Source organism: Paramisgurnus dabryanus, chromosome 23 (assembly GCF_030506205.2).
Source record: "Paramisgurnus dabryanus chromosome 23, PD_genome_1.1, whole genome shotgun sequence".
Classification (NCBI taxonomy): domain Eukaryota; kingdom Metazoa; phylum Chordata; class Actinopteri; order Cypriniformes; family Cobitidae; genus Paramisgurnus; species Paramisgurnus dabryanus.
The window spans coordinates 20,028,172-20,171,524 of record NC_133359.1 but is presented as its reverse complement, the minus strand read 5'-3'; the positions used below and the strand labels follow the sequence as shown (position 1 = coordinate 20,171,524).

At 39.2% G+C, this 143,353-nt stretch overlaps 9 protein-coding genes across 15 annotated transcripts in view; 2 read left to right on the top strand and 7 right to left on the bottom strand.

The window, feature by feature from the left end:
* The window catches only part of glcea (glucuronic acid epimerase a), a 3,129-nt gene extending 3,062 nt beyond the window's left edge, over positions 1 to 67 (bottom strand). The window contains exon 1 of the mRNA XM_065297698.2: positions 1 to 67. This exon is cut by the window's left edge and continues 64 nt beyond it. The gene's annotated coding sequence lies outside the window, so the exon portion shown is untranslated.
* Positions 68 to 3,147: 3,080 nt separating this feature from the next.
* nox5 (NADPH oxidase, EF-hand calcium binding domain 5) lies at positions 3,148 to 10,354 on the bottom strand. Its single transcript, XM_073813293.1, has 16 exons — positions 10,230 to 10,354; positions 10,003 to 10,153; positions 9,682 to 9,892; positions 9,303 to 9,540; positions 9,072 to 9,225; positions 8,831 to 9,006; positions 8,516 to 8,698; positions 6,972 to 7,104; positions 6,635 to 6,777; positions 6,292 to 6,450; positions 6,149 to 6,193; positions 5,944 to 6,068; positions 5,733 to 5,817; positions 3,955 to 4,054; positions 3,717 to 3,883; positions 3,148 to 3,494 (listed from the first exon to the last, which is right to left on the bottom strand). Exons 1-16 carry the CDS (start codon positions 10,347 to 10,349, stop codon positions 3,363 to 3,365), a joined length of 2,322 nt encoding a protein of 773 aa, XP_073669394.1. The 5' UTR covers positions 10,350 to 10,354; the 3' UTR covers positions 3,148 to 3,362.
* A 4,041-nt stretch (positions 10,355 to 14,395) lies between these two features.
* hal (histidine ammonia-lyase) lies at positions 14,396 to 22,925 on the bottom strand. Its single transcript, XM_065297697.2, has 20 exons — positions 22,623 to 22,925; positions 22,463 to 22,523; positions 22,276 to 22,303; positions 22,122 to 22,196; positions 21,980 to 22,052; positions 19,488 to 19,554; positions 19,361 to 19,398; positions 19,120 to 19,245; positions 18,784 to 18,923; positions 18,647 to 18,694; positions 18,190 to 18,337; positions 17,872 to 17,967; positions 17,732 to 17,790; positions 16,844 to 16,924; positions 16,094 to 16,159; positions 15,858 to 16,023; positions 15,620 to 15,754; positions 15,235 to 15,343; positions 15,070 to 15,139; positions 14,396 to 14,870 (listed from the first exon to the last, which is right to left on the bottom strand). Exons 1-20 carry the CDS (start codon positions 22,867 to 22,869, stop codon positions 14,739 to 14,741), a joined length of 1,965 nt encoding a protein of 654 aa, XP_065153769.2. The 5' UTR covers positions 22,870 to 22,925; the 3' UTR covers positions 14,396 to 14,738.
* Positions 22,926 to 34,384: 11,459 nt separating this feature from the next.
* Positions 34,385 to 41,771, top strand: ucmab (upper zone of growth plate and cartilage matrix associated b). The gene is made up of 5 exons (XM_065291523.2): positions 34,385 to 35,001; positions 35,118 to 35,183; positions 35,265 to 35,360; positions 38,422 to 38,520; positions 41,465 to 41,771. Exons 1-5 carry the CDS (start codon positions 34,857 to 34,859, stop codon positions 41,560 to 41,562), a joined length of 504 nt encoding a protein of 167 aa, XP_065147595.1. The 5' UTR covers positions 34,385 to 34,856; the 3' UTR covers positions 41,563 to 41,771.
* A 135-nt stretch (positions 41,772 to 41,906) lies between these two features.
* camk1db (calcium/calmodulin-dependent protein kinase 1Db) lies at positions 41,907 to 62,771 on the bottom strand. Of its 2 annotated transcripts, none has more exons than XM_065297709.2 (11): positions 62,296 to 62,771; positions 52,150 to 52,281; positions 51,562 to 51,636; positions 51,324 to 51,462; positions 50,962 to 51,091; positions 50,465 to 50,540; positions 49,158 to 49,270; positions 48,638 to 48,716; positions 48,112 to 48,199; positions 46,281 to 46,431; positions 41,907 to 43,294 (listed from the first exon to the last, which is right to left on the bottom strand). In XM_065297709.2, exons 1-11 carry the CDS (start codon positions 62,388 to 62,390, stop codon positions 43,197 to 43,199), a joined length of 1,176 nt encoding a protein of 391 aa, XP_065153781.2. In that variant the 5' UTR covers positions 62,391 to 62,771; the 3' UTR covers positions 41,907 to 43,196. The 2 variants fall into 2 exon arrangements, with proteins under 2 accessions (XP_065153781.2, XP_065153782.2); XM_065297710.2 differs by having other exon boundaries at positions 41,907 to 43,323; positions 62,296 to 62,770.
* Positions 62,772 to 64,169: 1,398 nt separating this feature from the next.
* On the bottom strand, positions 64,170 to 78,106 carry dhtkd1 (dehydrogenase E1 and transketolase domain containing 1). The gene is made up of 17 exons (XM_065291493.2): positions 77,828 to 78,106; positions 77,439 to 77,591; positions 75,877 to 76,088; positions 75,515 to 75,709; positions 71,888 to 72,157; positions 71,463 to 71,634; positions 68,208 to 68,406; positions 67,747 to 68,059; positions 67,359 to 67,443; positions 67,011 to 67,150; positions 66,659 to 66,809; positions 66,172 to 66,278; positions 65,455 to 65,619; positions 65,283 to 65,365; positions 64,930 to 65,099; positions 64,716 to 64,801; positions 64,170 to 64,501 (listed from the first exon to the last, which is right to left on the bottom strand). Exons 1-17 carry the CDS (start codon positions 78,000 to 78,002, stop codon positions 64,400 to 64,402), a joined length of 2,778 nt encoding a protein of 925 aa, XP_065147565.1. The 5' UTR covers positions 78,003 to 78,106; the 3' UTR covers positions 64,170 to 64,399.
* Positions 78,107 to 79,797: 1,691 nt separating this feature from the next.
* Positions 79,798 to 108,196, top strand: kcnc1b (potassium voltage-gated channel, Shaw-related subfamily, member 1b). 3 transcript variants are annotated; one of them, XM_065297700.2, is made up of 4 exons: positions 79,798 to 81,210; positions 97,585 to 98,518; positions 103,393 to 103,575; positions 106,142 to 108,196. In XM_065297700.2, the coding sequence occupies exons 1-4, from the start codon at positions 80,644 to 80,646 to the stop codon at positions 106,261 to 106,263; spliced, it is 1,806 nt and encodes a 601-aa protein (XP_065153772.1). In that variant the 5' UTR covers positions 79,798 to 80,643; the 3' UTR covers positions 106,264 to 108,196. The 3 variants fall into 3 exon arrangements, with proteins under 3 accessions (XP_065153772.1, XP_065153773.1, XP_065153771.1); XM_065297701.2 differs by having other exon boundaries at positions 103,390 to 103,575; positions 107,736 to 108,196; XM_065297699.2 differs by having other exon boundaries at positions 103,390 to 103,575.
* sergef (secretion regulating guanine nucleotide exchange factor) lies at positions 103,592 to 123,713 on the bottom strand. 4 transcript variants are annotated; one of them, XR_012335803.1, is made up of 13 exons: positions 123,589 to 123,713; positions 123,262 to 123,394; positions 122,885 to 123,040; positions 122,529 to 122,623; positions 122,394 to 122,454; positions 122,151 to 122,264; positions 121,915 to 121,977; positions 121,664 to 121,822; positions 121,412 to 121,563; positions 115,883 to 115,919; positions 111,607 to 111,795; positions 106,560 to 106,637; positions 103,592 to 104,032 (listed from the first exon to the last, which is right to left on the bottom strand). XR_012335803.1 is itself a non-coding variant. In XM_065291515.2 (12 exons), exons 1-11 carry the CDS (start codon positions 123,628 to 123,630, stop codon positions 111,611 to 111,613), a joined length of 1,197 nt encoding a protein of 398 aa, XP_065147587.1. In that variant the 5' UTR covers positions 123,631 to 123,713; the 3' UTR covers positions 103,593 to 104,032; positions 111,607 to 111,610. The 4 variants fall into 4 exon arrangements, 3 of the variants coding, with proteins under 3 accessions (XP_065147587.1, XP_073669340.1, XP_065147586.1); XM_065291515.2 differs by lacking the exon at positions 106,560 to 106,637 and having other exon boundaries at positions 103,593 to 104,032; XM_073813239.1 differs by lacking the exon at positions 103,592 to 104,032 and having other exon boundaries at positions 106,279 to 106,637.
* An 860-nt stretch (positions 123,714 to 124,573) lies between these two features.
* tph1a (tryptophan hydroxylase 1 (tryptophan 5-monooxygenase) a) overlaps positions 124,574 to 143,353 on the bottom strand; it is a 21,357-nt gene continuing 2,577 nt past the window's right edge. Inside the window, exons 2-11 of the mRNA XM_065291528.2 lie at positions 134,299 to 134,436; positions 134,019 to 134,202; positions 133,842 to 133,942; positions 133,683 to 133,750; positions 133,086 to 133,282; positions 132,865 to 133,000; positions 126,129 to 126,255; positions 125,910 to 126,005; positions 125,660 to 125,793; positions 124,574 to 125,450 (exon numbers count right to left, since the gene is read on the bottom strand). Coding sequence (XP_065147600.1) covers positions 125,276 to 125,450; positions 125,660 to 125,793; positions 125,910 to 126,005; positions 126,129 to 126,255; positions 132,865 to 133,000; positions 133,086 to 133,282; positions 133,683 to 133,750; positions 133,842 to 133,942; positions 134,019 to 134,202; positions 134,299 to 134,436 — 1,356 coding nt within the window. The 3' untranslated portion in view covers positions 124,574 to 125,275. The remainder of the gene's footprint in view (positions 125,451 to 125,659; positions 125,794 to 125,909; positions 126,006 to 126,128; positions 126,256 to 132,864; positions 133,001 to 133,085; positions 133,283 to 133,682; positions 133,751 to 133,841; positions 133,943 to 134,018; positions 134,203 to 134,298; positions 134,437 to 143,353) is intronic.

Genomic DNA, 143,353 nt, shown 5'->3' with positions numbered 1-143,353 from the left:
ATACATTCATCTCGCTCCAATCTGCACTGTACACGATCATGCAATGCTGATGAAAACACTGGCCAATGAGAAACGACGGAAATTGGAGGCGACCAATCAGCGGTCAGATAATGTGACATAAGGTGATAAATACTACATTGCGGTGTTTAACAGGGCCCACCTGCTGACTGAAATATACGTGTCGCTTTAGTAATTTTTCCAGATTTTTTAAATGTGTGTTTTTTTTAAACCCGTGTCTTTATAAAATTTGCAGTCAGAGGCATTAATACATTTGTACAAATACTATAAAAGGATTTGTGTTGCGGTGTTAAACATAGTCGCAAGGTGTCACCATTGACCAGACAAACGCAAGGTTTGCAACTTTGAAGCGTTTATTTCTAAAATTATCCAAACAATAAACTACTTACAACTGAGTAGAATACAGAGGAAATATGTTAAGGTATAGAAAACAAACCGTTATCTTATAATTTAAATATATTATTTAACGTAGTATATTGATGCAGTGTACATTGATACAGACATGATGAACATATTAAGGTAAACATGGTGAAATTCTTTATTTACATGCAAGCATCTGGAGTCTCTTCTACTCTAGACTAAATTCATATTGTTATTTTTATTATCATTAGTATTTATTGTAAAACAAGACAATTTAACATGGCATCAACTGAAATGTTTTGTTAGCTAACACTCACATCTATGTTTACACATCTTTAGCATGCATAAAACCAATATGGCCAGTTTAACACAGTATTCATTATTGAGGTACACAGAGAAATATGTAAATGAAAAAAGACAGTAGATACTATAGCTAGATATGCTATTAAAGTGCCCGTATTATGAAAAACTCACTTTTTCTGGGTTTTGGGGTGTTATTTTGTGTCTCTGATGCTCCCACACGCATACAAACTTGGAAAAAAATCCATCCATGCTGTTTTGAGTGAGATACAGGTTTCTGAAGCTGTGTCCCAATTCAAAGGCTGCGACCTTCTAAGGACGTATTTTAAGACCGATTGCGTCACAGCAGCGCGATTTAAGGCCAGTAAGGCCGTCCCAATTCAAAGGATGCTTAGAACGAAGCCTCAAAATGCGTCCTCATTTCTCCGCGCTGTTAAGGATAGAACGAATGGATCCTTAACAGCCGAGGATATCCCAAGAGTCATTGCGCGTCTGCAACGGCTGCATATAATGGGTGGATATTCTAAAATAAACAATTAAAACCTTTATTAAATAAAAGTGTATTTATCAGAAAACATTTTTTCTTGTCACTGTTTTAGTATTATAAGTTATGTTTTGTGTTAATAATATTCTTTTTATGTTGCGTATATTTATAAGGTTGATTAATTTGGTAAACTGTTGAATAGTTTAATATACATCAACGTGTCATATTTCTAAAATAAATTAATGATTTTTCTGATGTCATATTTATTTTAATAAGTCAGAAACGTGCAGGTGGGCGCGTTGAGCAGGTGACGCTAATTATGGGTCCTCCGAAGGTTAGACCGTCTCATTTCAGTTCTCTTCGCGAACTTCTGAGGCTTCTACCTTGAAAGACCGAGTGCTCACCTTTTAAGGTCGAATGCTCATAAGGTTGCAGCCCTTGAATTGGGACACAGCTTGAATGTCCTCTGCCTTGAGTCAGATTGCGCCAGTTAAAACTTATGCTGCGTTCCAGGCAACCCGTAACCCGTAACTCACGAGTTCAAAACCACGCCTCACGACTCTGAACTGGGAGTACATCGATCTAGTACGAGTTCACGGGTGGGAAGTCACGGGTTTGACTGCCGTTCCAGTGCACTTTCACCGGTAGAAGGTTGTAAAAACACGAGTTACGGGCTGCCTGGAACGCATAAGGTCGTGAGTCGTGGTTTTGAAGTCGTAACTCACGGGTTTAAAAACCTGCCTGGAACGCACCATTAGCTCCGTTGTGACGTAACAAACCGTTTCGTCACATTCAGTTTGAATTTTCCCGCCCACCACCCCACTCGCAGGTCTCCACCCACCAGGTAGCTAGAGAGCATAGAGCAGTCACTTGAAAGAGACCCTCTGTGCTGTTATCATCTCTCACGGAAATAACAGCGCTATTTGGATATTATGGATTATACTCCCACCTACTTTTAAAAACAAAGTTTTAACGCGTGGTTATTAGAACCCGGAGTAATCTTATATACAGTGTGTTACGACGCAAACAGTCCTCAGATTGTAGGCGATAAGACCTTCATGCGAAATCTGATGTAAACAACAGACTATGTATCTATATTTCACGGATTATAAGCATTTGTGGACAAAAATGGTAATTGGATGTATTTTATTGGACTTTCATGGATCATTCACACATCTGAAACAGACTGGATTCGATTCGCGATCTTGTTGTTTCATCACAAAAGGTAAGAAGTCACGTTGTATTTTGCATGTTGTCATCTTCTGTCACAAAATACTACATTTATGATGCTAGAGCTAAAAGCTTTTTGCCAAACTAACCGAGACCGTACGCCCCGGCTTTTCTGACGAGGCGAGCCTCTAATAACTTTACGGTCCGCATAGATATATAAGTTACACAGTCCGGACCTCCCGCTAGCTTCTAGCAATTAGCACGCGGTCCACAAGCAGTATACATCCCCCGCCGTGTCTTAATTTCTGTAATTTGCGAAAATAATGCGTTTGAAAATGTTTTATAATGGGAATATGTTAGCATTGTCCTGGGAAAACGAGTTTATTGTTGTGACTGCTAACGTAACATCACAATTTACTCTGGAATCATTGTGTGTCATGAGTTTCTTCTCCTGTAGTGTACTTATTAGTGATACTTTTCTGCATGATTTGTCTGTTGGCAACATAAACCGTTAATAATAATAGTATATAAAATAATAACACAGTATGGTCTGTACTGCTCATGATACCACTGAGCATGCGCACGATCACATGACGTTAGTAGTGGGGCGTGATCAAAGGAGCAGTAGCTCATAAATATGTAAGACTAGCTCAAAACGGCACAATCTGAACTGCCCTGAAACAGAGGCTACTAGAGATGGGTAACAATCTTTTCCTACAAGCTATTTCGAGCAAACAACTTTTGAAACATGCTTTATGGAACTCATACACCTATATAACTTGTGGAAAAGCAGTCATAAGATGGGCACTTTAAAACATGTACAACACCAAGCACAACAAAAGCCAAATAATCTAAATATGATTATGTTTGGTTACTCATTTGCACAAAGTGCAAAGACAAAGACAGGACCAAAACAGATCAAGTTAATAAGCAACATAACAAATGTGATGAAGTGTAACATTAGACAATAACCAGTTGTGATCAATAACAGGGGAGGTGAGATTGAAACAATCAAGTAACTAAAAATGGTTTAAAAATTTTCTTTGTAAAAGTGGAAGCCAAAATGTTCACACTGTGCCTTTATGGCTTTGGCCAGAGCAGGAGCTCCACAGTAAAACACATGAACTTTTCCTTTCTTTTCCTCAGAGATCTTCTGAAATACCTGCAGAACATCTCAAATTAAATATGCAAGCTCATAAATCAAACAGTTTGTTTTGTTTGTAGTCCTAATATCTGATAAATTAAACAAAGTCATACCTAAGATGTATAAGGACTAAGTGTCAGATTCTTCAAACACAAAAACTCATCCTTACAATGCTTATTATGATATATTAACCCTCAGGGCTGACCTATAGCTACAGTATAAAGTGTAGTATTGTAATACCCTTGCCCAGTCCGGTCTGCCAGGCTGTGTTCGTGTGCGAAGCCCTGTGATTGAATCTCTCTTTTCTTTCTTGGCCAGCAGATCCAGGGCCATCTGCAGACCAATGGCCTTCATGTCATTCTTACTGAGGGCTGAAGTCATGTACATATGCATCTCCAAAAACCGCCCTGAAAACATCAAAATGTGTAAGTTTGGAAAAAGATCTGTGTTTAATTTCTGCCCCGGCCCATTCTCCTACCCTCTGGTTCTTCATCTGCCTGGTCCATCTCCAGCTTGGTCAGGAGACTCACAAACCACTCAAAGGATTTCTGATCTCGGTTGATCCAAATGAAATCCACCTACAAAAAAACAAAACAAGGATCTTTGAAGTCCTGATGCAATCAAAAGTTTCAAAAATTTCACAATCTGCTCAGTTACTGGGATTTTCACACACAACCATTTCTAGGGTTTACAAAGAATGGTGTGAAAAGGGAAAAACATCCAGTATGCGGAAGTCCTGTGGGCGAAAATGCCTTGTTGATGCTGGAGGTCAGAGGAGAATGTGCCGACTGATTCAAGCTGATAGAAGCACAACTTTGACTGAAATAACAACTCGTTACAACCGAGGTATGTAGCAAAGCATTTGTGAAGCTACAACACGCAAAACCTTGAGACGGATGAGCTACAACAGAAGAAGACCCCACCGGGTACCACTCATCTCCACTACAAATAGGAAAAAGAGGCTACAATTTGCACAAGCTCACCAAAATTGGACAGTTGAAAAAATGGAAAAATGTTGCCTACTCTGATGAGTCTCGATTTCTGTATTTAGACATTCAGATGGTAGAGTCAGAAATTGGCATAAACAGAATGAGAACTTGGATCCATCATGCCTTGTTACCACTGTGCAGGCTGCTTGTGGTGGTTTAATGGTGTGGGGGATGTTTTCTTGGCACACTTTAGGCCCCTTTGTGCCAATTGGGCATCGTTTAAATGCCACGGCCTACCTGAGCATTGTTTCTGACCATGTCCATCCGTTTATGACCACCATGTACCCATCCTCTGATGGCTACTTCCACATGATAATGCACCATGTCACAAAGCTCGAATCATTTCAAATTGGTTTCTTGAACATGAAAATGAGTTCACTGTACTAAAATGGCCCCCACAGTCACCAAATCTCAACCCAATAGAGCATCTTTTGGATGTGGTGGAACGGGAGCTTCGTGCCCTAGATGTGCATCCCACAAATCTCCATCAACTGCAAGATGCAATCCTATCAATATGGGCCAATATTTCTAAAGAATGCTTTCAACACCTTGTTGAATCAATGCCACGTAGAATTAAGGCAGTTCTGAAGGTGAAAGAGGGTCAAACACATGTATTAGTATGGTGTTCCTAATAATCCTTTAGGTGAGTGTATATATGTTAATGTACACTCTTATATGAAAATAAACAAAAGTTGATGCATATGCAATTTTGTATCCAATTAAATGTATGTAATAGTAAACATCATCTTTATCATCTTTTTCTTCCTCTAGAATGAAAAGTCCTGATTCCTCTAAAAACAACTGTCGTTGGTTAACATAGCAGAAACTTAAGGTAAGGGTTGTTGGCTATTTCAATTGAAAGACAAACCTTTGTTAAATTTCACAGACAGCCTACCTACGTTGTAAAAAAAATCCTCACTGGACTTAAACTTAAACTTGATTTATAGTTAATTTCAACTTTCTTGACTAGTGTGAACTTGCTTATATTTAAAAAAAAATAGTTGGATTAATTTCAAATTCCTTTTTATAATTTTTATTACTTGTAATTTCAAGTTGATTAAGCGTAAAGTTTAAGTGCAACAATGCACTGTAAAAAAGATTTATTGGTTCGAGTTTTTGAGTTTATTCAACTTAATTCAACATAAAAATATTAGTCGACTCCAAAATAGTTTACAAATTGTTGTTTCAACTTATATTTTAAGTTGAACCAACTTTTTACAGTGTAATAAACCTGTTTACACCTAAACCAATTTGGATTCGTACTCGCCTTTCTCAGCTTCATTTCATTGTCTTTAATAGTTTCACACCAAGAGTAGTTGCAGTTCGGGCAGTTTTGCTTTCTCATACGATACCTGCCAACAAAATAAAAGGGGAAAGATGCTGAAAATATAAAATGTCCTCTTTATTATTTCAACATAAATAGGTTTTATAATAAATCTGAATTGTGTATGAAAGGAGGAGATACATGTGTGGCTCACCGGCACATGATGCTCTGTAAAATAGATGCGAATGGAGTAATGCCGATTCCAGCTCCGATGAGCACTGCATGCTCGGATGTAAAGATCTGACGTGTAGGGGTGCCAAAGGGTCCATCCACATAGCACTGTCATTGCAAAATATTTAATTTAGTAAAAATATTCATGGTCAAGTCATTGCCATTAGAGCTGTTAATGCATTGCTTACCTTAATGTTACAAAATCTGTGGTTTTCACTTAATTTAGCTGTGAGCTGTGAGATAACAAAGTCATAAGTTGTCATAATTTGCCATAATGGTCTTTGAGGACACTCAAATATGTTATATCAGCTAGCTATCTCAGAAAACTCACCTCTCTGGTACCCGAACAGGCGTCTCCGAGTTCCACCTGAACCGCTGGGTCCTCAATGGGCTTTTGAGAACCTGGGCGGGCTCCACTTGTTCTGTACAGGGTCAGTTCAACAGAATCATCTTTATTGGACGCCACTGTCCCATTGTAGCAGATCGTAGACTAAGAGGTGGGGAAAAGTGTAAAGATGTATTGCATTATTACCAAAAAATGTTGGAGAGAAGCCAGTGTAAAAAAAATATCAATCACACTTGATGTGATTTGAAACACCCACTTATTGAGAATTACATCAGTGAAAGAGATCAGTAATGAACTGAGTGAGAGTATGATGGAGAAAAGCCAAGACCTGTGCTCTCCTCTGGTGCCGTCTGTTCCTCAGGCTGGCCGTGAGCCTTTTGTTGCTCATGGTTTGGCTTTCTGACTGTCTGAAATACTCATACAGGCGATTTGTCCACTGACCCAGCGAACGAATGTGCAGCCACAAAATATCTGTTTAATATGAAAAGTGTTTCTTCATTCAGTTTTGTTACATTACATTACATTTGTGTATTTGGCAGACACTTTCATTCAAAGTGACTTACAGTGCATTACAAGATACGATCCAACCCATTACCTTTCGTGCAATGCTCTATCTACTGAGCTATAGGAACTTGTTTTACCTTGCTGCTTTAGGTTTGTTTTACCTTGCTGCTCCGGGGCACTGCTGATGGTAAACGGATGCCACTCATACTTGGCAATGACGGGGATGTTTATATACACGTAATCTCCAGGTTTAAAGTGAAAGGACGGTGGTCTCTTGATCACCAAATGTGTTACCTTAAACGCACAGTTAAGAAACCGGTGTTAGATGTTGTTTGCATGCATACTGTAGTGTGCAGCATGCATGTGCATTGTGTTGTGTGTACACTTTATATAAGGTGTGCACGTTCTATTTAGGGCAGTGCTTATTGTACGGTATGCACTGTACTGTCTATATAGGGCAGTATGCAGAAGGCATGTGCATAGTGTTTACTATACAGTATATAGGGTAGTGTGCAGCGTGCATGTGTATAGTGTGTTCATTTAATACAACGTAGTGTGCAGCACGCATGTGCATAGTGTGTTCTCTCGATATAGGGTAGTGTGCAAGATACACGTGCATAATGTATTTTATCTATATAGTATGCAGCATGCATGTGTGTATTGTGTTCTATCCATATTGGGTAGTGTAAAGCATGCAAATAATGCACTGCCTTTATTGGGTAGTGTGCAGAATGGATGTGAGTAGTGTGTTCTCTCAAAATAGGGTAGTGTGCAGCATGCATGTGTATAGTGTGTTCTTTTAATATACGGTAGTATGCAGCACGCATGTGCATAGTGTGTTCTCTATATAGGGTAGTGTGCAGTACACATGTGCATAGTGTGTTTCCTTTATATAGGGTAGTGTGCAGCACACATGTGCATAGTGTGTTCTTTAGGGTTGTATGCAGCATGCATGGGCATGCATAGTGTGTTTTCTCTATATAGGGTAGTGTGCAAGATACAGGTGCATAGTGTATTCTATCTATATAGGGCAGTGTAAAGCATGCAAATAATGCACTGTCTATATTGGGTAGTGTGCAGAATGGATGTGAGTAGTGTGTTCTCTCAATATAGGGTAGTGTGCAGCATGCATGTGTATAGTGTTCTTTTAAAAAGCATGCATGTGCATGGTGTGTCCCCTCTATATAGGGAAGTGTGCAAGATACACATGCGTAGTCTATTCTATCTATATAGGGTAGTTTATAGCATGCATGTGCATAGTGTGTTCCCTCTATATAGGGAAGTGTGCAAGTGCATGTTCATAGTGTTTTCTCTCTCTATATATAGGGTAGTATGCAGCACGCGTGTGCATAGTGTGTTCTTTATATAGGGTTGTATGCAGCATGCATGGGCGTATTGTGTTCTATTCACAGTAACACTGTTTATATTGGGTAGTGTGGAGGATGGATGTGAGTGTTCTCTCAATATAGGGTAGTGTGCAGCATGCATGTGTAGTGTGTTCTTTTAATATATGGTAGGTTGCAGCATGTGCATAGTGTGTTTCCTCTTTATAGGGTAATGTGCAGAATGGATGTGAAAATTGTGTATTTTTTAAACAGGGTAGTGGGCAGCATACATATAAGTAGTGTGTTCACTCAACGTGCAAGATTACAGGTTATGTATAATCTTATGTATAATGTATCTTATACATTAACTCATACGGCACCTTTGAGGGCAGCAAGTTGACTTCAACTATGTACAGCCCTCCCATTCGAGAAACAGCTATCCCGACCAGCTTTTCAATGAGGAACACCACACCAGGTACCACAAACCACTTCCAAAAATTGGCACAGTGAACGATCAATAGGGCTAAAACCCAGATATAAGAAAGATGAGACCAGTAGAAGACCTAAAAAGAACCATATGAGAACATAAGTGTGCTTGCTATCACAATTTTAAGCTTTTATACATTTTTCAAAAAGCAGTTAAAAACTTTCCAGTTAAAAACCTATCCATACAAATAACCAGCGACACCCATCACCTCAAAATGGCCGCTCCGTCTGACAAATGTACTGGAACACACCACCATCAAACAGATGAGAACCTGCAGAACCACGCCAGTAATGGAGGCCGTTCCATTAATCCAGCCGATACCGGGACGAATGGTAAGCAGATACTCCCACAGCTGGTACGTTCCATCATTCTTAGACATACGTGCTACGGTAAAAGACAACATTTCAATTCCACCCATTTCAAATTTGACATTTATCATCACCGCTTACCAAAATTCATCACGTGAGCTCCTGTGTGCACAGTGCCGAAGATCAGGATGGCATAGCCCACGATCTGATGCAGAAGAATGTTCTGGTCAATAGGAAGCAACCTCACCACCCAAGTTGCACGCAGCCAGGTCAGACAGCGTCTCAGCATGAGCACCTGCAGGTTAAGTGGAGACGAAACTAAGAACCGATGTCACGGCAATCTCTCTCTGTCAAACGTGAAGCCAAACTCACCACAACAAAAGTGCAGTTGAGGTTGAGACACTGGCCACAACCCCTCGCCACCATGTACCAGGGCCCCCCGTATGAGTTCTTCATCATGGCAATGATGAAGAGGAGAATGTTGAGGAGGGCATATAGGCAGAGGAAGAGTAACTTACGGCTGTTGTTGTGCCAGTACGCTCGTGTCAGGTAACGGGGAGTTTTACTTTTCTTCTCTTCCAAATCTGGAGGTTTCAGCCAGTTGGCAGCACTGGGAAAATAATACACATTTAATGAAAGAAGTGGACACCAAATCATTTGTTTCAAGAACAAAGTGGTTATAGTTCATGATCCATGACCATTTGCTATATATAATAATTCAAGAGGCTCTGTTATGTATGCGAGTGTGGACCTGATAGTGAGGTTCTCCATAACTTCAGGGAAGCTCTCCAGCTCTGCCTTTAACTCCTCAAATGTTATAGAGCCACTGTTGTCTTTATCGGCGGATTCAAAAAGAGCCAGCGTCAGGTCGTCCAGCTTCTCCTCCGGAAGAGAGATGGCGCTCTCGCTCAAGCAGGACTTAAGAACCGTTTTCAACTCATCTGGATCTATTGAACCGCTGCCTATGAGTAGATTACCATAGAAAGAAAGAGGAAACACATTGAATTTTAGTTTTGATGTTTTAATGAAGCATAACTTGCTAAGCATTCCTATCGACCAATCGCAGTCTCACCATCCACATCGTAGACCTGGAAAAGGAAACGTAGTTTGTCTGTCTCGCTGCCGTGGATCAGAAGATCCAAAGCTTTGAGAAGTTCATCCAGACTGATGGAGCCGCTTCCATCGGAATCGAACAGGGCGAAGAACCTCTCGGCGAAAAACGACTGTAAAAGGTGACGAGAAAGTTTGACGTGATGTGCACAAAGGTTATAAAGCTCATAAAGATCACTCAGCACTGACCTCTTTGACTTTGAGAGCTGTTTTAAACTCATCCAGGTCGATTTCTTTGTCGTCCCCTGCGATATTCTCGAACTGCTCGGTGACCCATTCCAGCCAGCGTGTGTCTTCATCCAGACTCATGTCTGTTCCCCAACAACACACACTCTTTATTAACTGTTTAACATACATTACTCAAGTCTATTCTTCAGATGTGGTCTTCTTTAGTAGGTTTAAGGTGGTTTTAATAAACAGCTTCAATGGTGTGGTTAGAAAAAACTTTTAATGATTAATATTTTTCTGTGACCCAGATGATGGTTCATGAAAATGATTAAAAAGTGGCCATGTTTAAAGGGGACATTTCACAAGACTTTTAAGATATAAAATAAATCTTTTGTCTCCAGAGTACATATGTGAAATTTTAGCTCAAAATACCCAATAGGTTATTTATTATAACATGTTAAAATTGCGACTTTGTAGGTGTGAGCAAAAATGTGCCGTTAAAATGCAAACTAGCTGGTCTCTGCACTAAATGGCAGTGCCATGGTTGGATAGTGCAGATTAAAGGCAGGGTCCATGATCTCTGAAAGCAAATGTTGACATTTGAAATCACCTACACAAACATGCCCCTACCGCAACAGAATCTGGACCATCTTCGACCCCAGGCAAAGATGTCATTTGTAAGACAAGCATCTTAGTGCTGATTGGCTACAAGTGTGTTTTGGTAGTTGGCCCGACTCCCTTTTCCAAAGTGTTTTTTCAGAAATCGTGCACTCCGCCTTTAAGGGGCGGTATTATCCCCCTCTGACATCACAAGGGGAGCCAAATTTCATTGAGCTATTTTTTGCTTGATACAATCATGCAGTTGAATATGTACAATTGTCTGATGTTTGTTACATTTTCAATTTTCATCAAAATACATTATACTGGTTTCTGTTACATACACTCGCCTTAAGGATTATTACACCTGTTCAATTTCTCATTAATGCAATTATCTAATCAACCAATCACATGGCAGTTGCTTCAATGGATTTAGGGGTGTGGTCCTGGTCAAGACAATCTCCTGAACCTCTAAACTGAAGATCAGAATGGGAAAGAAAGGTGATTCAAGCAATTTTGAGCGTGGCATGGTTGTTGGTGCCAGACGGGTCGGTCTGACTATTTCACAATCTGCTCAGTTACTGGGATTTTCACGCATAACCATTTCTAGGGTTTACAAAGAATGGTTTGAAAAGGGAAAAACATCCAGTATGCGGCAGTCCTGTGGGCAAAAATGCCTCGTTGATGCTAGAGGTCAGAGGAGAATGGACTGACTGATTCAAGCTGATAGAAGAGCAACATTGACTGAAATAACCACTCGTTACAACCGAGGTATGCAGCAAAGAATTTGTGAAGCCACAACACGCACAACCTTGGGTACCACTCATCTCCACTACAAATAGGAAAGAGAGGCTACAATTTTCACAAGCTTACCAAAATTGGACAGTTGAAGACTGGAAAAATGTTGCCTGGTCTGATGAGTCTCGATTTCTGTTGAGACATTCAGATGGTAGAGTCAGAGTTTGGCATAAACAGAATAAGAACATGGATTCATCATGCCTTGTTACCACTGTGCAGGCTGCTGGTGGTGTAAAGGTGTGGGGGATGTTTTCCTGGCACACTTTAGGCCCCTTAGTGCCAGTTGGGCATTGTTTAAATGCCACGGCCTACCTGAGCATTGTTTCTGACCATGTCCATTCCTTTATGACCACCATGTACCCATCCTCTGATGGCTACTTTCAGCAGGATAATGCACCATGTCACACAGCTTGAATCATTTCAAATTGGTTTCTTGAACATGACAATGAGTTCACTGCACTAAAATGACCCCCACAGTCACCAGACCTCAACCCAATAGAGCATCTTTGGGATGTGGTGGAACGGGAGCTTCGTCCCCTGGATGTGCATCCCACACATCTCCATTAACTGCAAGATGCAATCCTATCAATATGGGCCAACCTTTCTAAAGAATGCTTTCATCACCTTGTTGAATCAATGCCACATAGAATTAAGGCAGTTCTGAAGGCGAAAGGGGATCAAACACAGTATTAGTATGGTGTTCCTAATAATCCTTTAGGTGAGTGTAGTCTTAAACCTCAAAACATTTAGGAATTAGTTAATTGCATGCAGAATGGTTGACCTTTTTGTCATATGTTTTTCCTTTTTTTCTAGACTTTTGTAAATGTGAACTAAATTGATAAATTGCTTAATGGGAATTAATGTGTGAATTGATAGATCACTGTCACTGAGTGATTATTTGCTACATTGCAAGGAAAGATATCTGTTGTGATGTGAATGAGAATCTGCCTGACATGAGGATGTCCATCAGGAGAACATTTTGAGTTGAGATCTGAATGTTTATACATTATACAACCTTTCTAGTTTTTTTTATTTTGTATTTGTACTGTAAAATATAATTTATTTAATACCACAATGTGTGAAACATTTTTACAGAAGAAAAGTAACTTCTGTCCGATCTCTTACAATCAATATTTCACATACACGAATGAGTTCATACTGTTGACATTGAAATGGTGCAGCCATGTTCATTTACAATCATCATCATCATCAAAACTGTGGTCATGAAGTTCATACTGACATCTATAATTGTGTATCCTTGTTACATTGACAACTAAACATTTTGACTGTCTTGTTTATTAACAATGACACAAGGACTTTTTGGCAGACCCGCTCATAAGCATAAAAAAATATTTTAAGAGATGAACTAAGGATTAAAGGCTTATGTAGGAAATCCACAATGTTGTGCAGTTTGTTCAAATTGTTATGAGAAATGCACACATTATTTGCAAATTTCAAGAATGGTTCAAGAAATGCTTCAAAGCAACTAAGAAAAACTGTAAACAAACAAATCCACATAATCAGAAATTGTATATGCTGACTTATCCGTACTGAAACATATATACAATACAAATAAGTACATTTTATTTTGTTTTTGTCATCTCTTAAAATCCTGTGTATATAGAGCTACAACGTTTACCCAATTTTGTATTTCAAGAAAGTGAGAGACAGTACCTTTGGGTGTAAAAATCTTAGTCTGTGTCTTTTATATATTCCTTTTCTGCTGAAATGTTTTCACAGACCAAAATATCATATGTTGACAGATGATAAAGAAAAATGTTGTCTCAAATCTGAAGATGTTGGTGTTACAGCTAGTCTAGTTAATTATCTCATAGAGGATAGGAGAGAGAGATAGAAAAAGAGAGGCTGGGATGTATTGTTATGTATATTCACTATCTAGTACACACAGCAGCTGCCTCTGACATCCCTACCCCTGCTGTTCGGCCCTCAGTACTATGGACCCATACTACACAAAAATCCGAGTTTATTGTGACTTTAATCATTTTACTTAATACAAACTACAGTAATTGACCGATTTGTTTGTTTAGCTCAAGCGTGGCACCTGCATAACCAGAAATAGGTTTTATAAAAAAAAACACAAGTCATGATTAAATACTTTAACCCTCAAGCGCTCCTCGTTTTCTGTTTACACTTCTGGCCCTTGAAAGCATAATTGTAAGAAAAATATACATTTTCAATAATACAAATATAATATCTTTTTTTTTTTGTTTACGTCTCATCTATACAATAAAGCTGTGTTTTGAGAGATTTGAAGTACTTTTGTATCTGTTTACCACTAAAATCCTCAACAGATGGGGGTGGCTAAGAACGATGACGTTGAGGTCGTGCGTCAGTTTGAGTTGTAGTTCAGTAATGGCAGCGGAGAAAGACGTGAGAAAAGCTATTCGGTCCGTTGTTGCAAAACTGCCGAATATACAGAAGTTAAAGCCGGAGCAAGAACCAGGTTTGCTAACTTTTGTTTGTCGGATTATTCTGACTTGTTGTTTCCGGACGGTTTCGGTGCATGATATACGTCACGACCACATGTTAGCGATTGGCTTTGGCATATCCTGAGTGACTTTGGGCAGATCCAATAGTTTTAAACTTCAACAATGGACCCTCCTTAACGGAAGTAACGCTTTGCTATGGAGCGTGGCCAGACTCTCTGTACAAATGAAATGAATGTACGAGAGTCTGGTTATACCAGGCTAATATAGACCCCAAGGACCGATTGAGGGTTAAACACATGCATTTATTCGCATGAAAGCATCTAGAGATAAAAAATCCTTCAGAAAAGTTCAACATTTGTTATGTGATTCCCAGCCAGTTGCGAAAACAAATACAGCATCCTGATAAAACATCTTCCAGTGGCACTACCACGAATTACAGATTGATCTACGGATGTTTCTACATCAGAATAAAAATATTTTAATATGCATCTCTGTCAGCTAACTTCTGCCATTCTTGAAATGAAAAACAAAAGACTGATATTAAAAGATATTTATTCATTAGCATTTAAAACAACTTTGACAGAGATGCTGCATATGGACCAACAGAATGCCAACTAGTTTTACTATAAATTATGCAGATTTTTATAATATAAGACAGTAGGATAATGTAAAGGGTTGCTGTCTGTCACTCCAGTCTGACCCGTTTCCGTGGTGACGGGGGCGGGTCCAGAGCGAAGGCGGTGGGGGAAGAGGGGCGGGACTCTGGGATGACTTCCATGCAATATTTCTCAATGTATGGCTCGGCAATATTCCACACCTGACAGAAAACAATTACAGATAAGTGATGCACTGCAAACCGTTTAATGCATATTAAAAATAATGACAGCCCTGCGATTTAAGCTATTGATTCTTTATCCACTGCACAAATAGTGCAAGACGATTAACACTACACTACATTTACACGATCCTAACGGTTGTCTTAGCAAGCACGACCGATAAGAAACTGGGAAACTTGCCTTTTGGTCAACAAGAAGTCGATGTACGGCTTCAATATCTGGAGCCATGAATCTGTCTTTAATCCAGGGCCTGGGGTTTAGAGATAGATGAATGAAAGAGGTTTGTCATTTATTAACCAAGAAGTTCAATATTTTAGGAGTTTAGTGTATCACAGGTCGACCTACTTGACTGTAGTGCGCACAAGATCGTAGACTTTCTCCAATGGGGTTGTTGTACGCAATGGACGTAGGAACTCAATACCCTGACAGGCTGCTAACAGCTCGATTGCCAGCACTGTAGAAAAGAAAACCCAAATAAACTTAGACATTACATTAGTATTTGTGATTTACAGTGCACTATGTTATAAGTATGCGTGTTCCCTATCTTACAAACCAACCTTATGCTACTTTTTTTGCATTATAAATGAAGTCAGAAGTAATATTATATTCTGTCATAATGCTTTGTGCACATTCGGTTTCCTTAACTAGGGGGCGCCATAACAGTATCAGTTTAGCTTGAACAACAAAAGATGTCAGTGGGTGTATGGGAGACTGAAATGAGGTTCTGGACCTTGTTCGACATGCTCCACCACTCTGAGTGCTTTGCGGGCGGCCCAGCCTCCCATGGACACGTGGTCTTCAGTGGCCGCGCTAGTCGAAAGGGAGTCAATAGAGGAGGGGTGGCAAAGTACTTTGTTCTCTGAAACTGCAGGGTTAGATGCATCTGTGTTTTAGTTAATGGTCAACATGTCAAAATGTAATGAATTTTCCTTTCCGGATAAACCGTTGAGTGTGTTTGCGATGCTAACCGAGAGCCGCGGCGGTGCAGTGGGCGATCATGAAGCCAGAGTTCAGGCCTCCTTCGTTCACCAGGAACGCAGGCAGTTCGCTGAGCGAAGGATTGCAAAGACGTTCGATGCGCCGCTCGCTGATGGAAGCCAACTCGTGCACCCCGATCGCCAAATAATCCAGAGCCTAGAAATGGAGTATAGGGATCGTTAGGGAGTGTTACAGATTTTGAAAATTGTTTTTGTTGAATAAATACCTTTGCTGGATATTCTCCATGGAAATTTCCACCAGATATGGTTTCTCCTCTTTCTGCAAACACCATCTAAGTTGTAGTCAAGGCCAAAAGGTACAAAGCCTTTTCTTTCTGTATGCATGGTCACTATAAGACTTCCTCAGTAAAAAAAATGCCGTCCATGCTGGTCTACCACCTACATAAGCATGAAAATGGTATACTTCAGCCAAATATCAAAATTATCTCATGATTTACTCACCCTCAAGCCATCTGAAATACGTATGTCCATCATCATTCAGACGAACACATATTTTTCTTACAAAAATCGCATCAATTACTCGGAGAAGATCTTTATTAACCCATTGGAGCCATGTGGATTACTTCTGTAAAGGATGAATGTACTTTTTTAGGGTTTAAAGTCTGAAGTTGTTCCCTGATCCCTGTTTTCTACCAGTATGAAGCTTGGAAGAGCGAGGACATTTACTAAAATAACTTTAAATGTGTTCATCTGAAAATTGATGAACATGTGTATCTTGGATTGCTTGAGGGTGAATAAATCATAGGGTAATTTTGACATTTGGCTGGAGTATCACCTTAAGAATACCATTTTCATGAATAGCATTTTTGACGACCCTGGTTCACTAAGGCTGTCCTTTTGGCATCCCATGGTAAGTATCTCTTCAATAATGCATCCCATGGTAAATGCAGCCACATTTTATACGTGCTTTTCTGTAAAATGGTAAGATACAGTAGATTTAGATGTTAAAAGGATACAGGATTGTCTGTGGCACTGTTTATTTCGGTATTAATTATTTTCTTGACAAAGTCTATTGTGTCATTCGCAATTCCATGGACCTGTAAAATCAAAGCAAACTAAATTAAAATATCTATATCGAATATAGTTTAGACAACACCTATTTAGAAAAAGCTGCCAAAATAAAAGTCCCAAGCTGTCACTAGGGCAGTACCCTTTAAAAAGATCCTAATATAATGTACTATTAAGGTACAAATGTGAACACCTTATACACCGATAAGCCATAACATTATGACCACCTGCCTAATATTATGTAGGTCCCCCTAAAACAGCCCTGACCCGTCCAGGCATGGACCTTTCTATCAGAACCAGCATTCATTTTTCTGCAATTTCAGCTACAGTAGCACATCTGTTGGATCAACTTTGAGGACAAACAAGTTGATGTGTTAGAAGCAGGAAAAATGGGCAAGTGTAAGGATCTGAGCGACTTTGACATGGGCCAAATTGTGATGGCTAGACGACTGGGTCAGAGCATCTGCAGCTCTTGTGGGGTGTTCTCGGTCTGCAGTGGTCAGAACCTATCAAAAGTGGTTCAAGGAAGGAAAAGTATTGAACCGGCGACAGGGTCATGGGCGGCCAAGGCTCATTGATGCATGTGGGAAGCAAAAGGCTGGCAAGCTATACTTGAGCTGAAATTGCTGAAAAAGTGAATGCTGGTTTTGATAGAAGGTCTAGTAGAGTCCATGCCTCAACGGGTCAGGGCTGTTTTGGTGGCAAAAGGGGGACCTACACAATAATAGGCAGGCGGTCATAATATTTTGTACCCTTTAAGGTACTAATATGAACTATTTGGGTGCACTTTGACGGGTACCGACATTTTTGACCATTTTTCTGACATTGTATGGTACCTGTGGACAACAGCGCATGGTGTAGGCATCTTGAACCCGGTCACAAAACCGATGGCTTTCTGCAAAGATTAAAAGAACAAATCTAGTTGTCACTTAATGATTAAACAGATTTAAGCAAAGTTTATGAACACCGTGTTCACCTGCTATTTCAGAGGGGTGATGATCAGAATCCAGAAGAGAACGAAAACGCAGAGCCACTTCATTCTGTCCTGGATGAGGACGGAGTTTATGGATATCTGCAGAAAAGTTGCATGAAGTTTTAGTCTAATAAAACCATGAAAAGTAAAAAAAAATCTACAAAATCTAAACTATGGCTTCAGTGATATACAAATGTTCAAAATATATGATTTGTCTATATTACAGTGTTTACAGTTGAGAAACGGTGTCAAAATACACCTAGTCATATCCAGCACATCAATACAATGTTGACATAGGAGCTACTGTTTGTTTTTCCTCACCGCTATCAAAGGCTTTTGTGGTCCCCTTCAAAACCTCTAGGGTCAGGGCAGCAATGATGTCAGCCTGGCGGGCGATGGCCTCAGCCCTCTCCACGGCCTCTGCACCCAGCGAAGTGATCATCTGGGTCCCATTGATTAAGGCTAAACCCTGTAAATCGTATTAAACTTTGATTAGTGATCTAACAAACTATTTATCAACTTAACCACCTGAAGTACTCAAGCACTTATCAGACTTTAAACCCTTCAATGCTACCTAACTAAATAAAACATTCACAACTTGTCTTGCTAAACTATTTGACTCAAATTTGTACCCTATGGTTTTAAGATTTTACATTCAGTTCTGTTAGATATCATGAACTATGGCCGAAACGGGTCAAGAACAAGTTTTTGACCTACAAAACAGCTCTAAGTCAACAAAAGCAGATAAACATGTTGACAGCGAGGGGATTAACCGTACCTCCTTTGGCTGCAGAGATATGGGTTTCAGACCATGTGCTTCCAATACCTGTTCCAATACAAAGGTCAAACGAGGAGTAAATAAGTTCATGCAAGGGTCTGATCAACAACAAAGCAAAGGCAACCGAAGACGCTTACATATTTGGCATCTGCCCAGCCGCTCTTGGGCGACCACATCTTTCCTTCACCCATCAGGCCGAGGGCGAGATGAGAAAGGGGGGCGAGATCTCCACTCGCACCTACCGTGCCCTTCTCCGGGACGTAGGACAAACAGGAAGCTGGGAAGAAAAATGAAATATTATTAAAATGACTATGCAAATTTCAAACATAAGGGTCTCAGCGGGATCAGTTCAAACAGACTTCATGCTAAGAGTATTTTAATAAAGCTTATGTTTCATGTGGTGCTTTTGAGCTGTGCAAAAGAAACCTCACAATAATCTCTTTTGATAACCAGTGCAGAAATGATGAATATACCATTGAATGCCTGTATCATGTTATGAAGAGTCTCCAGTGAAACACCACTGTGACCTTTAGCCAAAACATTGATTCTCAAGGCGAGAAGCATTCTGGTCCTTTCTGGACTCAATGGGCTTCCCAGACCTACAGTCACATGAACAATAACAAATAAGAAAGAAGGAAGTCATTTAATAACATTTCAGGAAATTCATGAACTCAGGGAAATATGAGGTTGGACACACCAAAAATATACATTTACCTGATGAATGTGAGCGAAGGAGATTTTCTTGAAGTTCCCTGCATGACAGAAATGCATGATGTCAACGTGACCTGAAGCTTAAAACTTTCAAGAACATAAATGAACTTTGAAGAAGTAAAAAATATACTTCAGCTTGCTGACTGGAATGACAGTCCGTGCAAATTTACCAAACCCTGTAGTGATGCCATACACAACTATAGAAAAATAAAGAAAATATAAATAATTATAAAATAAATCATATTTAGAGAAGACTTCATAATACACATTAAAAAAAGATTTGTAGGTTCAACTCAAAAAGTAAATTAAAAATATTAGTTGATTTCATTGTATTTTTCTGGAATATAAGTCACACTTTTTTCATAGTTTGGTGGGTCCTGGAACTTATAGTCAGGCGACTTATACGTCAAAATGATTTCATATGAAACAAAAGAAACCATTACCGTCTACAGCCGCAAGAGTCAACTTTATGTTGCTCCTGTATTTATATAATTCATTGAATTCAGTGATGCAGAATGACTTCGGGACCTTTTTTAAACTTGATTTGGCTTGTCGTGTTAAATAATCCTATTCAGCCTCCCAGGTATGTTCTGTATGCTATTGTGTATCGTGTAAATAACTGTTTATGTTACTTTAACATGTACAGACACCTATTCAGCCTGCTGTTCTGTGCTATTGTTTCGTTGAATAACTTGGCTTTCCAGATTAGATGTCTGTTCTTCGGCTTGGATTTTGTGAAATCATTTTCTAAATAAACACGACTTATAGTCCACTGCGACTTATATATGTTTTTTCCTCTTCAAAACGCATTTTTGACTGATGCGACTTATACTACAGAGCGATTTACAGTCCGAGAAATACGGTTGAGAGTTTGTCTCAAAAAAGTCGAATTAATAATTTTAAATCAACCATATTGTAAAAGAATGCAGCATGAAGTTAAAACAATTGGTTTTGCAAGTCAACTCAACCTACTATTTTAAGTTTTGGCTTGTGAAAAGTTGACATAACTTATAAAATCAAGTTGAAATTGATTAACTTAATTTAAGTTAAAGTAACGTAAAAATATATGTTGATTTGACAAAAATGCTGCATATTTTTTACACTGCATGTAACTTACTTTTTTGAGTTGAACCAACTTTTTTACAGGGTATGAATTAAAAACTTCGGGATATTCTGTACTAAATTAGCTTTACGTTTTTGACTGATGAGTCTCTGCCACAATGTTAGTGTTGTGAATGGTGGTTAAAGTCACAATCAAATGTTTTGAATTTGAATATTGTGATTTTTTTTACAAATTCCTTTTTTAATTCATGTGCCCTCATAATCTTTCATCAAAAACGCAAATCTCTAGCCTGGTTAGCCAGACCTACATCAAGATGTAAGGTCTGGCAACTCTTCACACAAACGGCTCAATGCAAGGGGCGGGATATAAGGTTGTCCCTCAAAATGCCTCTGCACGCAATAGGATAGCGCTATGACGGATCAGAGCAACGAAGAAGGTGACGTAGTTACCGTAACCAGTCGGCAAAACTCCAAACACATCTTTCTTCCTTAAAAAGGACTTCAGTAGGGTTTATTTGCTCTTCTCTCAAAGAAAAACATAAGTCTAAGTCCTCCAGAGTCGCGGCCAAAGCCGCTTCAAAAGAAAGCTGTTCGCCAGCAGCAGCAGCCATTCTCTGTTTTCAAGTAGGAACCGTTGCAGCTCTGTCGTCATCATGTTAAGCCCGCCCCACAGACGCTACACACGATGTGATTGGCCTGACCAAATTTTGGTTTTTGGACCGGTTAAGTGTATTGTGAGTGCCTAGACTAAACCCTGGCAGCAAATATATTTTGCGGCCGCTAGGGTGCGTCTAGATTTCTAGGCTAGCAAATCTCCCCTTCTCGAAACAATCTCTCTCTTTCCAGGAGGGCCCGGTAAAAGATTGCAGCGATTAACAAATAGCAACATGACCCAAATTCCACTATCCAATCAACGGATGAATTCAGGTCCAGCCCTAACTTTTGTCCTCATTTCAGAAGCCGTTTCACTCAGATATAAGTCACCAGGGTGAAAATAAGACAAATGATTACAAATCATAAGTTACAAATGATTAGTGTTTATTAACATAAAAGAACACCATTCCAGCCATCATTTTCCAATTTCCCATTAATCCTAAATCCGAGTTGAGAGGTGATCTATGTAAGGAACGCTGTTTCTGGGTTCAAGCATCCACCCAGTTTAAGTGAGACTACAGACTCAACAGACATTTAACATTTATATTACACAATTACACCAAAGATTTTATAAAATGATGGCGTACAAAACATTCCCCTGACTCAACGGCATTCCTGACACTAATATTTGAATGATTCATAAAAGTCATCTGTGTTTCAGCATTGAGGTAGAAGTTAGGCGTGTGATTTTTCAATCATTTTAAAGCACATCATGAGTTTATGTTAGTATGCATTGTTAAATTGTTGTTTTAGGCATCTGAAAGACAGAGCTTTTTGACACGGAACATCAGAATTAATAAGCAGACTGGACCAATTTAAAATATATGTGTATGTGCCATTTTCCTGATAACACTTTATTATGATTAACATGGCGTATAGCATAGTGTAAACTAACATTATTCTGACCTTTGTTCTCTTTCACAATGGTATCCAGAAGCTCTCTTGCCTGCACAACCTTCTGCTCAGCCTCTAGAGTCAGCTGAAGATCAAACGTATTTCAATGAAAATTTTTGCAATCCACTGAACACATCCACCCAAACCAACTCACCTTAATCTTATAGAGGCCTTTCCCTAAATTAACCAGGTCTGTTGAACTCAAGCTGTTTCCATCTAGAGCAATGTACTGAACAGGGAGAGATGACATTAATTCAAATCGTGGTAGTCAGATTGTTATATTTCTGTAAGTCATATTTAATACTCACATCTATCGGTGCCCTGTACGTTCTTGTTCTGATTTTGTTAGGTTAAGGACTTCAGGCTTGGTGGTGTTTACACATGGAGTAAATAGCAATGAACGTCTGGGAGATCTTCCAAAAGACAACAATCATTTACATGGATATCTCTATCTTGTCCAAATAATAAAATATAAAACAACAACATAAAAGATACAGATGTGAAGTCACAGGCTGGCTTGGTATGAAGTCTGTTGACATAGCATCTCCTTCAAAAGCTGAAGATAACAGTAAAATAAGTTATTGACATAACAATTTCTTAAGTCCCAAGTCAGAATTGTACAACAAACGTCTACAAACATCATGAAACACATTACCAAGTTCAACAAAGTCATTATCCTCAAGGACTTCTTCAATGATGTCATCATTGTCCAACAGCCCCAATCCTTGGCATCTTCTGACCCAAAAATGCACTTCTTTGATTGACCGGATCCCTCCGTTGTCAGGTTTGTTTTTAATGTAACGCTTGAGAGCTTCCATGCCCAACCACTTAATAGTGCAGGTTGCATCTTTGCATGGAACGGTTAGCCACTCGTCACGGATGTGGACGGTGAATCGAGGCATCGCGCTGGACTGAACAACTGAAGCTGCGATGAGCAGCAGTTCGACTTAATGATAAACAAACTCCAATGGGCCAATCAGAAGCTGTCCTTTGGACCCTTCCTTTTTTACACAGAAGAGTATGGAGGTGGGGGTGTTTGAATAAGTTATCTCTGCACTGAAGTTTCTGTTAAAAGTGGTTGTCAAAAGCAATACAGACTAATCAAGATGCTTGCTAAAAGCATGTCCTGAGAAGCTAAAACTTTATAAAAATGCAAAGTTTTAATTAAAATCGAACTTGTATTAACTGCAAGACATCCGATAAATGTAACAATCTGATGCAAATATAACAAAACATTATTTAAATAAGATGTTACATAACTGCATCAATATTCAATTAGTCAAAGACGTCATTGTTAATTGACATCATTTACATGAAATCATTCAAATTGTGACTATTGACACATTGTTTACAGGGCAAATACATGACATTTAATTCAAATGTGTCACACCATGTTTCACCATCTTACATTTCTGCAGTACAGCTTTAAAGAAAATACAGTTTAGCGAGATAAGATAGGGTCTGCCATTGATGTTGGGCCACAGGTTGTGATTACCACAAATCTCTATCACCTGGCTGTGGTCATCATTTGGTGGACTGTACAAGGTTGAGCATCAGGCCAAACCAGAGTTGGCTCAGTTGGTCGTGGGTGAAAGGATAAGACATGGGGGAAAACAAGTTAGCCAAGAGTTTTCTTACATAAGACATGAATTTACAGAAGTTTGAATATGATTCTCGTGGAGCTACTTGTTTTGTCAGTTAAATGCTTGAATGATTTATTAATTAATTTTCATGATGTCTCACGTACCACCGAATTCACATACAGTAAACTACTGTCCGACCTGGAGCTATCCAACTTTTTATAGCTTCACTCATGATCCACCTACAAAAGATAGATAAAAATAAAAAGTAATTCTGCTTTTCCTGTGAATGTGCCTGAAGAACAGAAACACAATCTACAAAATGCTTTTAACAGTAAATGATTACAATTTTAATGTAGGGAGGGTGTCAACTCTGAAAGAAAGAAACATACATACACTGTCAGAAATAAAGGTACAAAACTGTACCTTTTCTGTCACTGGGGCTGTACCCTAAGTTTCTGTTTGGTACCTTTTACAGGAATACAAAACAGAATACAATTTTGGGTAGATTACCGTACCTTAAGGACCTACATTGTTAGAAAAAAGTCAAAATATGTACCCTAGCTATCAGTGGGCAGCACCCTTAAAAAAGGTAATTGTATGGACCATTAGGTACAGATATATAAACATTTAGTACTAATATGTACCTTTGAGATACTAATATTTATTTTTGAGGTACTAATAAGCTCTATTTGGTCCCATAATATACCTCTGAGGTACTAAAATGAAATCCTTAGGTGCAAAGCTGTACTTTTTGAAAGGGTTCAGCCCCAGTGACAGAAAAGGTACAGTTTTCACTTTCTTGTTTTGAGTTTAGTGTGTGGGTTGCCTTTCCCTGTGCGCATCATCAACTGAGCATCTGAGTGAATTTCCCTAAAAGAGTGATACGGAGAGCTTTGTGCCTTGTTAAAGGCAGCCACTCTCTCGTATATCTGGAGATCAACGTCCTTTTCAGGATGGCTTTTCGTCCATGCGATCTTGGGTGCGGAAAGTACATGGGTCCGAAGGACGGTCACGAGTGTTGTCTCTCGTGCTTGGGCATTGAGCACGCGGAGGCAGCGTTTTGCTGAGGGTGAGTGTTCTCACTGCGAGAGCATGTCCCTTGTGGATTTGCGGAGATGGTTGTCTTTCCTTAGGGAAAAACGAAACCCGCGTCTTGCTAGTGTCGAGTGTCGCCACGGTGCGGCTGTGAGGCTCTCAAAGGATGACCTCCGCATTACTGTGCTGAACCGGCAGTGGGATTTGTCCTCCGGCTCTCAGCCTCCTCGTCCACAGCCGGTAGAGGTTCCAATGGAGACTGCAGCGTCGTGTTCTACGATGTCTGTAGAATCTGTTGTGCCTCCCTCCGGGTCCACAGCATCGCAACATCCGAGGGTGGGCCCCCTTCCTCTGAAGTGGATCCCTATGTCCTTCCTCCCTCTGGTATGGGTTGCTACACCGGAGTTCAATCCGAAGATGGTGGCCGTGCTATCTCGAGCAGCGGAGACCGTAGGGTTGGAGTGGGTTACCCCCCTCAGCCCGAACCATCCCATCTGGATGATTGGTTCTTTGGAGCTGCCCGGGCTTCACAGCCCTCTCCTCCAATGCCTTTCTTCCCCGAGGTGCACGAGGAGCTGACGAGAACTTGGAAGTCACAGTTTTTGACCAGATTGCGGCCGTTTCAGCCCTCCCCCCTCACCTCCCTCACCGGTGGAGCCGCTAAGGGTTATACGGGGATCCCTCCAGTGGAGCGGGGGGTCGCGATGCAGCTGTGTCCGGCCACCGCTGCCTCTTGGAAGGACCGCCCAACCCTCCCCTCCCGTGCTTGCAGACAGTCGTCCGGTTTAACGGGCGCTGCCCACCAGGCATGCAGAGAGTCGGCTTCAGCCCTGCATGCTATGGCGTTGCTGCAGGTTCATCAAGCGAAGGCCTTGAGAGATCTGCACGAGGGAGGACATGAGTTGCCTGTCCTCTCGGAGCTCCGGGCTGCCACTGATCTGGCTCTCCGTGCAACAAAGGTGACAGCGCAGGCGATTGGTCTTGCCATATCCACGCTGGTGGTCCTAGAACACCACCTATGGCTGTGTCTAGTGGACATGTCGGACGCGGATAAGAATAAGTTCCAGACCGGTCTCTTCGGCGAGTCGGTGGAGTCTTTCGCCCACCAGTTCTCCGCCGCCCAGAAGCAGACGGAAACGATAGCACAAGTCATGCCCCGGCGCAAGCAACCTGCATCTTGCCCTCCAGCGCCGGCTGCCCCATCTGCTCCTCGCCGAGGGCGCCCTGCGGCGGCTGCTTCCGCCCCCCCCCTGCTAGGACGTCATCCAGGCCACGGAGGGGGAACAGCCGTCATCAAACTCGCCCCGCCCGCCCCACCCGCTTCCCGTGGCAAACGGAAGACGAAGCAGCCCTGAGACGGGCGACCTGGATTTGGATGGGATCACTCTTCGGGAGACGGTGAACGCACCGCTCCCTCCACCGGAGGAGGGCCGGGTGGAGAATCCTTGGTTTCGTTTTGTTTCCGTTCTGCCGGCTTCTCAGCCGTGCAGAGTGCATTCCTATTCCTTCTCCAGGTCTCCAGAGGATCGAGAGAGTCATGAGCGGGCATTCACATGCTCATCCTCCCTCTCCTCTATCGCCAGTGGGTGTTTTTCGTAGTCTGAGCTCTCCGCTGAGGAGACCGGACGACCATCACCCTCACCGTAGTCTGCGCTCTCCACAGAGGAGACCAGACGACCATCACCCTCAGCGGGCTTAGGTCAGTGTCACACACACACACACAAACATACTGTAGATGTTCGTGCTGTCACCGCACACACACCGGCAGTCCCACCTGTCCTGCTTCGCTGCCCCACCGCTGGTACACCGGTAGTGCCGTTAATTCCCCTCGTGCGGTCCCTGGGTGCTTAGCTTCAGCTTCCCCGCCCGTCTCGTTGGGTTTTACGCACGGTCCGCCTCGGTTACGAAATACAATTCAACCGGCACACACCCAAATTCTCGGGCATTCGTTTCACCATGGTGAAAACGTCCGATGAACATGTACTGCGTGCAGAAGTCGATGTCCTGCTGGCGAAGGACCCGATCAAGCCGGTCCCTCCATCCGAGATTAGGTCAGGGTTTTACAGCCCGTATTTCATAGTACCCAAATAAGGTGGTGGGCTACGACCGATCTTGGATTTGCGCGTACTGAACAGATCTCTTCAGAAGAGGTCCTTCAGGATGTTAACACTGAAGCAAATATTCCACTCAATTCGCCCCCAAGATTGGTTTGCAGTAATAGACCTGAAAGACGCGTACTTTCATGTGTCCATTCTCCCTCGTCACAAGTCATTTCTCCACTTTGCGTTCGAGGGGCGGGCATATCAGTACAAAGTTTTACCTTTCAGGCTGTCTCTCTCTCCCGTGTGTTCACGAAAGTAGTGGAGGCGGCGTTAAAGCTCCTGAGAGAGAGCGGTGTTTGCATATTGGCTTACCTCGACGATTGGCTTATAATAGTGCATTCTCGGCGGATGCTTTGCCAGCACAGAGACTTAACGCTTCGGCATCTCGACCGTTTGGGTCTTCGGGTCAAGTGGGAAAAGAGCAAACTCTGTACCACGCAGAGGATCTCTTTTCTCAGTATGGAACTGGACTCGATCGATTTATCGGCATGTTTAACAGAAGAGCGCGTCCAGTCAATTCTGATTTGCCTCTGTTTATTTCGAGGGAAGAATGCTGTCCCGCTGAAACAATTTCAAAAGCTCCTGGGGCATATGGCAGCAGCCGCGGGTGTGACACCACTCGGGCTGCTCCATATGAGATCGCTTCAGCGTTGGCTTCATGATTGAGTCCCGAGGAGAGCGTGGCGCGCCGGCATCCATCGTGTAACCATTACACCTGTGTGTCACCCCCGTGGTCAGACCCCGCGTTTCTCAAGGCCGGTGTGTCCATGAGCCAGGTCTCTCGGCATGCAGTTGTCCACACAGATGTGTCCGACATGGGCTGGGGAGCCACGTAAGACGGGCTTGCAGCTTCAGGGGTGTGGACCAAGGTTATTATAGTTTTGCTTTTTTAAATTAGTTTTTATTTTAGTATCGTTTTCAATTTTGCTTTAAATTTAAGTTTAGTTTTAGTTAGTTTCATGAATGGTTTTGTTAGTTTTAGTTTAGTTTTTATTTTACAAAAACATTTCTATTTAGTTTTTATTTTATTTAGTTTCAGTTATAGTTTTAGTAATTATAGTTTAGCAGCTAACAGCAGCTAGACTGTCTGACATATTTATCAGTTAACTGAGGTTGCTGTCAGCCTCAGCTAACCTCACATGCATGAAGCGCCATCTACAAGTAAAGACTCCTTAAAAGTTTGTAAACATTGCAACGTCTCCGGGAGGGCGGGGATTAGTTGGAGGCAAAAAGAGTCGCGGACGCAATGCTGACAAGCTAGCACATTTTAGGAGGGATTTATTAAACATAGATGCAGAAGAAGGTTCGGAACTGTCCGAATATGTAAAGTTACTGACTCTGCGTGACAGCTATTTTTGTAAATTAACTCTGTAACAGTTAGTTCTTGTATCTTGTTCTCATTGGAAACCTTTAAACCACAGTTTTGGATATTTCCTACATATGAAGTATTTTCGGCTGGTTTGGGGAATTTTGTCAAGGCTTGTTGTCTAATGTAACCTATCGCTGGGCTAACTAATGGCGCTTTTCCATTGCATAGTACCCCACGGTTTAGTTTAGTTTGGGTCGGGTCAGCTCACCTCACTTTGGCGTGGTTAGCTTTTCCATCGAGTTTAGTATCACTTCGGAGTGGGAGGGATTATAGGCGTGTCGTTATATTTACGCTGCCTACTGCTGTGACATCATACAAGTGAGAGCGTCGTTGTACATTCCCATACATTCATTTATTTCTCAGTCTGCAACAAAATTAAAATTGGCCACCACAAACAGATGTTTGCACATAGCGTTTATAACTACCTCTTTCTCACATGACAGTTTCTGTTCAAACACCCGACCCGTGGCGTCAGTCGACGGCGCTCCGCTGAGCCTCATTCAAATTGCATTTAAGCATATATAATGCGGACGTGCACGTCGGGAATGTGCCGCCACAAACTGCAAGTCTGGAAAAAACTGTTATGGTGTCCCGGATTCTCAACCTGCGGATGTTTTTCATCGCTAAAAGGGTGTTTGGAAACTTATAGCAGAACACAGATACAACATGTTTGCTTGAGACAGCGCAAGCTAGCAGTAAGCTAAAGCTAATATTTACATTATAGCGATGACGGTTCTCTCAGACCAATCAGTGACCTACAGTGTTTTCACGTCACGTTTGGTGTCAGCTCGGGTCGCTTGGAACCCCAACCGAGGTGGTACGAAAAAAGTATCGGGTACTATGTACTGCACTCAGTGGAAAAGCTCCCAAAAGTAAGCTGACCCGACCCAAACTAAACTAAACCGTGGGGTACTATGCAATGGAAAAGCGCCATATGATTAGCAATGGGAATTATTTTAAGAGATCATTCAAAGGATGGCACACACATCTATCGCTGTTTGTTTAACATTTAAGCTAGCTAGTGCACTGACGGTTGACTTATCATCACCTATAAAACAGAAACGTTCTGATTTGTACTAGATATGACCAACACACCAATACATATGGATAGATTATTTTACCTGATATGAAGTGTGCACTGCAAACACGAGCATTATTTGCGATCGTCTCCGTCCATTCAACCACAATTGTCTTCTTTATTTATGTGAAGGAATGTCTGCTGGGGTCCGGTAAAACTTTAGTTTTGAACGAAAAGTGCTGTTACTTCTATTTTGGCAGCCAAAAACACAAGACGACGACATTTTAAAGTCAAAACCTCAAACTTTTAGTGCGCCTGCTATGAGTTCGTATGTTTTGCCTCCAGCTAGAGCGGTGACGTCACAGTGACGTAGGCGATTAAGGGGTCTATTATAAAGCCTGTTCAGATTTTCCGCCACGGGATGAGAGCTTATTAATTACGAAAACGAATACTTATTTTTGATAATTATTATATTATTTCAGTTAGTTTTTAAATAACTGTTGCTCGTTTCGTTTAGTTTTAGTTTTTCATTTATTATGGATTTTTAATTTTATTTCAGTTAACGAAAATGTTTTTTAGCTGATAGTTTTAGTCTTAGTTTCAGTTTTTGTTTACGAAAATAACCTTGGTGTGGACAGCACCCCAGCTGCACTGGCATATCAATTGCCGCGAGTTGTGGGCTGTATATCTGGGACTTGTACGCTTCGCTATGGAGCTGCGAGGGAAGGATGTACTAGTACGCACCGACAACACTGCGACCGTTGCGTATATCAACCGTCAAGGCGGTTTGAGCTCTCGTCACCTGTCGCATCTCGCTCGTCATCTCCTCCTTTGGAGTCAGAAGCATCTGAGGTCCCTTCGTGCCATTTACTTCCCGGGTTCACTCAATACAGCGACAGACGTGCTTTCCCGAGCTGCGCGCCCCGGCGAATGGCGACTCCACCCCCAGACGGTTCAGCTAATTTGGAAGAAGTTCGGTCGTGCGCAGATAGATCTGTTTGCGTCGCCGGACGATACCCACTGTCGCCTGTTTAATTCACTAAACCGAGGGCACCCTCTGCGTGGAGGTGTTGGCACACAGCTGGCCGTGGGGCATGCGCAAATACGCATTCCCTCCAGTGAGCTTAATCGCACAGACTCTGTACAAGGTCAGGCAGGACGAGGAGTGCCTTTTACTGGTCGCGCCTTACTGGACGAGCAGGAATTGGTTTCCAGAACTAATGCTCCTCTCGACAGCCCCTCCCTGGTGGATTCCCCTGAGGAAGGACCTTCTTTCTCAAGGAGGGGGCACGTTATGGCACCCGCGCCCCGACCTGTGGGATCTCCATGTATGGTCGCTGAGCGCGCGGCAGGTTGTGGTGATTTATCGCAAGCGGTATCCAACACCATCTTTGCAGCATGAGCGCCGTCCACTAGACGGGCTTACGCGCTTAAATGGAACCTGTTCGTCACCTGGTGCTCTTCGCATTGCGAGGACCCCAGAGAATGCCCCATTAATATCGTGCTTTCATATCTTCAACACCGTTTGGAGCGTAGGCTGTCACCCTCCACCATTAAAGTTGATATCTCCGCTATATCTGCTCATCACTCGCTTATCAACGGCAGATCGGTCGGCCAGCACGACTTAGTTATTAGGTTTTTAAGAGGCGTTCGAAGGCAGAACCCTTCGAGCCCTCCCTCTATTCCTCCCTGGGACCTGTCCATGGTGCTGAAAGCCCTGCAGGGACCCCCGTTCGAGCCTTTGCAGTCTGTGAGGCTTAACTTTTGGTCAATGAAAACTCTGACCCTGCTAGCATTGGCCTCCGTGAAGAGAGTAGGGGACCTACATGCATTCTCCGTTGACGATTCGTGCCTTCAGTTTGGTCCTGCTGTCTCGAGCGTAACACTCAGACCCAGACCAGGCTACGTGCCCAAAGTTCCCACCACTCCCTTCAGAGATCAGGTGGTGAGCTTGCAAGTGTTGCCCCCGGAGGAGGCAGAACCAACCATGGCTTTGTTGTGCCCCGTACGCACACTGTGACTCTACGTGGATCGTAAAGCCTCAGGACCTCAGACCAGCTCTTTGTCTGTTATGGTGGTCAGCAGAAAGGAAAAGCTGTCACTAAGCAGAGGATGTCTCATTAGATAGTTGAAACTATGGCCCTGTCTTATAATCTGCAGGGTATTCCTTGCCCATTTAATTTGAGAGCGCACTCCACACTGAGTGTTGCCTCATCTTGGGCTCTCGCTTGTGGTTCCTCGCTAACAGACATCTGCAGAGCTGCTGGTTGGGCGACACCTAATACGTTCATTAGATTTTACAGTGTTCGTATCGAGCCTGTATCCTCTCGTGTTCTTTCCTCATCAGGGGGAGCACAGAGAGCAGACTCGCAAGTCGGCTTGCAGCCTCCGACTGATGCTTCACGAAAGTGTCAGTATGGAAGGCCATCAGAACAAAAATGCGTAATGGTTTGAATTGTTCTTCCTCCGCTGACTTGGCAGCCTATGTTGCGGAACACTGGCTGTCAGCCTATCACTAGCTGTATCCTTGCAAACCTACGCGTCTGGCTCGGGCTTCACATTGCGTCCCCAAAGCGGGGTTCCTTTGTGAGTATTTTCCGTGGGGTTAATCCTACCAGCCCACGTTTCCCTCAGCAGAGCACTGCTTTGCTTACACAGCCACGGCTGTCCTTTTTCAACTAAGGTTGTCTTTCACCACCATTAGCCCTTAAGAGGGGCTGTGGCTTCCGCAGCGTTCCTATCCCGCTCAGGTAGGGCGCTTCCCAGTCACTGGCACTTCTGTGGGGTTAAAGGAACATCTAGTGTCCGGCCTTCTGCCTTAATCCTATTTCTCCATATCCTTAAGTGGAATTGGAGGGCTTTTTGCAGACACTGGAAGAGGTCAGCCCCTAGTGGCGTTTTGGTAGGGATTCCCAATTCGTCTGTCACGACGTGATGTCATAGTGACCGACTGAAAGGGAACATCTCAGTTACGGATGTAACCCTCGTTCCCTGAAGGAGGGAATGGAGACGTCATGTCCCGTCGCCACAGGTGCTGCTCCCTGCTGTCAGCCAGTCACATTCTCCCGGCTTTCTCAGTGAAAAGAAGCTAATTTCCATATTTGCACCTGCTGCTTATATACGCACCTAGCGGGGCGGCCCCAGAATTATGCAAATATCTCAATGCCAAGTTCATTGGCGTTTTAGTAGTTATCGAAGCAGATTGGTCCCTCTAAGCAAGTTCCCAATTCGTCGGTCACGACGTGACGTCTCCGTTCCCTCCTTCAGGGAACGAGGGTTACATCCGTAACCGAGACGTTTTTTTGTACAGGTATATCAGCATTTTTAAATCTCTTAAATTATGGATTCTGCCAATAAAGCAGTATTTCTGAATGGCCTGAGGCCGGGATTAAGCAGATTGGAAATGAAAGTATTTAATGAAGGTACAATATGTGCCGAGAGCATTTGGTTAATATCATAATTTCATTTTGATGGAGGTGCCGTTTAGTGCCTTTTGCATCTGAGCTCCTCTTATTTTTTAATAGCACTCAAAGGCAGAGAGATTTCCTACAGCATACTTACAATGGATGTGTATCTATGCAGATGGGTCCTAAATGTAGGACATGTTTAGAAAGAGCCCATCATATACAGCTGCCCATGACTGAGAGATGCACAGGAGAAAGCATTAGGGAAGATTAGCATGTTTCATTTTATTCAGATGCAAACTATAATATACTATATATTCTTCATGTTGGTTACTTGCCAATGTGTAAATGATGTCAGTTTTGGGGGTTAAGATTTAACATGAATTAATAGTATTTTCCCAATATACTGTAATAGATATAATCTTTATAATCTAACAGTTCAATTTTATTCAAATGTATTGATAAAGTGGTTTTCATAATTTTGCATGGTTACAAAACAGCTGAAATAAGAAAAATACAGAAAACGGGGTATGTATCAGAAAACAAGAATTTGCAATACACTCTCAAAAATAAAGTTATGAAAGCTGTCACTGGGGCGGTATCACCCTAAAAACAAACGGTGCTAAATAGCACTAAAACTGGTTTACTGGCTCGTAATCATAGGGGAACCATTTTAAGTGCCATATAGCACCTACTATATGTAGTACCTATGTAGAACCATATTGTGCTATATAGAACCATATCTGGTGCTATAGTGGTGCTTTTATTAATCCAGGTGTGTCTGATTATTGTTGTTGTGACTACTGAGGTCAGGCACACCTGGATTAATCAGTTTGTTTGTGACTACTGAGGTCAGGCACACCTGGATTAATCAGTTTGTCCAATAATGTCAGACAGGAAACAAGGAGCTGGCTGAAGTTCAGGAAGTAGTGCAGCTGGGCATAAAGCCTATTAGCATATCTGTAATGTATTTCGGTCCTAAGCCATGAAGTGATTTATAAACGAGTAACAACAATACTTTAAAACTCTGGTCCGAATTCTTGCAGCAGCGTTCTGTATGAGCTGCAGCTGTCTAATGGTCTTTTTGGGGGTCCCAGTGAGGAGTCCATTGCAGTAATCCACCCTGCTGGTGATGAAAGCATGAACTAATAACATATATGTTATTAACATATAATGTACAAACCCCTAAACTAGGCGAATGTCCGAAGTCTCACAATAACCAAACCAACAGGACGGCAAGGAACCAAAAACTCCAATGATGTTTAAATGGAGAATAACCAGGCTTAGCTGGGAGGGATGCTTATTAGTCGTGTAGAGTGCTACTGTAGATGCATTTTTAACTTTACACTCAAGGCAATAAAGAAAAGTTATTACTTAATGCAAACATTACTTGCCTAACATTATATATTTTAACACTACGCTGTACTGTAAAATTGGAGAGTTGGCGCCCCCTTCAGGACAGACAGTAAATGACGACAACTGTTGCCACCACTAGACCCCAATAAATGTTATAAGCACTTTTATCCAATCATAATTGACTGAAAATTGTGATAATTTACTAGCCAGGGGCTAATGGTGAACTTTATAAAACTACATTTGGTCGCACGTGAGTTCCTATACATTTCACTGTCAATGACAATGCTTCAACACAACAGATAAATGAGTCACATCTCATTTGCAAGACACTTTTATCCAAAACAAATCATGGTTCATTCAAAATGAATATGTGAATTCTTGAATCGAACCGTTTGAACCTTTGCAATGCTCATGGAGTGCTCAACCAACTGAGCAACAGGAACATCCTCCAAGTTTGTTGACATTTTTTGATTTAATATGATAGCATTTGCTTAAAAGTACATTTTCAAACATGTGGTTTGACAAATCACAAGCTCTCCCTCCATATTCTCACGTCTCTGTGGACTTCGGGCTCTCACAATTACATCATTCATTCGTCCTGCCATTAGCTAGACTACAGCTAGAGTCCAGCTAAGTTTACATTTCTCCAGTCTGGGGCATAAGAAGAGCCTCTTGTGTTACAACACATCAATGGAAACTGAAACAACATTTTGATTTTTGAGGTAAATGGTATTTTTATGCGGTTGGATGCATTTGGAACGAAGGAAAAATAAGATGTAGCAGGTAGCTCAGACCATGGCATTGGAGAGAAAATTAAAGAAGTGCATCTGCCAATATTTTGTCCCATGACAACATGTATATGTCTAGAATGCATGCAAACAACAAATCAATTATGAACGCTGTTTGCCTTGCCAAAGCAACAACACGATCACTCGAAATGAGATCCCTCCATTCCCGTGTCACCTCTCCAACCCCCAAAAAACAACACATTCCCGAGACTCCACCCTTCCTTCGCCTCCTGGATGAATTCCATCAGCTCTGACCATCTAGGAGTACACGGTTCAATATCAGCAGCTCCTGTTTTGATCAGCTTCAACGCAAGTTTGAAAATGTCCTGGACGCAGCCCTTTCTTCTCACCTGTCTCATCGTAGTGCTCACCATCACCTGTGAGTATTTACTTTTCAAATGCATGCTGTAGTCAACAGACAAGGTGGGAAACTGAATTGATATAATATAATCCAACCGTTCGATAGTTACTGTTGTTAGTTATTTATTTTCACAGTATTCGAAGGAGCAGACACTGCCGCTGTATCAGATAAAAAGAACGTAAAGGCAGCCGATCCTCAAGGTGACCAAAAAACTTCAATGTGCTCTTAGATCTTTCTGAAGCATTCTTCCACCTCATCAGTGTTCTTCTTCAATATCAAAGGTTCACCGCCGAAGATCTTCATGTCGGAGGCAGACGCCTCCAACTTTTTCAAACGGCGAAGCAGGAGGGCTACGAAAACACAGGATGAGATAAATGGTGAGGCTCTCTGTGCTTCTTTAAAAGCTCTTGTATTTGTACGCTGATCAAAGGTTTGGGTTTGAGAGCAGCCACAGTCGTCAGCTGCATCAGACAATCCACAGGATAAAAATGATGTATAAAGAAGTCAAGGTAGAAGGTAATGTGGATTTGTACGGTATTGAATGTGTTTTTCTATGGATGTTACTGCAATAACCAAATTTATGTAATAAGCAAACATGAAAACCAATAATGGGACAAGTAAATTATTGTTTTGGCTTACAGGATTTTTAATAAACTAAAACGCTAGAGGTCCTTTATGTCCAGAAGTGACCACACAGGTGCGGTACTGACCTCTTTTGATAGCAAGTCAGACTAACCGCAGCACACAGCAGGAGCCACAGGGCAGCCTGGAGAAACCAACCTAGAACCTTCAGGACAATAGTAGGGGCTTTGTTGCTTATTCATGACTTTCATTTGCTTTGGCCTCATTGTTACTTTGTGGATAAGGGGTCATCAAAAAGGTTATGTACTCATTTGTGGAAATGCAAAACTTTAGCACAATCAAAAATGCACACTGGATATGTACTCTAAACATGACCTTTGATTCTGGAAGAGGTCAGGGATCTCTTGCCATGATCAATACAATAGAGATGTACTGATGTAACAGCCGATAATCTTATTGTGATAATGTGATACACACCATGCCATCATACACAGTAAGGAGTGGACCAAAACCTGATTTGTGACCCTGGACCAAAAAACAGTCATAAGTAGCACGGGTATATTTTAGGAAAAGCCAAAAATACATTGTATTGGTCAAAATTATAGATATTTATTTTATGCACAAAAAAAATCATTAGGATATTAAGTAAAGCTCATGTTCCATGAAGCTATTTTGTATAAACAGTGCTTAATAATTCATTTGGACCTCAAGTTTAAAAACAATTTTCACAATATTTAGATTTTTTTGCACCCTCGTATTCCAGATTTTCAAAATGTTTTTCAGGGCTCTCAAGTTTTACCAAAAGTTTGGAGTGAGATTACATCTGTCAGGGGAGGGGGAATTTGCAACAGCGACCCCTCGGCCCCACCCAATTCTCAAGTTTTTGCTTACAGTTTAATTTGACCTAATGTTTTGTAAACAAATCATTAATGAGCCCCAATGACTTCCATAGTATTCTTTTTCCTACTATGGAAGTGAATGGGGCTCATTAAAGGGATAGTTCGGCCAAAAATGATATTAAACCCATGATTTACTCAGCCCCATGCTGTCCGAATTGCATATGTCCATCGTTTTTCAGACAGACACATTTTCGGATATTTTAGAAATTTTTTGTTTATTAAATGTAATATTACGGGGTCCACCCATAGTCCACGACCTTCAAGTCCAAAAAAAGTGCGTCCATCCTTCACAAATTAAATCCAAACGGCTCCAGGATGATAAACAAAGGTCTTCTGAGGGTAATCCTCGCGTTGTTGTTGTAGAAATATCCATATTTAAAATGTTATTAACGAAAATAACTACCTTCCGGTAGGGCCGCCATCTTAGTCGCGTCCGCATTCAGGATGAGAGCTTACGCAGCCTACGGAGGCTACTCTGCTGCTGCTCTGTGCGACCACCCTCCGAATTTGTCATACGTCACTAAGAAAAGTGCGTACACTACGCTAATACTCTCTCCTGAATACAGAGGAGTCTAAGATGGCGGCGCTACCAGAAGGTATTTATTTTCGTTAATAAAGTTTTAAATATGGATATTTCTACAACAACACCGCGCGGATTACGCTCAGAAGACCTTTGTTTATCATCCTGGAGCCGTTTGGATTTAATTTGTGAAGGATGGACGCACTTTTTTTGGACCTGAAGGTCGTGGACCCCGTAACTTCACATTTAATCAACTTAAAGGTCTAAAACATTTTCTAAAATATCCGAAAATGTGTTTGTCTGAAAAACCATGGACATATGCAACTCGGACAGCTTGGGGGTGAGTAAATCATGGGTTTAATATCATTTTTGGCTGAACTACCCCTTTAAAGGTTTGGTTACAAATATTCCTCAAAATATCTTTCTTCATGTTCTTACGAACAAAGAAATGTATGCAGGTTTGTAACAACACGAGAGTGAGAAAATGATGACAGATTTTTTATTTTTGGGTGAACTTTCCCTTTTAAAGTCGGCTTTTGGCATTTACAAAATTACCATAGCACGTGAAGGCAGCATGCCTTCTCAGCGTGAGAAATACAAGGTTGTGTGAGCTGACTGAAATGCGTGAGACTTAGAGCCCTGGGGTCTCATTTATAAAGCGTGCGTATGCACAAAATGTGTCTGGAAACGTTCGTACGCCAGTTCCTACGCAAAGGTTGTGATCTATAAAAAACAAACATGATGGGAGATTGGGCTTGAAGGTTGGGATCTGAGAAAGATTCATGTATGCACACTTGCAGGTGATCTGTGATTTATAAAGGGAACATTGCTGTGTTTTATAAGTCGTAATATTTTTTTGGCATATGCCATTTTTGGCTTTTGTGCGTACGTAGACTTTTAGTAAGGATCCTATGCACAGTTTTATAAATGAGACCCCTGGTTTGTCCAATTAACATGTGATGAAGGATTTGTGGCACCAACTAAAAAGGAAAATTTAGCAAAGAAAATGTAGCATTAGAATCCACTTATGAATCATGCAAAACCAGTGAACTTTATTAAAAAAGGTGAGGTCTCAATATTTTGCTCACCCTTATGTTATTCAATTACAAGGACTAAATGAAAAAATAAATGCATTGTATAAAGGTCTGTGCTACTGTAACTGATCTCAGCATACTTTGCAGATTAATAGGGTCAATTTTGAATTCATGTCGATTCTTATGTTGACTTTTGATAGTAGGCTAAGTGTGTTGGATATTTTCCATAAAAGGTTTGTCTAATAATTGAACTTCAGCGTAAATCTACGTAAATCTAAGACAATTTTACTGCCACATTTCTATAGTAGCCTAACTTACCTCACTCCTTTAGTCAGAGAGCATACATCACTTCTCTTACACATCTTTTTCTTTTTTGCTCCTCACATTTGTTTTATCATTGTAGCCGAACAGAGGCAAAGACAGGCAGCAGATTTGAAGATGAGACAGTATCATGAAGAACAAAGAAATGAGTTTGAGAATTCCGCTGAAGAGGAACATGACGGTGAGTCACGCACGCCAAATACATTTATATTTGTTACACACGCTCACCTGGCGACAATTTTGTCTCAATCAGCATTAGTAGAATTTAGTTCGAGCACAGATTCACTGATGTTAATAAACGTAACTCCTAACACTAGATGTAACACATGGCAGTAAAATGTAATGGTAGGCATACTGATGAAAAAGTATGATTCGTCCGCTAAACAAAGTAGTACCTCAGAAGCGGAATGGTTGCCAAGCAACTCACAGACGCTTCTACATCCGCGTTTATCGCGATTCTACCACTCATCTATATAAATGACTGGAATGCGCATGACGTCACACTTGTGAAGCCACCGCGCCGCCATGTTGGTATACCCAAACGTTCTATTAAATCAATGGACGTTATCAGATTTTAATGATAAAACATCACTTTACTCGTCTTCGTTTTTATATGTGAACTTACCCTGTACATTATTACAATGCAAAAGTCTTAAGCATGTAAATAGTTATTTACTGAAAGTTGTACATTTTGCGTTTTAATCAGTTATTATACATTCATCTTTATTACAGTATCAGATCAGCAGACAGACCGCAGCATATTTAGTATTAATGACAATAAACGTGCTCATTCTGAAATCTAAATAAATAATCATGCTTTGTACCGTATGTGCATGCAATAATTTGCTAGTTTTGTAATTATGTTATCTAAACTTACAAGTTACCTAAACTTATTTAGAGAAATAACGCTGACCGTCACAATGTAGCTGAATGTCAAAAAAAAAACTTTATTTATACCCGTCTCATTAACACATGCAACAGACACACTCACCTTAACGTTTTTTTATAAATCCATTATCTTACCCGATTAAAACATAAACATTGCAAATAACACCAGAATTAACAAATAATTAACGTTCACATATCCTAAAAATTAACCTTGTGTAACTGATACGCTGTAAAGGGGGTAAATTTTGATCATGATTTTAAATGGAAGTCAATGACGCTCTCTGCCGGTTGGGTATACCAAGATGGCGGCTCGAACTCTGCGCTGGCTTCACCTCACGCAGTTACGTCAAGCGTTTTATGCGCAATCCAGTCATTTATATAGATCAGTGGATTCAACCAAACCATAAACATTGTCTACATATTTTTTTTTTTAAACTGTTAAATAACATACAGTTAGCACTGCCTTAGACATTTCTTATTAAGGTTGTATTAGTAAATATTAGTTAATGCATGAACAAACAATATAGTTTTTCAGAATTTAATAATTCTTGTTAATGTTGGTTAATGTCAATACTGTTATTCATGTTAGTTCATGGTGCATTAACTAATGTTAACACTTTGAACATTTAATTTGAATAATATAGGCCTATTAGTAAGGTGACCAGATTTTTAAAATGAAAACCGGGGACATTTCCTAGTTCAATTGTCAAAATATGATTAAAATCTTATTTGTTGTTATCTATGAATTAAAAATGGGGACAAAACTTTTTTGAATGTTTTTGTCTTTTTATTGTTGTGGGTTCATTGCAAAAAAAGAGACTTTCTTACTTAGTATTTGTTTTCAGGACAAATATCAAAAAATTCTTAAATCAATATGCAAAATCACATAAGAAAAAAATCAATCTTTAATACAAAAATATCAAATTTAAGTGAATTTGTGCTTAAAACAAGCAAAAAAAAAAAAAAAACTGCAAATGGGGTATCTTTAGTACGGAGCCCCTAAGGGGACATGAAGTAAAAAATAAATAAAGTTTAGTTTCATGTGCTCACGCGAAACCTTCATGTGCAGAATTTTTTTTTTAAGTTTAGTTTTGCGTGCTCAAAAGCTAAAGTTTCACGCGAGCACGCGATAGTTTCACGCAAGCACGCGAAACTGAACTTTTGATTTTTTTACTTCAATGTCACCTTAGGGGCTCGGTACTTTTGTCATTTTGCTCATCAAGAAATTGCATCTTGATTAAGATTTTTTTCTTTATATTTTTATATTTGACTGAAAACAAGAAAAATATATGAAAGGAATTTTTTGCAATGAACCCACAACAATAAAAAGACAAAAACATTCAAAAAGATTTTGTCCCCATTTTTAATTCATAGATAAAACAGTAAGTAAAAGATTCATTTTTTGGAGTGTTTCTAATTCAATTAATTGAACAATTTCTGTAGCCTAAATCAATTTTTTTATACAATGCACAGACATGACATACCTCATCAAATTTACTTCAAAAGTACTACTTTAGCTGATTTAATAGCATTGTAAACATGAAGAACAGAAGGAATAATAACAAATGCTCAGTACCATGCTGTACCATCAGTTCACTTCATGGTTTATTACTTTAATTTAACATGAGTAGTTACTTTACCTTAACCTCGATAACTTTGACTGTTTTGCTATCTTATGATAACTTGATTGATGACGCTTTCTCATGTGTCATAGTAAATTCTTCTTCGCTAAAGCAGTGACGTGCGATTAAGTAATCAGTGTGGCTTGCGACCCCCCTATGCTGGTGAAAATAATCATTACATGATTGCTCCGGTCTGCTCTGGTACTCCAAAGCCTAATGATCGGGTATTTCAGTGTATTTCAGACAGCTCGTCTGGTCACCTTACTATTAGGAAATGCTAAAATTAGCATGAATTAAGATTCATAAATGTTGTAGAAGTATTGCTCATTGATATTTTATGTTAACTAATGTATTAACCAATTTTTAACAAATTCAACCTTGTAAAGTGTTACAGATATTTTGTTAAATTTGAAAATATTTTTATTTACCAGTCAAAAGTTTTAGCCCATCTGATTAATTTTTAGCATTACCATTTTCTACACTCTTAAGTAATATTAAATTCATCAAATAGGAATAATATTGTGACAAATAAATGATTGTCTTTTGTATCTGCTTTATATTTTCACCTCTAATATTTACAAATATTATATCTAAAATATTTTTTCACTTCTCCAGAGCAAGATGAGCGGACCAGAGAGAGCACAGAGCAGTGGAGAGAGTTTCATCATGATGGTCTTGACCCTTCTTATGAGTACAACCGACACACGGTCTAAAAAACTGATATTAACAACACAAGGAAATGAGTAAAGAGCAGATGGAGGATTTTAAAAGTTACACTTTCTACAGTACTGTTCAATCCATGTATGTATGATATTTCTTAAAAAATATGTATTTATTCCATGATAATCACATATAAGTTTACTCTATTAGCTATGGTACTATAATATTTTAGTCTGTATTTTTATGGATAGCTTAATAGTTCTTGTAAAAGTTTACAAAAAATGTACTTATAATAAACCTATAATTGTGTCTTCATTGTGTTCTGAAATTGTTTGAGGTGATGCCTTCAGAGTTAAACAGAGAGAAAACAAAACTTTAAAAACAACAACAAAAATAGTTGCCATCGTCTGTGTGAAATAAATTTTAATGAAAATATAAATTCAACGGCCATACACTCACACAGAACAAATCCACTGAAGTGAATAAACTGAAAGAATCCACATTTGGGTGCTAAATTCAGACCACTGGTATGAAGTCCCAGAATGACAGCAGAAACGGTTCTCTCATCTGACCCCTCTAAACATCTACAGACAAACTGGACAATGTGTGACATTTTTGTCATTTTCAAGGTCAGTAAATACAAATGTTCATTATACTATAGCTATTCTGTCACTGAAGCTGATATAATCCATTTAGATTTGTGACAAAACATTGAAGAACAAAAAATAAGTTTGGTTTTCTTACGACCTAAATCCTTGTTGATACAATTATAAAACAATAAAGTGATGATAAAATCATTACAGTGTTTATGTTACATATATATCACAATATATATCACAACATATTTAATTTCAGTGTCAACATTAAATACTTCAATTTCCACAAAATAAATTATTCAATACTTATGCAAATACACTGTAACATAAACACTATAACGTGAAGCAAAGTTTTCAAGTTCTCAAAAACAAAATGCATAAATCCAAAACATACACAAAACACCTCCAAAAGTGCATTTCACCATGATGAATTATTTTATACAGACCTTCAAAAACATTTGACACAGATATCACTCCATAACCTTTTACTATAATATTAACTATTGATAAAACCGTTAAATGTCACATTTTCATGATTTAATACAATATTCACATCTTTCACTCACATTCACCTATACATATAGACATATCTAGATTCGATTTATAAGCCTTTATATTCACAACATTAACTTCTCTAAACATTCTGCATGATTTTAAACTGACATCTTTTGTTTGATTGTTCAAAACAGCAGCAGATTCAAATAAAGCAGCAAAATTACAACAGCTGTTTTATGAATGAAACCAGTTTATTTACACAGCTCTTGTGCTTTCACTTGCATCCTGATGTAGTTTAATACTCAGACCAGCGCAAACGCTATTCTCCATTCAAGAGTCACGTCAAATAAGCCTGCGATAAATTGCCACATACGCCCCTGTCAGCAGCTTTGCCCGCTATTACGGTCCCCTCAATTACACAGTAGTTGCTTTGTGACTATCGTGTAGCAGCTCATTGCCTTTCCAAAGAGGGAAACGGGAACATCAACAGGTGACTGTGACAATGGAAGTTACCGATAAACAGAAGACAGTGTGTTTTACCACAACATTTCCAAAGTGTTGCAGCCTCAAGGGAAGCAGTCCGACAGGAAGTGATGTCATTTAGAGCCTGTTATGATGGTGGTGACAGTGGACGGGCGTGGATGGCGCTCAGGCGTTCCTTTCCTCGAGTTGGACGCTTGTTGCGGGGCCAGACCTAGACATAGATAACACCCTCTTCAAGGGCTGTTCGACAATACAAGATAACCACAACATGCAGGACACATCATAGATGGTGAGTAACTCAAAATGGTCAACAAAAATGTTTATCAATACACATATTGTAAATGTATGAGTATATTCAATAGCCTGGTTTCCATTACAGATTTGTGCAAAAGTTTGCGATATTTTCTAAAGGTCGATAAAAAACTATTGTGAAATGATGGGGTTTTTGTTAACCGATGTTATGCGACTAAAACATCATTTTTTCTCTCAATTCATTACAAAAATGATGCCGACAAATGTTGGTACGTTTACGCAAAGTACATCGCAGCCACTGCACTAGCCATTATTTTTAATCAAAGGAGGCGTAAGCGCATTAATGGTAAGGAAATACCCTTATACTTAGGAGAGGGGCCACATATGAGGTGTTTCTGGGAGATAAGCGATTTCGCATCATGTGACTTTTACGTCAAGTGACCTGTGAATGAAAAAAAATGGGTTCAATAGTAGTTTAACGATATTTTCCTTTTTCAGTCTGCCTAAAAACCACCTCGCCATGTGGGCGTTTTTGCGAAATTGACTTGCTTCCACTGGCCATATTTTCAATGCGCAATTTCAAATTGCGCAAATTGAAGGGTAATGGAAATGCAACTATTGACAGCTGCTAACTCGATTTTTAGTCTTACATACAATGGGCCCTTTCATTCACCTGTTGCAATGCGCGACGCAAGTGTCTCTTGCTAGTTTCAACCCGTAGCAATTATCATTTTCACGTTTAGCGCCACGTTGTTTAAATGGCAAATGCATTTGCGCCCAATATTGCCCCCCATGGGTGTTCTGGTCTGAAAACGAGGTGTGTTCAGGCGCATTGTTTGTGCGCTGCTATTTTGAGGCAAATAAAATAGACTACGCCATAGACCAACAAAAACCTGGTCTAAAGTCAAGTGGCGCAATATTGTTTTTGTTATTTTATGAGCGCGTTAGTAATATGCGCCTATAAACGGGATGACATTGCGCGTTTGCTTCTCACACACATGGATGTGCAGCAGCATGCAAACACCTTTAAATATGAACAATTTAAGGATTGAACCTAAAGGATTTGTACCTGTGAATATGATGAGATCCATTTGTATGTAATGGTTTTCGTTTTGAAAAGCATTTTTTCGTTTTGTTTTACTCACGGCGCTGAAAAGTTTTGGCTCTCCACATGTTTGTAAATTCTTTATCTCCTGTTTTTTTTTTTTACAAATAAAGTATTTTTAGAGTACCAACATTTTCTGGCATATTTTTAAATTATTCTTTGAGATTACACATCATGTAGGCTGTCCATACATTTACAGCAATTAAAAGCCTGCTTATTTTACTTCCATGACTAAAGGACATTTTTTAAATGTTTTAATACCAAAACAACAACAATTTCAATAAAAATGAAAACCACACAATTTTTAATATCAATCTCAAACTGCTGGTCTTCTTCCTCCGCTTAAGTTTTTAAGTTTACAAATTGCGCCATCTAAATAGGAAATCGGCATGGCGCCAGCGCAACTGGCTTTTAAAGGGAATAAGAGCTAAGACTCTCATTGGTTTTTTGCACGTTATGCCCCGAACACATCCATTACTCATTAGGAGAATAGGAACAACCATTTTAGACCCTTTTATTTTTCCCCATCTTTAAAATTAGCAAAAGTGGAATCGGGCACGTCCATTTAGACTGTGCGCATTGAGCTTTAGACAATGAGCTTAAATCGTTAAAATAGGGCCCAATAGCTGTGTTTTCATTACCCTTTTACTGCGCAAAATTGAAATAGCGAATTGGAAATACGCCAAATGCAATTTCGCATAAACTCCCATATATTGCAAATAGGTTTCTACACCCGGGTGAGGTGGTTTTTCAGGCAATTCGAAAAAGGAATAAATTGCAAAACAGCAATGGATTTTAAATATGCCTTTGTATGTTTGGTTGGAGGACAAGACGGAAGAAGTGTTCGGTGTCACAAGAACGACAAGCGCATGACATCAAAATACAGCGAGAGCGATTCGGGAGTCGACTGATCTGTACGCTCTTGCTATACTTTGATGTCATCCACATGGCGGTCTGAGCGGCAACATATGAAGTCGAACACACGGATCACGTTTTAGTCCCATAACAATGGTTAATGGAAATGCCATCATTTCGCAATAATTTTTTGACAACATTTAGAAAATAACTCTTTAATAGAAACTAAGCTCATGATATATCTCACCATGTTCTGTCGTAGATCTATGCCGCTAACCAACAAAAAAATAGAGAAGGGTGACACACTAAATTAGGGTCCCGGGGGAATATGGTCATAAAAAAAATCATATGCTTACAATGCTGAGATATTAGGTAAAGATGGATGTAGAGGGTTGGGGGGGCTCAGATTGTCTTATATGTACTTTGGGGGGCCCCAAGGAAAAAGGTTGGGGACCACTGCACTAAACTATTGAATACTCACGTAAAGCTCACACAATTGTAATAAACTGAGCTAGGATTCAATTCGTGAAGTAACTTTACCCTGTAAATGTGTGTAACTGAATTTGTCCCTTGAAAGACTGCCGTATAGAAATGTATGTATATGTTAATGCAGTGCCATTTAATTGCAGCCGAACCCCAGAGAAAACATTTACACAGTCAACGTGGATAACAACCATTGCTTAGTGTTTGCAAATGGAAAAGTCTGGATCATACTGTATGCTTCAAAATAAAAAACTCAAGACCATGTGAGCCCGCCTCAGCAACTGAACAATTATTTCAACCAGGATATTGTATTTTAGTCCACATGGCCATTAGCTCAGCAGTAAGTCGAATCCACCCGCTGAGTGGCATGGCCATGCGCTCAGGTTCCCTTTGGCGACTATGCAAATGAAAGTTTTGACTGCAAGTCATTTGAATAATGACTAGTGGGACGGAGGCTTTAATTACAGCTAAAGAAAAACAAAACATTACAGTAATAACTTACAGTCATTGCGGCTGACTGTGGACACATCGACTGACTGACTCTTTCCTGGCATGGACGTCTGATTCTGTTTCCTGTGCTGTGAAGAATCCATACTGCTGCCCAGCTGAAGACGCCTCATGTGTCTGATCACCGCGGTTGCATTAAATGCTTGCTGTAGATAAAGACGCAAGAAGAGAGAGAGGGAGAAACTTGTCTCAAGCGACTTAGTGTATGAATGAATGAAATGAATAAATTGGTTTTATCCCATACTACATTATTAATTTTATTTTAAATGTTTTATTTTTTTGTTATTAGTTTTCTCTCAAACACCTATTGTTTCACTTCAAAAGACATGAACCCAATGGACACATATGGGATTAATTTAATAATATACAGTGGTGTGAAAATGTGTTGGCCCCCTTTCTGATTTTTTTATGTTTGTCACACTTTAACGTTTCAGATCATCAAACAAATTTAAGTATTAATCAAAGAAAACACAACATGCAGTTTTTAAAGGTTTTTTATTACGAAGGTAAAATCAAACCCAAACCTGTGTGAAAAAGTGCTTGCCCCCTAAACCTAAAATAACAGGTTGGGTCACTCTTGGCAGCGACAAATGGAATTAAGCGTTTGCGATAAAAGTGAGTCATAGTTTTTTTGCAGAATTGTTGTAATTCAGCCACATTGGAGGCCTCGTACGCACTTCCGCTCAATTTCATTTTCCTTCAGTACTACGTCTGGGATTTCGGTCTATTCTAGCGTTTCGAGAAATCAAATTTTTGTAGGACCAATCAGTGAACAGAGGGAGTGGGTGAGAATGATGATCTGCCATAGCCAATCGCTAACGTGTGGTCGGCGCATGATATAAGTCGAGCCCACACGTTAGCGATTGGCTAGCAGATCCTGAGTGACTCTGGGCAGATCCAATAGTGTTGAACTTTAACAGAGAACACGCCTACAAGGAAGTAAACGTTTCTCAATGGAGAGAGGCCAAACTCTCTGTACAAATAAAATGTACGAGAGTCTGGTAGAACCAGGCTAGGCCTTTCGAGCATTAATCGCCTATTTAAGGTCATGCCATTGCATCTCAATAGGATTGAGGTCAGGACTTTGACTAGGCGGCCACTTCAAAGTCTTCATTTGTTTTTCTTCAGCCATTCAGAGGTGGACTTGCTGGTGTGTTTTGGATTATTTTCCTGCTGCAGAGCCCAAGTTCGCTTCAGCTTGAGGTCTCAAACAGATGGCCAGACATTGTCCTTTAGGATTTTTTTGGTAGATAGCTGAATTCATGGTTCCATTATCACAGCAAGTCTTCAAGGTCCTAAAGCAGCAAAACAGCCCCAGACCATCACACCACCATATTTTACTGTTGGTTTGATGTTATTTTTCTGAAATTCTGCATTACTTTTACACCAGACGCAATGGCACACGCACCTTTTCAAAAAGTTCAACTTTTATCTCGTCAGCCCACAGATAAGTTTACAAAAATTCTTGGGGATGCATCAAGATGTTTTCTGGCAACACTCAGACAAGCCTTTATGTTCTTTATGTTTAGCAGTAGTTTTTGTCTTGAAACTTCATTTAAAAACTGCATGTTGTGTTTACTTGTGCTATCTTTGATTTTTTTTGCTATCTTTGATTTTTTTTGCTATCTTTGTGCTATCTTTGATTTTTTTTGCTACCTTTGTGCTATCTTTAATGTTTTGCCATATACATGGACATATATTTATTTATAAAAAAATGTGTTAATCTGAAGCAAGGAAGTCATATAAATGTGGTATGGCATGAGTGAATTTTTTTTGTAAACTGTACCTTTAAGAGCATAAAACCTTAGTCGAATGTGTATACTCACCCGCCATTTAGCCTTTGCAAAGTTTTTCTTCATCTGTCTACTGACTGATTCATGGATGTTCTTGCACAAAGCAGTGTCACCGGCTATCCTGCAGTAAAGGAGAAACAGTGGTTGGTTTTCCTGCAGTTTCACCTGACATCCATGTGACGGCAGTCACATGATATATAACCAAACCACTAAATATAAACATAATATTATCATGACATCTAAAAGTACATATAGAGCTTTGGGTTTTGTGGTTAATATCACTTTACAGAAATGGTTTTTCATATACCAGAAAATCAAAATTATGGTAAGTCTGACAATGCAGAAGCTAAAAGAGACATTAGTCTTCTTCTTGTGCCACAAATACCAGCATCAGAAACCTCATACGATAAAAAACTGTGTCTAGTGTCTGAGTGATGCATAAAGAGAGATTATGTATCGTTTTCCCTTGGTGTTTATTATAGATTAACTAGTTAATTAGCGGAAAGTAATGAACACCAGAACGGTAAAGTGTGGGAACACATTAATCCTTGTCGCTCACCATGGATGCAAGAGAGCCTCTTCACAGGTGAGCCTCTTTTCTGGATCCTTCAGCATCAGGTTACTGATGAAGTCTTTAGCTGTGAAACAACACAAGTGCGATAAAAAAAACCTGAATCGATTACACAAGGGTGCAGATCTAATTGTGAAAAATTGACACCCTCCTACACTTCCCAAGGCACCAGAGAACAGCTTGTTATGTGGGTGTTAAGTTGTTATTTTCAAACGAGACCGAATTGCCTAGTGCCAAATAATGCCTTTCAAAGGCGATTTATATCTGTAGCTGTAATATCACAGTGGTTACTTTCGCCGGAAAAAACATATTAAAGTTTCTTACAAAAAAAAAAGAAGTCGTGACTTGCAGAGACAGAAAAAATTTGTGCTGATTGATGTGGGTGGGAGACCCCAAAAAAAAGGTTCTTTTTATATAAAGATAACAAAAGCTTGAAGCAGATATGAATATACAATACAGTTAGTACATAGTGAATTAATCACAATTAATTCTGAGTCATAACACTCACCCGAATCTGAAATGTCGTCCCAGTATGGGGAATCAAACTCATAATCGGCTCTTAGTATTTGCTCAAAAAGTTTAGAGTCGTTCTCGTCGTAAAACGGAGGATATCCACACAACCTGAGGAGGCAGAGAGTTCAACAGCATTCCATCTAATGTCTTCTGCAACAGACGTATTTACCCGGCAAGCAATAGGCGTCATTTCGCCATCTAGGTTAACTATAAACCCGAAACAGTCTAACTATGAGTAACACACTTCTAGCCAAAATAACCTTGAATTTGGTTATGTGTAATTTTTGCTTTAATAACATACAAGCAAAGTCAACATTGATTACAAGTGGATTTTATTTATTTATTTTTAGGCAATCAAATTTTCACTGACAGCCCAAATTTTGCCTTGTTTTAGCCTAGACGTCTGGGCTGTGATTGGATGACTATTCAAGAAAAAATGCTTGCCGGGTAGTTAACCCCACGGAATATTCCAGTTAAGACCAGCATAAACTGGTAGGTGGTTTTAGCTGGTTTAAGGTGGGAGTAGCTGGTTTAAGCTGGTCCTCCCAGCCTAGCAAAGCTGATGGGTCAGCTGGTCTTCCAGCCTGACCAGCTAAGCCCAGCTAGACTTAAAAAGTGACCAAAACACAGCTAGACCAGCAATACCAGCTAAAACCAAGCTGGGAGACCAGCTTAAACCAGCTCATCAGCTTATGCTGGTCTAAGATGGATTTTTCAGTAGGGAATGCATTAGCTTTTTATAGCACTTATGCATTCATCTATGTTCATTTTGGTTAATAATTATCAAATACAATCATACATTGCCAAGTAATGCAGTTAACTAATGTTAAAGGGGTCATATCATGAAAATCTGACCTTTTTCATGTTTAAGTGCTATAATTGTGTCCCCAGTGCTTCTATTAATCTAGAAAATGTGAAAAATAACAACCCAGTAACTTAGTTTTCATAAACCATTCTCTACAAGCCACTATTTGAAAAAATAGGTCATTGAAATCTGGCCCCCCTTGTGATGTCAGATGGGGAAAATCCCACCCCTTAATCTGTACTATCCAACCACAGCCCTGCCATTTAGTGCAGAGATCAGCTTATTTGCATTTTAAAGGACACACCCAAAACGGCAAATTTTGCTCACACCTACAAAGTGGCAATTTTAACATGCTATAATAAATTATCTATATGATATTTTGGGCTATAACTTTACATACGGACTCTGGGGACACCAAATATTTATTTAGCATCTTAAAAAGTCTTGTGAAATGACCCCTTTAACAAATAAAACCTTACTGTAAAGAAACTACTCACAGGATATAAGCAATAACACCGATAGACCAGCAGTCCACTGCTTTGCTGTAAGGTTTTTGTGCCAATACCTCTGGCGCTAGAAAAGATGTAAGATTAGGCCTTGAATGAAAACTATATGTAATATAAATTAAATAAAGTTCACTTCGATATAACAATTCAGTCATTATTATTACACCTCATCATGTTGCTTCAAATCTGGATGTTTACTGTTGTGGAATTCTACTACAAAACTACTCCTTTAAAGGTGCCAAAGAATGCACTGAAATAATATGTTCAATTGTTCTCTGATATCTACATAGGAGCAATGTGGCTTCATTAAGTGCAAAAATGATCCAGAGACGGTTTAATATGTCCATTTACCATCCTAGGAACCTACAGAACTCTTATTATTCATCTATGCCTACATAAATACAGTTTTACATTCTATGGCACCTTTAAGTCAAGACTGGTTTACATTGAATGAGCTATGTGTAAGATAAAAAGATTGAAAGCCCTACCAACATAGCCTGGGGTCCCACACGCTGTTGACATGATATCATTGGCGGCACCCTCCATCTTGGACAGCCCAAAATCGCTTATCATAATCTTAGATTCTTCATGCGAGTTAAAATACAGCAGATTCTCAGGCTAATAGGGAGATGAAAAGAGCAAAAAGTGAGCTAAAGATAATTATTTACACTGTATTTCCCATTCCTACCGAAGTAGAAATAAGTGGTCAGGGTTTGTCGACCTTTCAAGTCTTTCACGCTCATGGTTCCCCGTTGTGGTTTTACCACTGCCCTTGAAGAATAATGAATGTGTCTCTATATATATTGATTTGTTTTGGGTGTAAGGGAATTCAGTGAAGGAAAACCATCACCTTAAGATCCCTGTGGACGATCCCCAACAAATGGAGGTAGTTAACCGCATCCAGGACTTGTTTAATTAAAGCGCTCGCGTCTCGCTCGGTGTAGAAGCCTCTTTCTACGATACGGTCGAACAGTTCGCCACCCGACACGCTGAAAGAAAAGAAAATCCATGTGACATTGTAACCTGAAGATTACAAAAAGGGGCGATAAGCAACAACTGCAGGCGTGTGAGGATCGGCGTCCACTCACAGTTGCATTATTAGATAAAGATGAGTGGGGCTTTCATAAATGTCATCCAGAGCCACTATGTTCTCATGCTTGATTCTGAAAGGAATAGACAGAAAATTTCGTAAGTTACAATGATTTTGATACTGTCATGTGGTCATATAGTTGGGTTTACAGTAGGGTCACAAAATATACTTGAAGTTCTAGATACATGTAAACCATTGATTTTATTAGTATCATCTAACCACTGTGCAAGACTGCATTTCCACCTGCACGCTGCAGCGTTTCCACTCCTCAACATTTCGCCGTCCCTTCTTGCCTGAACGGCTTTTTACCATGACAACCACAGACCTGCGCTCGGCCTCAACGTGCGGTGAATAGCGAGGTCTCTGGCGGAGGCCGCATGAATCATTTGTACGGCCTTTCAAACACTTTTAACGCTTTACAGGTAGAAGTCGGTGAAGGTAGGAGGCTGAAAGGGGTGTGACATTAAGACTGAGTCATCTCCCGCTCAAAGAAGAAAAGCTAAATCGCCTACTACCTGCATCCTTTGAACTTTAGGTTATGGTCTGTTGCTGGAGGAACCTGTGATGAAGGTTTTGGAATACTTACTTCCTCAGGACTTCAATTTCGTTTTCGATTCCGCTCTCTTTTCCTCTGAGTGCTTTTTTTGGAATGCATTTCACCGCATACATATCACCCGTGGCCTTTTCCTGGGCTAGAACCACCTCCGAAAAAGCCCCACTGAGGGTATGAGAGAGATTAAACACAGTTAGTGTTTTGTATTGATACAGGAAAACAGTCATTTTGGAAACCACTGAACCCTTTAGGTTAAAGGGAAAGTTCACCCAAAATGTTTTCCACATTTACTCATTTTCAATTTGTTACAAGAATATACATTTCTTTGTTGAACACAAAGATATTTTGAAAATTAAAAAAATCTAACAGATCTGGGGCACCATTCACTTCCATAGTATTGTTTTCTCCTACTATGGAAGTCAATGGAGCCCCAGATGAGCTTGATTAATTTTTCTGAATATCTTAATTGGTGTTCAACAGAATAAAGTAATTTACATTCTTGTAACAACTTCAACACATTTTTATAGTTGTTATGTTATAATGTAAGCCATCAGAGTGGCTTGATAGAAACCACAAAAGAGTGGTGTGCCAGATACTACAATAGTACTTCCACAGCGAGCGCTAAAATAATTTTTACAACTGAGGATAATGCAGGTACAGTATTATAACATTGAGAGGCGAACCTACTGTATGAACAGGGGTGGAGCGCTTTTTAAAACGGTTAATTCTCTGAATTCAAACATTTTTGAAAACATTTCAGATAACAAATGTGAACACAATATGAAGAGCTCAGATTCAAAAGTTTAAATTAGCTTTTTTATAAGGCTCTTGTGTTTAGGTTCAGTAATTTCACTTTAACTCTTTCCCCGGCATTGACGAGTTATTCATCAATTAAGCAAAAACGCTTCTCTGCCAATGACGAGTTTTAACGGCAATCCATATTTCTGCTATTATCAACTAGGTGGTGCTCTTACCCAACTTATAAAACATTGAAGCATACACTGATCCAAAAACAGTAAAAACTCTGTGAATGTTTTGAACATCGCTTTGAATCTGATCTCTAAAAAAATGTCCTTTACAAAAATGCAATTATCTCAGCTTTTTGCCCAAATTTTTTTATTTTTGAAGAAACCTACCCATAAATAAGAGGTGAAAAAACAAGAAGATAGGATATAATGTTTTTTATTTTTATGTTTGTTAGTTTAAAAGCAGAGGGTCTGTTCTTTCATTTTATATATTGTATGTTTATATATTTAAAGAAGAACATTTTCTGGAAAGCATTAAACTTTTGTGAAAATCATAAAAAATGCAAAAAAAAAAAAAAAAAATGCTGGTGGGGAAAGAGTTAATGGTAACGCAAAGGTTATTGGTCAGTGATTGAAATGCCCTTTTCACTAATGTCACTTTAGTAATTTCATTGTTATTTATCACATTTGATGCAAAACCAACTAAGTACATACAAAACTCCCCAAAAGTGCTATTAGTTTGCCGTGTTAGTAGGTTTCTGATTTTTTTAATGCAAAAATCTTATATATTATGCCTTTAAAGGTGGAGTGCATGATTTTTTTAAAAACACTTAGCAAAAGCAAAAGTTCTGACTATCAAGGCACACTTGTAGCCAATTAGCAGTATAGGGGTGTGTCTACTAACTGACATCGTTGCCTGTGTTGTGTAGGGCGGGTCTATCAACAGAAGGTCCAGATTCTATTGGGGTAGGGGTGTGTTTGTTTAGGGGAGTTCAAATGTCAACATTGGCTTTCAGAGATCATGCACCCTGCCTTTAATCTCTTGATTATTTCAAAATTGTATTTTGGATTTAATTTACAAATAAAAACCATTTTATAATGTTAATACAAATATGTTTTCAACAACACAATGTACAAATAAAGAATATAAAACAAATGATCCCCAAAATGATGTCAAATTTGCTCTCTCACACACACATACACTTTTTTGATTTATTTAGTATATCCAACCTTATGCTCTATGTGTAATCGGCTGGTTACGGCCTGTAGCTAAACCTTTATTGGTCAGTGGAAATCTGCTCTAATGCCCAAGCACAAGCACTCATTTACAAACACTGACACGAGCACCCAATAATTCAGACGGGTTGGAAAAACAGCAATTTTTAAGTAAAAGGGTTTCCTAAACTGTTTGATCAAATGTAAGTCTTGGTGTTATGCCAAACCAAAGCATTTGTCATCTGTTTTTAAAGTGTAAAATTCAACTCTCATTCCCGATTGAAACATAAGCCCATCGGGAGGCTGAGTCGTTGGCAGAGAGCCCAGCAGGTTTAGTACTTTGTGAGATTTGTGTTCGTATGAGCGTGTGAGATTGCAGTGGCTACGGCGTTCATCTCGGCTACTTACATCCAGATGAGAAACAACAGTGTGAGCATTAATACATATCTGTATATAATTTTACTGTTTACAAAAACAAATCATACATACTCTAAAAATAAGTATCTTGAAAGGTATACTGTGTACCTTATATTATCTACAGTATATGACTCTACCTAGATGGTTCTGTTTTGGCAATACATGTAACCATATGAGCAGGTGTAGTTTTGTACGAGTTAACCGAACAGCGGAAGAGGAAATCATCAAAGCCACAGGAAGTGCTGCATCCACCACCGACCTTTAAGTAAAAGTTGTGGGGTTTGGTTTTCAGTTACTTTACACTGCAATAAAAGCAAGTAATGTTTACAAGATTTGCATTGCAACAGTTCTTGACAAAGGTAATCAAGTAATATAAACTTTTTTATAAAACATGTACACATTAGTTGGAATTTGTGCATTTGCATACCTATTACCTCAGTTCATTTGCATAAGATGAGGTCGGACTGAAACAAATGATCGGGTATAAAGACTCTGCAGTCCATAACCTCATTGCTTTGCAGTAATCTTGAATTTCCCATGCAAATGTCATTGAGTTTCAGAATACTATATATGGTCTATGAGATGTGGGCGTAATCACACACTGTGGGATGTGGAGAAAAGTCAATTCAGATCAAGACCAGAGCCACAGGTATTTTGTCCATTAGCACAGAATAACACAAAATGACTGAAGTTGGTGAAGTAAATGTACAGTGGTGGAAAACCAAGATAAAAACTTTTTTTGACATTTAATTTTATTGTTCTGTACTAAAATGATTATATCATACGCTTATATATGTTTCTATTTTATCCGATTCCATTTTACTATTCTATTCTATTCTATACGTTTCTATTCAATTTAATTCCGTTTTACAATTCTATTTTATCCTATTATATATGTTCTATACCAGTGGTTCTCAAACTTTTTACATCGAAAAATATTTGCCTCTCCAAGTACCACCATAATGACCAACGTTAAAATCCAGAAGTGTAGTAGGCCTAACTATTCAGAGCTATGCACAGTTCCTTATACAGATATTTATTATTTTTATTTCTTGTACAAATATTTATTATTGTCAGCCAACCATTACAGAGTTTGAACATTAACACTGCACTGTGCTTACAAGAAAATAAAAACTTAAATAAGATTAATAATTAAATTAAAATGTGCCAAAAAGTTAAATAAAACCTGTACTGTACTTAAATGTTAAAAAGCTGCACTTAATTTTTTTCTGATCACACCCTACTTGTTAATTTGCAAAATTTTGAATATACTATTATCTTTTTTTTTTGTTAAACATCATTTACTGCATGCCACAAAATCAACCACCAGACTGAACAAATTCAGTCACTTTGTGCATTTAAATGTAAATACATCAATATGGTGCATATCTTGTGCTTGCAGATCAAGCCCGGCCGCAATTAAATGTTTAAGCTCAGGTTTGAGCTCCTTTCGAGGACAGCAAACCAAATTCATTTTACCATTTAATGTTAAGACTTATGCTGCGTTCCAGGCGGGTTTTTGAGCCCGTAAATCACGACTTCAAACCACGACTCGGAACTAGGAGTACATCAATCTAGTACGAGTTCACGGGTGGAAGGTCACAGGTTTAACTGCCGTTCCAGTGCACTTTCACTGGTAGAAGGCTAGAAAAACACGGGTTACAGGTTACCTGGAACGCGGCATTAATTTAATAGGCTGGTGAACTTGTGAATTTACATTAAACTCAGATTCCTCACGTACCACTAGGTGAGAGCTCCACAATTTGAAAACCACTGTTCTATACGATTCTATATGTTTCTATATGATTCGATTCCTTTTCACAATTCTATTCTCTTCTATCCTATGTTCTATACGATTCCATTAATTTCTATTCGATTCGATTCCTTTATACAATTCTATTCTATTCTACTTTACGATTCCATTCTATGCAATTTGGTTTGGTTCTATATGTTTCTATTCTGTTTGATTTGATTCTACATTTCTATTCTATTCGATTTCAGTTCGATGCTTTTCTATTCGGTTCGATGAGTTTCTATTCGATTTAATAGGTTTCTATTCGATTCGATGAGTTTCTATTCGATTCGATTCCCTTTTACTATTGTATTGTTATGATCCCATTTTATTCAATTTGGTTCGGTTCTATATGTTTCTATTCTGTTCGATTTGATTCTACATTTCTATTCTATTCGATTTCGGTTCGATGCTTTTCTATTCGGTTTGATGAGTTTCTATTCGATTCAATAGGTTTCTATTCGATTCGATGAGTTTCTATTCGATTCGATTCCCTTTTACTATTGTATTGTTATGATCCCATTTTATTCAATTTGGTTCGGTTCTATCTGTTTCTATTCTGTTCGATTTGATTCTACATTTCTATTCTATTCGATTTCGGTTCGATGCTTTTCTATTCGGTTCGATGAGTTTCTATTCGATTCAATAGGTTTCTATTCGATTCGATGAGTTTCTATTCGATTCGATGAGTTTCTATTCGATTCGATTCCCTTTTACTATTGTATTGTTATGATCCCATTTTATTCAATTTGGTTCGGTTCTATATGTTTCTATTCTGTTCGATTTGATTTTACATTTCTATTCTATTCGATTTCGGTTCGATGCTTTTCTATTCGGTTCAATGAGTTTCTATTCGATTCGATGGGTTTCTATTCGGTTCGATGAGTTTCTATTCGATTCGATGGGTTTCTATTCGATTTGATGGGTTTCTATTCTATTAGATGGGTTTCTATTCGACTCAATTCCCTTTTACTATTGTATTGTTATGATCTCATTTTATTCAATTTGGTTCGGTTCTATATGTTTCTATTCTGTTCGATTTGATTCTATACATTTCTATTCTATTCTATTCGATTTCGGTTCAATGCGCTTCTATTCGGTTCGGTGAGTTTCTATTCGGTTCGGTGGGTTTCTATTCAATTTGATGCGTTTCTATTCGATTCGTTTCTATTCGATTCGATTTCCATTTTACTATTGTATTGTATTGTATGGTTACGATTCCATTTTATTCAATTTGGTTCAGTTCTATGCGTTTCTATTCTGTTCGATCGATTGATTCTATACATTTCTATTCTATTCGATTTCGGTTCAATGCGTTTCTATTCGGTTCGATGAGTTTCTATTCGGTTCGGTGGGTTTCTATTAGATTTGATGAGTTTCTATTCGATTCGATTCCCTTTTACTCTTGTATTGTATTGTATGGTTACAATTCCATTTTATTCAATTTGGTTCGGTTCTATATGTTTCTATTCTGTTTGATTTCATTCTATACATTTCTATTCTATTCGATTTCGGTTCAATGCGTTTCTATTCGGTTCGATGCTTTCTATTCGGTTCGGTGAGTTTCTATTCGGTTCGGTGGGTTTCTATTCTATTTGATGAGTTTCTATTCGATTCGGTTCCCTCTTACTATTGTATTGTATTGTATGGTTACGATTCCATTTTATTCAATTTGGTTCGGTTCTATATGTTTCTATTCTGTTCGATTTGATTCTATACATTTCTATTCTATTCGATTTCGGTTCAATGCGTTTCTATTCGGTTCGATGCGTTTCTATTCGGTTCGGTGAGTTTCTATTCGGTTCGATTTGTTTCTATTCGATTCGATGAGTTTCTATTCGATTCGATTCCCTTTTACTATTGTATTGTATTGTATGGTTACGATTCCATTTTATTCAGTTTGGTTCGGTTCTATATGTTTCTATTCTGTTCGATTTGATTCTGTACATTTATATTCCATTCTATTTCTTTTTTACGATTCTGTTCTATTTTATTATTTTTCTCAATTCCATTCTATTTGATTCAGTTTTATATGTTTCTATTCTTTTTTCCCAATTAAATTCCTTTTTTGCATCAAATTCTATTCAAAACATTTCTATTAGATACTTTTCTTTTCGATGCTATTCAATTAGTTTTGCAATTCTATTCAATTCGATTTGTTCTTACTATTCTATTGGATTAGGTTCTTTACGTTTCTATTCTATTCGATTCCTTTTTTTCTCTTCTCTTCAATAGATTTCTATTTGATTCAAATCATTTTTACGATTCTATTCTATTGACATATCAGCACATTGTAACCTTTAGATAAACTGGCACCTCCATAATACAGTTCAGAGGATTAAAATGGGATTAATCTAAAAATGCTCCTGGATTAACATCCCACTGATTGTAATTTTTCTCTAGGAATCCTTAGTGGTACAGATTCAACACGGGTACTGTAAAAGTATGTGTGTATGTGTGGGTATAGGGAGTGTATGTTGTGTGTAGATTTTTGTTGAGTCATTGTATGTAGGAACGTCTGAACTATTTTTGACAAAGGTTAATCAAAACACACTCTTGCATGCATACTCTTTACCATTGACATATTACTTGAAGAGTTTGTTTGTTTCAATGATTTTACTACAGGTAGATAAAAAAAAGAAAGTGATTAAACTTTTAACCATGAGTAAACACTGTAATAACAGCTTTGAACACAGCTCATCCAATGAGCATTTCACTTACTACCATTGCATTTTGCCTCACTAGGTGACATCTTCTGAAAATCTTTAATTATTCAACAACTGTTCATTTACATTCTTTTCAACGAGAGTTTTCCGTATGTTACGGTCCAGTTTTAAACAGATTTCAGTTTAGGCTCTGTTTACACGTACATGGTTATTTTTAAAAACTGAGAGATTTACCTTCGTTTGTGCCCCTCGTTTACACGCAAACGGAGAACTCGCCTCTGAAACCGATTGTTTCTAAGAACTCCGGCCAGAGTGGAGATCTTGAAAATCTTCGGTTGCACGGTTGCATGTAAAGTGAGACAAACGGATGTTTAAGCAGGCAACGTCACAGAGTATGCGCCAGAGCTCGCACCTACGTCAAAAGTGCGACCCATGTTTACATGTGACTGCTACTCTGAACACTTCCAAGATCACATTTATGTTCGTGCAAACTCGTTTCGTGTGTTTGTATTTGCAAATACAGCTGCTCCATTATGAGGAGGAGCAGACACAAGTGCTCGGAGGTCAGCAATTTTACGAGTGTTTGACTTCATGCGGCGCTGCAATGGATGATGTCAAAGTACCGCGAGAGCGATTTGAAATTAGACCTCTACGTATGATTCCTCAACTCGCTCTCGCGGTACTTTGACGTCATCGATCACCTACTGCAACAACTCCTCCCTCCAACATGAAGAACCAGTTCGCGTCACCACCAGCGCAGCCGGTGATTGGCTTACGTGGGCTTGAGCTTCTCTTGACGGCATATATGCACGGGTACGTGTAAATAAACACTTTTCTGAAAACTGACATGTGTGCACGATATTATTTTTGAAACCGGAGAGGTAGAAATGTCCGTTTATGAAAATAACCGCCCACGTGTAAACATAGCCTTAGTGTGTCTGGAGTCTTGAAAATCTTGCGTAAGGCGCATTAGGGGATCAGTTATGTTATCTTTAGGATGGGAAATCCTGGATAGATAATCCGTGTTCCTGATTTATGCTAGGCATTTCCATAAATAGGTTTCAATGTTGTATCCCATTACGTTTTAAAGCATTGGGCACAAATTCTGTTTTTATTTTTTTTTGTCTGTTTATCATCACACATTTTGAACACTGAATAATTGAGGCTCAATCTGTAAGCATATAAGTTAAATCCAAATGAGAGAGATTAGAGAGAATGAGACTTCTGAGTGTTTTTCTCAATTGACAGCTTCAATCTGCAGTCATATAATCGGGTCTTCAAAAGCATTAGGGGTGAACCTCAACAACGTTCAGTCAGATTACAACTAACTATCATGGATATGATTCTTGCTGAGATTTTATAACATGCTCATATAAGAAAACAAAAAAGCTTAGCGATGAGAGACACACGAGAAAATCAAGAATCAAGATAACTAATGTTACATATAGATGACTGACAAAAATAATAATGCGCTGACCAGCCATGTTTGCTCTGTTACCACTAAAGCAACAAGCAAATCTATTTTAGTTTTGGCATGCAATTGTGAAAATGTTATGCAACACAATTGTTATCTGTATAGAGATGTATTTTATGCAAGACCTCGTCTTAAAGATTTTAAAGACCCCAATATCGAACCTATACCTGACTTTAACACAAATGTTTTATACAATTTATACACATCAGATGTTTAGCTCTTCTTCAAAGTAGCATTTGTATTAACCGTTTAGAAGTTTACATGTAAGGGTTACATAACACTGAGTTATTCACAGTCTTCACTATCCACCTCACCTGTTGTAAACCTGGGCAAATGGTTAAATAAAATTCACAAACTTTTAAAACTTCAGGAATGTAAAGAAAACCTGTCCGGCATATTGGATCTGCAAATCGACAGTATTGTGCATAAACCTTTTCTGTTTATTTCAGACAATTTCCAATGAAACTCAGTAACCCATGTCCAATGCTGGCACTACACAAAAGCACAGAAACAGTTGCTAGTAACAACATGTACCCATGTTGGCTCTTGTGGAATGGTAAAACATTCATTAAATATGACATTAAAACTTTTCAAGCCACAAAAGTTAAATATGTTTTAATGATACAGACAACTGCATTCCCATTACATCTAATTCAACTTGCCTACGCCCTTTAAAAAATGTACTACACTATTCATATTTTACCTAAAAATAAAACATTAAATCACAATTTTACCAGTGTTTCACTACATTAATAATAGTTGGAAGATGGTATTTGTAGTAAAACTATGGTAATAGACATATATGTAGTTTTCTGGACTGGGATTAGATTAAACCAGGACTAGGCCTTAGTTATTTTAGGGCATTTATGTCGTTTTTTACAAACATATCTTCCAAAAAAAGTTACTGGTGTGCATCTTGAAACAATGGCACTGATATATTTTAAAATATGTGCAAGATGTTTTTTTTTCAGTTCAAACACACATTTTAGTCTATGACTAGGCTTAATTCCTGTCCGGGAAACCAACCCATATTTATTAGTCCACCCAAAACATGATTAGCACACTTTAAAAAATGCACATGGATAAAATTCCTAGCTAGTTGCCATATATTAAATATACTATCATATTTAATACAGTTAATCAAACTACTGCTAATACCACAGAATACTATAGTATATAATGTATAATAGTGTACTATACATTAAGGTTCCTATAATATCCTTAGTGCAGTTTCGCATAGTTAATATTAAAGCATACTACAGAATTATTACAGTTTTTTAATTAACCACAGATAACACTACCGTATTCATGAACAAAGTGTAGTCATCTTCACTATAGTATACTACAGCATACTACAGTCACTAAAGGAAATAGCCTCCTAAAGTAGCCTATATTACAATACGTCCAACGTCCAAATTCACCAGATAATACTACAGAATACTATAGTATACACTAACAAAGTGTAGTCATCACAATATACTAGAGTACCCTACAACTTAAGATATTTTAGTATAAATTAAAGTACTACACAGTTCATCAGTTAATACTACAGAATATACAAAGTGTAGCCATCGCTATAATAAACTAACGTTACAGTATACTACAACTACCTATAGTAAATATTAAAGGACACTACAGTATGGACAACTTTCATAATGGTGTGTAGTTTATAAGAGCCTATATGTAATTTTACCATTGGCGGAGTTGTAAATGTGTCTGATGAGATGTAAAAGTATTTCACCACCAGTCTGCCCAGCATCACCACAGCGTTACAGATTAAACTTTCAGAACAAACTGGAAGGACATTAGAGGACACGATACACATATGACTAAAAATGAGAGAGAGCAAGTGAAAGCATGAATACTCACGTGCCGAGGATCTCTTTAAACTCGAATATCTTCCTGATATCATCCACCTGCTTTTTCCACGATCCGTTCACAGACTCGTCGCCTCCTCTGGCCATGGTGTTTCCAGGGAGAGCGAATAACCTTCTTAACGCGTCAATCTTCTCCACCTTTCCAGTTACAGAAAATTAAATCGAGTAATTGAATACACGCGACTGGGACCTTGTACCGTCTGACCGGCTTTAACGGATGCCCGCATTCCGATTCAGAGCGACCGCTGTGTGCGCGCGCGACTGATCCGTTTGAGTCGACTCGCTCTGCGGATCCGCCTCACTGACTCACCGCGTCGCGGTAAGGTTGCGCAAACGCCTTGTTGTTAACGGTGCCGCTCGCTGTAATAAATAAACGGTAAGTCGCGCGGCTGGACGAAAGGAGACCTTGACAAACTGCGTCAGAAGCTTTATTAGTGCATAGAGTATTCTTGCATGCTTTAGCAGGAGCTTTTATTCAAAGACTTATTGCGCATTACTAGTTACTTGTGTGTGGGTGTGTACTGGAATCGAACCCATGACCTTTACGTACCTAGCACAATGAGCTCCACCAAATGAACTACACGATTCACCAGCTTAACTGATCAAACAAGACATGTGCAGCCAGGTGAACATGACATGTATGAATAATTTAATCAGAATTCAGATGAGAAACATGCAGACTAACAGTTAGACGACTAGTTAACATTGTACACATTATGTAGTACACATTTAACACAGTAAAGTTTGCTCAGTGTAGTTTTTGATAAGCTTTAACCTAAAATTCTTTGCCGGAAGTTACATTTGTTCCACAAAAGCAGTTTTATAACATAAACATAACGGAGTCCTTTTAGATAAGTTTATTGTTTGATAACAAGCTAAATAAATACCACGTAAGTAAGATTAGTTTAAATAATAACGTTAGCTGAAGTGTATCAAAAACTTAACTTGTAAACTTGTAAAATTAAGCTACAATATAACTGCAAATCTGCTGCCAAAAACCGACTTAAACATAGTGGTGATTCATGATCGCAGGCTCCCCCCGTCTTTAAGAAACCAAAACATTTGTTATTTTCGAGTCATTTATCCAGAGTTCAGTTTAGCCTAACGTTAGTTCTAACAGAGACCGGAAGTTAAGTTCTGTCTAGACGCGTAACGATGACAACGCGCGTGCATCTGATGAACGCGTTTATATATGGAAAACAGTAAAAAGTACCCTAAATATCTTTTCACTGGTGTGTAAATGAAACATTTTAAAAGACATTGTTTGTATAATGGATGTGATAAATACAGCAGAAGAAATGAAATATAGCATGTAGAAATGTTACATTTGATAAACAAAAACCAAAGCTTTAAATCATTGCATTTTATTTTTTCCTCCAGAATGAATGACTGAAATACAAATTCAGCTTTATCCACACAGCATCACTACTAAATACCTAATTTCACAGAAAATAAAATCCTTGGATGGGTATGTCACAATTTAAATCTTAGTGGTGTAAACACTACATACTGATATACAACTATTACTGTTTGCAATACCATCCTGTACGTTATGAGTCACTTTGTGCTTAATATTTTGTGTTGTAAACATTATTGATGTACCTACATTCATCTGATAAGAATCAATAAATCCTGCAGCCATCAATGACTTGCATTCAAACAACATTTAATGCATTAAAGTTTTGATCACGTGCGAAACTTTGTCTCTTTGTCAAACTATAACTTCTGTAACACTTAATGGTTTAAAACCAGATACTACCTACAGCGCTCCTGTATGTATCTAATTGACTTAAAAGTGCTTTAAAAATCCATACACACTGTACACTAGTATACAGTATATGCTTTACATGTTTGCCTCTGTATCGCTGCTACAGAATAATCCAAAACATCCATTGTATTATTGTAAGAGTATTGGGTATATTGGTTATATGCCAATTTGGATATGGGTAAGAAATGTTTGGTAAACATTGTTCTCTAGTGGGTACCTGCAAAATTTCTTTGTTGCCTGAACAATTAGTGTTTAGGTGATCTTTTAGTGTATTGTTCGCCTTCGTAGCAGAAGATTGTTTTGGTTTATGGTTGTAGGATTTGTCCTATCAGGAGAAGGAAGAGTTCAGGATGGCTTCATGTTGCTGGTGGTGGAGAGTCCCGATGCCCACAGCGGGAGCTGGCAGTGCAGGTCTGCTCACTGACTTCAACTGAGGGATAAATGTTAAAAAAATAAATATGTAATCAATCAATCCGTCACAAAATTTCAAGTAAGATGGGACATTTTCTTAGAAAAGGGACATTGTAAACTTTTAAGACTTGCATCTGTCAGACAGAGTCAATTTTGATTAAGTTGTAGTGTATGAGAAATGCATGTATGAAACATTTCATGTATGAAAAATGTAAAACGCAAGGATGCCTGACCTTGCAAGCCAGCTGTTTTTCGAATCTTGGTGCGACAAATGACCAACAACCCATGTTCTGTGGTTCCTCTTGACTCCAGATAAACTCTGCAACAGTAATAACATCAAATACACCTTGCATATGAACGCCATATCAATACCAAAGAAAATGCAAATAAACAATGATGTGATAAACATTGTTGAAGTGTTAAAGACAGATCTAAGTGCAATCACACCTTTGGCGTTTTTGTATTTGTTGAGTTCCTGTTGTAGAGCTTCTGTGGGAAAGGGACACAATTCTTCCAGCCTGACAATAGCCGTGTTTTTCACCGCCTCTGGTAATGTTTCTCTGTGTTTCAGGAGACCGTAGTAATGTTTACCTGAACACACCAGAACCCTCTGAACACTACAAGAAAAGAGCGAAAGATCATTTGTGAATAGTTTTCAGCAGTGGATTATTACAAGTATCCGGCCTTACCTTTTGATAACACAGCACAGAATATTAAAAACTTAGCAAAATTAATTGTTAAATATTTAACAGGCTTCACAATTTGGTGTTTGTGTCAAAAAAAAAAAAACCATTAGATACCTTGTTGGGTCTACAGAGGAATCGCCAATGACAGGCTTGAATGAAGTTCCCGGTCCCATATCAGCTAAGCTTGACACTGCCCCCTAGTGTTAAACACATGCAAATACTCCATAACAGACAAACTCAACAACCCAGACATTTAACTTAAACGTATAGAGAAATAAAAACTCACAGAGAACCGCAACAAAGTTTTAGGAGAGGCCACGATCAGCGGTTTCCGGAAGTTTCTAATCATTTGTCTTCGCAAGAGATGGAAGTATTGAGCTGGTAGGGTCGGGTTCACAACCGCCATGTTCACAGTGTCACCGTCTACACCTTCCTCTTTACTATCACAGAGCTACAGATCACAAAAACAAGCACAATTATGAATATTATCAGTAATGAAGATGCAGATCTAGACTTAAAGTCATGTGTGTATCGGCATGGGCCGGCTACAGGTTTCAAAGTATACTGAGGTTTTAAACAGTCAAGGTTTCAAAACCACTAACATTTTCTGTAAAACCGTTTGCAAGGTATGAGCTGGGTTTACACAAAATTAATTAAATAATTAAGTCATGTAATTTATATTTCATATATATTACAAAAATATTTTTTGAAAGAAAATTATAATTTCAAGGCTTTATTTTCACCCAGCACACATGTTTATTTTGTCACTTATTGGGAGCATTTTGCTAGCTAGAGCCATTTACTTCCATTCTTTGTGCTAAGCTAAGCTAGCGGGGGCTGCGTCAGACAGTTACAGCACGTACGGAGATGAGAAAGGTATATATATGGACTTATCTAACTCTGGGGAATACGGTGAATAAGCTACATTCCCAAAATCTGGGCGTGTTCCTTTCAGGTTATTATACTGCCAAAATCTCATACCGATCCATGCCTATGTGCGTACCTGTAAGAAACGCTCGATTCGGCAGGACGAGTGCTCGGGTCCGGCCCCGTCGTACCCGTGTGGTAATAAGATCACCAGTCCGCTTTGCAGAAGCCATTTAGCCTCACCTTTAAAAATTAAAAACTTACATTAATACTAAAGCTTTTAAGATACACATTTATAAAATATACTGGCTGATGATGATGGTAAATGATTGCATGTTATATTACATATAGTTATCCCTAGAAATGCAAAATGAAACGAGCCAATCAGCATCAAGAACTAAAAAAAATTAATTTTATAATCTGTATTTATCTTCTTTTGGGGGCTTCAAGCAAATGTTGATGTATAGGTCAAGGGTACTTTGATTATTTGAATTTTGCGAATGCAATTATTTAAAAAAGTACATATAATAAAACAATACATATCCTAGGCTTTAAAGGTGATTAATATAAGAATGTAAGATGAACTGGTATTTGCAAAATATTTTGGCAGCAGATGTTTTTACCTCCAGACAGAAAAGTGTCAAAAATGATCTGTGCGCCGTTGAAAAAATCTCCAAACTGAGCTTCCCAAATTGCCAGCAGTTTAGGCAGAGCGATGCTCATCCCATATTCAAACCCCAATACAGCTTCCTCAGACAGAGCGCTGTTACATACCTGAAAAAAACACACACACACAACGCTGAATTTTGTGCCAAAATAACTGCACAGGCAACCACACATCACAGGAATGAAGAACAGTTGGTGTATTTAGTTACAATATCCAGGTATGTGTCCAATAAATGTGCACGATGCATAAAACACACAACAAACAATACAGTTGGCTATGTGTCCATTATATCTAGACGTTTGGTTTACCTCCAAGTGACCTTTCTGTTGAGAGTTGATGTGATTGAGGGGTATATACATGTCATTGGTCTCCTGACATACAACCATAGCGTGACGCTGGCTAAAAGTTCCCCGGCCCACGTCCTGACCGCTGATACGGATGTTAAATCCTGCAGTGAAGCCATCAATACAACCAGTCATTATATGTGATAAATGTTTCTTATATAGCTTTGCTGCCATGCAAGCCAACAAAAAAAAAATTGTACTCAGATCAGTTTTTCATATCGCATGATTGTACATTACATTACGCATTTAGAGATGTTTTGATGATGTTTGAGTAATCCAGAGCCTGTTTGTGGGTGGTTTTAAGATTCATACCCTGACACAGCAATGAGCCAAACGCCAAAGCTTCAGCTGTGGACCAGTCCAGTTTCGTACCCTCTTCCAGTTTCTGGAGCCGTGACTGTGAACCCCCCCAAAAACAACAAGCATGTTAAAATAAACTCCATCAGAACTGAACAAGCAGCTTTTATTGCTGAAAAAAAAGAGAAAAACTAGGGAAAGGGAATATAAAAAAAGGGAAAGAAAATTCCCTGTGTCCACCAATGAAAGAAAATTATACGGCAACAACATAATGTTATAAATCACAAAATAAATCCCATTTTTGGGTGAACTGTCCCTTTAAGAGTTACACAGTACAGTACTTACAAAACGCCATAAAACCTTTAAAAGTAAAAACTGCGTTCAAGGATGAGTTTCTCTTTACCTGCACATGTGTCTTCCTCAGGTGACTGTGCATCTGAATCTCATCAGGTATTTCTACTGATTTGGCGCCCACAAATTGAAGCAGGGGCAGCGCTACGCCGGTGTCCCAGGATGAGACTCTGTTCTGCGGCTCCACCAGGTCTCCCCAACGACCCTGCAGGTTTGTTGGTGGAGGGCTGTAGAGGGTCATGTTGTTCAGACGGTCGTTGAGCATGGCGAAATGGGAGGTCTTGATCTTACCACGCTCTTCTTCTGTCATCAGACCCTCAGAGATCAGCAGGTCTGCATATGAATCTGGGATACTGTTTCTGGACCTGGAGAAAGAAAGGAAACAGAAAAAACAAAACCAAACCAGTTTTTGTGTAAAATATTAGTCAGAGGAAAGGCGTTTTATTTAAAACATAAGCTACAAAATCAGTTTTTACTAATATTCATAACTGAATATTTGAGGGTTAAACCCACCGGATGATTTTATACATGGCAGGGTTTGTAAAAAATGGCTCGTCCAGCTCGTTGTGACCCCACTGGCGGTAACAGAGAAGATCCACAATAACGTCTTTCCTGAAGCGTCGCTGGTACTCAACGGCCAGCCGAGTTGCTCTGAGCACCTCCTCGGCGTCTTCCCCGTTAACATGGATTATTCCACATCCCACCATCTTACCTAAGAAACGCCACATTTTAAAATTCTCGCTTTTTATTTTGTAAAACATTTACCATTTTTAAACACTTTTAATTAGCCGGAAAAACAAATAGACCCACTCTTTATGGTGCTTTTCCATTGCATAGTAGCCCACGATTTGGGTCGAGACAAATTACTTTTGGGGGCTTTTCCACTGGGTGCAGTTTGTAGTACCAGATACTTTTTTTAAGTACCACCTTGGTCGGGGTTCCAAGCGACCCGAGCTGATACCAAAACGTGACGCGAAAACACTGTAGATCACTGATTGGTCTGAGAGAATCGTCACTATCAGCATCATCGCTATAATGTTAAAGATTAGCTTTATCTTCATGCTAGCTTGAGCTGTTTCGAGTAAACCTGTTGTCATCTGTGCTTTGCTTTAAGTTCCCAAACTCGCGATGAAAAACATCCACAGTTTGAGACATCCACATACAGGCCCGGAGTGGGTAATCGGGAGAACCGGGAGGATTCCCGGTGGGCCGCTTCACTTTTGGGCCGGTCGAGTTTTTTTTTTTTACATTTGTCACGTTAGTGAGTCTGTCTTCTCTTAAATGACACTTCACACCTTTCGCATTGACACTGCAGCCTCTGCATGGGTTGTACCATGTGAAGGAGTTTTTCCCTCCCATAGAGTTGGTTCGGTCCATACTGTAGCACGTCTTCTCCAAAACTTTTCTCCGGTAGGCTGGGCCGGCGCTACCGTAACAAAACGCGTCTGAGAGGAGGAGGGCGTAAAAAAACAGGTTGAAGAAAAAAGCCATTGTAGGAGGATGCTGCCAAATGTGCCAAACTTACAGATTTATTTTCAAGAGGACAAACAAAAGTGACAACAGGTAACTTAAAGAGAAATAAGCCTAGTAATGATTAGCATTAGCAACTTAATTATTCGACTAATACCGTTTTCAAACGATTTAAAAGCCAACATTTTTTTGTTAAAATATTAGCCTTTTGTGTATTCATGCGATTCATAGACTTTGCAAATATTATGCAAGCAGTTTCTGAGCAGCAGATAAGCCAGTTCCCCGCTGAAAACGAGGAGGCAATGAGTAAACAATATGAATTAAAGTTATTTAACCCTCAGGTTGTATTCAGAAGAACCATATAACACCTTTTGTGTTCCCAGTCAAAAATGAGCAGCCTAAAAAAAGCTTATAAATCACTTTTTATGCTATATATTTACCCAATATTGGATTTAATATTTTTTGTCAAACTGTTTTCTTTTTTAATTAGGACTGGGTTTTATATTTATATTTGCATCTGATTAATCATAGGCCTCATAGCATTAGCAATGCTAATAATTTATCAACCTTTTCTTGTGGAATAGACTCTAAACAGGGCTGGGTTATTTTTGACCCATAATGGGTAAATATTGGACAGAACACGCTGCTGAGTTAAAATTGACCCAATGCTGGGTTGTTTTAACCCAACTGTTGGGTTATAGACGGGTTGCACGGCGACGTCACTAACTGGTTGCGCGCGCAACCGAGGGGCAGAAAGAAGAGACGTGCATTGTGTTGTATGCTAGTAGCGGTGTCTGTAAGTCAAAATGCCAAGGAATTTTTGCGTGGAAAATAGTACCAACAGAGTCAGTGCTGGGTGCCTGATGTTAACATACCAGTAGATGCGACTATTACGTTACTAGCATTATAATTATAAAATTATAATTCATACATGTATCACAGTAACACTGCAAAAATAAAGACAGAAAAACAGATACAACTAAAATCAAGTCTTATTTATGTACAAACATTAAAGAACGCTTCAATAATTAAGGTTGTTGCAGTAGCAGATCAGCTCACCAATCGGTCTTTCTGCCCCTTGGTTGCGCGCGCACCCTGCAATGTTTGTAAACTTGCAACCCCTCTATTATAATCCATGGTTGCATAACAACAACCCAACATTGGGTTATTTTTAACCCAGCATTTGTTCTGTCCAATATTTACCCATTATGGGTCAAAAATAACCCAGAGTGTAGAGGAATATTTTTGTTAACTTCTCATCTTAAGTTAAATATTATTTAACTTTTACCTTATTTGTTGAACCATGATATTAATAAAAACTATAGTAAGAGCTGAACTGTTGCTTTATTTATCCAATTTGAAAAAAGTGCTAATTTGGAATAACACTATGGAAAAAGTGGGCCGGTCTTGGGCCTGAAACTCCCGGGCTGAAAAGTGGCCCCACTCCGGCCCTGTCCACATATATGCTTAAATGCAACTTAAATGAGACTGACGCCATGGGTGTTTGTGCAGAAACTGTCATGTGAGACAGAGGTAGTGATAAACGCGATGTGCAAACATTATTTGTGGTGGCCAATGTTAATTTTTTGGTGGACTGAGAAATAAATGAATGTATGAGAATTTACAATGACGCTCTCACTTGTATGATGTCACAGCAGTAGGCAGCGCAAATATAATGACACACCTATAATCCCTCCCACTATAATCCCTAAACTTGAAAAAGCTAACCAAGCCAAAGTGAGGTAAGCTGACCCCGACCTGACCCAAACCAAACTGTGGGCTACTATGCAATAAAAAGCACCATTACTTGTGCCCTTGGTTTCCAATACAAATTTGCACAAAACTTTTGTGATATTTTATGAAAGTTGCATTCCCATTAAACAATGTTATGCGACTAAAATGTATTTTTTTTCTGATAAGTCATTCTAAAAATCATGGTGATGGATGTTGGCAAGTCTATGTTAATCGCAGCCACCTCACTTCCCATGTTTTCCAAACATTAATGACAACAATGAAAGCCCCTTATATTTGGGAAAAGCCAAATATGAAGTGATTAAGGGACAATTACAGTACACATTTTTTCACACACCAGAATATTTTGAAATTGTCTGAAAAACCACCTTATGCAAGCATAAACATTTTATGCGATACATGGGAGTATTCCCGAAATGTATGCATTTCCACTGGACATATTTTTAATTTGCAATTAAAAGTTCTTATATGGAAAAAGTAATTATTATTATTAATAGTATTAAAAAATAAAATTTTAAATAATGTGCAGAAAACTTAAAAACATACCAACATCACTGCAGTAGAGAGATGATCGCCCCCTCTCGGAGGGAGTGGTGTAGCCCACCTGATTATTCACAATGAGGTGAATGCTTCCACCAACTCTATAATGGGGGAGGTTTGACAGGGTAAAGGTCTCAGTTACAATGCCTTGGCCTGAAAATGAAGCATCACCGTGAACCTGTAAAGCCAGATTTATTACAGTTAGTTTAGGGCAACTTACTTCATACTGCCATTGTGTTTTTAACTCCAAGCAAATATGAACTTGTGACTGCAACCCACTTTTCTAATGTGATCAAGTGAAACATAATCTAAAACAAGAACTACAGAACTACTTTTTATCCAATCAGGACTTGATAATAAAAAGTGGTCTCTTAATGAGATTTTTTTTACCATGAACAATACATGTAGTAATAAAGACTAAAACTCATGACCTGCACGCATATGACTTTGTCTCCTGGCTGTGACTGAGGATCACTGGAGTAGTCCCCATCCTGTTTGACTTGCTGTCGGGCACGAGTCTTTCCCTGTGTGACGGGGTTGATCGCCTCCAGGTGGGAGGGGTTGGGTAACATGGTGACATGGAGAGGGTGTCCCGCTCCGAAATCCAGCTCCACCGTAGAGGTCAAATGAGAGAGCACGTCTCCGATAGAGGGAGAATTCTCTGGAAACTCGCTGAGACCTCTCATCTTACGAAACATCAACTGAGAGTAGGGATGCAGCGATTATGGATTTTGATGGTACGGTTATAGTCTGATAAATAATCACGGTTGTACGGTTATTACGGTTATTAAGGATTCATTTATTTTACAACATTAATGTATAAAATCACATGAATAAATTTTTGAACAATTGCTAAATTTTTCTGTATTTTCAGTTTGTGTATTTTCTCTACAATTCTTGGACAAATGATAATAATAATAACTTGGCTGGCTTTGACTTAAACCGTATAGGTGCCTTTGAAACCTGTAGGCTATTCATTTTAATGATCTTTTGAATAAATGTAACTTTACATTTGGACTGAATAAAGTTATATTATTTTGGTTTGTTTGAAGTATTGAAGTAAAATATATGAAGTAAAAATGATAAGAGCCTCTCAAAATGAATAATTACACAGGGTCATCCTGAACCAGGTACTGCAAGTCATTTTGACAGGTGAAGCTTAATATTACACAAAAGTCAAATATAAATATTAGGGGTGGCAAGATTAACGTGTTAACTAATGCTATTCATTAATTAATCATTAACGCGTTAAAATAATTCAACGTAATGAAATGCAGTCAGACCACCAGGAGCCCCGCCCGGGTTTGATTCGCGAGCAGGAGGTTTTTAATGCTGTACAGAGTAGACCGATTGGAGTGTGGCTCTTTCACGTACAGATGCAGGTGCGCGCGCACACATCCACGCACACACAAACCAGATGCACGAACAACCAAGAGACGCGTCACGCGCACATATTCTTTTGAACGCGGAGCTTTTTCATACAATGCACAATCCAGATGCACGAACAACCAAGAGACGCGTCACGCGCACATATTCTTTTGAACGCGGAGCTTTTTCATACAATGCACAATCCAGATGCACGAACAACCAAGAGACGCGTCACGCGCACATATTCTTTTGAACGCGGAGCTTTGTCATACAATGCATCATGACGCATGCGCCTTTTGGTGGTTCGTGGATCTGGTTTGTGCGTGCGTGAAACAAAAACACGCGGTGTAGCGAAGGCTTTACGGTTACTTAACCGTGACATTTTAAAGCGCGGTTAATAGTGAAACCGGTTAATCGCTGCATCCCTAACTGAGAGACAAAGAAAGACAAGCATTTGGTTTTACAAAAGTTCAAGAATGGCTCTAGACAATCTGTTGAAAGACACGCTCACATATACCTAACCGAACCATGCCAGAGTGCGATCGTCCCCCCTCCATAATTTAACTTAATTTCCCGCCAGCCATTTTTTTGAAAAGTTGCCCGCCAGCATTTCTTGTGATTTTCACAAAAGTTTCACAAAATGCCTTCCAGGAAAATTTTCTTCTAAAAATATATAAACATACAAATATATCAAATGAAAGTACAGACCCTCTGCTTTCAAACAAACAAACAAAACGGGGAAAATGTTTAATCTGATCTCTATTTTTTCTCTGTTTATAAAGTCTTAAATATGGGTATTTTCTTTAAAAATACATTTTTTAGCAAAAAGCTGAAAAAATTGAATTTTTGTGAAGGAATTTTGTTAAAGATCAGATTCAGATCGATTATCAAAACATACACAGAGTTTAAAATTAGTAAATAACGTTTTGGCTTCAGGTTTTTTCATAAATTCTTTATTCTTTGTTTTCTCTTAATTGACGAGATAAATCGTCAATAGCGGGGAAAGAGTTAACTGATCCAAGCCTGAGCACGCTTTCGTCATTAGGATGCGATTGTTTTGAAGAAAAGAAGTAGTAAAGTGCTCTATGAACACTGGAGCCCAAAGTAATGTTAAATCTGTGTTTTTATTCTGAGTCACTTGGGGCACGATGACACACAGCCCTCTCACATGCCTATCATATTGCTTAAGGCCAATCCCATTTCTCTGTCTTACCCCTTCCCCTTACCCCTACCCCTTAGTTTTGCACGTTCACGTGAGAGTAAGGGCTATCCCAATTCTCGTTTTGATCAAGGGGTAGGGCTAAGGGCAAGTGGTAGATACCCCTTAAAACCAAGAATTTCCGCGAGCTTACTTGAAACCAAGGGGTACCCAGAATACACTGCGCAACCGGCAAAAATGGCGGCCAGACACCCAGAGAGTCCCATAAATGTAAGTATTTTCAGCTTAATAATTAATTTAAAAATTACTAACGTCTTGTTTTGTGCTCTACACAGTCCTGTTCATATATATTTGAATTATGTTCTTAATTTAAATGTTTAAAAATTTCGCTAGTTTGCTACGCTAACGTTACGTTGCTGATTTGCACAACATTCCCGTATTTGCACAACATTCCCGTATTTCTCTAACTAGCCATGAATGGACTGCATGCTTGTCTACAGTTTTAACTAAATTCCATTAACGTTAGCAGAGAATTTCGTTTGATATCAGTGCATAACACTACTTGCTTTGGAGACATCGGTACGTGCTTTACGTATACCGTCCTGTATCACACAGGGACGCCAGAAGAAACTCGGCGGCTGATTCAAACGACGATGTATGATGACGTAACCGTAACCAAGCGGTATCTCATTTCATAGGGGTATGTTTTCACCCCTAGCGCTTAACACTTGGTTTTGAGGGACAAGGGCTAGGGGTAAGACGAAGTGGTAGGGGAAGGGGTAAGACAGAGAAATGGGATTGGCCCTTAGTCGATCTATCCCGTGTGCCGCTTAGACATTCACGTAATTGACGTCTGTCTTTTGATCTCCCCCCAAACACACTTAGACGAGTTTGCTTTGGATAATGTGAGTGCGCTCAAAGACACAATTCACAAGACCTGCTGTAATAAAATAAACCGGCATTTCGTGTTGGGCGAGTCTGTTCATGCAGAGTGAAGAACTGAACCCGATGACATGTTATAAATGAATGGAGGGTGAGAAATGTAATCACAAAAGCAGATAAATGATTGACATGAAGAAAAGCAAGAATAAAAGTCCAAGGCTAAAGCCCTTTTAAGATGTTAAACATCCATTTATAATGAATAACCAAACAACAAAAGGATATATAGTCATATTTAAATCATAAACTATAACTAGGTTTAGTAAATAGGGAAGATTCTGCAACATTTAAGACCCAGTTTGTAAAAACCAAGCTAAATAAATTTTTTGTGATTTACTGTTTGTACATAAACTCATTCTATATAACGTAAAGAACATTCAGTGATAATATAACCTTAATATCTTTAATATCGACCAAGTAAGCCATGTCAAAGACTGAAATGAGGGAAATCATACTTTGATGCATCAAATCTTGCAATTAGATTATCAGACATTAGCTTGGATTTCACAAGCAGGGTCACATGTGGATAACTGAGTATAATACTTACGCAACAAATGTATGTGATGCAATATTACGATGTCACTTTACAAACCTCGGGAGGGAACTGCAGTAGTCCAGTGAGCAGGTTGAGGCGTCCGCGGTGAGGCATGCCCATGATAACATCTGTCACTCCACTGTACACTGCAGAGCGAAACAGCTCGTAGAAAAATCCCATCATGCTCTCTGCTCCTTCGCCTCCATAACGTTTCACAGTGGCAAACTTAGTTGCTAAAAAGTGGTCGAATTCCTTCAAAAACAAAGTGTCAAAAATGTCTTTCAAAGGCAAATAAGCAAGATTTTTTTAACAAGCTCTTGTTTTTTGAATGGGGTGTGCAAACTCATACTTCCAAAACAAGAAATCAAATAGATTTTCTCAGAAATGTTTCTTTAAGCAGTAGCTGTGGATTGCAATACCTGAGATTCGAGCATCAGTTTGCCCAGCTGTCTCCTTTCCTCTGGAGAGAAAGTTTCTTTCTTGAGCTCTTCAAAGCGGTCAGCAACCCACTCCCTTTCCTGTAAGGTCTGAAGCTGACTGGTTTCCACTGAGATTCCCCCACAGTATGTTCTTTCCAGGTAGGACACGACCTCTTCAGCGGTCGCCTCAGATTTCCCAAAATGCCGCAATCCTGGAATGATGACAAGAGTTCATTGTGTGGAAGAAATAAAACATTCTTGCTTGCGTTACAAGAAAACAAAGTGAACGTCAATGGACAGCATCTTCATAACTACACTGTAGTTCATCTAAACAACAAGCCGTGTCCATGCAGTTCTAATGTAAACTATCAATGCAAAGGTAATGGGTTCAATCCACCAGGAACACACATACTGATAAAACGTTTAGAGCTTCAGTGCACTGTAAGGTCACTTTGAATGAAAGTGTGTGCAAAATACATGACTATAAGAGGATCAATATCACAGGTTATGGGCTCAAATCCTAGGGATCACACATAATGATAATTTTTTGAATGCACTGCAAGTGGAAGAAAGCACCTGCCAAATTGTCTTCCAGTAGGGGTTTAATCTTTAGCTGGTTGGCAGGTCACGTGACCCATCATCCCTGCCAGTGTCAGTGGTTATAGAAAAATGATAAATGTAAATAAATGTAACAGGGCAAAGATTCATGCAATTTTATATACTGATTTAAATAAATTTACAGCATTTTGAAAAAAAAACGTGTCATGGATTTATTACATTTTGCAGAAAAAAATTATCAGGTTTTATAATCAATTTTTTAAAATCTAATTATGGATTTGAATGTTTTATGTTTGTATAACCTAAAGATGCTATGTAAAAGTTTGTAACAGAAAATAGTGGTTTTAATAAATTGTCACTTTATTAGAAAGCGCATTTTTACACACACGCGCACACACACAACAAGCTAGCTAAGCCAGATAATTGAGCTTATTCGCGTCTAAATTTTACACGCGAATGACGCAAGTTAAAGGAACAGTATGTAGGATTGTGGCCAAAACTGGTATTGCAATAACAAAACTTGTGGCTAAAACTGGTACTGCAATCACCCAACTGGTGGCCAATACACAAAATGACAACATAAACATCAGTTGAGGGCTGCAACTCTACTTTTTAAATGACAATATCCTGGCCAGACCACTGTTGTGAGTGATATAAGTATTTGAAATGAAAATAATTTCTTAAAGTCTAGTGACATATCAGGGCCATTTTATGATTAATTGATATAAATTTCTTACATACTGTTCCTTTAACGCAAAATGGTCAAGCATACAACTATACGCAAATAACGCGATTTATTCGCCTCATTTGCAGCTGGTGTGAACGCACAGTGACGTAGTTGGAAGCAATATGCTTTGACATTTATTAATCCAGTGTCTTAACTCGTTTACATACGTACTTTGAATAAATGCATTAGTTTGTTTTGTTGTGCACGCACCCACCCACACACCCACATCCACGCCAGCTGAAGATCGAAGCACCTCTCTGCATTTATGTAAACTAACCAGTAGTGTTGAGGGGTCCTTGGACAGTTCCATGCAGAATACTGATCTCTGGCACGTTCTCCAAGACAGGGGCTTTAGGAAGTAACGGGTTAATTTTAGCCACTTTGTGTCCATGTGCTCTGTAGGCCTCCACCAATCGCGCCAGGCCGTGATCTGTTTACACAAACGCATATATTTTCACGTGGACTCCAAAGGTGATTGCACAATGCAGACTGTACATGCAAACCTCTTTAATCGTTAATGTCACATTACGTTTTGCATGTAAATGCCTGTAATGTTTAGCCAATAACATATTGTATGATCTCAAATGCAAAATATTTAATAAAATAGACATCACAGGTAACAGTTTACTGTTAGTTTGTTTGAAAGCACGCGTTAAACGCGCGGACCTTGGTTGAGCGCGGAGAGTTGCGGAAGATCAGCGTCTTTATCTTGATTTTCTTTCGGTCGGTACCCATAAACTCCACGCTGCGTGTGATACAAACTCGCTACAACCGGCCGTGTAGCTTTAAAATATCGGTGACAAAGTCTGTGCAAGTTCACGAGCCTCATGCCCGCTGACATGGTGGAAAATAAATAAACTAGACAACGTAAAATTATAAAAGTTCCTCCATGAATTCGCGCATCCTACGTCGCCGGTAATGCGTGACAGGAACAGAAGGTGGGAGGTGATCGCTTCCTCAACGCTGATTGGCTGGCGGCGTTGGGTTGCTCGAAGCTGATTAGCTGCAGCTAGGGCTTTGGTTGCGAAGGTTGTGGATAGGTGGCACCAAAGCCCCTTTAGGGAAGCCTGCAATAGACGGGTTGCACGGCGACGTCACTAACTGGTTGCGCGCGCAACCGAGGGGCAGAAAGAAGAGACGTGCATTGTGTTGTATGCTAGTAGCGGTGTCTGTAAGTCAAAATGCCAAGGAATTTTTGCGTGGAAAATAGTACCAACAGAGTCAGTGCTGGGTGCCTGATGTTAACATACCAGTAGATGCGACTATTACGTTACTAGCATTATAATTATAAAATTATAATTCATACATGTATCACAGTAACACTGCAAAAATAAAGACAGAAAAACAGATACAACTAAAATCAAGTCTTATTTATGTACAAACATTAAAGAACGCTTCAATAATTAAGGTTGTTGCAGTAGCAGATCAGCTCACCAATCGGTCTTTCTGCCCCTTGGTTGCGCGCGCACCCTGCAATGTTTGTAAACTTGCAACCCCTCTATATGCAGGCTGGAAAGGAGACCACAGGTAGTTTTCTTAACAAACAGATTAATATGTAACCCAAGGAATTGGAAAATGTAAACTATAACTGACTGTTCAACAACACTCTGAACGCACTCAACAGATTTCACTGATCATGTTGATTGGCTGAGGGGCTTCACTGATCATGTTGATTGGCTGAGGGGCTGCACGCTAGCAAAGTTGTGGCTAGCAGGGATACAGCTACGGCTAAAATCCCGTGAAATCTCGTTGTTTTCATTTTAATTCTACCCCAAACCTAACCATAAACCCAACATTTCATAGGGTTTAGGCCATAGCTGTATTATATATCTAGAAAGAAATGCTGTTTTCATCCCAATCCTACCCACAAACCTGACCCTAAACCCAACATCCCTTCTAGCCAGAACCCAAGTTGACCGTTACGCAACCGTCTTACTTTTTTTACTTTTTATAGTCTGTAGAAATAAAGTTTATATTTTTGCAAATGTTGATTTAATAAAAACGTAAAAAATATTTAAACGATGAATAAACTGATTAAATCTGTATATTTTGGATGGAGAGGATGTACATAAAAAATGCTCACACTCCGGGTTAAATCTGCAAATACACCACATGTTTAAAAACCCTCTAAATAAAGCAAAGCAAGATTGATTTTAAATTATTTTATTTGTTTAGTCTATTTTCTGTTCCAACATATTCACAAAGTTGATATACCTTTAGTTCCACCTATTGGTAGACATACAGCATTGCAGCTCATAAATGTAATTACAGGCACAAATTAAGATTAACATAATTACCCTTTTCCAAACCCAAAGGCACGTATACGCATTGATCAATTTAGATCTTCACCAACATCTAAAAATATTAATGGCATTTCTACCAAAGGAACCGAATGCTGGTGGTGTGTGTGGTCACTTAGTCACCCGTAATGGGCAAATAAAAGCTTCTCTTATTAATTCATGAATTGAGAATTGGCCAGAAAGCACAGTGCTATTTTACAATGACTTGTGTGATATTTCATCCCGACCTATCATCGCCCTTTTAAAGGTCGCCAGGGAGAGAAGCAGCGCGCAAACGTCTCCGAAATATAACAAATCGCCCACCTCCCATGCCCACCCTCCACGCGGACATACACCGCTCCCGGGCGCACGTGCTTTGATTTTAGTTTTGCACCCTGTTCCAGATGCCAGATCCGAATGAATACAGACCCAAAGCGGTTCACATAAGACAAATAAAACGCATGCCACTTGCGCGCACGGCGCGCGCTTTCCACCGCGAGAACATGTTGCGTGGAAACACGTTTTCTACGTGAAATTCAGTGAATGGACGACCCTCCCTTGTTGCTGAGACGCCCGCTTCATCCAAGACAGAAAGAGCCGAGCTGTTGTCATCACAACCGATCTGCTTTAATGGGACTTCTAAAGCATCGCTGGTTTCAGGCTTTTAAAGGCGCCATCGATCGATCGCTTCTGAATGCATAACCGTAAGAAGCTGTTTTCATTGAAGGCCAACAGAATTGCTTAAAGCATGATCGGATGATGTGCTGCTGTGTGTCTTCTCGAGGAAAACAGAGGATGTTGTAACACAATAGGGACACTGGAGTTATGAATGCTCAATGGATAACTGGCGCTGTCCGTTCAGCACCACCGTCAGTCTCACCTTGCGCCCAATGACACCATAAAAACCTCGGTGACCCCCTAACACCGGACACCGGATTATTTCAAGGATCGTTTTGAGTCCACGTGTGGATAACGGGTTTGGATATCCATTGTCGATCGGTTGGTGTAAAAGTGTGCCATATAGACACGCTTGGAGACATATGCAAGGGCACATCTGGCACCAGCAGATCGTTTTATTTTCTATAATACAAGCATAAATTTGGAGTTTGCATTATATTGTTGTCATCATAGACATTTTAATTGCACGTGTTCCAACGGCACGATGATGATGATAGGTTGGAGATATGACTAGAGAGGGACGCGATGGGCCAAGGCGACGACAAAGATCGCATCGTGATCAACGTCGGAGGAATCAAACACCAGACCTACCGAAGCACCCTACGCACCCTGCCCGGCACCCGTCTCTCCTGGCTGGCGGAGCCCGACGCTCCGAACAACTTTGACTATGACGCGAACATCGGTGAGTTTTTCTTCGACCGTCACCCGGGTGTCTTCGCCCACATCCTCAACTACTACCGCACGGGCAAACTGCACTGCCCGGCGGACGTGTGCGGACCCTTGTACGAGGAGGAATTGGCGTTTTGGGGAATCGATGAGACGGACGTGGAGCCCTGTTGCTGGATGACCTACCGGCAACATCGGGAAGCCGAAGAGGCTTTGGACAGCTTCACCGGGGGTGCCCTCGACCTCAGCCACGAAGACCTGGAGCCAGATGGAGTGGCTGAAGCGGCGGAGGGGGACGAGGGTGTGGAGATGACCCGGAGACTGGCGCAAGGGGACTCGCCCGACAACAGATCCGGACGCTGGAACCGATGGCAAAAGAAGACTTGGGCGCTTTTTGAAGATCCGTATTCGTCAAAATACGCACGGGTGAGTGTGAACGGGCATTGTAATATGGGAATGTTTAAACGCATATTTGGATAAAATATGGACAAATTTATGGAAAAATATGGACGCACGGCTGATTGTGAATGGGCAATTTACATGTTGGGTTGTTTTAACCCATATTTGGATAAAATATGGACAAATTTAACAGATCGGTTGAGAAAATGTGCATCGATGACCCAACAAGGCTTAAAACAACCTGCATTTAAAAAAAAGTGTATACAACTTGGTGTAAGATGTTAAGATGTCCCTTAAATTCCCAAGTGTGAGTGACCTTGAAATAATATTCAGATCAGCTTACACTTTTGTAAGATAAAGGCAGGCAGTATATAACATTCAAAACTGTCATGCATCTTTGATAGCCAATATTTAACTACAATAACTTCCCATATTTTTTATTTAATCATAATAGCACCATGGATGTTATCTCTTTTACATGATCATTGGATTCTAGGGTTTATTAAACCAAAAAAATGCACACAACCAAATCATACTTTTTCAGTTTCATTGTTCAGCTCACAAGTCGCAATAAACCCTCATAAACCCAAACACAGAGACAGTACACAGCCACTCACACAACCGCAAGCCGCACAAAAACTTTGAAGCACGTTAAAGACACAAATTGTTTAAGGGCACTTGTGCTATAAAGACATTCTCCCCTTGAGATTGTACAGTATATCATCTCATTAGCCCATTCAAACATCAGCTCTTTGACCTACACACTCCACTCACCAAAGTCCCATCATCGCTCTCCGCAGAAACCATATAAGCTCTTAATCAGAGTAGAGCACCATCCCAGCGTGTCATATAGGTTTGGCAGTCAGGTTAAAACAGGTCAGCACTGCTGACCCTATAGCCCACTACTTTGGCACTTTATGAATTGGACATGGCCGGCCTCCAAGATCAAAGCAAGCAGGTTGAAGGCAGAACTGTGGAGTATAAGAGAAAAATACACAGAAGAACATTCATACACGAGAGTGAATAAATCATTATCCAATTTTCATATTGTGTAAACTGTCTTTATATTGAGATTTAGTAGTATATTTATGGTGCTGGTCTGGGCATGTTATAAACAAGTAAAAGTCTGGCATTTTAAGGAAATGTATTATTAATCTTGCTCTGGGCTACACTGCCAGGAGCCTGGCTGTTCGACCCTGTCTGCTGTAGTGATGAAACGTGCCACGGCTCCTGGCAACAACACAGAGAAACATGAACCACGCTAGGGTGCCAGACAGCAAATACGCATTAATGGGCAGATGAAGTCCGTAAGACCGTGGCCAAGATTCCACGAAACTTGTTTCTGTTGCACTCTGTGCGATCACCGAGGCATAAGGCAGTTGGGTTTCTGCATCAAATATGTATTTCTGTCAAGGGCGTTGGATTATTTTTACCACGTTTTCTAAATTCAGAACCTCTCAGACACTCAAGAGGGGGCAAGTTTAAGAGGGTACAGAGGTGGTGCTTTCAACCATTTTCATGTCATTCAGGTGCATCCTGAAACATCCTCCCCTGTATATTACATAGGTTTTCTCAGTCGGAAGGTCTGTGTTTTCCAGAGTCAATTCAATTGTATGGAGATATTTTTAGCTCCTTTCCATTAGGAAGAATCTTTTAATTACATTAGAACTTGACAACTCAATTAGTTGCAGTAATCACAGTTGATATCTCTCGATCTCTACACTGTAAACCCGAACAGTACAATGTACTCATTTAAAATGAGTGAACTGAACTCAATACTGTGAAAAAGTTTATTGAGCTTAAAATTTTTATGTGTTTTCAACAAGTTCGCCATTTTAAGTTCCACAAACTCAAATAAAATGAGTCAAAGAACTCAAAAAATTTATTTATTACTTCCAAACGGAGTCATTTCAATACCACAGCCTCATTGTAACAAACACTGCAAATAAGTACAAACTTTTGGTGATTGTGATCAGTTCAATTTGCCAGGTTAGCTAAGAAAGAGTCTGGCACTGCAAATTTACTTCAGTTTAAAGTTAAATCAACACGATTGGTTGAGGAGGTTCCAGTTCCCAGCATGCTTTGCATGAGCCTGCAATACGAGAGCATTTTTTGAAATTAAGTGCTATTTTATGTGTTTTTTAGTAAAGAGAAAGACTAAATGGTGTTAAACATTTATTTATGTTGGAGATTTAGAATAGTTTGCTATTTTTTAGTTTTGTGGTTACCATTGTTCAGAAGTGTAGTGCCTGTGCATAGGCTGTAGGTCGGATACATGTTGGTTTATCATATAAACTATGATGACTGTGTGAAAGTCTGCACTGAGTTCAGTCTCAACACACTTTCAGTGGTATTACATTTTCATGAGTCACACGATCTATTTCTGTGACTTGTGAACAAAATTTAATGGTAAAAAGAGGTTTTAAGTGCGGTATACAAAAAATATTTATCGTAAACAGTCCTTATAATGAACAGTAGTTTTATGTATATTGTACTTGAACAATTAATAAAATGAAGCGTAAACTTTTAAATTTGGGTTAACTGAAATTTTTTAAGTTATCTTTACTTAAAATTTTTGATGTTGGCTTACTTAAAAAAATTTATGTAATCAGTTTCAACAAAATTTTTGAGTACTCTGAACTTGTCGGGTTTTACAGTGTATACAAACCAACATACACTCACATAAAGGATTATTAGGAACACCATACTAATACTGTGTTTGACCCCCTTTCGCCTTTAGAACTGCCGTAATTCTACGTGGCATTGATTCAAGGTGCTGAAAGCATTCTTTAGAAATGTTGGCCCATATTGATAGGATAGCATCTTTCAGTTGAGATTTGTGGGATGCACATCCAGGGCACGAAGCTCCCGTTCCACCACATCCCAAAGATGCTCTATTGGGTTGAGATCTGGTGACTGTGGGGGCCATTTTAGTACAGTGAACTCATCGTCATGTTCAAGAAACCAATTTGAAATGATTCGAGCTTTGTGACATGGTGCATTATCCTGCTGGAAGTAGCCATCAGAGGATAGGTTCATGGTAAGGGATGGACATGGTCAGAAACAATGCTCAGGTAGGCTGTGGCATTTAAACGATGCCCATTTGGCACTAAGGGGCCTAAAGTGTGCCAAGAAAACATCCTCCACACCATTACACCATTGCATTAATGAGAAATTGAACAGGTGTTCCTAATAATCCTTAAGGTAAGTGTAAGCTGTCCTTTATTCCACATGCTTCAAATATTTTTTTAAAGACATGAATAGTTTAAAGATTTTATCCAAAAATAAATGGGCAGCAGATAAGACATCAGTTTTGAACTTATATAGAACTCTGATCTGATCAAAGTTAGACTATGGAAGTATTGTTTATGGATCTGCCAGGAAATCATATATATAAAATAATTGGACAATATACATCATCAAGGCATACAACTAGCTTTGGGAGCTTATAGAATATCACCAATTTAAAGTTTATATGTAGAAGCCAAAGAACCTTCCTTGGAAACAGACGATTAAAGTTGGCCTTACAATATGCAATCAAATTAAAAACAAATAAAGGATTTTTGTAGCTCAGTATTCAATAATGCATGAAAGAAAAACGAATTATATTCATCCATTTGGTCTGAGTATAAAGCCTCATCTGGAAAATCCGAAAGTAGATTTAAACATCTTAGAACAAACCCACTTTTGCAGAATTCTTTCATGGGATATCAAAAAAACCCATAATCTTTTTAGATTTATCAAAGAATAAAAAATCGTAAAAACATCTGGCTGGGTTATTTTTGACCCATAATGGGTAAATATTGCATAGAACACACAGCTGGGTTAATATTGACCGAATGCTGAGTTATTTTAATCCAACTGTTGGGTTATTATACCCCATGGTTGCATAACAACAACCCAACATTGGGTAATTTATATAACATAATAACCTGGGAGTGACATATACTGTATAGATTGGCTAAAGGTTTGGGCTCCTCAGGCAAACAAACAGACATCCAATCATTTTTTCAGTTAGCTAATTTAAGCAACAATGATACATTTTCAAAGGATAAAATCTAATCCTTTTCATTTTTTGAGCTAAAAATACTAAACTGTGCTAAAAATACTTGAAATGTTATTCGGTTTGAGCTCTAACTGTGGACCGATTAATGCGACTGTAACTGGACCACTCTTATAATGATGACACTACATTACCTCCAGGATCAAATAAAAGACACAATCTGTCATATCTGCATGTGGTCTGAAATATAACCAGAAATACGATCATTTTGAGTGTTTCCTGATGTTTGTTATTTTGTATTTGCATTAAAAAGATGCTACTATTCAGCTGACAACATGTTCTCTTGTCCTGCAACATTGCCCAGCTCCATGCACAGAGGGTAGACGCACATTTCACCGTGACAGCGCCACCCGGCACTCGTTGGCCAGTACAATCGACACAATAGCATATCTGTACAGATGTGAAGCTACGGTTCATCCAAACAGTCGCTAAGTTTGTCTAAATGGGTCTAAAAGACGCTAGATGTAGCAATAAGTTCGCTAAGTTGGCAAGCAACACAGTCACTGTGTTGGCAACACTGCTTCAGCCAATCCCCCTTTTTAAAACAAGTAAGCCCCACCCACTGATTAACATTGAATTTGCATACAAGTTAAAAATAAAAGTGAACACGAAAATTAAAACGAAAATGAAAAAGAAATTAAGAACATAAAATTAAAAAAAAAAAACTTTACATTTTGTCCCTATTATTGCTTGGGCATGAATAAAAAGCCTTTTAAAAAATTTATTTACAGATTCCTTTTCAAGCTTGCCTTTTTATTTTAATATTGTCAGTCTTGACTCAAGATTATATTGAAAATGAAATGTCAAATCATCAATTTAATTTAATTTTTTAATTTGGCCGGAATGATGGTTCATCACATTGAAAATGAAATAATTTAATATAATGTTTTAATTTTTATTTTAGCATTTCATTTTCAAATTTGGGACATATTTTGCGGTTTTATTTTTTATTTTATAATTTAATTAATTATTTTATAATTTAATTAATTATTTTATAATTTAATTAATTATTTTATAATTTAATTAATTAATTTAAAAAAGTCCAAAAAAACCTTCCATACTACATACATATTTAAGAAAAAAAATATTTATATTACTCTACAGTAATGCTAAAATATCACTAATTTTTTTACTTTTGTTTGGATAGTTTAGATTTTTGCTATAAAAAATACAAGAATATATAAAAAAGCTGCTGTATAAAATATACAAATCAAATTATTATTAAATGCAAAACAAGAAATTGTATATTATTTAAAGTGCACTCCAAAAAATGTTGGGTTGGTTTAACCCATGGTTGGGTGAAACATGGTCCAACTCAACCAGTGGGTTATAGATAAACCTGTGCTGGTCTGTTTCAGCCAAAATGATTGGTTGTTTTAACACATGGTTGTGTCAAACGGAAAAATGATCAGGTTTATTTAAACCCATTGGTTGGGTTGGATCATATTTTACCCATATTTTATTTTTGGTAAAAAACATTTTCTAGAGCATGACATATTTCGACATTGTCGTTATTTTGAGTCAACACTGAAAATAAAAACACTTACGTAAAACGTTTAGTTGCATTACGGTAATGAGGATTATTATAATGAGATTCTCAATTCGAAAAACCATAATAAATCTTCAAATAGGCTAAATGACAGATGATTACTCGTGCCCCCTTTAGTGCTTATGGACCATTAAGAACCTGGAGTTTAGTTTATATTTACATTTACGCATTTTGCAGATGCTACAGTGCATTACAAGCTATATATTTTATACATCAGTATGGGTGATTCATGGGTTCAATCAATGAGCTATACAGAATCATAAGTTGTTAAGTTTCAAACGACAACACGAGTACTGCGCCATAAATACAAGCAAACAGTACATGAAGAAAAATAGCTCATTGCTATAAACTAAATTTGCCTGCACGGATGTGAACTTGTCCAGACTGGTTTTCAAAGTAATTATCCAAACGCATGTCATTCATTAAGCAGCCTAACTGGCGTTTGTGTGTGTGTGTGTGTTTAATGAGAACATCTCATATTTCAGCTATATCGCCACCATCAGCCAAATCCATTGGTTTATAGACACGAATGAATCAGCGTCCCCGGGCCGCCCACCGAATAATACAGTTAGCAGCGCTTTAAGTGAGTTTCAACATCTCTTCTGCTCACACGTTTTTCTTTTCAAGGGCTTAATAATGAAAATGGGATTGTATGCTCAGACTAACAGCTGAAAATGACAACGCTTCGGGACGGACATCAAGCGTCCCCCATCCCGGCGCGCGGGGGGGTATGCATTATGTTCAATGAGTCATAGAGCGCCAGGAAGTTGCTGATTAAACCCAACAGGAAGTACAATAAGTAGCTCGACCTGATGTCAAGTGAGAGATGTCCCCCGGGCAACATATTGTGTTGACCCAAGGACAATTTTTTTTAAATGAAACCTAAACTACCCCCAACACTAATCCTGGTAAAAAAATTCTGATGTTATCTTTTCCATGAGGACAAATGGTGTTTGTGTGTCTTTTTTAAGGTTTAAACCATATTTCGTAAAAATGGACTGTTACCCTTTCAAAATGATGACTTTGTATGAATAACAGGCTGATCATTTAGTCAATGTACTGAAAATAAGAACATTTATTCGCCCTAGCTAAGAGAAAAGAAGTTTAAAGGATTAGTCAATTTTCTTAAAAAAAATCCAGATAATTAACTCACCACCATGTCATCCAAAATGTTGAAGTTTTTCTTTGTTCAGTCGAGAAGAAATTATGTTTTTTGAGAAAAACATTCCAGGATTTTTCTCATTTTAATGGACTTTAATGGACCCCAACACTTAACACTTAACTCAACACTTAACAGTTTTTTCAACGTAGTTTCAAAGGACTCTAAACGATCCCAAATGAGGCATAAGGGTCTTAACTAGCGAAAAGATTGTCATTTTTGACAAGAAAAATTTAAAATATGCAGTTTTAAACCACAACTTCTCGTCTATCTCCGGTCCTGTGAAAGCTCCGGCGCGACCTCACATAAGTGCGTAATGACGTAGAAAGGTCACGTGTTACATATATGAAACGCACATTTGCGGACCATTTTAAACAATAAACTGATACAAAGACATTAATTAGTATCATTCGACATACAACAACGTCGGAACGGTCCACTTTCTCCACAATTGTAAACACTGGGGCGTAGTTTCGCATTCGGCATCCGTGACCTCTTGACGTGATGACGTATTGCGTGAGGTCGCGCTGGCGCATCACAGGACCAGATATAGAAGAGAAGTTGTGGTTTAAAAGTGCATATTTTTTATTTTTCTTGTCAAAAATGACAATCGTTTCACTAGATAAGACCCTTATGCCGCGTTTGGGATCGTTTAGAGTCCTTTGAAACCTTGAAAAAAACTGTTAAGTGTTGGGGTCCATTAAAGTCCATTAAAATGAAAAAAGTCCTAGAATGTTCTCCTCAAAAAACATAATTTCTTCTCGACTGAACAAAGAAAGACATCAACATTTTTAATGACATGGTAGTGAGTTAATTATATGGATTTTTTTTTAAAGAAAATTGACTAATCCTTTAAGTCTAAGTCTATAAAAAATATTTTTTGTATTGGTTAATCTGGTTCACAAATTTCATATTTGTTCTGTAAAGCTCAAGCCGCCTTTCCACTGCACACGACAAACGACGGCCGATAAGCCGGAAGTCATTCATTTCCTATAGAGAGTCGCAAAGCGGATGCGTGAGGTGCCGACCATCTGCGGATGCGTAAATATCGGATCCGTTTGACGGTTGGATGCGTTAAAAAATTTGAACTTGTGCGACTAAACCGCATGCGATATGCCGACCGGAAGTTATGTTTTTCATTGTATTCCAATCACAAACTGTGTGTGAGGTGAAAATGATTAATCCTTTTGGTTTAACTTTATTAGTTACACTTGAATCCTTAAAAAAACACTATTGATTACTGATAATAAATACATTATTAATTTAATTTGTGTATGTAATTATTTTAATCTTGTCTTTATATGTTCTCTCAAAAAAATATTGGCAATCTTTGTCATATATGCATAGCTGTTTATTGTTTCATTCATTTGCATTCATTTATTTATTCCACCATGGTAAATATATTAGAATGAAGCCTCTTGCGCTGGAATGAGCTTCCCTCCCATATACGATTAAACTGAAACTTCATTACGACTGCCACTAGGGGGAGAACTCCGACTGTCGTTTCCGTATGTCGTGTGCAGTGGAAAGGCGGCTTCAGTGGTAGCGCACTGCATTAGCACCGCAAAATGTCATGGGTTCGAACCCAGGGAACACAGATGCTAATTAAAATTGTGTAACTTACTTAAATTCGCTTTGGATAAAAATGTCTGCCAAATGCATAAATGTAAAAATCTATCTATATGTATACTGGATGTAATTAATTTGTTTAGTGATGTTCATTGTAAACGGAAACAAGCGAATGCAGCAGTTATAAGAATTTCTGCTTTGTGTTCCACTGAAGACAGAAAGTCAATGGAATTTGGAATGAGATGTTCATTATAAACCTGTAGCGGAGCGAGCGCTGTCACTCTCCTGAGGTCATCATTGTGTAATGGGAGGGCAGAAGAGGAGAAAGGGATCCTATTGTGTCCCCTGAGACCAGGATGATCAAGCTGTTCTTGCGAAGATCTTGATCAATGGAGAGTGGAGATAAAACGTCCTTACAGATCAAACACAGGATCTAAAGGTCATGAGAAAGTGCTTGAGGAGAGCCAAAGTGATTTGACAATTACTGTATGAGAAAGCTTTTTTCTCTTTTACATATATTTGGATATTTTTCATAGATTAATTCGTTCTCACGAATTACTTGAAATTAAAAGACAATTGGGGTTGGATAGAAAAAGATATAGAGAGAAATAAACTGTAGTGATGATGTAATCCATCTTACCTTGATCAATTATTAACTGCATTTTTACTGTCAAGCTGTCTGTTTGTTTTTTCTGTGGACACAGAAGAAGTTAAGGATGTTGAGATGTTTTTTCATATAATGAAAGCAGACAAGTGACCACTACAGTGAATCATTTATTTTACAGCTTAAGCGGGCGTGCACAACAAAGCTTTTTTACAAGGTTGAAAATGCCCGGCGGATGCAACTGGCAGCTTTATTTCAGCCCACTGCCAGCTTTCTTCAGCTGAGCGCTTTAGTTGCCGCGATTCTTCTGCTTTGTTTATCAGTCATTGTACGATGCGTCGGTTGGTTGTTGTGATATTTGTCTCCCCCACTTCACTGTGATTGGACAGCCGTGTGAGAACTGACATTGACGAGCTAAGCTTTTCACCCAAAGGTGAAAAATGTTCAACTCTCGGTGTTCGGCATTGAAAACATGCCGAGCGCTGGTTTTTAGCGCAAAAAAAAAATGCTAGCTGCTGGCTTTTTTGAAAAACGCTGTCCTTCCATTGGAAACAATTGAAAACATGCGCCGGCGGCGGCCGTAAAAGCATTGGTGTGCACGCCCCCTTAAGGTTCTTTATAGAACTAACATTAGCCAAAAATCGTGAAGCAATTTTATTTTTCCCTTTGAACCGGAAGTCGCAATCGACTTTACTTCTGTGCTGTGCTATGATGCATTTGGGAGTAAAACAGAATACCATGTGAGGAAAATAGTAGGCATGTCTTGTGTTACCCACTATGCTTTTGGATGTAGAAAAGTTTCATTCAGAAATAGACCTGACCGCAGACTGACAGTTGAAGGGGGCGGAGTTAACGGATGCACCCAAGCCGTCTAGATGACGTCATCAGAGAATAATCGCCACAAGAGGACGGAAGTATATTTTTTAGAGTTTGCTTGAAGTTTATGAGTTCATTAACACATTCCCCGCCAGCCTTTTTTTGAAAAGTTGCCCACAAGCATTTTTTTGTGATTGTTACAAACGTTTCACAAAATGCCTTCCAGAAAAATTTTATTCTAAAAATGTATAAACATACAAATATATCAAATGAAAGAAACAAACAAACAAAACGTGAAAAACGTTTCATCCTATCTATATTTTTTTCTCTGTTTATAAACGCTTAAATATGGGTATTTTTCTTTAAAAATATTTTTTTTTTAGCAAAAAGCTGAAATAATTGCATTTTTGTGAAGGAATTTTGTTAGAGATCAGATTCAGAATGATTATCAAAACATACACAGATTTTAAAATAAGTAAATAACGTTTTTGCTTTAGTTTTTTATAAATTGGGTAAGTGCAGTAGATAATCATGGTATTGCAGATTAAAATAAAAATTCATCAGGAACACTTTTTTTATGCAAACTCGTACATGGTGGGGAAAGAGTTAATTTAAAAAAAGAAAAAAAACTTACACAGATAAATTGTTTATAATAAACACTGCAATATTACATAAAAATAAGAATTGCCAGTTTTGATTTCATGGGGACGCCTCTCATCAATAGTAAGTAAGTAAGTAAAATTGGTTCTCACGAATATCTAATGAAGGACCGTTACTTCCATCCTCCATTTCTATAGTTCACTTTAAAATTATTCAACAGCCTCTGTTCCATCTCATTGGTTTCTTAGAAATGGTGACCAGGTGTTCAACCGGTTGCGGTTCGTGACTGCTCATCCTAGGGGCGCTAATTTCAAAATAAGTGTTTGGAGTGTCATGTGTGTGGTTCCCTTTTTTCAAAATATGTGTTCTGCACGTTGAGAGGTCCTGTGTGCATCACATGTTTTGTCAAAATAAATGCCTGCTGCACACGCGTACAGTTTGATAAAAGAGATGCTCATGTTCACAAAATACACGCAAGACACTCCCTTAACACTAAACTTTGATTAGGCATGAGATTATGCGAGTATCTGGCAAACGCAAGCGTCTCTTTTATCATTAACCCTTTAGACGCGTCTGCAGCAGGCACTTATTTTGACAAGACACGTGATGCACACAAGATCTCTCGACGCGCAGAACACATATTTTGAAAAAAAGAACCACACACATGAGGGGCTACATACATGTTGTGACGAACTTTGCATCGAGCGCGCTTGAAAAAAGAAGTCACCGGCCGCCACTGTGTTCAACCCTACTATACACCAACCTCAAATTCAGACAGCCTGTCCACACTGGTGACCTTAATGTTATAAAGTGAACTGCCCTCAATTAAAAGTGTCTATGTGTATGCACACCCAGACATTCACAGACAAAACCTTCCTCCTCCCTACAAAGAAAACAAATGAATCACATCGAGGGAAAAGTGTCTGTGAAACTGAGCACTGGCTGACCCAGATTTACAGTACAATGCCTGTGTGAGAGACATTTAAGTGCTTGAATAAAATCACGAGCAGGGGAGATAAGCAGGCGTATTGAAGTTGGAAGCCTCACAAATAGATGATTTATGGGCAAAAATGTTTGTTATTTGATACTCGCAAGAAGACTAAAAGCATGCACTTACAGAATCAATGTAAACTTCATTTGTAACTGATTTCAATCAGAAGTTTATATACTTGGGATGTAAATACCTGCTTATATATTCTTTACAAAAAAATGGAATATGAAATTCCATCACATATGGAGAGCAAATGAAGTCCTCTGCTTAGATATATTTCTTAGAAACAAAGTCAAAATTAATGTAGTAAACACAGTATAGTTGATGCTAGTTGGATAAGAAAAATAAACTTAAAGGTGCCTGATTTTTGAAAAACGCTTTGGAAAAGGGAGTCGGGCCAAGTACCCAAACACACTTGTAGCCAATCAACATTAAGAGGCATGACTCCTTACGGACATCGTTGCCTGGGTTGCATATGTGTGGGCAGGTCTACCAAAAGAGGGTCCAGATTCTATTGGGGTATGGGCGTGTTTGTCTAGGTGCTTTCAAATATGAATATTGGCGATCATGCACCTCGCCTTTAAATGGGGAAAAATGTAGTTGTTTAAAAAAAACTTTACACTGTAAAAAAGTGATAGCTGTTTTACTTAAAAAACAATTGCTAACACCTAAAAAATAAAACTTAATTTTTCTTACACTCAAGCGCTATTTTGGGGATTTCCGCCTGGATTTGGCCTACCCAATTTCAAAAGCTTCCCATACCCACATGCAGAGGTGTACATACAAAAGTTTGTTATCATTTTACAGGAAACCCTTTGAAATTACATAACACACTGTTGAAAGTGCTAAACATGGTTGTATGTGTTGTCAGTCCTTAAATAAACACAAAAATAAATAGGCGCTTTTTGATGTCTTTTTCTAAAGTAAATAATAAATTTAAAATTATATAACTCTGGCCCTGAGTTATCACGAAACAAATGTAGTTGTTTAAAATAAAAAAACTTTTCACTGTAAAAAGTGATAGCTGTTTTACTTAAAAAACATTTGCTAACACCTAAAAGATAAAACTAAAATTTTAAAAAAACTTTTTTTTTTAAATACTTAAATTGATAACATATTTACACATTTTCAACTTAAATTTTTCACTTAAAGTAAGATTTTTTTTTTGCATTTTTGGGCATTATTTATTGAAGTAATTTTAAAGTTGATCCAACGTTTACTTTTTACAGTTTGGTTTTTCTAAAAATATCTTCCCATTAGATGATGACAAGATTTCTTTAACATCCCAATTATTTCCTATAGACATCAATGAGATTAAATAGAGAGCAAATTGCAAGTTTTGCTTAAGTTTCCTGTGTTTCAGATATTTCTTCTGAGAAAAACACCCAGAAATCTCACAAACGTCTTCATTAGAGTTTCAGAAGAGATCTTGGTCACACTTTATTTTACGGTATCACTGTTACAGTGTAATTATACATTTAAGTACTAAGTAATAATCATTAATAACATGTACTTACTATAGGGTTGGGGTTAGGATTAGGGTTTGGTTTAGGGTTAGTTGCATGTAATTATGCATAATTAACTGTTATTTCTATAATAATTACATGTAACATGTGTAACAAAGACACCGTAAAATAAAGTATTACCGAGATCTTAAACCTCAGATTTGCCAAGATTGCAAAACAAAAGTCAATATTATTGAATATTTAAACAGGAATTCAAACACTTCTAATCAAATCTAGATTATTTAATATTAACACTACCAGGGGAAATGGTCAAAAATAATCCCTAGCCGTCAATGGGGCAGTGGTACCCTTTAAAGTTCCTAATATAGACAATTTATGTACAGATATATATACATTTGGTACCATTATCTTTCAGGTACTAATATGAACTATTTAGGTAAAAAGGTACATTATTGAATGGGTACTGCCACAGTAACAGCTGGGGACCATTGTGTGGCCATTTTTCTGAAAGTGTACAATCTATGAATTTTGCATTCTCTCAATGCATTTTAACAATAGTTTTTTATTTAAAAATAATGCAGCAAAGCTAAAACAACTTGGTTATTCAAGTCAATTCAACCTACTATTATAAGCTTTAAATAATTTTAGGAGAAGCATCTGAGACTAAGATGATACTTGAATAAAACAAAACTGAAAACTCCACCCAATCTCCTGAGATATGAAACTGCAACCTATAAATGATTTTTGAAAATAAGCTGAAAAATGATTTCTTGCCATGCATCTGATCAATATACACAAATGGAAACATAATGGCTGTAGCCTCTGAATATTCCTCGCTCGGGTAAGCACAGGCACAATTATGTAATTCCCACATTAGGCAGTATTCCGTCATCCTGTGGGGGTCCCCTCCTGAAATCCACTTCCATCTGTCCATGTTTGCTTTTCCCTTTTAGAGTAAACCACAGTGTAAATAGTGAACACCACCCCCACTCCTTTCAAACCAGTGATGGGATCAGCTCACCGAATCTGTTCGAGGTAACCTTGCCAGGGGCCGAGCAGGAGTCTCTGGTGAGGGGAACCACAGTTAAATTTATCCTAGCTGCATTGGCGCCTTTCTGTCATCCTATGCTGTCCTTGTACAGCGAGCAATGACCTTGAGTTCGAGCAGTAAACACTTCTCAGTAGAACATTGACAAACTGAAGATGCAACATTATCCGTGTGTGTTTCCTTTAAAATCTGCTGAAATAGACTCGTGTACATTTAGTCTTTTAATAATGTCATAAATGCATTCTGAGCAAATGCTTTTCTACTTTAAAATGATGAAAGCATTTGCTGCACGTCATAGCATTTTTAAAATGTTCCTATAGCTCAGTTGGTTAGCATCTTAAAGGTCATGGGTTTGAATCACATGTTCTGGTGAGAAAAATGTATGATGAATAAAATGCAAGTTGGTTTGGATAAAATAAATGTCTGCTAAATTAAAACATGTAAAAAATAAAAATGAAAGGATTCTCAATAAAGCTCAAGAAGAGCATTTCATTAGCAACACAAAGGGCTTAGGTTTGATCCCAGGGAACATACTGAGGCTGTTTACACTTGGCATTAACATGCGTTTTCGTCGATCGGATCACAAGTGGATGACGTTAATGCCAGGTGTAAACCGTGTTCACAACGTTTTGAGCTCGTCCACTTTCGACCACTTTCAACCACATCCAGAGGTAGTCGAAACCACTTTCGATCGGATCGCTTTGGAGTTGCGGAACGCAAATGTGGTTGAATGTGTTCGAACAGCCACACGCGACCGCCTTCTCTCCGCCCATTTATCTAATCTGAGGAATTAAACTCAAGTTTTACGTCTTTTCTGACTTCTGGCGTGAACATACGGTGAACAGCGCTATTTTTAGCCTTTCATTGATAAAACTACTGCGGGTGTTCTCCGTAGTTTCGTTTTGAAAGCGTGAAAGTTGCGCGATCCTATTTCATCAATTGCGCTGAAAATTCAGAGAAAGCTCCAACATATAAACGTACAAAACACTGTGCAGCATGTATACTTGCTAAGCAAGCAGCGGACATAATATAAGTTTGCGTCCATATAAACTCATAATTACTCCCGCTCGCGTTTGAATGACAGCAGAGAGACTCGCCCACACCGTCTCACAGACCACCCCCTCACAGTATTCAGGACAGATGCAGTCGAAAGTGGACAAAAGAGACGGATTTAAATACCAGGTGTAAACGTAATGTGTCTCTCTCGTCCACTTGTGATCCGATCGATGAAAACACATCGGGGCTGTTTACACTTGGTATTAAGATGTGTTTTCATCGATCGGATCACAAGTGGACGAGAGAGACACATTACGTTTACACCTGGTATTTAAATCCGTCTCTTTTGTCCACTTTCGACCACTTCTGTCCTGAATACTGGGGGGACGGTCCGTGAGACGGTGTGGGCGAGTCTCTCTGCTGTCATTCAAACGCGAGCGAGAGTAATTATGAGTTTATATGGACGCAAACTAATATTATGTCGGAGTCCACTGCTTGTTTAGCAAGTAAACATGCTGCACAGAGTTTTGTACGTGTGTATGTTAGAGCTTTCTCGGAATTTTCAGCGAAATTGATGAAATAAGATTGCGCAACTTTCACGCTTTCAAAACGAAACTACGGAGAACACCCGCAGTAGTTTTATCAATGAAAGGCTAAAAATAGCGCTGTTCACCGTATGTTCACGCCAGAAGTCAAAAAAAGACGTAAAATTTGTGTTTAATACCTCAGATTAGATAAATGGGCGGAGAGAAGGCGGTCGCGTGTGGCTGTTCGAACACATTCAACCACATTGCGTTCCGCAGCTCCAAAGCGATCCGATCGAAAGTGGTTTCGACTACCTCTGGATGTGATTGAAAGTGGTCGAAAGTGGTCGCGTTCAAAACGTTTTGAACACCGTTTACACCTGGCATAAACGTTGTCCACTTGTGATCCGATCGACAAAAACGCATGTTAATGCCAAGTGTAAACAGCCTAATCTTAATACCAAGTCTAAACAGCCCCACTGATACGGATGTATAATCTGAATGCACTGTAAGACATATTGGATAAAAGCGTAACCAAATGCATAAATATCAACGCAAAGCTCATTAACCAAAATGTTTTGCATTCAGCTAAGAGTTTAAATATTTTCAATCCCAATTTACAGTAAAGTAAGTGACCACATCAGTCAAAAAGCACCACCATTAAAAGGTATATTTTCAAATCTCCTAAAATCATGCCATAGCTTCGCATGTGGAACAGACCCATAATTTAAAGGGACACTCCCTTTTCCAGCTCCCCTAGAGTTAAACATCTGATTTTTACCGTTTTGAAATCCATTCAGTTGATCTCCGGGCCTGGCAGTACCACTTTTAGCATAGCTTAGCATAATCCATTGAATCTGATTAGACCATTAGCATTAGCATATTTTTTCACTTGGAATACATTTATATGTATGCTTTTATCCAAATGACATTCAAGCTATTTTTATCAACACAAACCCTTGACAAAAATGACATTTGTGGCATAATTGATGTCTATCTCTCTTTCTCTCTTACAGTGGATAGCTTTCGCATCACTGTTCTTCATCTTGCTTTCCATCACCACATTCTGCTTGGAGACCCACGAAGCCTTTAACCCTGTCATCAACCGTACCGAGTACATCACTAAGGGCAACGAAACCGTGGAGCACATCATCCGTGAGACGGAGACAATGGTGCAGCTAACCTACGTCGAGGGCGTATGCGTGGTGTGGTTCACGTTTGAGTTTCTGATTCGTGTGACGACCTGTCCGAACAAACTGAAGTTTGTGAGGAACACCCTCAACATCATCGACTTTGTGGCGATTCTTCCATTTTACCTGGAGGTGGGCCTGAGCGGCATGTCCTCCAAAGCAGCGAAAGACGTTTTGGGTTTTCTCCGCGTGGTGCGATTTGTGCGAATTCTCCGTATCTTCAAGCTGACGCGGCACTTCGTAGGATTGAGGGTACTGGGCCACACGCTCCGCGCCAGCACGAACGAATTCATACTCCTTATCATTTTCCTTGCGCTTGGAGTCTTGATCTTTGCCACTATGATCTATTATGCAGAACGCATCGGAAAAAACCCCAACGATCCTTACATTAGTAACGGCACACACTTCAAAAACATCCCTATCGGATTCTGGTGGGCTGTGGTAACTATGACAACACTGGGCTACGGTGATATGTACCCCCAGACGACCTCCGGCATGCTGGTGGGTGCGCTCTGCGCCCTGGCGGGTGTGCTGACTATCGCCATGCCCGTACCGGTTATCGTAAACAACTTCGGCATGTATTACTCCCTAGCGATGGCCAAACAAAAACTACCAAAGAAGAAAAATAAGCATATACCACGAGCACCTCAACTGGGGTCTCCCAACTACTGCAAATCAGTCAATAACTCTCCGCGACCCAGTACTCACAGCGACACATGTCCTCTGGCACAGGAAGAGGTTTCTGAGATCCGATACCAAGGTAAGAAATAATTATTATAATCTGTTTGTCAATGTGAAAATCTATCCTACTAAATTACTGCAAATGTACATTTTACCACAATGTCACCTTTAGACATCGAGACAATTTTGTGTGTAACTGGATATTTAAACGTTCATGTTCATACATATTATGTATCGTAGAAATAGTTTAAAGTTGTCTACAGTTGTTTAAATAAGTAATTGAACACGTCCCCATTTTTCTCGGTTAACATATTTCTAAAAGTGCTATTGACATGAAATTTTCACCAGATGTTAATGACCCATGCAATCCATACATTCAAAGAAATCAAACCACAGATTTTCAACCAGAGTCTCGACTGTGAACACAGGAAATCTTCGCGACACTTAAGAATAAGCATGGCGGACGATATGCAGGAAGAAATTTCAATGATGGTGTTTAGAATGATTTTTACAGAAAAAAGAAAAAGGTTTGGGTGAGGAGTCATGGAGACAGCGGGAATATGGTCTGTACAAGTTCACTTTGCATCAACTTCACTTTGTGCTGCGCCATGACTGCTTCGTCTTTCTTCATCTCGCTTTCTGATTGGAAATTGTTTCGTTTCACGACAATCTCAAGAGCGTGCGCGTGTTTGTCCTCGGGGTTCCCCCACACATCAGGATTTCTGATCATAAATATTAAACATGTTAACGATCGGGGCGGCTCCGAAGTTCTTCCGATCAGGTTCGGACACTCTTAACACACCTCACACCAAGGAAAAATCTGATAAGATAATCTGTAGAACCATCAAGATAATCGGTACATAGCTAGGATTGTTGTAAGGGGGGAAATCGGCCCAAAATCAACCCGATTATCTTTTGGTGTGTACCCAGCATTACTGAAATGTATTTAATACTTTGTACAAAAACACTTGTTGGTAATGAAAACCTCAAGAAGCCTATTTTATGGAGAAACTAGTTGCATGCATTGCTCAGGTGTGACCCTTCATTCTTCCACCATAGACCGTAAAAAAAATGGACGTAGTGTCCGTGACGTCACCGATAGGTTTATAAAGAGTTTTTTAGCAAGTTCAGGTGTGTTTGATTAGGGTTGAAGGTGAACTCTGCAGGAAAGTAGATCTCCAGGAACAGGGTTGGTGACCACTGGGTTAGGGTTTACCTATCATGAGATGTTTCTTGCGTGATACATTGGTAATGAGACACTATTTTATGGGCCATCAGTTGGGACTGAACCAGATGTTATTATTTGCACTAACAAGGAACAGGATTGCTTTTTAATTACTGACTGTCTTGAGTTTAAATGCCTTTTTGCATCTACTTTTCTTCAGGGGTCTGTGTCAATTTGCATGATCACATATAACGTTTTCAGTAGCCATATCACCCTGAAGCCTATGACAAGTTGCCCATTGAAGCTAAGTAGGGTTGAGCCTGGTCAGTACTTGAATGGGAGACCTCCTGGGAAACTAGGTTGCTGCTGGTAGAAGTGCCAAAGCACTGTCCTTTGGATGAGACATTAAACTGAGGTCCTGACTCTCTGTGGTCATTAAAAATCCCAAGATGTCTTTCGAAAAAGAGTAGGGGTGTGCCCCACATCCTGGCATAACTTGCCCACTGGCCTTCTAATCATCTCCTCATATACTTACTGGTCATATCACTCTGTCTTCTCTCCACTGATAAGCTGGTGTGTGGTGGCCGTTCTGGTGTAATATGGCTGCCGTCGCATCATCCAGGTGGATGCTGCACATTGGTGGTGGTTGAGGAGAATCCCCCTTTTACATGTAAAGCGCCTTGAGTGCTGCATAAAGGCGCTATATACATTTAATGAAATATCATAATTATAACTTAATTCATGGACACCTATGGCTTGATTTCTTTAAAGGTGTGGATTGCATTGGTTGTTAACATCTGGTGAAAATTTCATGTCAATAGCACCTTTAGAAATACAATACTATGCAAAAGCCTTAGGCCACCATGCCACTCAGATTTGTTGTTTTTGCAATGTTATAATGATCTTATATAATTGTTTCTCAGTCTCTTTATTACAATACAACCACAAAATACAGGAAATGTGTATGTAGTATTAAAAACTGTATATAAATTTAAACTAGTAGTTTTTAGGGTAAACTCCCCTTCCACTTGAGAAATAGCAGTAAACTGCAGATTCTCTTAAACCTAAATAAAATTAATCCTAATTTTAAAGAAATTATTTTTACATCATTCTGCTTAAAAACACTCAAGATGTGTTTAGTACCAAGAGAGGTCACACTAAACACAGACGATGCTTAAAGAAGACATTTAGTCCTGAACATTTAATTTTTTGTACATATTTTCTGTATTTTTTTTTGTTTGTATCTTAATAAAATAGATTGAAAAATAAATATGGATGATAATGGTAAAAATTGTAACATGCTCAATACTCATTTTAGCCACCAAAAGCTAGCTGCAATCTTATCCATGGTGTCAAATGACGCATCTCGCTGAGGACAGAGAGTTGATTGATCTGCCCTGGTCGGATATCCGACTTTGTTTGCCATTTCAGAAGTTTTAGGTGGCTTTATAGTCGTGCGTAGACGTTTGCAAAGGGCAAGCATAAATGAAAAGCGACACTTAGCCCATGGCGTAAGACCTACGCAGAACTATAACGAGACTTTTATTACTTACAGGTTTGAGGCGGGGAAAATCCGAAATAAAATTTGTCTGGAACTCAGCATAAAACTTTGACTAGTAAAACTAAACAAGAGACTAATCAAGAGTGTTTAGTAGATAAGACCCTCTCTGTGGTTTTCCTGTCACAGAACGTACAATTACAAGTAGATTTTACAGGCACCTTAATTACAGATTACCCAGCCAACCAATTAATGATGACTACACACACATACACTGGGCTGTTAATGTTAATGGCCATGGATAGTTGCACGGGCATTGGAAAAATTCGAGGTTTTTAAAATTTGCTGCACACTTTGACACACATCCGCTGAGTGTTTCAATGAGGTGGGCCAATGCTTTCTGAAATCCAATCTCCAGTATTCCCACTTGATTTCAACTTGAACCGTCTCTTTCCTTAACCTCAAAACGTATATTATCTTCTTTATCAAACCTTCCATCAGAGCTTTCAATGTTGTGTAAGTGCCCTAATGCAGAAACATGAAACTAATTTTCGTTGAGGTGCTGTAGTAGTTTCCCGGCCATTGTAAATGTTAATCCTTGGATATCAACTGGTGGGTTAATTTTAAAGATATTTTTTTGTTTCGAGTTGGGATGCTAATCGATATCTAATGTGAAACAGGGTGCTGAAGCGAAACCGTTCACAAACCTCTGTGCTAAATCTATCCACCAAAATTAGGACAGGTGAAGAAAAAGGCTAACACTTGACATTAAAGTTGTATTTGTTAACATTAGTTAATGCATTAGCTATAATGAACTAACAATGTACAATACTTCAACAGCTTTTCTCAAAGGGACACTACACTCATTTTCCAGCTCCCCTAGAGTTAAACATTTGATTTTTACCGTTTTGGGATCCATTCAGCTGATCTCCGGGTCTGGCGGTCCCATTTTTAGCATAGCTCAGCATAATCCATTGAATCTGATTAGACCATTAGCATTGCGCTAAAAAATAATCAGAGAGTTTTGATATTTTTTTCCTATTTAAAACTTGACTCTTCTGTAGTTACATTGTGTACTAATGCTGCCTTCACGTGCTATGGGAAAGATGATATTTTCCATTTGTGAACTGGTATTTACCAGCGTGTTGTGTTCAAGTGCATTTTCCATTTGTGAACTACAATTTACCAGTTTGCTGCGTTCAAGTGCATTTTCCATTTGTGAACTGGTATTTACCATTGCTTTTGTTGTCATTCAACCATTCACGACGTTGCTGTTGCTCTCCGCCATTTTGAAAAGGTCAAAGGTAATCTCATCTCGGCAACTCGGGCATCAAAATATTTTACGAGTTGCCCAGTGGAAAATACCACATGAGGGGTGTTCATGTGCATTTTCCAAGTGGGATTTTGGTATTTACCATAATTACGATAGCACGTGAAGGCAGCATATGACCGACAGAAAATTAAAAGTTGTGATTTTCTAGGCCGATATGGCTAGGAACTATACTCTCATTCTGGCGTAATAATCAAGGACTTTGCTGCCGTAACATGGCTGCAGCAGGCGCAATGATATTACGCACTGCCCGAAAATAGTCCCCTTGGTAACTTTCAATAGCACTAATGGTCTAACAGATTCAATGGATTATGCTAAGCTATGCTAAAAGGGCCTAGAAAATCGCAACTTTTAATTTTCTGTCGGTCTTAGTACACGATGTAACTACAGAAGAGTCAAGTTTTAAATAGGATAAATATAGAAACTGTTTGGTTATTTTTGAGCGCAATGCTAATGGTCTAATCAGATTCAATGGATTATGCTAAGCTATGCTAAAAGTGGTACAGCCAAACCCGGAGATCGGCTGAATGGATTCCAAAATGGTAAAAATCAAAAGTTTAATTCTGGAGGAGCTGGAAAATGAGCATATTTTCAAAAAATGTGGAGTGTCCCTTTGATCTTAGTTTATTCAGTATTTACTAATACAAATTTAAAATCAAAAGTTGTAACTAGTAACGTGAAAAATTGTATTTGCACAAATAAACATTATCAAAGATTAGTAAATGCTGAAAACGATTGCTTATTGTTAATTCAAGTTAGCTAATGTACTAATTATCTAATGTTAACAAATACACAAAAAAATGCATTCAGTTATATTATCATTTAAATAATTTTATGCCGTGGCCTTACACAACAGCGTAATTACCAAACCTTTAGAAATTCTTGTATAGGTTTGGCTTTCATATTGTCTTATCGAGTGTCATCAATCTGATATGAGTCATCATCTCTCTTTACCAGCAGTTGGAGATTTTAAAGTGAACGGCGAGCCGTCCAAAGCAGCCCTGGCCAATGAGGACTGCCCTCACATCGACCAGGCGGTGTCACCCGAAGAAGTCTTCAGCCCCGTTGACCGCGATAAACCCTGCTTCCTGCTCACCTCTGGAAAAGAACGAGCCAATCACACGGGGGGAAGAGTCAGGAAGGGTACGTAAGCAGCCAATCACAGCTGATGCTGTGTGTGTGATGCTGACCGACTGTCATTCGACTTTCGGCTTTTTTCTTGCAGTCTAATAGATTCTCAGGTCTGCTGCCTGAAAAGTTGTGGGAGAAACATTCAAGTGAGGCTTTTTTAGCTTGATCTTTAAGTTAGTCTTTTAGCTCAGTGTTGTCAAAGAACATTTGGTACTACCAAGACGCAATTTATTTACAAGCTAATTTAAGCACAGTTTGAACACATGCAAGTGATAAAGTAACAATGCTATTTTTTATTTAATGAAAAATGACAAATGAAATATAAATAGCAATGTGCTTGTTGTGCATGCAGAGTCACAATGGTGGGTGATAATGATGATGGGGAATCTCCACAAGAGATGCAGCATGGGATTTGGGGCATGTAGTCACATGAGAAGAACTCAGCCAGTCAGAAGCTCTCGCCTGTAACCTGAAACGCAAAATGCCATTAGCCTAACCGATGCTTTATAGTTTATGAAATCTGTGCTGCGTATCTGATTGATCTTCATGATCTTTCTAGTAACCCTTGAAAGTTAATAACATGAAAGGCAGTTCCTGATTCAATCTCAAATATATTGTAACCGTATATACCTCACCCTGCCTGTGAAAACCCAGCTAAAAAGTATTTTTTGTGATTTACTGTTAATACATAAAATCATCATACTTAAATGTAAAAAACATTTTGTGTAAATACAGCGGGAAAATAAGTATTTGACACATCAGCATTTTTATCAGTAAGGGGATTTCAAAGTGGGCTATTGACACACAATTTCCACCAGATGTAGCCATCAAGAGTTCATACAAAGAAATCAGAACATTTAAGTATACAAGTTGAGTCATAATAAAGTGAAATGACACAGGAAATAAGTATTGAACACACTTTATTTAATACTTTATAGAAAAGCCTTTGTTGGTGATTATAGCTTCTAGACGCCTCTTGTATGGAGAGACCAGTCGTCTGCATTGCTCAGAAAAGATTCTGGCCCATTCTTCCACACAAATGGTCTTTAAATCTTGAAGGTTCCTTGGTCCTCTTTTATGAACTTTGATGTTCTGTTCTCTCCATAGATTTTCTTCAACAACTTGATTTTCTTTCTTTGAAACCTGTTTCCTTGGCCTTGTGTTTGGGGATCATTGTCTTGCTGAAATGTCCACCATGTTCTCCATTCATCTTGCCTTCAATAATTTGAAGTCTGCAAGTAACCCTTGCTGAAAAGCAGCCCCAAACCATGATGCTTCCAACCCCAAACGTAACTGTTGGTATTGTGTTCTTGGGGTGATGGGCAGTGCCATTTCTTCTCCAAACATGATTTGTAGAATGACTGCCAAAAAGTTCAATTTTGCTTTCATCTGACCATATAGTCTCCCAATAATTCACAGGCTTCTCCAAATGCTCTTTCGCAAACTTTAACCGAGCCTCAACATGCTTTTTGTTCAGCAATGGAGTCTTGCATGGTGAGCGTGCATGGATGCCATGGCGGCTCGGTGCATTGCTTATAGTTTTCTTTGAAACAATAGTACCTTCTGATGCAAGGTATTTGTGAAGTTCTGCCTGTGTGGTTCTTGGCTCTTAGAGAACTCTTGTGATTATTCTTTGGACTCCTCGGACAGGGATCTTACGTGGAGCACCTGATCGTAGCCGGTTCATGGTGAAGTGATGCTCTTTCCATTTCCGGATAATGGCCCCAACAGTGTTCACAGGAACATTCAGCATTCTGGAAATGCGCTTATAACCATTCCCATCAAAATGCTTTTCAACGATAAGATTACGAAGATCTTAAGAGAGTTCTTTGCTTTTACCCATCATAAAGTCTTTCCTGTGTGCCTCATGTGTAATGAAAAGCCTTTATAGGCCATCAATAAGGACTAAAGCAGCTGATATCAATTAGTACTGATAGGGGGCAAGGTTTCTCTCTCAATCCTGACAGATTTCAAGTGATCATCTGGCTTTCGATGCCATTTTGCACCTTGTTCTCTTCATGTGTTCAATACTTATTCCCTGTGTCATTTTATTTTATTTATTACGACTCAACTTGTATACTTAAATGTTCTGATTTATTTGTATGAATTCAATATTTAGCTACATCTGGTGGAAATTTTGTGTCAATAGCCCACCCTTACTGGTAAAAATGCTGCAGTGTCAAATACTTATTTCCCCCCGCTGTAAAATCTTAATATCTTGATATTGACCGAGTAAGGTCATGTCAAACGTTGATGCTCCTAATCTGGATTTCACAGACAGGGTCGCATATAGTTTCTTACATCTTCTATATTGTACTCTATACCAACCACACGGTTGTTTGTTGGGCGACAGTTTCTGACTAAGTTCTTTGACGTTCTGAACCACCCCATGCATGCAGTAGACAGTCTAAAGCATAAAACGCATGGAGGATGATGCAGTTGAACCATGAACATAACAAATACACGTCAGGGTAACCCACTAACCAAAGCCTAACTATGCAAACATTTCTACACGAGCCTTGGCAGTTGAATGCTGCTCTGAGGTTTTACTGAAAGCCCTTTTTCTCTTCAAATGAAGGTTATGAAAAGCCATGGAGCCATAGCAGCATGTCTGGAGGCGTGGCCTCAGTGTCGGCATTGCCCTGCAGCCCGCCCTGTCTCATGCAGCAGGTCCACTCTCCCATTCCATCCATCCTGTAGCATGGACAACAAAACTAACCAATCAGAAGCCCTCGCTCTGCAGCGCTGCACTGAGACGCCCACTCACACCGTGTACCATCAGCCTTTCATTAAACTCTACCTTTCTTCTTTATCACCTTCAACACCACCTTTCCCCTTCTGCACTTTCATACTTTTCCTTTCTCTTTTCTTCATACCTCCTCCTCCTCCTTTCCTCCCTGGGTGTTTCTAAGCTCATTGGGTGCTAATGGACACCATTGAAAAAATGGCTATTTCATATGTAGCATTAAGACAGATATGATTTAGTTTACACTTACCAATCACGATTCCAGTAATGCACACGTCACCGACTGAAGAAACTTCACTTGCATTTGCATGCCTTGCATGGGAGCGATCTGAGAAAAATGTAAGTCTGTAAGAAATTGTTTTTTTTTCCTTAAGAGCTTTTTTGAATATAACTGATGCAGATCATTTACGAAGATACGCAACACATGTAGCAACGTTTTTTTTTTTTTTGCCTTTCCCCAAATTCTCACATCGTCGGTAGCAAATCGTCCAAATTTTTGAATCAAGATGCAATTAGCATTGCACTATGCACTTTTCTCAAGCAGAGCGTGCAAATTTAAACGTATTTCATAATAACATCAGTTTTTGTTACTACAATCTGCGCATACTGTACTTGGATACATGTGTATATCTTATTTTCAAACTTTGTCATTGTAGCAAATCACACACACCAACAAAATGTACAAAATATAGATGTATCATGTGCATTTAAATATTGTACTTTTGGGATGACTTGGGGAGAGGTAAATGCATGCACTTTTATGCAAAAGTAAAGAAAACGAAACGTGCGAATGACAAACTGTAAATATGAACCATGCATGAATAAATTTTGTATTCAATCTGTATAGACTCTGTTATTATTTGACAGAACATTCATACATAACTCCCTGTTCCTTGGAAGTAAATTACGCTTTTACTGTGACGTCTCTTTGACCTTTCACCCCTGTTTAGCACAAGTTCCACAAACTACTGTCTTTATGGTAAGCATTGAAACAAATGATTAAATCCGGTTAAAATCGCTTAAAGGTCAGAAAGGTCAAAGAGAGAGAGAGTGACCTCTTATAGGGCGGGGGATTGAAACAGGAGAGCCAAAGCGACAACGGCAGTGACCGTGCCCTGTTTCTCGTTCCACACGTCATTAACCAAGCATGAAAGTCTCTTTAGCCAATCACAGCATGAAATGAGAGCCATATGAACGATAACTAGGAATGAATGCATCTTGTAAACAAGCATGGTAGAGCCATGGTAAACCCCGTGTTTACCATGAAGTCGTGCCGGAGGTTCGCTTGCACGGTTCGAGGGCCGATTATCCCGTTCTTCATCCCAAACCCCACCACCCCAATGTTTCCGTGCTGTTCGTTTGGTGTATTAATATGGTTTTCCTTGTTGTTTTGTTGTTGTTGTTTTCTCTTTTCATGTGTTTTTAGAGACCCAGCGCGCCACCCGAAGCAGACAGCCAACCGAGTCAGTGTGTGTAATGAACCATGGTGTACCAACCACTATGTGTGTCAACCATAAAGCCACATCCCCCACCTGATAGCGCGCGCGTGTGTGTGCGAAAGTGTGTTTGTCGTAGATTAGCGTCTCTTTTTGAGTTGTGACGGGAAAATAATTCAGCGTAGATGTAGCACAGTAACCCAGAGATGCTGTAGTTCAGCCGTATGTAGCTCTGTTTGGTTTCGTGGTTTCTTGTGCCGTCGTGCTGTGCGAAGTGCCTGTTGTGTTTTTTTTTTTTCGTTTCGTGAGTGTCAGTGTTGTACATAGTGCTTGTGTGTGCCGGTGACTCTTGCTTATTTCCAGTTGAAGTGTGTGCTTTCGGTTTAAATGTTGTAAAAATGTTGCTCTTGGGTAAAAATCCATCCACGTACTTTGTAGTCATATTCATTTAGCGGAAAAAAAACCCGTTAGCGAAGAAAATTGTTTTGCCATATTTTGTACTACTGTAGTTACCGTGTAGAAAATGCCTTTTGCACTGTTTGCACCCGTTCACTTTTACATTTCTTTATCTAGAACAAACGATAGGTTGAAATGTTTTGTAGCTCACATGTTAGGCAGCGAACTTTTAAATGACACCGCGTCCTAACCAAGCACACCAAATGACAAGAAATCTACGTTTTCAAAATGATGTATTTTCACTTTCCATGTAGACAGATAAATTATTAAAGTTTTTTCTGGTTAGGACACGGTGTTAGATCTGAAGTCGAAAAACAAGACTAGTTAGCGCATCACTGGGACCAAGCTCACTACTTTACATAAAAATGCCAAGACCATCATTGTGTATATTGAAAAGAAATGTTTAATATGCTTTAGAAGTTACCTATTTTGAAAGCCAGACGCAAACTTGGTTTATGTTGAAAACAAGAGACAATCCTGCACAATACAACAACTTTTAAATGTTCATTCATGCAGAACATGAACATACAGGGTTTATTATGGGATAAACGACTAATATTGTGTCTTAGGTTTGTTTCGATATTGATTTTTCATTGTTGTGAAAATGTAAAGTAAACCCAGTTCTTTGGGACCAAACTAGCGCACTGCCAATTGCATCATGGGAAGGTCAGCTGGGTCAGTTCTTTACAATATGCTGGACTTTTCAAAGACCCAATCACATCAGAGCACAAACATTTACATCAGAAAATAAATAGTAATGGATATACATATATAGTCTTGGGAAATATGAAACATCTGACTTCCAGACAAAATCTTTTTTGTGCTCTGTTGTGAGATATTCCTTGTGTTTCAGCACATTGCGGTGCGTAGTATGGATAGTTATTTTAAACCAGGTGGTATTTTCATTGATGGTTTGAGTTGACATATTGTTAAGACAATTTTGTGTCTTTTTCTGACGAGAGAAAAAAAAACAATGAAACAGAAATAATAATATAAAAATAAAAACCACTAAAAACACATTTTGTGCCATTTGTGTTTTTTTCGATCCGTTTTTATGGCACTTCTGGTGCTAAATACAGCAATAAAATATAATACAATATAGTTTTAAAGGAAAACACCACAGTTTTCAATATTTTACTGTGTTCTTACCTCAACTTAGATTAATTAATACATAGCGATCTTTTTCAATGCGTACACTTTATCGTTGTACAGCGCGTCGTGAATGTGTTAGCATTTAGCCTAGCCCCATTCATTCCTTCGGATCCAACCAGGGATAAATTTTTAAGCCACCAAACACTTCCATGTTTTCCCTATTTAAAGACTGTTACATGAGTAGTTACACGAGTAAGTATGGTGGCACAAAATAAAACGTGCCAATTTTTTAATCCGATAACAAATGAGAACTATATTGTATGGCGGAAGAGCACTTAGTTTGCAGCACTTCGACCTCATGTGCGGTAACATCATCACTCCTGACTACTTTCCCTCTCGCTCAAACTTCCGTCAATATTACTGTGCCACGTTTTATTTTGTGACACCATACTTACTCGTTTAACTACTCAGGTAACAGTCTTTAAATAGGGAAACACGGAAGTGTTTGGTGGCTTCTGTATTCATCCCTGTTTGGATCCTAATGCTGCGTTTACACCAACCGTGTTTCAAAATCGCGTCTATCGTGCCTAGTTTGCTGCTTGAACAGTTTGAATGCATTCGCGTAGAGCTAAGTAGACGCGCGGAAAAAGCAAGCATTTGACTCCGCTTCTTGTGGGAGGGGCAAGTGCTATGCGGTTGTCTGTTTGCAAGATGACTGATGTTGATTGTGCATTTATCGAGAGAGTTACCAGTTTGTATTTGGTAACCTTACTATAGAGGGGAAATAAACGGTGCGGGTCGATAAACTTCACGTGACTCTTACAAGCGAGGTCCTTTTTATTCCTGTCTCCTCTATAGAAATAAGAACTTGTGTCTTATAGCTCCGGGTGACTGCTTACGGACAATATCAAACGTTGGTCGAATGAGTGACTCCGGGCGGGGCTGCCACCACAGCAGCAAGTTAAACATTTGTTAACGTGGCGCGAAATTCCGCCAAAGTTCAACTTTATCAATTCGCGTGAACCTCAAAATGCACAGAAAGCACCATTCGTGCGCACAGCGCTAAATTTGCGGCTTTCGCGTGAACTAGACGCTCGAATGAGGCGGAAACGCGTCTTCCGCGCCAAACGCAGGACCTCCAGACGCGCTTCAAAGCGGCTTCACATTGACTTAACATTGAAATCACTCGCGCTTCACGCCTCTACCATGGTTGGTGTAAAGGCAGCATTAGGAATGAATGGGGCTAGGCTAAATGCTAACACGTTCACAACACGCTGTACAAAGATTAAATGCACGCATTGAATAAAGATAGGTATGTACTAATTTGTCAAAGTTGAGGTAATAACATATTAAAATATTGAAAAACGGTGCTGTTTTCCTTTAAAGGGATGGTTGAAGTCAATGGTGCTTCTGTTTCCTGCTTTATTACAAATATCTTCCTTTGTGTTCAGCAGAACAAAGAAATGTATACAGTTTTGTAACAATATGAGGGTGAATAAAATTTTTTAAGAATTTCGTATATCAATACACAATTGTTTATTCTTACATACACTATTTTATAAATATATAATTTATGCTGCTACATTTGTATTAAACATAAAAAGCAGAAGGGTATTCACCAATGCTTTCAGACTCATGGACTTTACTGTGTGTACTATTGTCTTACATTGAACAATTTACACATTACACTGTCAATAATGTAATTTTTCATGTCTATAAGGCTGAACTTCAATCTCGCACTAGCGAATACCTCATCATTGACTTTTCAACAAAGAGTTTCAAAGCTCATAGTAATAACATTTAAATAAATCTACGCTAGACCATTCTGATAGTATCATAACAGGGCATTCTGAGAGATGAAGTACTTTCATTAGGTCATATCATATCAGTAAATCTGAAGGTTATTTAAGTGTATTTCCAATCATAAGGAGGTCACAGGAAATGATCCAGCATCATTTCTGACAGTATATCGAACCGAAGGCAGTACAAATGGCCGTCTCAGTACAATACAGCTAGTAACCTGAGCACCAGACCTCTGACAATATTTAAAACCCATCCATAGAGTCTGATTGAATTTGCCTCTCCTCACTGAACTTCAATCTCTGAATAGTGAATGCATAATGTGCACTAGTGAATACCTCATTGACTTTTCAACAAGGAGTTTCACAGACAATAGTAATCATTAACTATAATAAAAAAGAAAAAGAAAACAAGACAAAAAACTAAATTCTGCTTCTTACGATTATGAATATTTGCAGAAAGGCCACAAATGGTTAAGTGTTCCGGTTAAGTGTGCCTGTTGAAAATCGAAACCTGTTTAGCTTGCTAAATCTTTGTTGCTCTTCATACTGCAAAGTGCCATCGAATGTCCTGCTCCGCAGCCAATCAGAAGAGGCGTACAGTCTACGAGACTGGGGATTGGTTGTGGTTGCGTGATGTCACAGAGGGAACCATCTCCACACATTCCATGTTCATTCCAGCCCCAGGAGAAGATTCGACCTCCTAATGGGAGAGACGACATTCAAATCAACCTATTATTCAAATAAACCCAAACGTCATAACTGGATTTACAATAGAAGACAATGATAATGTGAATGGGGAAGACGATTAATTATACAAACGTCAACAGAAAACAATATATTAGTATCTAATAAATGTATTTTTTATTTAGGCCACCTCTATAAAGCATCGCACCAGCAATGTCAAGGTCATAGGTAGGATTTCCAGGAAACATATATTGTACACCCTGAATGCACTGTTAAGTTGTTTCGAATAAAAGTGACAAATGAATCGCTCACAATCCATCAGAGGCGTCTAATTGGACTTAAACATCTCCAACCCATCCATCTGGTAGGTGTGGTCAAGTCTTCATAACCATAAAAACACGTGCCACAGCGACATGGTTACATAACATCTCCCGCTGCTATGGCAACCAGGAGCGTGCACGCTTTCTCAAGGGTAACTCGTTTCCTCACATTTGTCGCCCCACCGCCTCTTTTTCTCCCACGCACCCCTTTTCGCTCCAACACCCCGTTTCGCTCTAAGCGATGTATCCTGATGTCTTCTCTGGGTTCCCACATTTACAAATTTTCCTTGGATTTCCATGACACCATGTGAATGGCATCAGCATTGTCAGTGGAGAAATGAATACGCAAAATGTATTGTTCTCAAAATCTGTGAATCTGAATGGACAGCTTGATGTTTACAAAACAAGAGCTTTACAGCAATCAGTCAGTGAGGAAACTGTTACCATAGCAACACACTTATAGAGCATAGGGACGTATAGAAGATCATACCAATATAGACAAAAATAATGAAATAAAAGACAGAACCTTTACATCAATGATATTGTCATAACTTCAGTATTTATGGAGTCTAAAAATGTAATTTAAAGAAAACCTCTCGGTTAAACGCAAGGCTTTGAACCGGTTCACGGAACAAAAACCAGAAACCTTTGATGTTTTGCAAGGAACAGAAACAAAACCAGAAACTTTCAAAAAATATATGTTCCGGAACAGAAACGTTTATTTAAAATAATGGTAACCGGTTAATACCGTTATTTTTTTTTTGTTCTTTGACAAGATTTCTGTGCAATATGGTAAGGTCGTCGTTGACTCATTGGAGAAATGAGAAGCTTGCCACCAGCAAGTAGCCTATTCAAGCCCAAGTCTCTAATGCTCAATCATAAGAGGGAAATATCTTCAAAGTATCTTAAGATGTTTGTTTTTTGCTAATTAGTGGTGTAACAGATTGCAGTTGATCCGTGATCCGTACAGATCACAACCCACGGTTCGGCTCGCATGCGATTCGCGGATAATATGCAAATTTAAATAGGGTGAAAGTTGATCATTTGCACGTGTTTCAAAGGCTTGCAAATGTTCACACTTAAGTGATTTTAAACAATTGAACAGCTTAAAGACGCTAAAGTGAGCAATTTTCTGTACGCACATGCTGTTATATGTGTCCGGTTCAACTCCGCCCTTCAAGGATAAGAACTCTTGTTGTATAAACTTGAGAGAGAGTTGCATTACTGAGTCTCATACTGTAGTCCATTAAAATACATTTGGTGATTAAAACATTGAAAAACGACGTAATTTTCACTTTATGTGAAGCGACTGTTTATGCTCCATCTTCTTCCTGAAGCGCTGTTTGTAATTCGCCCTCCGTCTATGTGTGTGTGCGTGTTATAGTGCACTCAACAAATGTAGGCATGTCAGAATTAAAGTTATGTCGCTTACATAATGTCAGTTTTTTAATGTTTGGTGATAAGATAGAGACTTAAGGAGAATTATGTAGTCTAATTATTTAAGTTTATTGTCCTAATGATAAGCCTACTTATTTGTGTGTCCTACAGCTGACATGGAACGTTATTAACCGGTTGAGGAACTTTATATTTTTTGTTCTAACCGGTTCAGGAACGTCAATTTTAGGGTTGAACCGAAAACCGGAAACGTTAAAATACTGTTTATGTTCGGAACAAACCAATTGGGAAAAAATTCTGGTTCAAAGCCCTGGTTCAACGCATGACGTCCACTTGCGACTGTGCTAAAATAAATGTTAAAATACACACGGTTTTAAAAGTATAGCAACTAGTGCTGGGCAAAGATTAATCGCATACAAAGTAAAAGTGATTTTTTTGCATAATATAAGTGTGTGTACTGTGTGTAATTATTATGTATATTTAACCACACACACACACACACACACACACACACACACACACACACACACACACACACACACACATACATATATTCATTTCAGAATTGTTTTATTTATAGACCGTTTCAGCAGTAACAACATAAACAAGCCGCTGTCGCGGTCCGCACGTAACTTCCGGTAAACTCCGCTAATATAAATAACAACAAAATTCTTTAAACATAGTTTATTTATATAACAAGCAAACAAAACAACACATAGATTAGCTAGGAAACCAAAACATTTGTTATTTTCGACGAGGCATTTGTTCAAGAGATCAGTTTAGCAACTAGTCAGACCATTAAAAAAACATCCAGACGTGCATCACGTGCGTCCGATGAAACGGTCTATATTAATTTTTATTATTTATATATCATATAAAATATATAACAATATAAATAAATGTATATACACATGTAAATGTTTCTTAAATTCATAAATGAATGTGTGTGTATTTATATATACAGTCTTGTTCAAAATAATAGCAGTACAATGTGACTAACCAGAATAATCAAGGTTTTTAGTATATTTTTTATTGCTACGTGGCAAACAAGTTACCAGTAGGTTCAGTAGATTCTCAGAAAACAAATGAGACCCAGCAGCATTCATGATATGCACGCTCTTAAAGTCGCCATGAAACGGAAGTAGCGATTGCCTTATTTTCCCCGTGGTGACGTATATCCGAATGAAACGGCTTTTGAGATGAAATAAGGCAGGGCTGGATTTGAATTTGTCCATCGAGATCTGATTGGATCGTTTGAAGTTGGGTCGTGTTGCTAATTGCTAATCACTGCGATCTTCTCCCGGACCCCGCCCACCTGCCATACTTTTGACCGGAAGTGAAGAGAGATCGTTTTGAGGAGGGGAGGAGATTTGCATTTTTGATTAAAGATTATGAGCACACACGAATTTTTAAAAAATAATGAAGCTCACAGATAAGTCATTTGTTAATAATACCACACTATTAAAAATACATATATAGTTTTTCATTTCAATTTCATTGCGACTTTAAGGCTAATATATATATATAGCCCCTTAGATTTCCATTGCTTGTCACATACGGCATACAATTTAGCGTTTTATAGACTATTGATTAAGCAGTTAAAATATCTTCTGAGCAACTGAGCTGCAGCAACACGTACACACATATGGATTATAATATTCAAAAACACTCCTATTATTTTACATGGCCTGTCATTGCAGGAGTGTCTATTACATGAATAATTTGAGATTTATTTCTAGCGATGGATTAATTTCCTAACATAAAAGCATAGGATTGCAGGACTAATTGCCACTTTCCTCCTATGATAGTGCTAAAGATCTGAGCATAGAGCTGCCCGCTTAATTAATCCAGTGACAGATACTCATCTTTACCAGCACTGAGGATGCCATGTTGAAAATTTCCTATTACCGAAAACCAGACATTGAACTCTCAGAGGTACAGAAGACAGAGCTTAAGCCTCAGCATTAATTCTGACAGTCAGGATTAGTGCTATCACAAATACTGGCTTGCTTTAAATCTTCTTCTCTCCCAGGCTCAATGTCAGAGCAGTCACATCCCATAATAAGCTACTTTATACATAAATATCCTGTATGGGTTATTGCCATGGCAACAGTATATAATGATGTAAACTCAGCAAAGGAGAGAATCTTTCTTTTTAACTCTGGTACATTTACACTTTAAAGTTGGATAATGCTTCATGACTTTAGCCCTGACTTCTGTCCCGATCTGCATTTGGAAGGAGTCAGTATTGGTTGCAGCGAGTCTGATCTATGGCATTCATATGTTTTTATGAGTGGCTTAGGCATCCATCAAGTATACGTTTTGGGCCCGCTAAACATTCAATTTTCCGTGCTATCGTATTATAACAAACACATTCTTTTAACTCACCCACAACAGCCAGGTTGTGTTCCGATCCACACGCAATCTGCAAGCACAGAGACAAATCCATGAGAAAACGTCAATCAAACACCTATTACATGTGCTGATCACAGTTCAATCATGGTGCAGACACAATCACCAGTGATTCATCAACACTCTTGCACACATACACACGCTTTCCTTTCATGTAACAGAAGCCGGTGTTCCTCAATCGAACATTCCCTGCAGAGATCATTCATACATGCTCTGGTTTTGAGGGAGGGGGGCAGTGGAGGGACGAAGAGAGATGATTTACACGCACACTCGCACAGAGAGATGCTTTCTGTGGTCAAAAATAGCACAAACATATGACCGGCTTCCCGGCCTGATGCTGGAGTCGTATGACTGTTACCATAACGACCCGTGAGGATGCGAGTGGGTGACCGGGCGTTTCTGGTTGGTTTATTAATGTTTGGTGATTACGCTGAGGAAATGGCCAGCGCTAATGCTCTCGACCGGACCTTACAGGATGCTTTCCACACAACACACCTATATTAGAGTATATTATCTTAATGCATCATGGGAAATGGCAGCAGAGCTGGTGGGCACTAATAAAACCTTAAAACAACTCTCGATTCACCAAGAGTCAGCATAAGAGTTAACCCTTATGCTGAAGTTAACTTACTGGTTTTGCATTAGCAACTTTTAATTTAGCAACAAGTAAAATGTGGGGATTTCTTTTTTATTTTCATACTTATTTCAATGAAAATCCATCGTTGTAAATTTGAAGGGGGCTTTGTAGTAAAAACACACGAGTAAAAGTATGGGTGTTGTGGTAAAAAAGCAATAGTTTTGATCAACAGTCAAAAGTAAGCTAATGTAACGAATTGAATGTGTAAACTCTTGTGAATATATTTTTATTTTCTTTGGTCCAATGCTGTGTTAGAGTTTAAGTCAACTATATTCAAAGTAAGCAGGAACGTCCTTTGAGGATACAAACAACCAAACCCAAAAACAATGCAGGGGCCTCCTGTCAGACTTGAAAAAGATGATTTGTTCTGATGCAGTCGGTTTCTTTTGCATCACCAAACAAAGCCTCAACCCTGTCCTCTCATCTGTCCCTATCTCAACCCACAATACATTGTCAAAACAACTTTTGGAGAGGCAGAAAGGTGTGCAAAGTGCTGTGGTAAGGGAGCATAATGCATAGGAAGATATTTAAGGAAACCAAACCGATCAGAGACGCCATTGACTCTCTATAGTATTCTTTCATCCTGCTGCCTACTTTGGAAATCAATGGGGTATCTGAAATGTTTGGTAATCACTTTTATACTGGTAATTTGCCCACCCATAGTAGATCATTCGCTCGATCCAGTTGGATAGAAAAATTGTATATAGACGCATGTTTTAACGAAAGGAAACTGACCTTTGCTAAGGTAAGAAAGTTACGTTAAAGATGATGCATCACTTTTCTGAGAGTACACTCAGCACAAATTCGCATCAGCAACAATGTCTGTCATCACCACAAGCAAACCGATGACAGTGATGTACAGTGTACCTTCACATTAGCGACATTTACACCGCCCCTGAGAAGAGCAGGGCTAATAAACCAATTCATTATTGCAATGGTCCCATTATGGCTAAGAGCAGATCTGCAGAGGTTAATCATTCCACCTTTTTCTTTTAGTACTGGGTCTGTTACAGCTGGACAGATGTAGATGTTGTAACCTAAAGCTGGTTACATTAGGGACCAACTATTGTGCAATAGACTATGCAAGGACATTACTTTAAAGGGGAATTATCTCTTCAATTAAGAGAAAACTCTTGACAATTACAAGTTTTTAGGACAATCCATATTTCCGCTATTATCCACTAGGTGGCACACTTACCCCACTTATAAAACACTAAAGCATACATTGTTTCAAAAACAATAAAAAATCTGTGTATGTTTAAATCATCGCTTTGAATCTGATCTCTAACAAAAGTCATGCAATTATCTCAGCTTTTTGCTTAAAATTTGGTATTTTTGTAGAGACCATTTGAGAGGTGATAAAAGAGAACACATGAAGATAGAATAAAACAGAGTTTTTTGTGGTTTGAAAGCAGAGGCTCTGTTTTTTATTTGATATATTGCATGACTTTTAAGACATTTTTCTGGAAGGCATTCAACTTTTAAGAAAATCACTGCCGCTGGCAACTTATAAAACAAAATAAAAAAATAAAAACCGCTGGCGGGAAAAGAGTTAAGATCCTGTTAGACTATACAGTTTTTCCCATCTTCCAGTGTTCAGACAGTGTAATGAAGCCGCAGGTACAGCACTGCACAGTGGGAGTTTAAACACAGACAGCAAGGCTCCTGTACTCTGTTTGTAAGTGTGAAAGTGGCTGTCGGCTGCACCTTTAACAATGTGTGAATGAACTTGTTTTATAGGATTATACAGCCCATTACTTTAGGCAGTTCTTCATCCAGGGACACGTCGTTTTTAGCACACAGTATCACGTTTCACCACATTATCTACTGATAGGAAATCTATCGGACTGGAGCCACTAGATGTCAACTGCTCTGCGATTGGTCAGCATGGTTTTTGAGGGTGGGAACTGTGCTTTAACGGCACAATACAGATTATAATCAATGGTTCTTAAATGGACTAGGTAAAATTTATGGTTATTGCAGCTGTTGAATAAATAAACAGATCTCTGTTATACACAAAGAGACATCTTCACTACCACTCATACAGAATTCACTTCAAAATGAAAATGAAAGTTTTATGGTTAGATGTTTAACGTCAGTTTTACTGACAAAAATATAGGTTTAATGATGTTAATGTCTTCAATAACAAAACATTTATTTTTACACAAAATTATTGTATTGAAACACTTCTATCTTCTATATTTTGGAAATAGACAACTTAAAATGAAAAAAAAAAACAGCCAATAAGAGGTTGGAACAGACGGGATCTAATTTAATATCGTGCAAAGCTGCTTGATAAAATAAAACAGTACATTTCTGCAAATTCTCGACAAAGCCTGACTACATTAAAGATGTCAAAATATACACAGTGTACATATTTTATATGTTTTAAATATAAAAATAACCGTGTACAGTGTCATAAAAAGTCTATTAGACTATTAGTACCTCAGAGGTACGTACTGGTACCAAAGAGTGCACATTAGTACCTCAGAGGTACGTACAGGTACCAGAGAGTGCGTATTAGTACCTTGGATGTACGTACTGGTACCAAAGAGTGCATATTAGTTTTTTTTTTTGTTTTTTTTTTTTTTAGAAAAGGGACAGTGTACATTAATTAACATTTGTATATGTAAATGTACCCAAATTAGCCTGAGGGAGTACAGCGGAGGAACTTACTGGTACCAGAGAGTGCGTATTAGTACCTGTGTTGTACGTACTGGTACCAGAGATGGCATTTTACTACCTCAGAGGCAAGTCCTGGTACCAGAGAGTGCGTATTTGTACCTCAGAGGTACACGTGTATACACAGTGTACATATTTTTTATGTTTTACATATAAAAAATAACTGTGTACACTGTCATTAAAAAGTATTTTAGCCTATTAGTACCTCAGAGGCACGTACTGGTACCAGAGAGTGCGTATTAGTAACTCGGAGGTATGTACTGGTACCAGAGAGTGCGTATTAGTACCTCGGAGGTACGTACTGGTACCAGAGAGTGCGTATTAGTACCTCGGAGGTACGTACTGGTACCAGAGAGTGCGTATTAGTACCTCGGAGGTACGTACTGGTACCAGAGAGTGCGTATTAGTACCTCGGAGGTACGTACTGGTACCAAAGAGTGCGTATTAGTACCTGGGTTGTGCGTACTTGTACCAGAGATGGCGTATTAGTACCTCAGAGGTATTTACTGGTTCCAGAGATGGCGTATTATTATCGCAGTGGTACTTACTGGTACCAGAGATGACGTATTATTACCTCGGAGGAACGAACTGGTAGCAAAGAGTGCGTATTAGTACCCCAGAGGTATTTACTGGTACCAGAGATGACGTATTAGTGCCGCGGAGGTAAGTACTGGTACCAGAGAGTGAGTATTACTACCTGGGTTGTACGTACTGGTACCAGAGATGGCGTATTAGTACCGTGTAGGTAAGTACTGGTACCAGAGATGGTGTATTAGTACCTCGGAGGTAAGTACTGGTACCAGAGATTGTGTATTAGTACCTCGGAGGTAAGTACTGGTACCAGAGAGTGCGTATTAGTACCTCTGAGTAAAGTACTGGTATAAGACAGTGCATATTAGTAGACTATTCCTTTAAGTCCTTCTGTCAACTAGAAATCAGCTTCAAAACTTTATATTTAGTTGAAAATGTCCCCGAACCTGTCCACATGTTCACGCTCGCTATCAAAGTGTGTGTGCTTTAGAGACAAGCGTCCCCTTTAACTGCCCTCATTTTCTCTCGCATCAACAAGCGGCACGTAGACGGGTCGCCGGTGGCAGAACATTGTAGCATCAGCAGGTTTTCAGGATTAAATATGACATGAGGTGCACTGACCAGAAGAAGAAAAAATAAGCACAAAGTCAGCCAAGGAGATGTGACATGCAGAAGTATGTGTGACAACAACTGGAGCGTTTCCCACTTAAATGCTAAAGCACTTCTTTTAGTTAAAATAATGTCTGCTTTTCAAACTTAACATGCATACACAATTATAAGTTATTGTAGGTTGACTTTCCCGAAATGTAACCACTGTCATTTTGTTTCAGTACAACGCAGCAAGATACACAGCTCTACTGTGGCGTGAGTTTGGGGGTCGGACTATCTGTCAGTCTGACCAATAGCAGATGGGTTAATCCTTTCTTAAGCCTTTACGAAAACCATCATTATTTTTTAAAAAAAATGACACAATATGCTTTAAAAAATAAAGGTGCAAAAAGATGCAAATGACAAATCTCCTTCGCCTGTGTCTCATTTGGTTCTGCCTACACTCCACAATCTCACTGCTGCACGTGCACACATTACATTCAATACATTCAAGCATCTTTCATTTCAAGGTCCAGTGATGCATGCAACGCATAAAAACCAAGACTGCATATAAAGGACCATGTCGATAAGTCATTCAGAACAATATGCATACACACAGGTGCCGAATTCGGTAAAGTAAGTGATGATGACCTTCAATTTAAATGTAAACTGTCTCTGGGCAGGACGAAAGAAAGAATGTGGGCATGAAGAGCGCTTTCGCCCCCTACTGGAACACTGTAGACACTGCATTCTGTAACTTTACATGACATGAATGTTTATAAAAAGACATAACTGCCTAAACTCTGATTGCATAAGACCCCTCAACAATAAACCTATAGTCAGGTTGATAAAATTAACATTTTGATTATTATTATGATGAACGCTATCATGATTATTAATAAATGCAACTATTTAATGGACATTAATGTCATGATTTATCAAACTGCTGCCGTTATCATTTTATAAAAAAAAGTGATAAGCCACTGAATGTCACGCGTTACCGTAATTTAACAAAGATTAAGGGACCACAGGTTTTTGTCAACCATAGTATTTGGCAGATATCGTACCTGTGTTGCTCCAAATAAACCTTTAACTTCAAAAGGGCCGTTTGTGGGACCAGAGCTTCTGTCCGATTGTGATTCTCTTTCCTGATTGGTTACCACCGTCTGTCCCAGTTGCCCATAATTGGCTCTGCCCCATGTAAAGACCCGCCCACTCTCTGTAAATAGATGACAGTGATATATTGTTAACTGCATCAGTTTCACTAAAGACCCTTTAGCATTAGGAAACATGAATAAAGATTTGGTGTACGTGCGCACCTGTTTGTGCGATGACGTGTGTCCAGCCACTGTGAATGTCGGTCGCTCTCTCTCTTCGCAGGAGAGATTGATCTAGAACCGCAGGAAGGGGCAGGAAGGGACTGTCGCCGATTAGCTGACCATGTTTATTACTTCCCCATAGAAATATATCACCTGTGACTGAATTGTAAATCCTCGATTTGTTATGACCTTAACAAAACATAAAAGAATCAAATTAAATCTTTAAATTTGTCCGACAAAAGCGTTCTCACCTGTCAAACAGATGCAGTGGGCGGAGCCTGCAACTACCTTCTGTGGGGTCACATGGTCCAGTCCTGCAGAATGAGGTTCAGTGGGTGTCAGCACAAATGCTACATATAACTACTTAGTTAAGTGAATCAATTCAAAGGACAGAACTGAAGCAACACAAATACACATACATGTTTGCTTTTCACAATTTAATGTCTGTGTAAAGATAACATTAAGAAACTTGTGTGCTTTGTCGTACCCGGGACAGGGCAGGGCTCCTTAGAGGTTAGGTGCGCAGGAACAGGCTGGGGACTTAATGTTCTTTTGGCAAGACTAGACAGGCCAGTTCCCCATTGATACACACAACCTGATGCTTTAGACAGACACATGCACAATACACAAAAATTGTGGGAAAAGACAAATTAGATTAACATATTTATTTTACACAACTTTTATTATAAATAAATTTAAACATTTTGAATATTTAGAGCAATATTTATACCTGTTCTGGCCAATGCATGTCTAAGACCTGCGGCCACACTGGTTACCGACTCGCTCAGTACCTGTACAACAGATTGTATGAACAGTTTTTAATAAATATAAAGACTTACAGTCTTATTATTGTCTTTGTGCTCACCTTCACATGTAAAGGTTCTGCTGTGTGTGTTACATGCGGTGAGACGCCCAGCTGTCCAAATGCATTGGAGCCGCATGCCAAGACCTGACCCTCATCTATCAAAGAGATTAGAATTGAATCAAATGAGAGGAAATTTCCACAAACAAGTTAACTAATCCGATTCCTCATAAAACACTTAAAACCCATCAACAGAAGACTAAAAAATTTTTGCATTTTATTTATCTTATTATGTTTTATATTATTCAGTTTCCTGATTCAAAATCCAGTGTTTCCTTAACCATGCAAAATTTTTGTATTATTTTTTAAATTAACAAATGTTTTTGATGTATTATTTGATGACCCAATCACTCACTCACTTGTTAAAATAAGAGAGAAGTCCCAGCCACAGGACACAGACTGAACTCTCCTGCACCCAGGCAAAGAGCAGGGTTGAAAGGTCATGACCTCTGAAGTGTGCCTGAGCCCTAACTGACCTTTGTGATTCTGTCCACACATCAGCAGCTCACCTGACTCTAGGAAAACAGAGGGAGACAGATGGAGGAAACAGATAAATAGGATAGAAATGTTGTTGTTGTTGGTCTTCTACTTGTCCACTAGTGGGCGCAAATACAAACAAAAGTCGGCAAATTCCAACAGACAGTGCAAGGATTATTTCACTAATGGTCATGGGTTGTTATTTATAGTGGTCGGTTAAAGTTTATGACTGTTTAAATGCTGATAAAGTTAATCTAACCTGTAATGACTGCAGTATGTCCACCTCCTCCGGTTATACATCGGATCTGCTCTGTCTGCAGCCCTTCTGCGCGCCGCGGCTCGGCTTCATCCTCCGCGTGTCCCTTCCCGAGTTGCCCGTAACTGTTGGCTCCCTATGGAAGGATAACGCTTTTGTTCTCAACTAAATAACGGTTGTTTTGTATTATTATTTTAGTTGTAGTGTGATTTGTGTACATTCTGTCGGTTTACATTATGTCAAAGGTAAATATAAGCTGTGCATTCCAGTGAACGTTTATTATAACGCATTAATGTGAGTTTCGTATAATAAAAAGTAAACAAAACTTACCCACGTGTACAATACGCATTTTGACAGCTGAATTTCTTCCATCAGATTTGGTAAAGGCGCAGTTTGATGACACAATTAAACGTGAACGCTATCATTTCTAAACCAAAATACAACCTGACAGAAAGGAAACCAGACCTAGAGTGGGCGGTGCTTAGTAGCCGAAAGTTGCTTTTGATTGGACAGGAAAGCTGTGACGAAATAACAAATCTGCGGATTCAAGTGTTTTTTTCGTCAGAAAACTTATTTATGTATAGTCGCTGCAGATTTATGTTTGCAACAAAACCTTTTGGGATTTTAATGCGGCTCAGTGAAGAATTTGGCTTTCTGAGCAAGCCGTCAAACCCTCTGAAAGGGAGACTGCGCGTTCACACGTCTAGAAGGGATATAGCTAGGGCCAAAATCTTGTAAATTCTCGCCGGATAAGTGCTGTTTTCATCCTTCCCCATAAACCTAACCCTTAACTCATCATTTCGCGGGATTATATATATTCGACCCAGCCAAAACCGCTGTTTTCATCCTAATCCTACCCCCAAACCTAACCCTGGCCGACATCTCGCGAGAGTTTGGCCGTACAGTAGCTGTATCCCAGCTAGCCAGAACCCGTTCAAACCAAACTATAACTAAGTGTAACTTTTAAAAATCATTTTAAATATTAGAGAAACGCGGAGTCCACACAACAACAAAAACAAACTCGACGGAATCACGTCCAGCGCAATTTTATTCCAGCTGATGAATGATAAAACACTGCCAATCATAAAAAATCCATTCGGATTTAAATGACCCGCGCATTAATAATGTGAAACTGCACGTGCTTACAATAACGTTATCGTCCATTAGTTTGGGCGCTAATATTGGAATAATTTTTTGGTGTTGACCTTTCGCCAGGGGCACTACACACACATAGAATAATAAAAAGGAAGTGTAAACGATGATAATGTGCAGTACAAAAATAATAAATTGATTTTATTTATGACAAGCATGTACATATAGTATAACATTCATCTACATCTTAAAGCATTAGTAGGCTTACTTCATTAGGAATATCAAACTGTGTCCTTATAGGTAGACCTTCTTAAAATAATTTATTTATTAAAAGCTTATTAAAAAATAAATAAATGCAAATTAACCTTTACTTTCTACTATATGTTATAAGAGTACCATCCATTTACAAATAATTGAAGCATCCATATAAAATAAGTAAACGGGCAAAATAACACAAAGATATACACCGAGTGTTATAGCATTAGGCTCACAATGGTACAAAACTGATTTTATAATACTGTGCACATATGAGACAAAAAGCAAAATATTCTAAACATTTTCTTAATACAATATATTTGAATAAACAAAGACCCATATAAACATATGGAGCAGACAGTTATACACAACAGACTAACATTAACTTCAGTGTCATTGCCTTGCAAAATATACAAGATCTCCACTTTTAAGCAGTTCAGCTGTTGAAACACATATTCAAACAAATAAGAGCCAAACTATAGATATAACCTATAAAGATATAACAAGAACATTTAAATTAGTTTGGTAAGTTTAAATCAGAATGAAAAAACTCAAGTTACTCTAAAGGTGATGTGCTGTGACAAAAAAAGTATGTTTGTATGGATAACATACATGAGAGAAAAGGTCTGATGGGTAATGTAGTTTATAAGTTTATATGTAGTTGTAGTCTTCAGACGCCTAACTGTTTGTTGAGCCTGTTCAGTGCATCTCCAATGATGTCTAACTCATGTCTCAACTCCTCCACAACGTTATTGATGCTGGCTGTGTCCTTCAGAACATCCACGCTCTGTGTGTATGGGTTGTAACGTACCGAGAACGGCCGCTTAATGGTCTTTGCAAACTCCCTACAATTAATATTTTATTTAATAAAAAAAAGATTAGTAATAGAGAAAAACATCAAAGAATAGTAAGCATTACAGAACATACAACATATACAGATTTATATGAATTTTAACTTAAATTATTCAATACCCTTTTATATTATTCAACAATTATTGATTATTAACAAATTAACGGTAACAGATTAGGGGTTTGTTTTCAATTGCCCACATACCTCATTTTGGCCTTTGCTTCCTCAAAGGTGTCCGAAACAAAGTACACGTCCTGAAAGGTGGTAATGATGCACTCCTGTTTGCATGTAGCATTGGGGTCAAAGGGCAAGATTCTGGCGTTTCCTGATAAAGCATGCTGGACACAACACAAAACAAGACATCATCCCTCTTTTCCAGTTGAAATGTGTGCACTATACGTAGTTAACATAAAGCTTTTGTGTTAAACAAAGACTACTTTTCAATGCTCCTTACCTTGAGCTCACTAATGGAGGACAGCAGACCGGCTCCATAAGCCCTTAACTTTCCATCTTGTTTACAAAGGCCAAACTCAACGGTGAAGAAATAACACTGAAAAACAATATGGCAGATATAATACATATAAATAATACAATGCACAAGAATAGCCATATGTATAAAATTATTTTAAAACATTATAAAATAACAAAATAAGGAAGACTTGTTTTTACGTACAGTGGCCAGTTTCTGAATAGAATCATCAGATGCCCCAAGTGATGCAAGACCGATCTCTTGACTGAACTGGGCAAAGCTGGGCTCGGCCAAAAGAGGAACATGTCCAAACAGCTCATGACATGTGTCTCTAAAACAGACGGACAAAGGTGTGTTCATATAACCATTAGATTAGAATAGAAATTCTTACATCTGTACATAATATTGCATAACAAGGCAAGGTCGATGAGGTCATCCTTTTAAAATAAAAATAAAAAATGAATGAAATAAATGTTTGATGAAACATTTTTAATAGCCTTTCAAGTGCAACGTTTATACATAATGCGTCAGCCTTAATTTATTATTGATAAATGATAAATGTATATTGAATGCATTTTAATGTGTTTTTAATGTATGTTTGTACTTCTAAAGGGAGAGCTTTATTTTCCAAGTTATTTACAAACTTTAATATTAATGACTTAAATGCATAACAAGTTAAGTTTTAAAACTTTAAAACTTAAATGCATACCCTTAGCATTCATGTATTGCATGTTTGACCAAGGGGCAACCTTCCGGTCTCTATCGTGAAGCCAAAACGGAAATGACTTAAACTGCATATAAACTGGCTCCAAAAGGGAGCTTAGCTAAGGGACCCAACATAATGTCATGATTTCGGTCTTATTGGCTGCTTTGTCTTTGTTTCTCTATGTGTTGTGTTTTTGTTTTGACAGCTCCACACGTGCGCGTCCTCCACCTGGTGATCTCATTACCTCTGACTTCTCTCACCGGCGTCCCGCACCTGATTCTTATTATTGTCCAATCCGGTTTGATTTAAATTCCCCTCGTTTCCTTTGTTCTTTGCAAGTTCGTCTTTGTATATACCTGCCGCTAGCTTGTCTAGTTCCAGTCCTGTCGTGTCTCTGTTTCCTGTGATATTTTATTATTCTCCGTGCTCTCTGCTGCCTTTGCCCCATCAGATTTCCCTGCCCTGCTGTCTGTCTCTCCCGATTGGTGTGACTTCTGTCAGGTCTTTACGAACTCTCAGTCAGTGGATTCTCCAAGCAACATTTCTCACCTTGCGCTGTCCAGCCGCAGTGCGCTCTAGCGCGTAATTCTGCTGAAGAAGCTGACATCCGCAGTGCGCTCTAGCGCGTAATTCTGCTCTTCGCTCTGACTGCCGCAGGGCGCTGTCCAGCGCGCTTTCTGCTGAAGACACTGACCGTTTCTCTCTCTCTCTGTGCCCCGCCAGGAATCTCTCTGTTTGCCCACCAGGATTACATCTCTGTGTGTACTGTTCTGTGGAGGTCCTACAGCCCGGCTGTGTTTCCCACATTGTGACCATCCAGAGGAGATCGCTGTGGTCTGCATCGCTAGTGTTATCTCTTCATCTATCCATCACATACACGGACAATGAGAGTTATCTATTTATACATTACTGATTCACCAAGTATTTTCCCTTTTATATTCCCACCTGATGACATTGAGTGTGCTCTTTTATACATTTTGAATTAAAGACCTCTGCGCTGGGATTCCTGTATTGTGTGTGATTCCTAACAGGACGAACTTGCCAGTATGAATCCCGCGGAGGTTGAGGACTTTTCTGCCCGTATGTCGGACCTTTCCTCAAGTTTGGATACCACCCAACCCAGTCAGTCGTCGCAGACAGAGCTGCAGTCCTCGCCGACGGAGCCTCATGCTACAGCCCCACCTCCATATGATGGTAATCCCTCCTCTTGCCAGGCATTTCTGTCACAATGTTCCTTGGTTTTTGCCCTCCAGCCCCGCCGCTATTCCTCTGAGCGCACCCGGGTGGCGTTTGTGATTGCCCTTCTGGTTGGCAAGGCGCGTGAGTGGGCTACGGCCGTGTGGGATGCTCGCGATCCTTGCTGTCGGTCGTTTGGTGATTTTCGCAAGGAGATGGAGAGGCTCTTTGACCGCTCAGTGCGCGGGGACGCCGCTGCGGCTCGGCTGGCTCTTCTGGTTCAGGGAGGGCTTACAGTCACCGATTACGCTATTAAGTTTAAGACCTTAGCGGCTGCCTGCCACTGGAATGAAGCGGCTCTTCGTGCGCAGTTTGCGAAGGGGTTGTCTGATGATCTCCATGATGAAGTCGCTGTTCACGATCTTCCCCCCACGCTGGATGCTATTATTGATCTGGCGCTCCGGATTGAAGCCCGGAGAATGCTCCGCAACCAGCGACGATCTCTTCGCCAGCGAACTCCTATAGACGAGGCCACCGCTTCCCCCTCTTCTTCTTCACTCCCTGTCAGGTCGGAGCCCATGCAGCTGGGGCGCATGCGCCTGTCACAGAGAGAGAGAGATAGACGCCTACAGAATTCTCTGTGTTTGTATTGCGGGAGGCCCGGACATCTTGCGAAGACTTGCCCGTTAAAGAACCGTCGTCCTTCTATGAGCCCAGGAGTTCTGGTGGGCGCCACTACTTCTAAACTCTCCCCTGTCTCCAGTACCCAACTCCCCGTCATGTTGTCCTTCGCTGGGCGAGATCATCCGTCCACTGCCCTTCTCGACTCTGGAGCGGAGGGCAACTTTATAGATGAAGCTCTGGTTCGCGCCTGGGGTGTTCCGGTTGTCCCTCTCCAATCCCCTTTGGATGTCTGGTCCCTTAAGGGGCAGCAGATGGCACGCATTACACATTGCACCTCTCCTGTGAGTCTCTCTGTGTCTGGCAATCATCGTGAAGAGATTGTGTTGCATATTCTTCATGCTTCTCTGTCTCCCATTATTTTAGGGCATGGTTGGTTAGCGCAACACAATCCTCACGTTGATTGGCAGCATAGTGTTATTTTGTCTTGGTCCCAGTCTTGTCATGTGTCTTGTCTTGGTTCTGCTGTTTCTGGTTCTGTTCTTTCTCTTCCTCAGGTTCCGGCGGTCGATTTGACCGGAGTCCCGGCGGAGTATGCGGATATCGCTCAGGTGTTTAGTAAAGCCCGGGCCACCTCCCTGCCTCCTCACCGGCCATATGATTGCGCTATTGATCTCCTCCCCGGCACTTCTCCGCCTAAGGGTAGACTTTATTCCTTATCGGGTCCTGAGAGAGAGGCTATGGACCAGTATATTAATGATGCCCTGCGTGCCGGTCTCATCCGTCCCTCCACCTCGCCTGCAGGGGCGGGGTTTTTCTTTGTTGGCAAGAAAGACGGCTCCCTGCGCCCTTGTATCGATTATAGGGGTTTGAATGACATTACTGTTAAGAATAGGTACCCCCTTCCTTTAATGTCTACTGCGTTTGAGCTCCTGCAGGGGGCGCAGTTCTTTACCAAGCTAGATTTACGCAACGCCTATCATCTGGTCCGTATAAGAGAGGGAGATGAATGGAAGACAGCCTTTAACACCCCTACCGGACACTTTGAGTACTGCGTTCTGCCGTTCGGCCTTTGTAACGCCCCCTCTGTCTTCCAAACTCTGGTCAATGATGTGCTGAGAGACATGATTAACAAATTTGTCTTTGTGTACATAGATGATATTCTCATCTTTTCCCCCTCCATGCAGGAACACACTCAGCATGTCCGCCGAGTTTTACGCCGGTTGTTAGAAAATAAGCTGTATGTCAAGGCGGAGAAGTGCGAATTCCATCGTAAGTCGGTTTCGTTCCTGGGTTTTGTTGTTGCCCCCGGTGAGATCCGTCCTGACCCAGCCAAGATCAAAGCGGTGGCCGAGTGGCCAGTCCCCGACTCCCGTAAGGAATTATTAAGATTTCTGGGTTTCGCCAATTTTTACCGGCGATTTATCAGAAATTGTGGTCAGATTGCTCAACCTCTTACTGCTCTCACTTCCACTAAGGAGAGGTTTGTTTGGAATTCCAGCGCTCAGGAGGCCTTTGATAATTTAAAGTCCCGGTTTATCTCCGCTCCTGTTCTCTCTATTCCAGATCCGGCTGCTCAATTTATTGTGGAGGTGGATGCATCGGATGTCGGGGTAGGCGCCGTTTTGTCTCAGCGGTCTGCTAAGGATGGCAAGGTGCATCCCTGTGCCTTTTTCTCCCATCGGTTAAACCCAGCAGAGCGAAATTATGACATAGGCAATCGGGAGCTGCTGGCGGTCAGACTGGCTTTGGGTGAGTGGCGTCACTGGTTAGAAGGGAACTTGGAGCCCTTCCTGGTCTGGACGGATCATAAGAATCTCGAATCCATCCGTTCAGCCAGGAGGTTATCTTCTCGTCAGGCTCGTTGGGCGCTCTTCTTTGACAGATTTAACTTCACCCTCTCGTACCGGCCCGGTTCCAAGAATACTAAGCCCGATGCTCTCTCTCGTTTGTTCGAAAGCCCCGGTTCCGCTGGGGACGAAACCATCCTCCCGGAGGGGCGGGTGGTGGGTGCCCTGCGCTGGGGAATAGAACAACGAGTGAGACGGGCCGGCCGGGAGGGGGAAGTGCCAGAAGGGTGCCCAGCGGGTCGATTGTGGGTTCCGAATGCGCTTCGCTCCGAGGTCATCCGGTGGGGTCACGAGTCCAAGTTTGTTTGCCATCCGGGGGTTCGGAGAACGTTGGCTACCGTACGTCAGCGTTTTTGGTGGCCCTCCATGGGTCCCGATGTCAGACAGTTTGTGTTAGCCTGTCAGGTTTGTGCCCGTAATAAGGCCTCTCATCAAGCCCCTATTGGTCTGCTCAAACCATTACCCATTCCCTCTCGTCCTTGGTCACATATCGCTATCGATTTTGTAACCAATTTGCCTAGTTCTAAGGGAAACACTGTAGTTTTGACCATTGTCGACCGCTTCTCCAAGGCGGCTCACTTTGTCCCTTTGCCCAAATTGCCCACTGCCAAGGAAACTGCCCAGGTTATGATCGAGCACGTCTTTCGCTTACATGGTCTGCCCACAGACGTTGTTTCAGATAGGGGTCCTCAGTTTATTTCTCGTTTCTGGCAGGAATTTTGTAGACAAATAGGCTCCACAGCTAGCTTGTCTTCAGGGTATCATCCTCAGACCAACGGGCAATGTGAACGGGCTAACCAAGATTTAGGTAGAGCTCTCCGCTGTCTGACATCGCAATATCCGAGCTCCTGGTGCCAACAGTTACCCTGGGTTGAATACGCCCATAATTCTCTCCCTGTTTCTTCCCTTAACATGTCCCCTTTTGAAGCGTCCATGGGGTTTCAGCCCCCTTTATTCCCATCACAGGAACCCGATGCGGTGGTTCCGTCTGCGCTAGCTTTTGTCCGTCGTTGCAAACGCACCTGGAGAAAGGCTAGATTTACATTACGCCAGGTTTCCAGACGAACCAAAGCCGCGGCCGACCGTCACCGTAGAACCGCGCCCCGTTTTATCTGTGGGCAGAAAGTATGGCTTTCGTCCAAGGATTTACCTCTCCGTGAGCCTTCTCGCAAGCTGGCTCCACGATTCCTTGGGCCATACAGCATTGTCAAGGTTATTAATCCCGTGACGGTCAGGCTCAGATTGCCCCCAGCACTCGGTCGGGTTCATCCAGTTTTTCATGTGTCTAAGCTGAAGCCTGTGTATTTTTCCAACCTTAATCCTGTTCCCTCTGCCCCCACCCCTCCCACCCCTCAGCTTATAGATGGTGCCCCTGTGTATTCAGTCAAGTCTTTACTGGATGTGCGTCGCCGGGGTAGGGGATTTCAATACCTCGTTGACTGGGAGGGATATGGTCCGGAGGAGAGGTGTTGGGTACCGGCCCGGGACATCCTGGACCCTGGGCTGATAGAGGATCTCCGCCGGCGACGGGGTGAGTCTCCTCATGGACCGCCTGGTGGCGGTCGTGGGGGGGGAGTCCTGTCATGATTTCGGTCTTATTGGCTGCTTTGTCTTTGTTTCTCTATGTGTTGTGTTTTTGTTTTGACAGCTCCACACGTGCGCGTCCTCCACCTGGTGATCTCATTACCTCTGACTTCTCTCACCGGCGTCCCGCACCTGATTCTTATTATTGTCCAATCCGGTGTGATTTAAATTCCCCTCGTTTCCTTTGTTCTTTGCAAGTTCGTCTTTGTATATACCTGCCGCTAGCTTGTCTAGTTCCAGTCCTGTCGTGTCTCTGTTTCCTGTGATATTTTATTATTCTCCGTGCTCTCTGCTGCCTTTGCCCCATCAGATTTCCCTGCCCTGCTGTCTGTCTCTCCCGATTGGTGTGACTTCTGTCAGGTCTTTACGAACTCTCAGTCAGTGGATTCTCCAAGCAACATTTCTCACCTTGCGCTGTCCAGCCGCAGTGCGCTCTAGCGCGTAATTCTGCTGAAGACGCTGACAGCCGCAGTGCGCTCTAGCGCGTAATTCTGCTCTTCGCTCTGACTGCCGCAGGGCGCTGTCCAGCGCGCTTTCTGCTGAAGACACTGACCGTTTCTCTCTCTCTCTGTGCCCCGCCAGGAATCTCTCTGTTTGCCCACCAGGATTACATCTCTGTGTGTACTGTTCTGTGGAGGTCCTACAGCCCGGCTGTGTTTCCCACATTGTGACCATCCAGAGGAGATCGCTGTGGTCTGCATCGCTAGTGTTATCTCTTCATCTATCCATCACATACACGGACACTGAGAGTTATCTATTTATACATTACTGATTCACCAAGTATTTTCCCTTTTATATTCCCACCTGATGACATTGAGTGTGCTCTTTTATACATTTTGAATTAAAGACCTCTGCGCTGGGATTCCTGTATTGTGTGTGATTCCTAACACATAATCTTTGTCATAATTCGAACACTGCCTATAGGTAACTTCACGGACACTACGTCCATATTTTTTTACAGTCTATGGGTTTGAAATTGGTATCAGATTGTTAGTGTACTCACGGTTCGGGTGTGTAGAGAGGGTCAGAGCTGTGTCTGACATATTGAGTGCAGTGAAACACACGGAACGCTAAACCTGCCAGAAAATCCCGCGGTGAGAGATATCCAGCCACAGGCCTAATGGTAAAGCCAGTGCGCTCTGAAATGGTGCAAAACAGTATATAAATACATTAATCGTATACACAGGCACAAAATTGTGAGGATTTGGCAACCCCTTCTCTCACCTTTAAGAAAACGTGAGACATCCTCCAGCTGTGGGATGTTGTCCTCGCGAAAGTCGCAGTGTTTGGTGAGCATGGGCAGGTTCTTCAGATATTCGCGACAGGCGTGAGATGGGTAGAGTTTATTTAACTCCCTGAACACGACTCCCCATGTTTTCACCTCCTCTTCTGTGAATTCAATGCGGGGAATTGGTTCTCCGCTGTGATAAAGAAGACACAACTTTAACATGCAATTGCAATGTTTTTCATATTAATTCAATCATTTTTATACTGGAATAACCAGTAGCTACCTGCTTCCTAGCTCAATTAATAGAGAATTGGGTTTGTACCAAGGAAACACACATATTGATGAAAAAATTTCGCTTTGAATAAAAGTGTCTGCTAAAAGCATAAGTGTAAACTTGTTTGGTGTAAGCATAGACAGTAAAAGAAAGGGTGTAAGCTAGTTATTAGATGGTTTTAGTTTTTCAGAAAAAAGCTGATTTTTTTATCACATCAAGTTTAATATAGACCTAATAGTCCAACCAATCATGAACGTTTTTATTTAATAAAAAAGTATTTAATTACAAAAGATTTAAAAACACATTAAAAACACTCAACTGTTTGTAGCTCATGGCCAAGTCTGCAAAATACTTTCTCCGTTTGCGATAGACGTTATCCTTAAAGCCCTGTGGAGACAACCGGACAGTGAGCGGTAAGTGATGACGTCATACTGATGACCAGCCATGACGTAGGTCAAGAGAAAAGTTGCGCGCTTACCGGATGATCAGCATCGAGGTCTGATCCGTACATCAGCACGCGGTTCGCACATTTATCCAGGTCCGAAATCTTCTTCGGAAACCACGGCACGTTCCCCATATCTGCAAAAAGTTCACTATATTTAATACTTTATTAGGGTGACTAGCAAAAATCCGTTATTGTAATTAATACACGTACCGCTTTCCTCTGGTAGACGGTTGTCGGGCGCGTCCATCTCAAGCACGTTCACGTGCTTTCTCAGCAGTTGAATGATATCGTGCAGCTGCTCGCGGTTGCTGTCGCAGTCCACAAAGATCTCAAACTCCGAATTGCGCCTTTTTGACTTTCTGGACTCGATGTGCACGAGGTTGACGTGCTTTTCCTGTTGGTTTGTGCATTGCTGTTATTTTTATTGCACGCGCAAAGCCGATAGCCTTCACAATATGTGATTAAACCCCAAATTAATTTAGCTTCTCACCTGGAAAAGTTTAAGTGCCTTTACAAGTCCACCGACTTCATTTTTCAGAGAGAACACAACAGCTGCTCGGCCTCTCTCTGTAGATTCGCTTTTGTTGTCTTTATTTTCCTCAATCTTTGGAAAAGCAGATTTGTTCATCTGTAAAACATGCACACAGCATCGGTCAATTTGATGTTGGTCGCCATGGATGCACAGATTGAAACACAAATTTAAAAGAATGACTGTGCACAAAAAAATGATTATTTATTTGATAGATGAGCTGATTGAGTTCAGTTGAAGTAAATATCGACCCGATTTTAAAACCCAAACCTAATGCATGTGCTCAGTGTGTGACAATCAGATCATGCGGATTAAAAGAGTGTCGTAAACAACACTTAATCACTTCATGCAAGGTCACTCGTGCAACTTTCTTTGCATTCGTTTAAATGATTTCTTCTGTATAGGCGAATAGGTTTGTGTTTTGAATATATCCCCTATTTTTGCATTATCAAGCGTAAACCCTAAGAATTATATTTTATATTATCCACCTATATTTTAACTTAAAAACTTTGAGTAAAAGTTCATTCATGCCTTTCATTTATTATTTTAAGAATAATACAATTAGCAGTACGAACCATTTAAACTTAATTTAATTATAATAAACATTTAAAAAAGGAATAAAAATAATAAAAATGATCACAGCCTAGCCTAGTGAAGAAGGTTCAATAAGTTTAAACTAAAAACTGATTAGCTATATAAAAGATAATAGAAAAAAAAACAGAATACAAATAAAACCAGAAACCGACAGATGTAAGGCTTACAAAGACCAACTGCAAACAGGGTCAACCAATTAAATTCACCCAAAAATGTACATTTATTCAGCATTTTCTAACCCTCATGTTGTTCTAAACATGTATAAAAAATTATTGTGAAGATGTTTTAAGAAATGTTTGTGATTTTGGAGCACCATTGTCTTTGATAGAATAAATAGAACTCATTGGTGCTCCGAAACTGTTTGGTTAAAACATTTTTTGAATATTTTCCTTTGTGTTCTGCAGAATGAAGAAAAGTATACCGTTTTGGAACAACTTGATGGTGCGTAAATGATGACGAAATTGTCATTTTTGGATGAACTGTCCCTTTAATGTCAATGTGTCTGCGTCAATTCAGTACCACGGACAGCGCCAGTCAGTATGACCTACACTGTAAAAAAAAAATCCGTAAAAAAACGGTAAAATTCCGGCAGCTGGGGTGCCGGAAAAATACCGTAAAATAACGGGCATAATAAATTACAGACATTTTCCGTAATACAAAAATACAGTTTTTTTCTGTAATTTTACATTATAATGTAAACGAAAAATCCGTAAAAAAACGGTAAAATTCCGGCAGCTGGGGTGCCGGAAAAATACCGTTAAATAACAGGCACAATAAATTACAGAAATTTTCCGTAATACAAAAACAGTTTTTTTCTGTAATTTTACATTACACTGTAAAAAAGATCCGTAAAAAACAGGCACATTAAATTACAGAATTTTTCTGTATTTTTAATGTTTTGTGTTCAATATGTTCAATAATGAACTTTACTTGAATATTGTGTTAAGTTAAGTAAAAACCCTAAAAAGTGTAAACACTGCTGTAATTTGAATAAATCAGCCATAAATGCAAAATGTATTTCAAAAATTTATTAACCATCTGCAAAAATATACCAATAAAAGTTGTTCAAAAATGCAACAATATACAGGTATAAAGATTGTAGGCAGTAGCAACAGTTTGCTCATAACTGTATAACAATTAAACATTCATTACAACCACAACAATATTACAATATTACAATATTACAAATATATATTACAATATAACAAATGAAGAGTTTGGTTCCAAAACGCAATAAACGCCATTTTTGAAAAAAATAAGTTACTGCCAGAATCAGTATTATATCAGGTCAGTATTAAAAAGTAAATTCTTAATTTTACGCAAAATTCGATATCCGCCGTGTTATTCTGTCATCTTTTCTGCCTTTTTCCCCAAAATGCAATAAATGCCGCTCCTCTTTTCTACAAAAAGCCATAACTCCACTCCACAGATTACAGCGCACCATTCCACGCAATGTAAACAAACAATGGCGGCGCGTTGAGTACACAAAATCCTAGTTTTCCTCATCTACTGTGTACTTTGTGATCACCAACAAACAAACGAAAACAAAATAATACTTAGCATTGATAAACCTGTGATGGTTTTCTGTGACGGGAAAGAAACGTAAGCCATCAACATCTAATAATTTACGCAAGAGGCACTCGGGAGACGGGTGCTTGTTTGCCCGGGCCGACAGCATCAAGTTTCTGTCATGCTAACACATTGACCCCAGGGGATCTTATGAAAAACTCATAATTTTACTCAAAGTCAACGAAAATTAAGCAGGACCATAACATTTTACAGCTGATCGCTGTGAAAAACGTTAAGCGACGACGTCAAGTATAACCGCAGTGTTCTTAATATGACAAAGTAAGTGTTTTGATTAATGACATTAATGTTTATATTTTTAATTAGTGTGTACAACTAGTCAACTAAATAAATATAACATGGCAAAGATGAATGCACATTTATATAGGCGATTGATTCAATAGATGTATAGCATTTTGAATAAAAACTTGTCATGGATTTATTGCATTTTGTGGAAAATATAATTATTAAATAATATTTTTTTATAATAAATCTTTGAAAATCAAGTTATGGATTTGAATTTTTTATGTTTTTATAACCTAAAGACGCTATGTGAAAGTTTGTAACAAAAAATAGTGGTTTTCATCTTGTCACTTTCTTGGTATAGAAAACACGTGTTTACCGAAATTTGTCAAAATGGATTTATTGCGTTTTGGAACCAAACTCTTCAAATAATTGTTCATAACTGCAGTGGTATTAAATTTTAATAAGAAAATGTCTAAAAGTTAAAATTCAATTACATTTAAAACTACAACAATATAGCAGTTTGGTAAACAAGTAATTATTAAAATGTCCTTTAAAACTGAACAGTGAATAGAATAATTCATCATGACAACCGATGAAACATGAAATAATAATAATAACAATAATAATAATAATTGGATAAAGATCGGACAAGTTTTACTCCATTCATTTTAAGTCTGCAATTTTGTTAAAGGACAAGTTCGGTATTTTACACTTAAAGCCCTGTTTTCAGATTGTCTATGATGAAATACAACAGTTTTGACTGAAATTTGGACATATGATGCTGGCCCGAGAATTCTTGGGTGTTTCTTGTATCACCTCCCACCTCTATAATGGGTTTATAGTAGAGCCCGACCGATATGCAATTTTTGGGGCTGATGCCGATACAGATATTAGGGAGTAAAAAAGACCGATAACAATATATCGGCCGATAATCTTTATGTGCATATTATAGTACAGTACACATATACTACAGTATATTATACTACAGTAGCCTACTGTACATATAATACACTATATACATTAACAGAATATACTATATATACATACTTTTTTGCAATGATCATTCTATGATCACACCACAAATGTGGTGATCAAACACTTAAAATGACGTGACAAAGATATGTAATATAGGCAGGTGTGATTTACAAGTTAACAATAAACTTTATTATCCAAAATGATTCTGATATAAGTGCCCAAAACAGTAAACTTGACTTATTATAAATAACTTTAAAACACAAACAAAACAAAATACATATAACTTAAATCATTGTCAGTTTTGATGAGAATAATGTTATATTGGGCTTATTTTTTTTTAAAATGGAAACTTATAAAGTCATTGTTTATTAGCTTTACAGTAAGTTATGTACTTCACAAATTAATTAGAAACTTACCGTTAAGACGACAATCCTTGACTTACTGACAACATACTGATGTAGGGTTATGTTTAATGTACTGCACAACCTTTTTATGACGCGAACCCACAGTGTTCTGCCGGGACTTTAAACTTTTATAAAACTAAAGCGTCTGCTCTCCACGCCTTTTATTTAGCAAGGGTGTAAAGTTGCGCGAGCTTATTTAATCAATCGTTTTGAAATGAGCATGTTTAGTAACAGCAGAAGCAGCTGTACTTGGACAGACTGCGCGTCAGTTTAAACGCGTCCTTTCGCGTTATTTCTCCCGCTTGCGTTTTAAACAACTCGCAAGTTGACAAAGGAGACGGATTAAAAACACCAAATCTAAACGGGAATGTGTCTCTCTCGCCCACTTATAATCCAATTGACCAAAGGGCGTCTTAATACCAGGTGTAAAATGTTGTGCTCTGCTGGACAAACAAGTACTTACATCTTTCAAAAGCATTTAATGTTTTCTGTAAGGAACTTCATATCGGCTGCATATCTGCGGCTTATACGCCGATACAGATATATATATATATATATATTTTGGAACACCCCTGACCACTCGGTTAGTTTCACGTCTTTGTAAACGAAAGTTTAATGCATTTTAGGAAGGATTGTTCCAGTGCACCTATAAACCCATTGTAGAGGTGGGAGGTGAAACAACAAACACCCGAAAATTCTCGGGGCAGCCGCATATGTCTAAGTTTCAGTCGAAACCGTTTTATTTCATCATAAACAATCTGAAAACAGGGCTTTAAGTGTAAAATACCGAACTTGTCCTTTAATAAGTGAAAGAACCTTTGGACTCACTGACGGTTGCTTTTTTGATGAGGTCTTCTCCACTTTTGACCCCTTATCGGGGTTCATCTTAAAAATGCATCTGTTGAATTGAAATAATTGTTAGTGATAAAACATGGACTATAACATATGCTTTAAATTTTAAAGTAAATTAAGCAGAATAATAAGAATTTGCACATGACATGCTTATAGTGGACTTTTGCTACATAGAGATGTTTGTGAGAGGATGTTGTGTTTGAAATAGTATGAGAAGATTGTGATAGTGTAAGAATGTTGTTTGTGTTTGGGTGTGTATATGAAGCTGAGTGAGTGAGTGAGTGAGTGAGTGAGTGAGTGAGTGAGTGAGTGAGGGAGTGTATTTGAGAATGAGGATGTGTGTATCTGTGTGAATGTAAGAGTGGGTGTGTGCGTGCGTGAGAGAGGATGTGTGTGCATGTGCGAGAGAGAGAGATTATGTTAGAGTGTGTATGTGTGCATGTGTGTTAGAGTGGGTATGTGTGCGTGTGAAAAAGTGTGTATATGAGAGTCAAGATGTGTGTGAAAGTGTGTATATGAGAGTCAAGATGTGTGTGTGAAAGTGTGTATATGAGAGTCAAGATGTGTGTTTGAAAGTGTGTATATGAGAGTCAAGATGTGTGTTTGAAAGTGTGTATATGAGAGTCAAGATGTGTGTGTGTGAAAGTGTGTATATGACAGTGAAGAGATGTGTGTTTGAAAGTGTGTATATGAGAGTGAAGAGATGTGTGTGGAAAAGTGTGTATATGAGAGTCAAGATGTGTGTTTGAAAGTGTGTATATGACAGTGAAGAGATGTGTGTGGAAAAGTGTGTATATGAGAGTCAAGATGTGTGTTTGAAAGTGTGTATATGAGAGTCAAGATGTGTGTTTGAAAGTGTGTATATGACAGTGAAGAGATGTGTGTGGAAAAGTGTGTATATAAGAGTCAAGATGTGTGTTTGAAAGTGTGTATATGACAGTGAAGAGATGTGTGTGAAAGTGTGTATATGAGAGTCAAGATGTGTGTTTGAAAGTGTGTATATGAGAGTCAAGATGTGTGTTTGAAAGTGTGTATATGAGAGTCAAGATGTGTGTTTGAAAGTGTGTATATGAGAGTCAAGATGTGTGTGAAAGTGTGTATATGAGAGTCAAGATGTGTGTTTGAAAGTGTGTATATGAGAGTCAAGATGTGTGTTTGAAAGTGTGTATATGAGAGTCAAGATGTGTGTGAAAGTGTGTATATGAGAGTCAAGATGTGTGTTTGAAAGTGTGTATATGACAGTGAAGAGATGTGTGTGGAAAAGTGTGTATATGAGAGTCAAGATGTGTGTTTGAAAGTGTGTATATGAGAGTCAAGATGTGTGTTTGAAAGTGTGTATATGAGAGTCAAGATGTGTGTGTGTGAAAGTGTGTATATGACAGTGAAGAGATGTGTGTGGAAAAGTGTGTATATGAGAGTCAAGATTTGTGTGTGAAAGTGTGTATATGAGAGTGAAGAGATGTGTGTGGAAAAGTGTGTATATGAGAGTCAAGATGTGTGTGTGAAAGTGTGTATATGAGAGTCAACATGTGTGTTTGAAAGTGTGTATATGAGAGTCAAGATGTGTGTGGAAAAGTGTGTATATGAGAGTCAACATGTGTGTTTGAAAGTGTGTATATGAGAGTCAAGATGTGTGTTTGAAAGTGTGTATATGACAGTGAAGAGATGTGTGTGGAAAAGTGTGTATATGAGAGTCAAGATGTGTGTGGAAAAGTGTGTATATGACAGTGAAGAGATGTGTGTGGAAAAGTGTGTATATGAGAGTCAAGATGTGTGTGTGAAAGTGTGTATATGAGAGTCAAGATGTGTGTTTGAAAGTGTGTATATGAGAGTCAAGATGTGTGTTTGAAAGTGTGTATATGACAGTGAAGAGATGTGTGTGGAAAAGTGTGTATATAAGAGTCAAGATGTGTGTGGAAAAGTGTGTATATGACAGTGAAGAGATGTGTGTGGAAAAGTGTGTATATGAGAGTCAAGATGTGTGTGTGAAAGTGTGTATATGAGAGTCAACATGTGTGTTTGAAAGTGTGTATATGAGAGTGAAGAGATGTGTGTGAAAGTGTGTATATGAGAGTCAAGATGTGTGTGTGAAAGTGTGTATATGAGAGTCAACATGTGTGTTTGAAAGTGTGTATATGAGAGTGAAGATGTGTGTGTGAAAGTGTGTATATGATAGTGAAGATGTGTGTTTGAAAGTGTGTATGTTACAGTGTGAAGATGTGTGTGTGAAAGTGTGTATGTTAGAGTTAAGATGTGTATGTGTGAAAGTGTGTGTATATGAGAGTCAAGATGTGTGTGTGAAAGTGTGTGTATATGAGAGTGAAGATGTGTGATATGTGGGAGTGAGTGTATGCATGTGTGAGTGTGTTGAAAAAGTGTCTGTGAAAGTAAGTGTTTGTGAGAGTGAGTGTATGTGAAAGTGAGTGTATGTGAGAGCAAGGATGTGTGTGAGAGACTGTATGTGAAAATGCATGAAATTGAGTGTATGTGAGAGTGAGAATGTGTGTGTAAGAGTAGGGGTGGGTTGCACCAACCAGGATTCGGCCTAAATCTGGTTTAAATCAAAGCTTATTTAATAATTCTGTTGCACCAAACTTTAAACCTGTTTTAAAATAATCAAGCTTTCATTATCATTATTTTAAACCTAGATTATCTTTAATCCTGTTGCTCCATTACTTGAAACTCTGTTTTAAATCTCAATGAGGGATTAACTTTAAACTTGCATATGAGGAGTTTAAATATGTTTTTTTACAATTAAATGTCTGGCTAAATGATTAGAAACACATACCGCGAGCGTGGTGGCGCTATTCAAAGATGCGTTTATTATAACATCTCAACAAAGTGAGTTTGCCGGCTCAAAAAGATTATTAACAGCACCGGTTAGAGCTACCGATGCTCGTATGTGCTTCTCCTCTGTCACGCGCGCTCCAGTCAGACGAAGGACAGTGAATGAACGGACACACGGTGGCGCTTCATGACAAATGCGTCCACACATTTTGTTCATTATATCACATTATTACACGGCTCTCTGGAATGCTTGATTCTGATTGGTCAGTTGAGACATTTGCAGGTTCGTTCTTTTCAAATAATAACCGCTCCAAATTAATAACGCATAGCCGGACTACTTGCACAAGTAAAATCGCTCCGCGCCAATAAAGATCAATAAAGATTACTGTCTGTTTGGCGCCATCTTGTGACAAACACTCGACAACCACGACAAGAGACAGACAGCTTACTGAGACTGAACTTGACAAAATAGAGCATGACAGCTACGAAGCCAACACACACAAAAATATTGTGATTAAAACTTCTCAAAGACTGGCTAAAAGAGAAAAAATGGAGACAGACAAGTATGAAGCAGAGGATCTTAATAAGGTATTACGATCATTTTATGCATCTGTGCAAAGTTTCACGGAAGGATAAAAATGTTAATTTAAAACAAATATGCCAATAAAATGTTTCAAATTCATATTCATGTCCAGTTTTTTTTCTTATGTGGCAAGTAGCCGTGTAATAAGCGGGATAATGTAGAAGCAGCCGGTAGTTATTGGGAAATAAGCCCCTTCAGTGTGATACAAGACCCTCCGCTTCGCGTCAGGTCCTGATCACACTGTCGGGGCTTATTTACAAATAACTACCGGCTGCCTCTACATTATCCCTTACATATCTGAGTTTTGTGATTTTCCTGTCACAATATTTTCTGATCTGTTAATCAATACAATTGTTTTAAAAGATTGTCAAATGTTTTTATTTGAATTAGACCTTTAGATTAGCCTACCGGTGTATGTAGGTGATTTATACTACAAAAATTACATTACCTTTGCTTGCATAAACGGTTTATTTCCTTTTTGAATGACAACGTTAACATTGTTGCTGTTTAATTACACCGGAAAATTTAACATGGTGGACAAAATAAATCGCAGATGAAGGGTTTAGTTTAAAGTTTTAATCTAAGATTTGTTAATCTGTGTTTAAATTTAAGTGGTGCAACACAATTCGAATTAAAATTAAACTGAGATCAACAAACCCTAGATGAGCTCTAAACTCTGCTTAATTTAATCCTTGTTGGTGCAACCCACCCTAAGTGTATGATTCTGTGTGTGCTGTTTTTACCTTTGCATGAACTCTAGCGTTGCTCCTTGGTCTCCTGGGTATGAAATGTTCAGGCAGTAGTAAGATACAAACATCAACTTCAGAGCATCGCTGAAGATGGTGATGTGGCTGTTAACTATGATTTGGTGGACAGAAAACAAAGTTCTCTGCGGTCAAAGGGGAACTTCCTGTTGTAATGCATAAGAACAAAAAGGAATCAGTAGACGACGCAAACGATGATGTATATAAAATCTTCTAAAAATATGCCACCATGCGTCGAAGTTTGA

What these genes read in the sequence shown, in the direction of transcription:
- hal (XM_065297697.2), bottom strand. Translation starts at nt 22,869, where the DNA reads ATGCCTCGATTCACCGTCCACATCCGTGACGAGTGGCTAACCGTTCCA. An exon ending in ATGGAGAATATCCAGCAAAG is followed by an intron (nt 16,024 to 16,093) that starts GTATTTATTCAA and finishes CTCCATTTCTAG; the next exon opens with GCTCTGGATTATTTGGCGAT. An exon ending in CTTGTGCGCACTACAGTCAA is followed by an intron (nt 15,140 to 15,234) that starts GTAGGTCGACCT and finishes TCTAAACCCCAG; the next exon opens with GCCCTGGATTAAAGACAGAT.
- ucmab (XM_065291523.2), top strand. Translation starts at nt 34,857, where the DNA reads ATGAATTCCATCAGCTCTGACCATCTAGGAGTACACGGTTCAATATCA. An exon ending in CGTAGTGCTCACCATCACCT is followed by an intron (nt 35,002 to 35,117) that starts GTGAGTATTTAC and finishes TTATTTTCACAG; the next exon opens with TATTCGAAGGAGCAGACACT. An exon ending in AACACAGGATGAGATAAATG is followed by an intron (nt 35,361 to 38,421) that starts GTGAGGCTCTCT and finishes TTATCATTGTAG; the next exon opens with CCGAACAGAGGCAAAGACAG.
- kcnc1b (XM_065297699.2), top strand. Translation starts at nt 80,644, where the DNA reads ATGGGCCAAGGCGACGACAAAGATCGCATCGTGATCAACGTCGGAGGA. An exon ending in ATTCGTCAAAATACGCACGG is followed by an intron (nt 81,211 to 97,584) that starts GTGAGTGTGAAC and finishes TCTCTCTTACAG; the next exon opens with TGGATAGCTTTCGCATCACT. An exon ending in GGGGGGAAGAGTCAGGAAGG is followed by an intron (nt 103,576 to 106,141) that starts GTACGTAAGCAG and finishes CTTCAAATGAAG; the next exon opens with GTTATGAAAAGCCATGGAGC.
- camk1db (XM_065297709.2), bottom strand. Translation starts at nt 62,390, where the DNA reads ATGGCCAGAGGAGGCGACGAGTCTGTGAACGGATCGTGGAAAAAGCAG. An exon ending in TTTAAAGAGATCCTCGGCAC is followed by an intron (nt 52,282 to 62,295) that starts GTGAGTATTCAT and finishes TCATACCCTCAG; the next exon opens with TGGGGCTTTTTCGGAGGTGG. An exon ending in CTTTATCTAATAATGCAACT is followed by an intron (nt 51,463 to 51,561) that starts GTGAGTGGACGC and finishes CTTTTCTTTCAG; the next exon opens with CGTGTCGGGTGGCGAACTGT.
- nox5 (XM_073813293.1), bottom strand. Translation starts at nt 10,349, where the DNA reads ATGAGTCTGGATGAAGACACACGCTGGCTGGAATGGGTCACCGAGCAG. An exon ending in CAGTGCCCCGGAGCAGCAAG is followed by an intron (nt 6,778 to 6,971) that starts GTAAAACAAACC and finishes CATATTAAACAG; the next exon opens with ATATTTTGTGGCTGCACATT. An exon ending in GGCAGATGAAGAACCAGAGG is followed by an intron (nt 3,884 to 3,954) that starts GTAGGAGAATGG and finishes TGATGTTTTCAG; the next exon opens with GGCGGTTTTTGGAGATGCAT.
- dhtkd1 (XM_065291493.2), bottom strand. Translation starts at nt 78,002, where the DNA reads ATGTCAGCGGGCATGAGGCTCGTGAACTTGCACAGACTTTGTCACCGA. An exon ending in TGAGGAAGACACATGTGCAG is followed by an intron (nt 67,444 to 67,746) that starts GTAAAGAGAAAC and finishes GGGGGTTCACAG; the next exon opens with TCACGGCTCCAGAAACTGGA. An exon ending in GAATCGAGCGTTTCTTACAG is followed by an intron (nt 65,620 to 66,171) that starts GTACGCACATAG and finishes TGTGATCTGTAG; the next exon opens with CTCTGTGATAGTAAAGAGGA.
- sergef (XM_065291515.2), bottom strand. Translation starts at nt 123,630, where the DNA reads ATGGAAGAAATTCAGCTGTCAAAATGCGTATTGTACACGTGG. An exon ending in CTTCTCTCTTATTTTAACAA is followed by an intron (nt 122,624 to 122,884) that starts GTGAGTGAGTGA and finishes TCTCTTTGATAG; the next exon opens with ATGAGGGTCAGGTCTTGGCA. An exon ending in ACATGCATTGGCCAGAACAG is followed by an intron (nt 122,265 to 122,393) that starts GTATAAATATTG and finishes GTCTGTCTAAAG; the next exon opens with CATCAGGTTGTGTGTATCAA.